The sequence below is a fragment of the Mytilus trossulus genome, chromosome 4 (genome assembly GCF_036588685.1).
Source record: "Mytilus trossulus isolate FHL-02 chromosome 4, PNRI_Mtr1.1.1.hap1, whole genome shotgun sequence".
In the NCBI taxonomy this organism is placed as follows: Eukaryota; Metazoa; Mollusca; class Bivalvia; order Mytilida; family Mytilidae; genus Mytilus; species Mytilus trossulus.
The window spans coordinates 91,824,832-91,969,010 of record NC_086376.1 but is presented as its reverse complement, the minus strand read 5'-3'; the positions used below and the strand labels follow the sequence as shown (position 1 = coordinate 91,969,010).

Below are 144,179 nucleotides of genomic sequence, written 5' to 3'. Positions count from 1 at the left end.
TTTTAAAAATGTGTCCAGTGATCCGGCCAACCAACTTAGATGGCTGCCATGGCTAAAAATAGAACATAGGGTAAAAATGTAGATTTTGGCTTATGACTCTTAAACAAAAGCATTTACAGCAAATCTGTCATGGAGTTAAAATTGTTAAACATGTCAAGATCTATCTGCTCTGAAATTTTCAGATGAATGGGACAACCCGTTGTTAGGTTGCTGCCCCAGAAATGGTAATTTTGAGGAAATTTTGTCGTTTTTGGTTATTATCTTGAATATTATTATAGGGATAAATATAAACTGTAATAAGCAATAAATAAAAGCAAAGTAAGATTTACAAATAAGTCAACATGACCAAAATGGTCAGTTGACCCCTTAAGAAGTTATTGCCCTTTATAGTCAATTTTTAGCATTTTTTGTAAATTTTTGTAATCTTACAAAAATCTTCCTCTCTGAAACTACTAAAACAAATTTAACCAAACTTGTCCACAGTCATCATTAAGGTATGTAGTTTAAAATGTGTCCTATGACCACTGCCAGTGAAACAAGATGCCTGACATGGCTAAAATTGTACATAGGGTAAAATGCAGTTTTTGGCTCATATCTCTAAAACCACAGCATTTAGAGTAAATCTGCTGTGGATGAAATTGTTCTTAAGTCAAGATCTATCTGCCCTGAAATTTTCCGACCAATTGTTCAACTTGTTGTTGGGATGATGCCCCTGAATTGGTAATTTTAAGAAATATTTGCAGCTTTTGGTTATTAACTTCAATATTATTATAGATAGAGATAAACTGTAAACAGCAATAATGTACAGCAAAGTAAACCCTACAAATAAGTTTAATAACATGACCAAAATGGTCAAATGACCTATTTAGGAGTAATTGCCCTATTTACATGGTACAGTAAATTTTTAACAATTTTCATAAATTTGTCACCAAAACACAATTTTGTCATGAATCCATCAGTGTCCTTTGCTCAATATGCACATATATCAAGGTGAGCGACACAGGCTCTTTATAGCCTCTAGTTTATATATATTAACATGTTGCTTTCTGCAAAGCCCTTTACTAAATTTGCAATTAGTAATATTTTAAATTGTCTTTGTAGATAGTGGATTAAGACAAAGGAATGTTAAAACAGATAAAGACATAGATATTGTTATACAGCATCAACATCAGATGCATGAAAAACTGGCCGAGGAAATGCTGCAATTAACCAGGAATCTAAAGGAGAGTATACGAGACTCAGGACAGATTGTTAGAGAAGATAATAAGGTAGGCAGGTCAAAACTAGAAAAAAACAAGAGATCATTTTAATAGTGATAAAAAAATAACAGCCAAAGGCCACCAATTGGTCCTCAACACAGTTAGAAACACCTGCATCTGGAGATGGCTTCAGCTGCCCCCTAAACAAGAAAATACAAAGAGATCATTTTAATAATGATTTAAAAAAGAAAACAGCCAAAGTCCACTAATGGGTCAACGTCTTTAACACAGTGAGAAAATCCTGAACCCAGAGGCGGGCTTCATAAATTTTATGCAGTTTTATTAAACATTTTCATCATACTGAATTGTTATACAAATGTATGCCATGTATATGTTTACAATTTTGTTGTCAACTTTTTTTTGTTTATACTTTTCTATGACGGGGTCCTCTTGTAAGATTTGTTATTTGACTACACTGTTTAACCCTCTCAAAATAAAGTGTTGCTATTGTTGTTGGAAGGGGGAGGGTTAAGCACTTAAAAACATGTTTAACCCTGCCTCATTCTCACTAGGGCCTATCCCAAGTCAAGAGCTTGTAGTCCAGTGGTTGTGTGGGACATGTCTGTCATAATTGGTGGGTTTTTTTCCGAAAGGTGTTTTGTTACAAATAAGGCAGTTAGTTTTCTCTTTGATTTTTTTCGCATTTTTCATATAAGGCTATTTATTATCAACTATGAGGTATGAAATTTTTTTCATTGTTGAAGGGCTTAGGCCTTACAGTGGCTTATTTTTTATTACTTCCAGTTTGTTTAGAGTCTGCCTGATAGTTGTTTCGTTAGCAATCATACCACATCTCCTCATTTTTATAATATGATATATGCATAATGCTAATAAGAGCTTCTTTTAAGGCCATATGACACATAAGGTAGGAGATTACAACAGATCCAAATATAGCATTTGTGTAGATTCATTGCTCTTTTAGGCAGCCATAACATGTGGAAATACACAGATGTCATCAAATTGTTTGTATCCAAATAATTCCTACAAAAATAAATTTACTTTGATAATCATTTGTTGATTTTTATTAAAACAACCACTTGTAATTTATTTCATTATGGCAATGTATGGCACCATCCAATTTATAGATCAATAATGCTAAACAATAAAATAAGAAAGTGTGGTATGATTGCTAAAGAGACAACTCTCTACAAGAGACCAAATGACACAGAACATAACAACTATAGTCACCATACTGCCTTCAACAATGAGTAAAACCATTCCACATAGTCAGGTATAAAAGGCAAAATGTAAAACAATTCAAACCAGAAATCAAACAGCCTGATTTATGAACAAATTAATGAACTAAAAGCATTATTAGAAAATTTTATCAATTATAATCTGAGAATATATTAAAGATTACATTCAATCTAGCATAAATTTGACCCTAACCCGAAAGTAATTGCAACAGACGATTTTTAAGTTTTAATCTTTAGCACTATACCCCAAATATACACAGAAAAAAGTCCCATAAAATCTAACTTGAGGAAGCCTTAAAATAAAAACCATTTTAAATTCCTATGGAGATTTGCATTGAAAAGGGAGATAACTCTTGCAAAAAAGGCAGAAATATCACTAAAAACTGATACAAAATTATAACTTTACCGCTTCTATTCATTTTTTAGTGGTCTTATAACAAACAACCCTAAAGGTGTTTTCATATATTTTATCAAGCTATAATCTAGATTTTGAAATTCATTAGTTGACCATTTATTGAATTTTTCAACATGTCAAGGTAAAGAATCTCAAATTTAATATAAAAAAAAATTAAGCATGTTTTCTTCTTTTTGTGTTTTAAAGTTTATTTAGATAAGTAAGTTGCTGAAAAAATATAATATACAGATATAAACAATACCAAATTTTCACATTATTTTTTAAAATGATTACAAAGCTTCAATTTGCAATTTCTTGAATGAAAAATGTACGAAAAAAATAAAACTACCCATAACACTTCGGTTTCGTACATTTCATGAGCAGAAGATTATATAATTTAGCCAAATACAAACTTATTATCCCATCAAATGCCATACCTTACATTAATTTCAAGAAAAACAACCAAAAACTAACCAAAAAAGACTAATTTTTACAAGAGTTGTCTCCCCTTCCAATGTTAATTTTCATAGGAAATTAAAAATGCTGATTTTGAGTTTTCCTCAAGTAAGATTTTATGGGACTTTTTTCTGTGTATATAAAGGTCATAATGCTATAGATAAGAACTAAAACATTTTCTGTTGCAATTAGTTTGAGGTTTAATCTTAGTTTGACCGGACTATAAATTCAGAAATTATTGTGTGCATTTATTATGGTGATTTTGTCATTTTAGACTAAAATGGGATTCTAATTTTTTTGATATGGAGAAAAATCCTGTTTAATTCATTCAAATAATTTCAAATTCGATTTTTTCTTTTTTTTTTATTATAAAGTTAACCCTGTTGTATTTTTGGCAATAATAAAAACATTGCAATAATTTCTTTATTTACAGTACATATAATTTACCATTTAGAAGGTTTAACCCTTTTCAACAATTACAATCAAAATGTACAAATGTTATGAAAGATTGTTAACATTGTCTCAGCATCTGTTTAGATTTATTGAATATTTAAAAATATTGTTAGGGGATGATTGGAATGATTTTACACACTTGGTATTGGCATGATTTTCTACTTGCCAATCTCAGTATACTATATATGTCACTGTTTCGTGTCAATCATTTATTTGATATTGGATGCTTGAACATTGAAATAAACAATTTATTTCCCCATAGGCAACAATGATAGCCTTTTTTGAGAGACAGACTTGAGAAAGTAGATTTTTTTTAACAAAACCTTGCTTGAATTAAAGAAAAGTTATTCGGACAGTATATTTTGGTCCAAAACATGCCTATCAATTTTCCGCTTGAAACCATGTTTCTCATCCTAGAATTAAAAAGACATCTCAGTTACGCTAGGGCTAAGGAAAACAATTTATTTTGCCTTTGGTATAATGAAGAGTACACCAATTCTCTAATAATATGAAAAATAATGGGCACACATATCGACCAATCAGGATTAGCCTATCTCTTTAATCTGAATACCAAAGTCCATGTTATCTTCATAAAATGGCTGCACCTAAAAAATCCAAGGGATCATTTTAACCTGATGAATATTTTATGAATGTGTTGTCTCCCCTGGCCTTGTCAATGTATATTTGTTCCCCTAAACAGAAGTTCCCATGAAAATTTGTTATAAACAATGCCGTAATATCTGTTCCTGTTGGAACAACTATTCTATACCCATAAGGAACAAATATGGTATTAATGTTGTTCTTCCTGTGGAAGTGATATAACAGAATATTTCTTCCACTTGGAACTTTTATTCTGAGGAAATTTTCTGTTTCATGACAGCCTGATATATAATGAATAGAGACTGTATCTGTTTGGAAAAAAACAAAACACATCAATTTTGAAATATAAACTTTATTGTTTTTTTTACATCCTATTTTGTGTTTAGTCCAATTTAAGTATTTAAGCTGTCACATACTGATTTATGTGATCATCAGCTGATCATTAAAAAAAAAATTAACTGTTTATATTATAATGTAAAAAAAATAAACTAAAACTTAAGCTATTTGAAGGAAAGAAGGTGTTGGCTGTTGTTTTCAAATAAATAGACAATTTTTATAGTTTAAAGACAAAAAACTTGCTTTAATATTCAACCAAGAGAGATGGGTTAACTTTCACTTGTTAACTGTCATTATCAAAACCTCTCAATCTTTGAGAAACGTGATGATGAAATGCTTTGATTAGACTTGTTTATAATGAAAAATGTTTATGATGATCAGTGTTTATAAAATCAAGTATTTAGTGACAGATGGAAAAGATTGAAAAACAGAAAGTATTGTTAACAGCAAATATTTTAAAGCCTTTTGTTTAAATTAATTATTATACATTTAGACATAAATTGAGAGAACTGTCTGAAATAATCAATTTAATGATTTATTGAGGTGAAGAATTCTCATCCACTTACAAAGGAGGAAGAAGAATTTTTATATTTAACATTTTAAGAGATTAATTATGTAAACAATGAGATAGTAACACTTACAAAAATAGAAAATGAAAAAATGGTAATATTTTTTTTAAATGACTTAAAATTTAATTAGAACCTGAGTTCATATTTAAGAAAATGAAATCTAACATAATCTTATTAATTTAGCTATACAAATACTTTATTTCTCATAAAATTACAGTTATAGAGAACATACATAAATTAACTATAAGGTACAATTTTTACAAGATTTTTTTTAGGTGGCTGATTGAAAACTACATGAACTAGTGTACTAGGTTTCATAATAAATGATAATTTGGTATCACTTAATTAACTTGAGATTAATTTTTAATTTCATGATGATAATCATTAGATTAGTTGTTTTTGAATACAGCCCTCTTTACCATAGCAATATCAAGAATTCCAGGGGAGGAAACTTCCTAACCTTAGCAAGATATTATTTGTAAAAAGATTATTCATTTCAATTTATGTGGGATATATTAAAAATGTTAGAAATCTCATTTCTACAAACAGATGAAAAAAGCTAAATCTTGTGCCTGGATATAATTTTTTTTTTATTATGTATTAGAAATAAAGTGTTACACCATAAAACATTCTTTTTAGTACTTTATAAGTTTCATTATGTTTATTTTGCTCGTAAAAACTTTGTTTAAACTACAATAAACAATCATCAAGTAATTACATTTTTTAATAGAATCTAAAAACTGAATTTTATTATTGTGAAATAGATGCAATGCCTCCTAAATTATGTATATGAAACAAATGAACATTTAAAAAAAAAACATCTCATCTAAGCATCTGTCACGAATAAGAAAAATAATTGCATTCTTTGCATTTTGTTTTGAAATGAACAGTTTCCGTTGCCAAGTAATTGTTTCAAGTTAATAATATTTTTTTTAGATTTTTATTACATTTTTTTTACTTAATGGATTAAATCGTTTCTTTTATTTGCAGAAATTAGAAGAAAGCGTTAAACTAACTGACGGAAATTATGTTAAATTGAAGAAGGAAAGTGATCGTTTAGAGAAACATACACAGACTTGTTCCTGGTGGATATGGATTATGTTAGTCATTGTAACCTTGACCTTTTTATCTATGATAATGTTTATGAAATTATTTTCTAAAAAACTGTGACGAAGGTGTACACATTGTTGTTATATATATTTATTCAAAGAGTGAAAATAAATGTGCAATAAATACTCACTGTTTATTATTCAATAGTTTAAAAAATGTAGGCCACTGTGTACATTTGCTAAATACCAAAAATGTACAAGATCTCATTCAGAAAAATAATTAGAGGCTCATAAGGGCCTGTGTCACTAATCTGATTCTATTATAACGGCTTTTTTATAACATAACTGACTAGAATGTAATTGATGACTAAAACTCTCCTTTTTTTTGCTGATGGTTTTTATACGACCCGAAAAAATTGAAAAAAATTTCGTCGTATATTGGTATCACATTGGCGTCTGCGTCGTTGTCGTCATCAGAACACTTTTAGTTTTCACACTCTTTAGTAAAAGCGAATAGAAATCTATGAAATTTTAACACAAGGTTTATGACCACAAAAGGAAGGTTGGGATAATTTTGGGAATTTTGGTTTTAACAGTTTAGGGATTAGGGGCCAAAAAAGGGCCCAAATAAGCATTATTCTTAGTTTTTGCACAATAACTTAAGTTTAAGTAAATAGAAATCAATGAAATTTATACACAAGGTTCATGACCACAAAAGGAAGGTTGGTATTGATTTTGGGAGTTGAAGTCCCAACAGTTAAGGAATTAAGGACCAAAAAGGGGCCCAAATAAGCATTTTTCTTGGTTTTCGTTCGCACTGTTACTTTAGTATAAGTAAATAGAAATCTTTGAAATTTAAACACAAGGTTAATGACCATAAAAGGAAGGTTGGTATTGTTTAGGAATAAGGGGCCCAAAAGTTCCAAAATTAAACTTTGTTCGATTTCATCAAAAATTGAATAATTGGGGTTCTTTGATATGCTGAATCTAACTGTGTATGAAGATTCTTAATTTTTTTTGGTCCCATTTTCAAATTGGTCTACATTAAGGTCCAAAGGGTCCAAAATAAAATTAGTTTGATTTTAACAAAAAATTAATCCTTAGAGTTCTTTGATATGCTGAATCTAAAAACGTACTTAGATTTTTGATTTTTGGCCCAGTTTTCAAGTTGGTCCAAACCAGGGTTCAAAATTAAACTTTATTTGATTTCTTCAAAAATTGAATCATTGCGGTTCTTTGATATGCCAGATACAACTGTGTATGTAGATTCTTAATTTTTGGTCCTGTTTTCAAATTGGTCTACATTGAAGTCCAAAGGGTCCAAAATTAAACTTAGTTTGATTTTAACAATAAATTGAATTCTTGGGGTTCTTTGATATGCTGAATCCAAACATGTACTTAGATTTTTTATTATGGGCTCAGTTTTCAAGTTGGTCAAAATCAGGATCCAAAATTATTATATTAAGTATTGTGCAATAGCAAGAAATTTTCAATTGCACAGTACTCAGCAATAAGAAGAAATCTTCAATTGCACAGTATTGTGCAATAGCAAGAAATTTTCAATTGCACAGTATTGCACAATAGCAAGAAATCTTCAATTGCACAGTATTGTGCAATAGCAAGAAATAGCTAATTGCACAATATTGTGCAATAGCAAGAAATTTCAATTGGAGTTATCTTTCTTTGTACAGAATAGTAGTTGAATCAACTTAAATCATTGTTTTGTACAATATACAATGTAAATTCATTTTTACTACCAACTGATAAATTAAAACAATCTTTACCTTTCAGTGATAACAAGCACTTTTAATATTTTATGATGTATTTAAATGAGTAATTATTGTTGCAAACTCCATTAGAAATTTGAATTGAGATCGGTTTTGGAATAAAAAAAAAAGGGGGATGTGAAAAAAAAAATTGGGAGGGGTAATTTTTCTCATTTGAAATTTCATAAATAAAAAAACATTTTTTGAGAGGATTAATATTCAACAGCATAGTGAATTGCTCAAAGGAGAAACAAAGTTTTAAAGTTCATTACACCACATTCATTCTGTGTCAGAAACCCATGCTGTATCAACTATTTAATCACAATCCAAATTTAGAGCTGAATCCAGCTTGAATGTTGTGTCCATACTTGCCCCAATGGTTCAGGGTTCAACCTCTGCGGTCGTATAAAGCTGCGCCCTATGGAGCATCTGGTTTGCGTTGTTAACATGTTTTTCTCTACTATACATTTTGCAAAAGAAGACAATTAATAGAAATAAATATTCATGTAAGGACAAGAACTCCTATAAGGACTGGACTGAAAATTTCAGCTTTGTGACAGATTTTTCTTGTTCATCATATTTATTGTTTGATGATCATATTTATTGTTTGATGTTTATCATTAGCTCCTATAGTTTTGCCTAAAATACAACAAATGGATAGAAAATCATTGAATGGCAATAACTGCTACAAAGAATTGAGTGACAATTGATGTCATGATGACTAACAAAGGCCTTTGACAATGAGAAAAAATGTATACCTTATAGTTAACTGTAAAAGGCCCTGACATGAAAAACAAGTAAAATAATCAAATTGAGAATTGTCTTGCTTATCAGTTTTGCTACGTAAATTTTCTCTGTATCTATTATAGTTTGGAAGATGATAGACAAAAAATATGACAAAAATACACTCCTTTTATCGTAGGTAGATCTCATGATTCTAAACATTTCTGCATCTGTCTATGTGTCTCCAGTCCGCCTGGTCTTGTTATTGCTCTCGCAAATCTTGCAATTTATTTTATAAAACTTATACCATAGGTTAATATTAGTAGTATCAATAATTCTGAATAGGCTTATGATCCTTGGAATTATTAACTATTAACAGGCTATTATTTGAACTTGGAATTATTTTTAATTATGGAATTTGCTTGATTTCTCGTGTTTAAAATTATAATAAACTTCATGTTTATTTGGTATTATAATCTTTTGAGTGGTTAATAACACTTTCCATACAATGTATTTTGGTTAGAAAGTGATGTGCGCAGCACAGAACATTTCAGTACAGAATAAACATGGAATTTATTTAAAAAATCAATAATAAGAAATCAATCAAATTCCATAATTAAAAATAATTCCAAGTTCAAATAATAGCCTGTTTATATTAAAAAATTGCATTGTATGGCTCTCATGTGTACAATGTTTGTCAGATTTTAATGCAACTTATATCATAGCTATAGGTTTACATGTATATCAGCTATATCTTAGACAAGTTCACAATTCAGTGTGTATCCTTTACTTTTAAAAGAGTTATGAGTTATGCCCCTAGGAAACACATTTTTGAAATTGCATTGCATTTGCTCTAAAGCCCTCATTTCTCCAAAAAAGTTTTTGCACTTTGACAGAAAACGTGCAATGCAGGACACTCTGTTCTTTTATTATTGTGTTATCAATTACTTTTGTAAAATCAGTTCTATCATTGTAGTACTCATCTAAATTCTATCATAAGATTGCAATTAAAAATATTCGAATCCTCATCAAAATTGGATCCAATCACCCAACTATCTGGATTTTTTTACAAAATTTCTATATTTGTAAGGTTTGTAACTCCACTTTTAATAAACTTGTTCCTGGTTGTATTAAATTTTTACTGATCTATGCATGAGGGCTTATGGTATGTTGCTAAAATTGACAGACATACAATGTAACAGCAGATCATGCACATCAATTTTTGGTACAGTAAGAAAAAGCCCTAAAAACAGATAAAGCATGTAGTTTGGTGATACAGAGTAGTGGGTAGATTTGTAAAAGGGGATTATTACATTGATTGCAATGAATTACATTGATTTCCCAGTTAAATAAAAACAAAGAATTACATAGATTTCCCAGTTAAATAAAAACAAAGAATTACATTGATTTCCCAGTTAAATAAAAACAAAGAATTACATTGATTTCCCAGTTAAATAAAAACAAAGAATTACATTGATTTCCCAGTTAAATAAAAACAAAGAATTTCACATGTGAAATAAACATGGTTACATGTATTTCACTCTCTGATGTCATACAACAATAGGTATTGTCAAGACATCAATAACGGCTTATCAAAACAAATTGTGAAAGCATAAAAAAAAAGATATAGTTCCTTTCATGTTTTACATTAATTTCATTACAAAAAGCCATTTGCCAATGTAATAAAGAGAATTACTTAGTAAAGAATTCAAATATCGAAAAATGTTCAACTCTTGACCAAACAACACTGATAATTAACTCATGCTCTACCCACATTCATGAACTAATGTGTTGTTCGGTCACTTGTTGAATATTTTTCTCTGCTTTAATTCTTCGATAAGATAATCTATAATTATTTGTAAAATGAATTAAAGTTTTGAATACAAAACAGTAAAATTTACTGAAGCCTTCAAGGATTGTGAACATGCTACACCTGCTATTACGGAATTGTTTGAGGAATTGTTTGCATTTTTGCTGAATTTATGTTTATTGTTGTATTTTTTTTCTGCGGTACAGATACATTGATGTTGCAATACACACACAAAACTTAGGTCTTGAAAAGGGATACCTAATCTTTTAGATGCACTTATATTATTAAAATATTTGTATTGGTAAGACCAAAACTAACATTACTCCTATCAATATCTAGCGAAATAGTTTTTCATTGTTCGGGTCTTTTACTGAAACAAACATGCACCATTCAGTTTCATCCCAGTTTGTCAACATTTAAATATACCAATTATCAAATATTTCATGAGCAAAACAAAATGTATGTACTGTGCAATACAATTATAAAATAGTTAAATAAGCAAACAAGAGATTACCTATCTTTCAATTACACAATCTTTTCAATTATGTATGCACTTTACTGTGTAGAGTTGATTAATATCAGTTCAAATGATTCAATAGACATCCAACATCCTAAATTGTTTTCTATTCGTTACATTAGGGGACTCCACTTTTTTATTGACCTTTGAGTTCGTTTTCTCTTTTATTATAGATTTTTAATACACCAGATTTGAGTTTAGTCTATTCGAGTCTTGAAATGTTATCAACTTTGTTAGAGTTGTTCAAAGAAATAATTTCTTGCTAGTAGAGATGCCTATGATTATTTTGTTCGAAGATGCGTTTAACAATGGCGAATATAATATACTTTTGGAAGTGCCAATTCACAAATTCAAGGACATTTGCATTACGACTAAATCTTTAAGAGATATGGTCATAACTTTTTACCCACACAACTGGTTTGTTTTAAATATAGTTTCACACTGGTCAACAGCATTGGGGTAAAATGAAAAAGGCAGCAGTAATATACCGCTGTTCAAAAGTCATAAATCGACCGAGAGAAAACAAATCTGGGTTACAAACTAAAACCGAGGGGAACACATCAACTATAAGAGGAATATAATGAAACAACAGAAACACGGAAGGGCAATCACAAAAAAAGACAATGCAGCACACACAGAAACGTACTACTAGTAAAAGATAACAACTGCCATTTTCCTGACTTGGTAAAGGACAAATTGGTGGTTTGAACCAGGTTTTGTTGCTAACCAAACCTCGCACTCGTAATATTATTTTAAATATGCCACTTAAAGGCCAACATTACATGACATGAATACAGCACAAATAGATGCAAGAACATTCAGGACAGAGAAAAACACAAATAAACAATACAATAATTTTGACAAACACGTGGGAAACCAAAACAGTTTTTCTATATTGTTGTATTGTAAATTGCTGTTACACTTATATATCTTACTTTAAGGTTTTCTTAATATATGACTGACCCTGGAATGTTGTTTATTGCGCTCATAACACGGTATAGCAAAAGTACTACAGTTTTCTTGGATGATTACAACAAATCAAAAGCGTTTAACGACCTTCATTGATTTCTTCATTGGCTATACAGCCCTCGCACGGTCGGTTGGATGATCAATCTTTTTTTCAGCAAGATTCGGGTCATTCTGAGAAACATACTTTTTTTCAATTCTTTGGGTTTTTTTAATTACGACGGTGAATTTGTGTCTTGCGAACACGAAAAAAAAATCAAAACAAATTAAACGGAACCATTATATTGTTTTGTGGTCTGAGTGTCGTTTAGGCAAATATCCAATGTTTAACTTTGTCTCCTTATCAAATTAATATAAAATCTAAGGTGGGTTAACAGTCATTAGTATCGGTCATAGTTTAGACAGTAAACTAAAGAGAAGGGGGAGGGTCAATACAAAGCGAGCTTAAAAATATTCTCTTGGACCGTTATTTGTTGTGTTTTTTTGCTTTGTATTCAAATTTGTCTTTTCCAAGTTTTATTGCAATTCAATCTAAGTAAAATGGAAAGTAGCTTACAGAAATCACTTTTTCCAATTACTAGATTGCGATCATAAAACTTTCGAGCACGATTTTTTCCACTCAGACTCAAGAATCAACCAATCAAAAAACTGGGTTTTGTGTTTCGAGCATGATTTGTGTGCTCCGAGCACTGAGCAAAGTTTTATGACTTCACCCCTGCAGGGCTTCTTAGCAATACGTATCAAAGTGTTAAATAATAAATTGACCGAACTCCGACGGAAATTCAAAACCGAAAGTCCTTTGTGAAATGGCAAAAAGCAAAAGCGCAAACACATCGAACGAATGAAAAACAGCAGTCATATTCCAGACATTCTTCTGTAATTGTATTATATTGATAACAATCATCGAGTAAAAACAACAGACATTATAAGTAAAATTGTCATAAATTAGGATGCATCAGTTAACAGGTGTTGTGTTGAAGACCAATTGGTGGCCTTCGACTGTGTGTTTTACTCTTTCATCGAGTTGTTTTCTCTTTGACATATTACCTACTATCTTTTTTATTGTAATATAATGTTAATCATTATAAATGAGAAGCTGTTTCAACAAAGAAACACAAAATGGCATGAAGACAAAGTAAATCAGCAAGAATAAAAATCATTCTTCTATGAAAAACAGTTGAACCTCCATAAGTAGTAGTCGAAGGGATCCTTCTTTGTCAGTCTGCATGAGTAACATAGATTTAGAACGAGGCTTATAACCATGTCGATTTATGTTCATCAATAGGCACTATATTTGAGCTATATATATTTCTGAACGATTCCTCAGACGACATTTCATGATATCCAAGACGGCGATAAACAGATTGACATAATTTGTCTATTTCTTTCTTATCCTTTATCGACAAAAGTGTCCGCCATTTCATTGACTTTAAAAAGCCGCTATTTACTGATAAAACACGTGATTTCTTCTGACTGTTATACCAGCTACCTTCGTATGATAAATAAATGATTTTATTCTCAAGTGCTTTGGAAAAATTAAGTTCTAGAAAGTCAAACAGTCTTTGCGAAATACTAATAGGATCCTTTGCTATACGTTCAGCAGAAATAAAAATTATATTTTCTGGATACCTATTTCCTAATTCCAACATGATTCTACTGTCAATGTCCATTTTACCACACACTGATTTGGTCATTGCTGTTATTGACCCTTTCAGATGTTTCGTTCTTGAACGAATAATTGCTCTAGGATCTCGATATAAATATATTATTTTTAAATTAGGTCTTATATGAAGCAGACCTTCTATCAAGTCAGCTCCTATTCGAAGTACCTTTGCCACTCGGGATTTCGCAGAGGTACAAATTGTTTTTAGTTTTGAAATGTTCCTTTCTTTAAAAGCTGTGCTGGTACTACCACTACTGGTACATGTGATTTTTGTTTGCACCTCTGTTGTTAACTTTTCAATAGTTTCAGTATTACAATCATACAAAGAACTCAGAAGTTTTGGGATGTTCAGTGAAATTCTGTTACTCCTGAAATACGTAAAACAATAACATTTTTATTGTAATTAGAATTTGGAATACGATACAAACGTAGACATATGTCTAACAGTTAGTTTGAACTTCCGGTGCCTGTGATACTGTTGTATTTTTATTACAAACATGTATAATTTATTTGGAATCTGACAGACATAGCATTGATGTTTCAATGCAAACACAAAGTCGCATGGGATTTATTTGTATACGCTTCAAATTATTTAAAGCTTTTCAAATATATAGTTCACATCTTTATTATTATTAACAAGAATATTTTAGGAGAGAGAAGATTTAAAATGCCACCGAAATACACGAGTTTTCATTCGCATTAATATTTGAGGCTAGTCTCAATAAAACAAAAAAGTAGTGCTATATATAAATGTTCTTGGAAAACTTAATGGTGTATTTAACATCTTGCTGGTTTTGGGTTAAAGTTTTATTAAGTAGTTGCATATGGCTTGAAATAAACAATTCTATAGATTTTAAATTGGAATTCGATACCAAAATAGCAATTGAACTACTCAAAATAAAGAATTGATTAAGCCACAATGTTTTCTATTGAGTTCTGATTCGGTCGGTTGAGTTCATTGTTTTACCATGATATACAAGAGAGCCACAGAAGAGTCTTTAGAGAGAGACGAAACGCGAAAACGCAAGACTGACATTTATGATTTTTATCCTATTCGAAATGAAATTTAAGTTATAACGTATATACATTACTTGCAGTTTTTCTCATGGAAGCTACATTCCTTGTCTTTTGTAAAATAGCCTCCTATAGAAAGTGACCAGAGCGGTTCATAAAAATAGAAAACGTTCGTCCTACAACCAATAATATTCCCAACAAATGTTGTTTCCCCTTTCATATAACCAAATAACAAAATATCTGTATTGTCACTTGTTATATTCTTCTGTGGGACCATGATTCTCGTATTTATGAGCTGTTTTTCAGTTGCGTAGTACAAATCCTTAACTACAACACATATAAAAGATTGAAACTATTGATTGTCTTTCCTGAAAAAAATATTTCACAAAAAATATAGAGAGTATAAGAAAGAGTTCGAAAATATTCAAATACGTTTTAATTAAAATTTCATAAGCCATACTCGAATACTATAATCTCTGTTTAGTTGCGTTGATATTTAGAGTAGTTATGAATATCATAAGTGTTTTCAGCCGTGCATCACCTCTATTGGTGATCCAATGGATGGATCTGTCGTAGAGGTGTCACTTGTTTAGACGTAAAATGTATCCTGATTTACATTTTGTAATATATTTTGTTAACAATTTTACACAACTACTATAAAATCTTGTTCTTTTGAAACGCTATTGAACTTCCATAATTAGTAGTAATTTGAATTTCACATCAATTCACCATAAAAAAAATTATGATCAATATCTTTTATCTATCCACATGAAGTAAAGACGAGTATGAAGGGAAACCATATCACCTTTAGGTCTTCGAGAATTAAAAGAATATAGTTAAAATGAAACAAAACATACCGTATATATTTTGATGCCGGTATGATAGAAAAACTAAGATCAAAACTGTCATAACTCCTACCGCAACATATATTTTCATTGTTTAGTTCCCTTATACTGAAAAATAAACAACATCCTAGTGTCGCGACGTTTAAATTCACCCAGTATCAAACAGTTGAATAATCTAAAAAGACAAAGCGTTTTTATGAGCATACAATTATCAGATAATTAAATAGTAAAAAGGACGAAGGGTGTACTGAGCATATAATTGCATAATCTATTTCAAGTATTCATGTATCGTGTTATAACGTTGGTTATTGTATAAAAGTTCATTAAAATATAAGTTCAATGTATTTAGCTTGCTTTAAAACAAGATTTAATCCATCATTTTCTACATAAGAAAATGTCTGTACCAAGCTTTTCATTTTTTCTTATTTTTCATATTTTTTTCATACGTTAAAATAGGATCCAGAGTAAGAATTCAAAATATATATGACACAAATACAACACGTATAATGTGAATTACAATCGCTGTGAACATGTTGCTAGAGAGAGACTGATAAAAACGTCATTGCTGTCTCTAATGTCGTTTCTACTTACCAGTTTCAAGATACATTTTTGTGATTTTACTTTTTACTTGTATAGGTAATGAGAAATTGACCATCTACGATTGGGTTTGGTGACTAAATTATATTGTATTACCCAGTATTGTTACAATTAGTTTACAAAACAATATATGTTGAACACAAAGTTGAAAAGATTAACAGAGAGAAAAGAATAAAAAAAAATGATCTGTCATATCATAAAGAATATATTAAAAACATAAAGGAACAAATAAAACGCACAATATGTCCCAGTAGCCACTGCTACTGCATTGACTTGATATAAATGATATATATTTTATTGTTAATATTTCAAATTTAATAATTAGATTGCACTAAAACATAAGTTGGAACTCCTTGCAAATTCACTGTGGATTTTTTTTTAATTGTTCGATAAGTGTTTATGCTACCAAACATGTTATTGTCTTTTGTTGTCTATAAAGTATTTGTTAAGTGGTACAAAATAAAGTAAAATTACAAAAATACTGAACTGCGAGTCCCTCATCAGAAGGCAAAATTACAAGCTGTACCAAATCAAACGATTGGAAAACAACCGTCTTATTCCGGAAAATGTATAGGTAGTACAATCAAACCTGCTTAATAGACCACCTGAATTTAAAAAAAAAACTGTGTTAAAAGACCACTAATCTAAGATTCCTCCATAGTACAATTTATATAAATTGAACCTGTATTAAAAGGCCACCTGATAAATATGTAAGAGACCACTTTGTTGCTCTCCCTTAAGTGGTCTATTAAAACATGTTAGATTGTATGTGGTAGTTAATAAATACATTTCCAGCGCACATAAAATCTTAAGATTATGATACACTAATACGTTATATTAAAGATATTTTTTATTAGATGAAAAATGTAACATATCATTGAAATCATAATAAAAATATTCTATGCAGTTATCAGATTTGTAATGTGTAAAACTAAATAGTAAATAACTATATTCTAAGAATTACCTTTAAGCGAATAACACGATCACTTGATTATACATATATAGTTATATTCGTACACATTTACACCTGCTGCATCAAAAAGATAATTCTTTTAATATGTTTTACGATGTATTGCTATTTAATTGAGACCTATTTATAAAAAATGAGACCGAATCGATACTCCTTACCAGAACACAGATTAATATAAGCACCTGTTGTTTGTTTCTTATATACTAGTCAACAAAAGAAACGATACACGACTTTAGAAATTTATCAAAAAGTATTAAAACTAAAATAAAATGATTTACACTATTTTCAAAATCTTTCATTGCAATGTATGTACATATGATAATGAAAATAAAAACCTTTCGGGAAGAAACTGAATACCATGTAGACGATGATAGGGTGTAAATTATTTTTGAGGAAAGTTTGAGACATAATCGACACACAATTTTCTAAGTACCAAAAGGAATTTTCAAATTTGTTTAAAAATATTCAATATGCTAATCAAGTTATTTTCATGTTTTTACATTTTGATACGTTTATAATTGTAATTTTTATTTGTATACATATATAAATATTACCAATGTTTGGTCATATTAGAATTAGTCAGAAGAACCGAAAAGTTTGTATTTGAACATTTACTGGATGCAGAAATACTGTAGATATATTTGTTAAAGTGGATTTACTTTTTTTTTACTTACGGATGGTTGATGGATTTGTGTATTTTTAATTTCGCAGTACTTTTAACGCACTTGTTGTATGAGGAGAATACAAGTTCCAATTAACGTATATGTCTTCTGTATAGTATTTCATTTGCGATTTTAGAGGCAAATGTTAAAAAACCGCCTAGATATATATAGCAAATGATCAGCATCCACCTGTACAATATAAAGTACAAGATTCGTAGGATGCTGCATTACGAAAAAACTCGGAAATTATTTTTGATGTTGATATTTTCAACCACTGAAGTTCAATCATCTAATTATCATTCTAAATTGTTGCTTGAAAATTGAAAATGAGAATAGTTAATTCTTTTTGCAAAAGAGTGGCGAAAGATATCATAGGGCAGGCAAAATACAATGCTGAAATTCAAGAATATCTTCTTGCTGGTGGAATTGCAAACCGTCCTATTTTGTTGGCTGTTGCAAAAGGAATGATAATGTCTAAAGGTCGGTGGTTTGTTAGCCAATTCTTTGTTTCCATCAAACTTTTAATTGATAGGGCTTAAAAGTTTCTACCTATCTTGGGATATGTTCAACAGAATAGTACTAAGCAGTACGTAAAATTCCAGATTAAATCGCAGAGCAGAAAGAAAAATTTCTGACGGCTATTCATACTCATGTTGATGAAAATCAGAAACCAAGTAAGGTTATTATAAGAAATACTAGTAATCTAGATGTTTCCTTTAATTAAGGAAGCCAGTATATATCGGGAGTCACATGGTGGCGTGTTGGAGGTTTATGTTCAGTCTGTGTTTTGATTTTTTTTCTCAATACATACGCTCTTCAGTGTAAATAGTAGCTATGCACGTTCTAGTTTATTGTTTTAGTTCTTAAACCCCATAATAGTAATTAATACAAACAATGAACAAATACTTTTGGCGAGTAGTCACAAAGGTTTTGCACTTGGATCTTATAATGAAAAAAGTGTTCGTGAGGTGTACATTTATGATACAGCAAGAAAAGTAAAAATGCTTATAACATTTCTACATGTCTTAGTTAGTTAATTAGAATGGCATAATAAGACATAAGCTGTAGTGTCAAGATTCAGGTGGTGTCATCTAAATACTGCGGTGCAATCATATAACATTGTCATGTTAAATTTTGGTGTGTATTTATTGATGGTGACCTTATAACTTATGTATTGTCGATTTCAGTGGTTCTTCCTCAGAATTCTGATTGAACAGTTATTGCGTAAAGAAAAGACTGATGTGTATGTAGTCTGTATAGTGTGAACATGCGAAATGTATTAATTGATGGTGTATGTAACGCAAAAGATTAGGCGACGGTACATTACTGCTATGAAATGGGAAGTTAACGATTGCAAAGGAAAAGCATTCCAAAAATGATCTAATCAAACCTGGAATTTTCAGTTATATGAATATCATCCTGAACTGTTTCAGTTATATGAATATCATCCTGAACTGTTTCAGTTATATGAATATCATCCTGAACTGTTTCAGTTATATGAATATCATCCTGAACTGTTCCTTTAAAGTTGGAAATGACGACAACCTATCTATCCTTTTCTGGAAAATTCAATACTTAAGCTAAACAAATTATTAGGAACTTTTTATAACGAAAATGCAAGATTTCCTCAATTTTCGAAAATTGATACCCACGAAAATAAATGAATTCATAGTACTTCTTGCTGGTGGATTTGCAACCATTAAATTTTGTTTGCTTTTGCAATATGAAAAATCAGGGCTAAAGATCGACAGTTGTTACGTGAATTCCGTGTTTCCACTAAACTTTCTAAGTCAATGACTCAGTCGTTCAACCCCACATGAGATAAGTTCAATGGAAAGTTTTGAAGCAGGGCGTAAATTTCAAGATAAAACCAAAACGAGCAATTTCTGACGGCTAATCCTACTCATGTTGATGAAGACAAGGAACCAAGTTGGATTATTATTAAACAAAAAGAATCTACATAATTCCTTTGTACTTGAAACGCCAGAACATAGTGGGAATGACTTGGTGGCCTGTTTTGGTCTGTGTTTTGAATTGTTTTTATCAATACGAATGTTCTTCGATGTGAATAGTACATGTGTACTTATAAACGTTCTAGTATATTGTCATAGTTCAGTATAGTATGTACGTACTTACAACAAACACTGAACAAATACTGTTGGCAAATAGATACAAGGGTTTGCACTTGGATCGTTTGACGAAAGGAAAATATGAGGTGAACATTCATTAGACAGCAAGAAAAGTAATAATGCTTATAACATTTCTACATGTCTAAGATAGTTTATTGAAATGGCGTAATTAGACATAATCAGTAGTGTCAAGCTTCAGGTGGTGTCATCTACATACCTCGGTGCAATCACATAGCATTGTCATGTTAATTTCTCGTGGGTGGAATCTTATGATTAATTAATGTCTGTCTTGAAATGTTTCAGGGTTGATAAATCAGACAGTTATTAACTGCTTGTTACATCAACAAACTATAAACTGTTGTTTTACGGTTTGAAAGTTTTTGTATATATGAACATTCCTACAGGTAATGTATCGTCATAAAGAACATTTGTTTACATACACACAGATGTAAAACAGGTGTTTGCTATTGTATCGACGAACAACTTTTCTTCAACAAATTCGTATACATTCAATAAACGCAACAGTAGTGTACCGCTGTTCGAAATTCATAAATCAATTAATCATTAACCTTTTATTTTTATTTTATTTATTTTTATTTTTTTGGGGGGTGGGGGGGTGGGGGGTACGGGTTTCAAATGGAAACTCCTGGTTCAAATAGGTTGAAAATCAAAAGCTTAGACCTCAAAACGAAATATCCGATTCTTGTGAGACGTTTGTTAAAGAATAAATGAAATATAACACTTCTTTTAAGAACTTTTCAAAGTTCCAAACATCGCAAGAAGGACTCAAAGTAAATTCTTTTCAAATCGTAATACAAAATTGAAATATGCTTGACATTACAGGAACGAAACACAATAAAATCAGAAGAATGAATGCACTAACAAGCAAGAAATCATCGGAGAAGTCTCTTTTTGTATCAGATGTTATGTAAAATTCAGTATATCATTCGATTGAGACGGCCGTCGCAAATGCTTAAAATAGGACGCGATAGTTTTGAAATTTGGAAAAATAAAGTCACCCATTTTATGATATGTCATTTTATGACAATCGATTGCTTATTGTTGCCACCTGTACATCTTAAATGAAGGTAGTGTGTGTAATAGTTCCAAATCAGAACAGACAAAATATCATTAAAACAATCTTCAATTCGTAGTTTGTAAAACTTTCACTTCTTTAGTTTTTTTATTGCTGTTAAATTCCTGAATATATGTGTTTTAAAGAAAATCGTTACTGCAGTTACAGGTTAATGTTTCGTGTTGACGGAAACAAGTTTGGAATCTTACGTTTTTATTGTCTTGTGTAAATTTATTTAAAATATCAGAGTTTATGATATTATAACATTTTAAGGAATTGACCATTTCGAAAAGAGGTTTGATATTTAAAGTTTAAAAGGAAAAATATACCATCATGAATGTGCCACATGTAGAGCAGGATCTGCTCACCCTTCTGGAGAACCTGAGAGCCCTCTAGAGTTTTGTAGTTAATGTTTTGATTGATTGTCTCTTGGTTATATTCATTTTTTGCCATGGCGTTGCTAGTTTGTCCTCGTCTTTAAAGATTGTATATCACTTTAGTATCGTTCTCCTCACTAGTGATTTTCTTGGTAGACAAAATAAACGGATAAATTAGAGATAGTATGGAAATCTAATAACGACTTTTAGTGACATTAAATATATCCTTGTATATATTTTTCACATTTTGTATTTGAAAAACATTCAGTCTTGACCTTTGTTGTGTGATCATGCCCTACGATAATTTGAACTACTTATATCTCCTGCTATTAACAGATAATTAATAATAAAGTTATTCCTTATTTTTTAAATCTGAATTTTCTTTGCAGTTTTTTGTGATATGTTTCAATAGTTACCAATAGTCACATTAAACCCGTCGACCGATTTACATACAGTAAAAATGGGAAACAATTAATTTTGTCATGTTTAATTCATGTGGTGGTTCCTATTTATATCGTTATCGTTTGCTTACCCTTCATGACGTTGTTTGATTTTCGTCTTTAACACAAGTATCCATGTATCCTTTTTTTTCATTTTTATCAATTATGTGGTTGAGTAAAGTTTTTCTTTTCTTTGTTTTATATAGTTTTGAATTGTTAGGTTTTTCTTTTCGTTTATCATAGAGAAGAGCAAAACATTTGTTGTATACGATTGTTTCTTTAATAAATTAAAAAAAAGATGATTGACAACAATCAGCATATAAGAATAAGAAGATGTAATATAATTGCCAATCTACCAGAGACGAAATAAGATAGATGTTAGTAGCTATAGGTGAACACATGCCCTCCAACAATGGGGAAAATTATATTGCATACTTAGTTGTAAAATGCCAAGTTATTACAAATGTAAAGCAATTAATTCAAACTAGAAAGTAAAGGGTCGATTTTTGTACAAAACAATAAAACAAAAATCCAAATATGATATAGCAACAAATGACAACTCCTAAATTACATGCTTCGAACTTGGGGTATTTTAAACATACATATTTAGCTTATTGAGTTTTAGTTTTTCTGTCTTATTCATCCCTTGTTGTATACATATTCTTCATTCTAAAATGTACGCACGGTCAACGCTTTTACAACCCTATGAAATTACTAGATGAAGCATACAATACTTATAATAATATTTGTTTGCTATGATCATGAAAACACGATTACTATCAAGTTTTTCTATTATTTACACGAAAACTTTATTGTTGAAACGTGTGTCATCATGTGTGTTTCAATTCGTGCAATTCATTTTGAAATAATTACATTAGATGTATGTTTCATCAAAATACTTTATTCTGATTGGCCAACGGCACATCACGTGCTATTCTGTAAGCAATTGCATTACTCAATAAAACTTTTCATTCATGATAACACGTGATCCCACAATAAAGTGTACAGGTAAATTAAATAAAACAATTATAAAATTCGCGTATTCACGATTATAGATTAAAAAAAATAATTATAACTTATAAGTATTGAATGCTTCTTTTTGCCAATGCTTCTTTTTGTAACTTCATAGGGTTGTAAAAGCGTTGGTCGTGCGCACATTTTTAGAATGAATTAACAAAAGGAAGCATTCAATTCTTAAATGAATAATGACGCGTGATTGCTGATAGCAAAAAAAATCAAAATAACGTATAATAATGAAACATACATCTAGTCTTGTTATTTTCTAACGATGATCGAAACGGGCCTGTAACAGGTATTTCTAATTGTTATATCTTTGTGCTCGAAAATAAAAGAAAAGCGTAAAGACTTAAGATTAACCTTTATTTGATTGAGAGAAAAAAACATATAATCTTTCTTCCAAATAAGAACAATCTTTATAGGATAAGTTTGGATAAGTTTGGATTTACTGAGACTAAAACAAATACTAGTATCTTTTAGATAATTTACTCTCAGTGTTTGTGCTATCTAATTCAGGCTCCTCCTTTTTCAATCACAGATTTATAAAATTTCCATACCGAAGTGAATTTGTAAAGCCATACCAAAGTGAATTTGTAAAGGAATCGAAATTCATAGAATCCAGAGAACAGAAAAAGAGTCAGACACCATGGCCACACCCTTCACTATGATACAAAGACTAACACATGACTAAGACAACACATTAATAAAGATATCATGCACAAGCACCGGAAATAAAGAAAAAATACAGAAAAGCAGTTTGATTGCATCAAAAACGGTATATGTATGTGTATACTTATCTAATCTTCAATTTTAATAATGTTAAAATGTCAGATGCAATATTTACTGCAGATTATTATGCTTTGATGTTTGGAAAAACGGGAATGAAATGCAAGAAAATTAATTAAATGGAATGTTTTTACAATATACTGACTGTATCTTTTATGAATGGTTGTATTTGCAGACTTGGATATCTCGTTTTGGTGGCTAATAAAGCATGTTTATAAATATTTTTTGCAATATTAAATTGTGCAATGTCTTTATAACGTGTTCATTTTACATAGCTGTGATATATAATGAATTCAGAAAGATTTCAATTTAAAACTTTAAGATATTAAACGAAAACCTCGGCGAAATTGTCTTAGTTCTTCAAGACATTCGCAAAGTTCCAAAAAAGGGACAATACACATGTACCACATGGGGACGATGTTTTTAAGTTTACATGTGTATATCTAACAATATCCTCATGTTTCTATCATTTATGGAATTTGGTATTGGTGGATGATCAATATTTGCAACATTTTTAAATCCAGGGCGATTCAGGACCTTTCTGTATTAGATACAGCTTCGTCTCCCTTGAACTTTTACAAATAACTTCTCCTCTAAACCTATACTAGATAGAACCAAACTAGGACACATTTATCATGAAAGGTGTCATTTTTTTTTAAATGTCTCCTATGAACGACATGACTAAAAATAGAACAAGGGGTATCAAGATGCATTTTTTGTCTATAATAATCATTTAAATCACTATGAATAGGATGTATGACTAGTTCAATCACAAAAAAAAATCAACAAGGTTAGATCAACAAATTAGTTGACATAATCGAAATCGTCAGTCGACTTCATTTTAGATTTCGTGCTATAATAGTAACAATTTTTATTTTTTGGAATTTTTGAATGTACAAACTATAAAAAATCATAGATATTCTCTTTCATTATAGCGAAAATTATCACCAAAGAAAGCAGCTAATAACTTAAATTTTTACCGGAAACATTACTATTTTTTTATTACCTTTTGTGTGTCTTTTACAATAACTGAAAGAAGAAAGAGGTGAAACGGTAACCAGAAAAAAATTATCCGATCCAATACAAAATCATCAAATAAGAGATTTTTGTCATGATTTTTATACTAATAAACAATGATTGCGCGTGTCCATTCTTAATGATACACATATACCTAGGTGAACGACGTAAGCTCTTTAGAGACTCTAGATCTATTGTTGAAGAACGTCTTCACCACTTGAGTATACTATGTTAAGTGTCAATTTGGCTGTGTTTGATGTACAAAAACTCATCTACGTCCTACTATGTTAAGGGTGTCTATTTGGCTGTGTTGGATGTACTAATACTCATCTACGTCCTGAAAAAAACTGGACGTTAAACCCAGTGTCTCGTATTTGGTGAATGTAATCTTTTCTGCACACAAAATAAACTTTGATCTTGCGATAGCTGTTTAAGGAATTTGAAGGTGAGCTTTTGTCAAGACTACCAAAATCCAACATCGGAAAAACAGTTTATCGAAAGGGTTTTTAGTATTCATTTAGTCTCCAAATGTGCCCCTTTAAAGGAGTCTTGGACAGTCCTCTATCAGTATAAATCACAGTTCATTGACAAATATAGTAAATCTGTGTCTAAATATTATTTAAGGGTTATAAAACACTTCAGGGAGATGTAAAATCAGCTTAACAGTTTAATCACGTTGTAATGTGAAGGAAATATTAAGCTTCTCAATGTTCTCAATACTGTTTGTCAAACTGCTACATCTTACTATACAAATTCTTGCATGTATCCAACCAATTTTTTTTCCAAAAATGTGTCTGTTTCAACTTTTTTGAAATTTTGATATTTTTGTAAAAGGGTCAAAGTAAGTATTTTGTCAAAATTCAATGAAAATTAAACGATCTGAATTAGTTTAAGCTAAGGTATTAAGTACCACCTTGATTGATAAATTCAACAATACTTTAATTTAAAATGATGATATTTAATGTTAAAAATCAAGAATTCTCTAAATATACTGACAAAGTTTGTTGTTGTACAATGTTTAGTTTGCATTTTGACATTTTTATATCCTGCTATGGGTATGGATTTTGCTCATTGTTGTGTGCGTTACAGTGATATATTATATAGTCTCTGGTGGGAAATTGTCTCAATTGGCAATCATACCATAGTTTTTTATTTGTTTATACTCACCTTTTCTATTGGCAATTAATTTGTTTCTGTCTTTCATCCCGACAATCAATCTTCCAGAGCTAATACATTGATTTATTGTTCATTTTGTTCACGTCCAGTAGGTATAAAATATATTTTTCTCTGGACATAAGGCAAAACAAAACAAATAGATTTACATAAAATTATCTGGATATTCAAATAAAATATAAAACAAATCATTAAAACAAATCATGGAAATACAGACCTCTAAAACATTTTTAAGATGTGTATTTGCGACATGAAATGAAACCGACTTTCTTTCAATGGGTCACTCAATCTATTGTGGATTGAGATACAAAAAGAAAAACGTAAGAATAGATTCTTTATTTGATTCAAACTGTTTATTTCCATAAGTATACATTAAGGTTGGCCTCTAGGAGAAAACTATTCAAAACGGCAACTAACAGTCAAAAGAGAGACGTCATCTTTCTTAACTAAATATCAGTTTGCACGATATGTTCATTTCACAAGTTACTCTTCATTTATTTTACATTTGTCTTGTCTTATTGTGTATTCTTTTTTAAAGTAGAAACCGACAACTTTTTTAAAAGATGTGTTCACTTTTCAAGGAGTTAACGTTTTTTTCTGTTTTTATTGTTCTGCGTTTTTATTTACGTGTTTTGATACTTACCAGGCATCCTGGATTTTTTTAAATGCATGTTGGGTTAAACAGCAACAGCAACAATTATTAGTTTCAATGGATTGAGTTCTCAGAGATTGAGCTATCGGTAGAGACAAGAATCCTTGGTAGAGCTAATTTAAACTTTGTATAGTTTTTATCTTCAAATTTGTCACTTATAAGTTCAATGTCATAGGCGGATCCAGGGGGGGGGGAATTTGGTTGATTATATAGGGAATCATTGAAGCATGACTGAAGCCCCCCCTTTTTTTTAGGTTAGTCAGCGGGTCCTCCTTAAGAAAAGTGCTGGGTCCTCCATTGGATGTTTGGCACTACTTGTGGATGTTCTGTTTCTGTAACTTTAGGTTTCCTTTTATTTCGGAATTATTTTTTCACGATGAGTCACCACCAACCAAACGGTCTTTGTAAATAAACGTCAAGATTTCAATATTTCAGATAAAAGAAGGAGAATCATTTGTCAAGTTAATTCCACATAATGCAATCTGACATATATTTTATCAAGAGTTTGAATTTCCATTCCTTCCCTATACAACTCTCTATAGATAGAAGGAGATGTGGTATGATTGCCACTGAGACAACTCACTATCCAAGTCACAATTTATAAAGGTAACCCATTATAGGTCAAAGTAAGGCCTTCACACCGAACAGCAAGCTATAAAGGGACCCAAAAATGACTAGTTTAAATCTATTTAAGCAGAAAAACCAACGGTATAATTCAACTCAAAACCGAGGAACGATAAACAATTTATTTATTCTAATCGAATTCTAATCGACAATGTCCATATGTGAGCGTCACTGATGAGTCTTATATAGACGAAACGCGCGTCTGGCGTACTAAATTATAATCCTGGTACCTTTGATAACTATCCATATATAGCTTCTGTACATAGTTTCAAAGAGCTTATATGACTGCCTTGATAGTGTAAAGTATAATTTCATAAATATCTCGCAACTGGACAATATAGCCAGTTCCGAATGAACATCAGTATAACTATATGGGAAACATAATAATATACATCTGTAGTATCTGCAGGTAACTGATCTTTACAGACAGACAGAATATTTTATTATAGTTTACAAAACTAAATACATGTAAAGATGTTTCAACTAGCATTTCAGAATAATTCATAAAAGATAACTTAAATTTCAAAAATGAATTGGGCATTACAGAATAAAAAACACCAACCATCTATTGGAATTTTAATTTATTAGTTCCCGTCCCGTTCCGAATATTAACAGCTGTAGTTAAGCAAATAAACAAAAAATCAGTAAACATTGAGATAACGTTCATATATTTCTTCTTCTCTGAAACTGGTTTACGATTTTATGTTTCTTTTAAAAGGAAGAAAGAAAAGATCTCTGGTATAGATGACTTAAGCTATTTTGACACAACTATTTGGTGAAGTGTTATATTGCAGCACACTCATGTCATTGATCGTAAAACAAGTATGCCAGGTCAAACAAACGTTACCGTATCAAATAATATATAAGTTTTATAGATATCAACATATTTTGATATTGCTTCTGTGGACGGCGGTTACTACCATACACAAACTTGTTTCAATTACATTCTACATAGTGTATCCTGCAGCTTTGAATTGACTGAAGCAGCTTCCATGATAATTTTAATTATAGTTTCAAACTAGGTACACAATGACATCTATAGCAAGCTGTGGAGCAAACATAGATTTCATAGCAGCATACGTTCAAGTACAATAGAGAAAAGTGAAGATTCCATATCACTTTAATGTGTTCCTACGTTCCTAGTATTAGCTGTCAAGTGGTAGTTAGGGGACAATATCTAGTGGAAATGAAAAATAAACAAATTGGAATTGATCGTAAACGGTTGGTCAAATTAGTGTTGGTCAGCAATTAGATTATGTCCATCAATCTAATACTTTTGGGAATATTTTATCCCTTTTTTGTTGATTATAAAGAAGTAACTTGAACCTGGTATGTCTCAATCTATATCATTCATCTTTAATGGATTTTTATATTATTACGAATTTCTAAAGATTGCCAAAGAAAACTGTACCAGAAACAAATTTATCAATTCAGACGAACCAAATAACACAAATTAACCGAAATGAAAACTAAAAAGTTACGAAATTACTATAAAGGGTCGCCAAGGGTGGTTTAACTTGGAAATAAGTTTCAAATTGAGTTTGTGGATTTTGATAATAAGAACTTTTGATGTTAACGTTATGGCTTATTAAAGGCACAAGTGCAGACTTATAAAAGACAAAATAGTTTCCTATTATCTCCATCTAGATGAGATGATGAGTATGATATGACTGTTTCTGTTGGGTAAAATTTCACTGATCACGACTGTGGAGGTCCTATAAACGTCGACTAAATTCGTTTCATTAGTATCTCGTTGAATGATGTTTGATGTTTGCTACAGATGCATGTGCCCAGGTGTTTTCTTATTAAAACATGGCATGGGTAAATGGAATTATATTATTAGAATTTTTATTTAGCTTCTTATTTTTAACACTAACAGGTTCATGGTGTTACCAATTTATTCAAATTTAACATGCAGTAATCGGCGTAATGTTTTGCTTTATCAATCCTAATCTCTTAACACTATGAACATTCGTAACTGAAATTTTAATTATTTTTTAGTCATATAAACATAGTTTCATTAGATATTTTCTTTTTTCTTCAGTTATAGTATAACAGAAAAAACTATAAAAAATAATCAAGATATTATCAAATTTATTAAGTTTACAAACTTTTGCCAAGTCGTATGTTGAGAAAAAGATCAGTGCATTTACTTGTATTTGACTCGTTAATATAATAGTGCTACGCAATGTTTAATCATACCGACAATCATACATTAGAACGTTTTCTGTTATTTCTGACTTGTATATCCAATTCTTATTGCAACAACCATGCTATAGTGAGATTTACATGGATCTCAAGAGTACTTTATAGAGTTGAGATCTCAATATAGAGTTTAAACCCGCAATATGGTTTGTACATATCTATTCCGAATTCAAGACCCCTTCAGATACTGTCCGCTGACATTATACCGCATTTAATATCAGACGATAAAAGGATAAGATGTAAGTAAGAGACACGGTCGTTATTTTCCGATGTTCAAATATTGTAAAATTGATAACTAAAACAACTATAAAGGAATCCCATGAACTAATTGAGTAAAGAAATCTTCTATTTGTAAATAAACTCTACTCAGAAAATACTGTATGCGAGGAGACATCTCTGTAGTTTGTTCTTTATATTAAATTTATTAACGGGATTGTTACATTTAAAACTATTTTTCAAATATCTCAACGTCAAGTTTAGTTTAGCAGATCGTATTACAGTGTTGTTATCGCGTATAGATACAATATTGTCACTTCCTATTTGAATTATAATTTGATACGGTAATCCATCAATGTAGGCCGCGTCAAGTCGGAACAAAGACGGAACAAAATCCTAAATAAACTGAACTTAGAACTTACTTGCTAAAATAACTAAAACAACAAAATAACATATAATTTACCTCTTATCTACATTCGCATCTACCTGTGAACTTAATAGAATATTTGATCCTTAAAGAAAAGAATGGGATACCTTTTCATCGCAAAAATTGATTTTTGAAATGATAGGCTGTGTGTGCCTATTCCTAAAATCAACATGCCTGCTCTGAAAAGAAACGCATTCAGTTATTTTGTTATTTTTTCATTAGATTTTAAAATTAATCTGTATTTATGTTTTTAATTTGAAAGTTTTGTTAATGATGAAGCTTTTTGTGGTTGTAGTAGTATGGACTAGATAAATGAATATAAGTGTCTCCTATTATAAAATTATACTTTTCTTGTTTTGTTATTTTATACATAACCTGTATTATTCTGGTAAGAATATTGTCTGTACATACATATGTACGCGACATGTTGGCTTTCCGCGTTATTGTGGGATTAAGCCATCGGATCTTGAATTGTCATGTACTCAATTTCTTAGTGAGCAACCATTTAACTTCAAGGGGTTTGGTTTTTATTTTTTGTCCTCGTCAGATGATTTTTTTCGGTAAAAGCGCGAATATGATTTTTAAGTTTTTCGACTCTATTAATCAAATTATGATTTATTTTAATTTAATGCTTTAACGTATGGGGGTAACCAGGATTCATAATTTTTATTTTGTATTCTGCTTGACCACAAAATTTGTTTTCGTTAAATTGGGGATCAGGATATTTTCTTTTTAAGGAAAACGCCATATCCACCACCCCTTTCCGTTTAAAGGTCCACGTATAATAGTAATTGCTTGTAAGTATTCGCATCTTCATGAAGGACCAACCCGTAATTTGTTTTAAATATATCTCTTTGTTCCAAACATTTTGCGGTATTGGCTTTTGTATCTTGTTCAATGACTGTCTGCATTTTTTATGGCACCACATTAAACAAAACTTTACTTTTACGTTTAATTCTGTCAAACGCATTTTTTGTATATATTTATTGTACAGCAATGCAAAGAAATTAACATAAACATTAATATAGTTTATTAAATTAAAACAATGAAAGAAAAACATGAGCAAATTTGTGAAAGATAATGTAATTTATCTGTGACACTTACATTTTATGCAAAAAAAGCACAATTGCATTTAACAATATTGCTCCTTGCATATTTAATGTAACACCAGACATTTTCATAAATAATATGTACCCCAAACAATAAAGTAGCTTTAAGGAAAATATGTAAGCGATTAAGAATGAAAATAAAATATATACTGAAGACTTTTATACATTGATGTGAAAAATACCACAAATTGCTGTACATAAAAGAGTCTACGTAAAAGTTGTGTGTAAAGTTTAATGCATTTTTTTATAGGCTTGATCTCTGCTGATAGCAGAAGATGAACAATATATATATATATATTTGCAGCGTTACATCTTAGCGGGAAGGGGGCACAAGTAGTTGATGTTACCCATATATTGGCCAAAACAGTGAAGACGAAACGACGTCCTCAGATTATGACGAATTTATATATGCAACACACAGTGTATATACACAGTGCACAAAAAAAATCATATAGTAAGCAAATTTTTAAACATGAAAATTTACTAACTTCATGATACAAAAACATCAATGCGCTTAGAAAAAATCGTACCCGTTTCAATATATTATGTTGAATTTATATGACTGTATTTACATATTTAAAAATGTCTTCATTTACAAAAGATATCAGCAATTTCATCTATAGCACATAAACATTTGCAGTTGTATTTATAACTGCAGTTAGTTCTACTGACGTCACATAATTTGATTTATTTAATTGCAATAGTTCTCTTCCACAACTTGAGTGCATCGTTTACAGTCAACTCGACAACACCATACGAATTTACAGTCACAGTCTTCTTTGATTTCTTTAATTATGGTATAATACCCTCTTCCACAGCACATTAGGGTACATCCATCAAGTCCGAAACTTGTTTTATTACACTTTCGTCCTTGAGTGCCTAACGACCCAAAATTAGGGTTCTGGTTACAAAAGTCTGGAGATTCATGAAGATAAACTAAGTCTTTTTTCGTAGGTTTTTTCATATCTCTATTTATTCGCTTTAGTTTTCTTTTGTTTTTAATAAAACGGACTAAACTTGCACCGTCGAATTTGTCTTTAAGTGCTTTTCCAATAGCTTGAAAGTTTTTCAATTTTTTCCAACAAATTTTTACACTACAGGATCCGGACACTCCATGGCATTTACATAATAAATCCATCTGTGATTTAGTGGCCTATAAAAATAAATGAACATATACATGTTTAATTGCTTTTTAAGAACGTACATGTACCAAAAAAAACACGAATCAAACTTGCTTCAGTATAACGGGAGTCGTGCTCAAAGTGTTTACGTTGAGTTTTTATAATGAAGTTTTCCCCCTCTGCTTTAGTCCGCTCTATACTGTGTATATGTATGTACAACAATTTGCTTTATTTTTTATAGTATATTCTGGCATCAGCATACATCAATAGCAAAATGATTACGTATAAAAGTTCATTGTTAGTATTGTCGCATTCTTTTCGAAAGAATGAAAACACCCAACGCCTTGGAATTTAGAACTTATCGTTAAAATGTAATTTTAATTCCCAGGATATAAACAATATATTGCATCATTGGCAGAAAGTATAGAATAAAACTGTACTTGCAGCGAACTTCGCTTTTTCCTTATTCGAAAGCCTCTATAAAAATGAAAATAACAATTTCCTGTAATAAACACGTGTTGTCTGTAACATTTTGTGCTTGCAAGGTTTATATCTTTTATATGTTTACCTTCCGACCAGCTTCATTGTTCCACAAATTCATAAGCCCGTCTTCTGATGTTCTGTGTTCATTGGTGTCTACGAATTCTTTAGAGAATTTACCACCATATCTTGTGTTTTCTGAACAGCCTCCCCATTCAAACTGTCCATCTGTGTCTTTTTGACGTACTTTTGTATCGCAGCCACACCTTTCTAAATCTCCTCTTGCACATGCCCTAGTTACAGCATACATGACACCAGCTGACTGGATTGCATAGATATATGCTGTTTCTCTCGTCTCTGCAGGAAAATATAAGTAAAACATGTAGAATCATAATTATATTATATGTTATCTCAATGCAAAAGTTATGCTTAGATGTCATGGTAAGATATATTTCAGAGAATTGTGTTATTTTCATGTTTATCTTACGTGCCTCAATGTAAGGCACCCTAATATGTGGTTATTACCAAAGTTCGGCGATTCTCACCAAGAAATATAAAATAGTTCTGTCTGGAAACGGCCTAAAATACAAATCAATCAATCAGTCTACCATTAAGATGGAAATTTACTTTAAGAACGTCGGCACCTGGAATGATGATTACAACCACAAGACATTAAAGTCCGTCTTAAAATATAACCCTTTTCTTGGCAATAGGAAAGCATGATAACAAAACTAAGTAGACATATCTGAATATCTAACAATTACTTACTTAATTGTAAAACTTTCCCGAAAACATCAGTGGTATTAAACGTGGAGCAGTTCCATCTTCTATTTGAGAACTGGTTTTGACATTCGGCAATGCCCCTTTTTGCGCCTTCTCCTATGACTTTATGTAGCTGTACTTCTTTACTACATAGTTCTTTCTGTCTAGGTGCTAAAAACTTAAAGTTTGAACAGTCAACATCTTCCTCATGATGTGGTTCACTGAGTAAATCTGTCTGCGAACTGCTGATCAATCCTAGATACCTGCAATATAATTAAAGTTTTGTAATATGAAGAAATGTTGGGGTATACAGCAATGATCCGACAATTGACGATAAAAGTAACCAAAATGTATATAGAGGTTAACACTTCCAGTTCACTTGCAGCTTTTAGGACCATACGAGATTTACAGTCCTATTTTATTAAATGATTTATATTGGTATTTTACATTCAGTGTTGTATACCCAAAGTGAAGATGATGCAATTATATGTGAATGTCTGACTTGTATAATCTGTCCACAAAACCCGTGCTACGGATGTGTCAATTTAAGTATGACAGTATAAACATAACAAAAACCCAAGTGACTAGTTACAAGAACCATTGGCTTTTGGTAAGTTTATAGGTCGTTGATTTCGTATTGTTTACCAGATTTTCTTTAGTTCATTTATACTTTATAAGGCATAAGTTTTTTGTGTGTATTAAAATGGCAATAAAACCTTTTTTAATACCCGTTTCGAAACAGTTAAAAGGCCCGAGGAGCATACATTGTAAATTTTGCTGTTTTTAAGCTCTTTTGAGTATTTTTGTTTTTGTTTTAGTGACAATGTACGTATATCAAATGAATACTTATCTCTATATTTTATCCTAGGCCTTCTGTAATAGTTTGTATAAGACCTAGGCTTTTTCCTTATCTAACTTCAATAGGGAAAGATAAAAAAAAACAGATATGAAAACAATCCACTTCCTATAACTATTTTTACAAATAAATTTTTAATGAGTAAAATTTAGAAAATGTTTTTAGTCGAAGTAAAAACACGCACTAGAAGAACTTACGCTAAACCAAATAATAAGTCAATATTGACTTTTGGCTACGATCATTGTTGTTTTTCTAGCCTGACCACCTACCAACCTTAGAAGTACTTATGAGGCTTTCAACCCACTTAAGATATTTTCCGAATGTCATTCCCAACTAATCCAGTTCTCAATTCAATAGTAAACCCATTTAAGACCTTTTCATACCTTATGAAAATAATGTCAAAATTTTAAAGGTATCTATACTCGAATTAATATTTATTGTGAAAGTATACAAACATTTGTCTGATAACGTAAAGATACATTTAAAGTCACTTTGCTGGCTAATCTAAAGTTTTAATTTCGATAGTATAGATTTAAACAACAAAAGCAAAAATGCTGTTTCTACTACTAATTGAATCAAGATTTTACAATAAATGAACTTTTAATAGAAATATAAAGGTGAGATTGCACCAAATCTCATATTCAAACAAAAAAACCCGATATGATTGCAAGGTTTCGTGTATGAAATGAAGGTATTGATATTCAGGAGCGGATTCATTTTGAGGCGCACCCGAAACAAATGTATATAATAATGTATTTAAAAAAAAATTGTGTCAAATAAGCCGGTCCTCTTATTTCGAATTTTCAGAAGCTGGATCCGCGTCTGAATTGCCATCACTCTTTCTAAATGTTGTAACACAATTTTACAAGAATAGATACAGAGCCAGTAAGTCAAGTGCAGAAGTGTAAAAAGTTCTTATAAATTGAGATTATCCTTTCAACAAAGATTCTCTCTATATCTATACATATAACTGTGAACATAAAACACATGTTAAGCTATCTTCGTTTTTATGTAACAATTCCGTATCCAAAGAAAATATTTAGTTATCTTCTAAAAACACTTCATGCTTTTGAAAGTTTAACACGGTAATGACCTATATCACTAACGTGGGTTTTTCTGCGACAACCTTTATTCTATGTATAGAAGAAAAGGTTTGCTGAGAAAAGAAACCTGGGCTTATCTGTAGACTTTGGGGTTTATCTTTCGGATGGTTAAGTTACATTTACACTCTTTTAACTGTTTTTGAAAACATAGGAATCTAAAGTATGTTTCGTTTCTTCTTTCTCTAATGTATCTTGTTACTTATGTATTAAAATATCACTTTCAAGGTACGGTCTTAATTTCTTTGTTTTATACTTATGAGAATGTTCCGTCAAATTTTAAGTGATTTTGTTTTTGTTTTTTTATTGTAAGGGTATCTTTAATATATCTTGTTACTAGTGTATAAAATATCACTTTCAAATTATGGCATAAGTTTTTCTTTGTTTTATAATTTTAAGAATTTTCCGTCAACCTATACATTTCTTTCTTTTTGTCTGTATTTGTAGAATATTCCAAATATTCGTCGCATGTCCGACACAATTTAATGAATTTATAAATTTCAATATCAGTACGTTTGGGTAAAAAATAAGAACTACAGAATTGACGAAAACCTTTTTACCGCGCTGTGTAATTTGAAATAAGAAAATTTGGAAATATTAATATGTTTGCCTGTTCTTTGCGTAAAACTGTATTGATTTGGGAATGTTTCTATGAATATTGACATAAAACAACGATGTTTTATCAAATTTCAGAATGCACAAATGTTGCTACAGGTTAGCATACAATTAGTTTGAAATGTTATGTATTTATCAAATCCTAGACAAAGGATATGTTTGACTGTATATGCATTACTAACGTTAAAAATGTAGAAGGAAACGCAATCGTGATAGTACAATTTATTAATCAGTCATCCCCCTAAAACAGGTAAACAATATTGGCAGTACCATCGAGTACTACTGACAACTGTGTCGTCCTTCAACGTCTGTCAACTGTTTTGCCAAGTACGGAAACTTAAATGCATACCGATTTTTTTGCGATTCGGTTAATAACCACCTCTTAAAGAGGAACGTCGCATTCTGCCAAACTCGTTTCAATATGCGAGTACTTTGTACACTTATGTTCACTTAACATTTTTCACACTTCAGAACAAGAAAACATCTTGTAAAACCACAACCTTATATTAAAACTATCTGACCCAAGACAGATTCAAGTAGAAAGACGAAATTAGGCAGCCATCTTGAAGTGGATTGTATTGTGACGGCGAAAGGTTAATAGCACATCAAACGTTTCACTAATCATGCTAAATTAAATGAGAAGCATATAATAAGCAGTAAAATGAAAATCATGTACATTATTTTCAACTGCATATTGCATCGGCAGCAATCATTATAAACCATTTACCAATTCAATGGAAAACAATTATGCTAAGAGACTCTTCATATTTTCATTAGAATTAACACAACAAATATATTATAGTTTTTGTATTTTATTTGTTTGTTTATCAAACTGCGTTGCACTTTCCACACCTCGGACGATGTTGATGCTTTATTTTTGTAAATACTCATAGATTGGCAGCACGTAAAAAATATGTGTACCTGCTCCTCTCTTTTTCACACATTTATAAAATGCAAAAGTATGTAATAGGAGTGCATGGTTAGTCCTATAGATTCCCTTTCACATTTCCTTCATAGCCCATCGTTCGGTTTAAATACCCATATGTTTTTGTTTATCGTAATTTTAAAATAGTACAAATTGAATTTCCATTTAAAAAGTGAAAGAATTAAAGGTATTCTTTTTTCAATAATTACTATTTTAAAGTGCACACGTCTATTGTATCATAAAAATCAACAGCTTTCGATTTAATCTTCATGTAGAAACTATAAGATCATTGTTCACTGATATTTGAACTGTTTGAAATTAACACTGAGTTATCCGGAGACGAGATAGTATTTCTTTGAGTGATGGTTCGTATCAGAAAGGGATAGTTCAGGACAATTAGCAATAACCCGTTCATACCGTGAAAACCCATGACGGTTATCAATTATATCTCTATGTAAAACGATTGTTCTCAAGAAAAAGTTTATTCATTATTTAAAAAGTAACAATTAAAAACTACGTTTAAAGTCGTTTGAAAATGTATCTTCAAACACGCAGTTGTAATAATTATTGAACATCTGTTTCTCATATTAAAGGTCACTTTTCGTATATAAAGTGAACCCGTTAAGTGAAGAAGGTCTTTGATCATCCTTATACTAAGCTTGCCAATTCTTTAATTTAACAATTTGCTTTTTTTCTAGCACGGAAACTGTGTCAAGAGATATTATTTTACTTGTTAACAGAGTTACAGTTTCTGACCTATAAAAAAACCGATCAATGTAAAATAAAGTTTCTAAAAGATAATGTCGTAGGATTGATCTTAGATGCCTGACAACTCTCATGAAAGAGGACTATCTATCATATATTGAGATTGAGAAAAACAATACTTTAACATATATAGATATAGGTCAATGACAATGGGGATTCGCTATATATTTATTATCATTATTAAAAGTGATTTGTTTATTCCCGATGTATAGATACAGGGATATCTTCTTATTGTTTTTATCCATCCTCCCACCATATCGGCATGAAAAATTTATATCAGTCAAAATGGCCGTATGGAAGCTTGTCTAATGAGAAAGAATTCGGACAATATGAAGCACCGGTGCACTGAACTTTCAGTAAGAGAAAATTCTCAAGATCCCTCAATATATGAATGTCTTTTCGATTAAGCTATATATGACGGTTAACGTGTTTGGTGTGAGGTCTAAAGTGCAAAGCACCTTATTACAATTTCTATGTTGTAAAAGGAGATCTTCAGTTTATAAATATCGGTTGAACGGATTTCTTTCATACTTTTCTGATATTGAAAATATTAAACAACATATGCTTCGACTAATTCAGAAAATTACCATCAACAATCAAATGTCAAAAATATTGGCAACAATTTCACTGCTGAAACACATAACATGTGTTCCTATAATTTATTTTACAATAATATTAACTATCGTTTTATCATATCAGCCCTCGACAGTAGTTAAGTTTACGACCATTTCGGCAATTTCGTGTTGGTTGCTAATGTTGTTATTTCTGTTTCTGAGTTCGGAATTGACATGACGTTTATATGGCAGAACGAGTAAAAATGGGAAACCCTCAAATTATCATGCCATTATATTTGACATTTATTTCAATATATAATTGCCGAATGAAAAGCGTTGTACTGGAACATAGTGTCTGTCAAAAACCCATCATTTCCGGTTATGTGCTTATGTTTCCGCTGTTAAAGCCGATGTTTTTTGTCAGAACGAACATATTGAATGAAAGGTTTCCATTTCTATATGATTTATGCAGATACTTAGATAAGTACTCAATTCAGAATAATCTTAGTATGAGTACAATCGAGTGCACCGATGAAGTCGTACGCACAAACCGAGTGCACCGATGAGGTCGTACGCGCAAACCGAGTGCACCAATACGGTCACACGTACAACCGATTGCACCAATGGGGTTGTACGCACAAGTGAGTGCATAAATGAGAATTCATTTTATCAGAATATAATGTATAATGGACTAGGGATGATTTAATTGTTTATTCATGATCATTAGATTCTGAAACACCTAAATTTGCGATAAGGCCAATTGACCAGCAGTCTACATTTTATTAAAATCTTAACTAACTTAAACATTGACAACGTCCATGTTGGTATCCAGTTCAATTTCAGATTTAAGAAGAGTCCATAAAATAAGAATATAAATAAAATTTAAGCCTACCATTTTTATCATATAGTTTTCAATGACGCAGAATAAAGTGAAAATATATCAGTTTGTTATCATATCCTTTAACGCCTTGTGAGGGATCAATATTTCTCTAATTCTATGGAAATTTATCCCTTTTCGAACCCATTGTATAAAAAAATTTAATCAACGTGTGGTTGCTGGTGATCTCAGAAGATCATTGGATGATTTTAAGGGTCATGACCTTTTTTGCTGACTGGATGAACCAAAATATGATAACAGGTGTTAATGAAATTGACAACTTCGTGCAATGTGAAAGGCACTCGAAGGGGATTTTCGGTAAACAAAAAAAGAAAATGTCTTTTTAATCATTAGAGAAACAAATTCTTACATAGTTACTCGTGGATTATCGGATTTATCCAATCTCGATAGTTAAATTATAAATTTTAAAGTACTCGCCGAGGCGGCTCGAACTTTAAAATTGATAATTTAACTATCTCGATTGGATAAATCCGATAATCCACTGGTATCAATGTAAGAATCTATATTTGTCAACCTTTTTATCAGATAAATTTTTAAAACAGCATGATCTGCACGCGCTAAGATTTTGTATGTAATGCAGCATGAACGAAGACAATCTTAAGTGTTCTATGTTGTGTTTTGTGGCCTGTTGTTTGTATTTTGTCATTGCGTTTCAAGAGCGTCTTATACTAGTTTGACTATCCCTTGGTATCTTAGCAACTGTGCTGGCTATCCGGGTGTGCTGGCTATCCGGGTGCCATTCTCAACCGACAAACTGACCAGATTCTGCTTTTATCAACATACCAAATTACTACAACACGAGACACATAATAATTTTTCTGATAACATAAACGACTATTTCTATTGAAACAACGTTCTTCGTTTTGCTCATTTGATTTCAATAGAAATAAAATATTTGTTCACTTCTATTTTGAAATATTTCTTATTGAGAAAATAAGGTTCAAATAAATGTTAATCAACCCAAGCACCGCCCCTCCCTCTCCTCCCCCTTAAAATAAATATTAATATATATAAATTTAAAAGGATGAATGGTCGGTGCAATATAATTCGATAAAAGCAAAATCCTATACTATAAAAAATTTATTTCAGGAAGAATTGCACTTTTGCAGACTGTACTTTATTCTAACATAAATCGAGTCAAAAAGTGCAGTTCCGGTCTCTTCAGAGGTGTTCTATTATAAATTAAACGAGGCAACTAAATTTTACCTTGAAGTTTTATTAAATTTATTTCGTTTCCTATATTTCTAATTGATCATTTTCTTTAACAGAGAGTTACTAAAACCCTGCAGTCACGGTTTAGATTTATTAAGGGAAATTTGATATGACCTTTGAAATTATTTGATAATTTAACACGAGAGGTGCTATCTACCTTTCAATTCCTATCTCTCACCTTTATGGCCAGGTGCAAAAATTTAAAATTAGTTCATTTTAATATGTATCATTTTAACCCCCTGGACAAATGGTCGTCATTTTGTTGTAACTTAAGGTACATTCGTATAAAATTTAATTATACTATACTGTAATTACCCTTCGTGGAGTTAAAATGAACGCATGGAGTTTCAAATTTCATAACTTAAAGATAATTTATCAATTTATAAAGTAAAACATCTAATTTATTTTAACACATACATTTTTGTTTGAAAAAAGATAGTACCTTGTATAATGATAATTTGACAATAATCTCCTGTTAATTTACACGTTCTTTATGTGAAATTGTTGGCAACTATAACTAGAAAACTTTACTTTATAGCTTTTCTGTATCAGTACTGCTTTATTAAATCAAATAATTTTGAAGTGTGTCGGGTTCATTTCAACCTCCCACATGAATAAAAACGTCCCTGTACAAAAAAGAAAATAATTTAAATGAAACGTTATGCTATTTGTTTCATGAGTTAGAATTATGTGCTGTAATGTAATTATATTAGATTTTGTCGGGAAGGGAGTGCATTATCAAAGTAGAGCAAATGCATATCAAATTAAGGCAAATACATGCATAGTTTTAATGTCTCGTCTAAGTACACATGAGTAGTACATTGCTTATCAAAATAATGTTGAGAAAAAGTAAGCGTCATTAATATATTGGTGTTTAATATCCAGTGACACATTTTACATTTAGTCCAGGATTATAATATGTTGATATGATATAAATATGTATTTGCCTCTTTTGTTCCTAGACCAACACGATGAACAAGATTTTCAACTTGCCTTTCCACAATCTAACAGTCCACAAAAAGACCAGTAGTTTTACCTGAACTTAGAATCATAATGTGCTGATTCAAAATGAAACAGTCTTTGCTCTGACAATTAAATGCCGCGTGCATAGCGCAGAGGCAACCTCGAGGAAGCAACAAACGTAATTTGAAGTCTTAATTGCCTCGGCTGTGACGATGATAAAACATCTAAACCAGCAAAATATACAGGTTTTTATACCACTAAAAATGTAGGCGTTGTCTTTTTCGTGTTTCACCTATACATGTAGTATTTACGCCATTATCAGTCCTATAAACCTATGAAAGTGGGGGTAACGTTCTTATGCTACGAAAAAAATGACGATTAAGTCATATGAGTTGCAAAGACTACGAAGTTATATGAGTGTTATAGACTAAAAGTGGGAGGCATCATTTATATTATAGTCATTTATAGGCTCCGGATACAGATTTCACAATACTTTATACCATTTCAACTAAAGGCTCCTGATATAGATTTCACAATGCATTATACCATTTCAACTAAAGGCTCCTGATACAGATTTCCCAATACTTTATACCATTTCAACTAAAGGCTCCTGATACAGATTTCCCAATACTTTATACCATTTCAACTAAAGGCTCCTGATACAGATTTCACAATACTTTTTACCATTTCAACTAAAGGCTCCTGATACAGATTTCACAATACTTTATACCATTTCAACTAAAGGCTCCTGATACAGATTTCACAATACTTTATACCATTTCAACTAAAGGCTCCTGATACAGATTTCACAATACTTAATACCATTTCAACTCAAGGCTCCTGATACAGATTTTACAATACTTTATACTGTGACATTTCAACCAAAGGCTCCTGATACAGATTTTACAATACTTTATATACCATTTCAACTAAAAGGCCATCTTATTCTTTACTTTACATTTGAATTATTTATATGGAGCCATTATTTATATGGAGCATTATTTATATGGAGCCATTATTTATATGGAGCCATTATTTATATGGAGCATTATTTATATGGAGCCATTATTTATATGGAGCATTATTTATATGGAGCCATTATTTATATGGAGCCATTATTTGTTGACAGTCATTTGGTACTAACAATCTCTAATAAAGATATTAAGTTATTAACAAAATAAATCAACCAAAAAGGTTATAAAAAAGCATGACATGAGTCCCATCTTCCCTACACACGTGGAGACCAACGTCAGGTCCCTTTTTACCATTTTATTTAGTTATGTTTTTTTACTCTTCTGGATTGTGATTTGTACTGTGTGATCTGTTAGTGAATCTTGATGTTTACTGTGTGATCTGTTAGTGAATCTTGATGTTTACTGTGTGATCTGTAAGTGAATCTTGATGTTTACTGTGTGATCTGTTAGTGAATCTTGATGTTTTCTGTGTGATCTGTTAGTGAATCTTGATGTTTACTGTGTGATCTTTTAGTGAATCTTGATGTTTACTGTGTGATCTGTTAGTGAATCTTGATGTTTACTGTGTGATCTGTTAGTGAATCTTGATGTTTGCTGTGTGATCTGTTAGTGAATCTTGATGTTTACTGTGTGATCTGTTAGTGAATCTTGATGTTTTCTGTGTGATCTGTTAGTGAATCTTGATGTTTTCTGTGTGATCTGTTAGTGAATCTTGATGTTTTCTGTGTAATTCGGTGTGAATGTTTTGTACTTTGTGTGATCTGTTAGTGAATCTTGATGTTTACTGTGTAATTCGGTGTGAATGTTTTGTACTTTGTGTGATCTGTTAGTGAATCTTGATGTTTACTGTGTAATTCGGTGTGAATGTTTTGTACTTTGTGTGATCTGTTAGTGAATCTTGATGTTTTCTGTGTAATTCGGTGTGAATGTTTTGGACTTTGTGTGATCTGCTAGTGAATCTTGATGTTTTCTGTGTAATTCGGTGTGAATGCAGTGTCGGATCCAGAGGGGGGGTTCCGGGGGTGCGCACCCCCCCTTTATTTTTGCCGATCAATGCATTTGTATCGGGACATATGTTTTGCACCCCCCCCCCCCCTTTTGCCCTGGGTTAGCACCCCCTTTCGAAAATTCCTGCATCCGCTCCTGGAATGTTTTGTACTTTGTGTGATCTGTTAGTGAATCTTGATGTTTTCTGTGTGATCTGTTAGTGAATCTTAATGTTTACTGTGTAATTCGGTGTGAATGATTTGTGTCTTTGCAGTCTTCCTTATGTTAGGTTGCAAATCTTTCACGGACTGTGTTGCAAAAGAGGTTTTACACTTGCCATCGACATGCTCTTTGTATGTAAAACCTGTACATGTGTAGGCGATATTCATACTGCAGCAATAATGCATGTATCTGCATGGCGCAAAATAGCTTACAAAAGTGAACCGTGAAACACAGACAGAAATTAATGTTTTAAAAGTTCGCGAGTGTTTTAAATGCATGAACAGAAAATGAAAAATAATATTTTAACGATCTTATTTCTTATGATAGACAGGTACGAAATTTAAAACAATATTCCAGGTATTGTTTAGTTTATTTTCATCAAGATGTTCAAAATATAAATGTCTGTAATTGTCTGATTTTGGGATGATTGATAATTTACAAACAACCAGATTGTACGCAGCTGGCTTTGTTATCAAAATCTGTACAACTGTTTTAAACAATTGATTGATTATTACGAGAATGGTCCATCCATCTTCTTGTTGCCACTTAAGAAATTTGCTGTAATAACGATTATATGTTCGTTTCATGTATTTTGGATGTTTTCTGTCATTAGGGGTTTCTTGTGCTAATTAATTATGTTTTCATACCCTCTCCCCCCTTTTTTATACTTTCTTAAAAATGCCTGATTTGTTTTTGACACCCCTTCCCCTTTTTGATACTTCTGAAGACTTCTTGATTATGCTTTTAAAGAAATTTTCTTTCTTTTTTTTCGACTAAAACGACAACAAATTTATAAATGAAAAAAAAGTGTCAATTTCAGTTAGGAATTAAAGTTTAATTAATCACTTAATGGATTATTGTTACAAGACGGAAAGGATTACCTAATCCTATTTTAACAAGTTAGTGACATTTTAATGGATATTTGTACAGTGTGGGAAAATATTATCGATAGTCTTAAATTGAACAAGATGGCATTTACAATATATTATAAAAATATTGTTATCTGATAGCATAATTGGAATTTAATGGTAATCATGCAAATGTACATATGATAAGTTCTCTTGACATATTCAAATAGTCAAGAACAGTCTTGCAAAACCAGCCTTGAAATAACGCTAGCATCATTTTAATTTGATTTCACGACGGGTATATCTCGACTCATTCAAACAAATTTACACAAAACTGTCGCCTTTGGTCTATACATCTGCCAAACTACCCTGAAGAACTTATCATCCCTTCTATATTACATAACTCATAATCCAATAATTCTGTTATATCGCACATTCCAAATAAACTATTGTAATATACCCGGTTTGGTGTAAAATGATATCGGCTTCTGTGTGATAAATCTATTTGTTCAATTTATCTATATTATAGTGATATATGTATGGAAATAAACAATATACTCCAATATTTATCAGGGGGAAAGTTGACGTGTTTGTCGACAGGAACCTCAGGCAGATTGGTAGCGTTAACCACGTTCTTTAGCATTTTTAAGCCAAAAAAAAGTGGAATAAAATCTTAAAACTAATTATGCCTTCCCCGCAAAGTACGCGACAATTTTAATTCCTGGTCGGGTAATGTCACGGTTACTGTGGGTACCCTTATTTCGATTAAAATTCTACTTCGCGTGCCGTTTGGGATTTTTTAAAGATTATGAAGTAAACAATAGTTCTTTTCTTAAACGTTCGTGAAATATTTGCAGCTGGACATTAATCTAGCAACACACTCAATCATTAAACATTGAGAGGATCGTCACGGTCATCATGTGGTGAGGAGGTTGGGGAGGGGCTGTGATCTCTAATTCTCAAATATAAATGTACTATTAAAAGAACGTATGTGTAAAAAGGACAACATCATGATTCAATTTTTTATACTTTTTCATAAGTTTTCAAACTTTTTTGACAGTTTACATTATACGCCTTAATTTCGGCAAGACGTGAATGCATATTTATGCATTCTTCACAACCGAATGGAAGCTCCCCTTAAGTGTTGGTTTTACTGTCGATTCATAAGACTCAGAGTGAAACGATTACTTAACCCGAGTCAACCCATGAATAAATGATGAACAGGAAAACGGAACATTTTTTTACCTTTTTTATATATAGAGTTCCAACTCTTATCTTGGCAAATCTTAGGTCGCATTAAATATGATAACTCGTTATAGCTAGAAAGAATTATGAAACCCACGAAGAAAGGATTTATGAATTAAACGAAGGACATACCAATGCAATTATGGAGTCTTAAATAATTATGAAAAGTTATCATATGATACATTTATCACTATACATGCTTTTTTTATTTTCCGTTGGTAAAATAATTTGATAAAACATTATATTATTTGCATCTGGAATCTTTCAATAGATTATGAAAATATTATTTTGGTAATTGGTAATTACAGCGTATTTGGTTTCGTTGTTTTGATGCAGAAACAAGCGAAACGTCTAGATGAAAGAGAAATTATACATGTTTCTTCATCTGTTCAAAGATTTCAAATGTTAATCTATATTTTGAATAACGTGCAGACAGTCAGAATGTGTAGTGCATTTGCCAGAAATGTAATCTTAAAAGCCAATGAGTTCGAAAGCAATTATTAAAAACGGTAAAATTTGAAAATTAATAAGTCACGACGAATATTTCGAAATTTTCCAACAAATGGCCTATGTTTTGAGATAAACTTTCTAAAGAAATGGTGTAAAATTCGAATAAATTTCTCATCTTATTTAGAGTCCTAACTTAACACGTTTTCCTATATTTTGTAGGTTTTTTTATGGACAAAAATGATTAATGTTGTAAAAGTTAAGACTGCATCTATACAACTTTGATATTTCAGTTGAATAAATTTTCAAATTGACAATTGCCTTTTTTTTTAAAGATGAATTGCACAGTAATTGTTATTATGAATGTTACATAGTCCAGTTTATTAATTGATAATTGGTTTAGGCGTTATGATAATACAGTTATCATATCATATTTACTATTCTAGGTCTAGATGTTTTCAATATCTTAATAATGTTAGTTTCAAAATATTTTAATAAAATGAATTCACACCTTTCTTTAAATACAATTTTAATGATTAAAATTTACTTAGACGTATTTCATTAACATTGAAGTTTGAAAAAGGGGTACTTGAAATATTGCTTTATAAATTTCAAGATGGTTTATATCAGTGAAGAGTACCAATAGTACCTCAATTAGGAACCCATATCACCGATTCAATTAAAATTAAAAATTAGAAGCCTTCAACATAGAGAATATTTATTGGGTTTGACAATAATAATTAAAAACAAGGACAAAAGTATAATTGAATTTTGGATGACATAAGTCTGTACCGAAAAATCTGGCTATACCAGCAAAAAAGTCTTTCTGGAAATTTATTTAAATGAATATAGGAGAGGCTATTCATCTAAATGTCCAAGTGTAGTTTATCAGTATCCAAGATAAAACGTCAAATTCACTTTACTACAAACAAAAATCAAAAATGCCTTTTCATATGATTTATACACGATAAACGTTCTCTCTACTAAATAAAATCTTCTGTTGGATAGAACGCTTTCAAAAGTTATTTTTTCAATGTATAATCCATTTATTTCACTTATTAGTTTTTTTCAAGAAGAAGTTTTTCGTGAAAAATCTGAAAATCGTTTTATAGAAAAAAAATATCGGACTCAATTGTGATTACAAATAGATTGAGATACAAATTAAACATTTAAAGATAAAGTAATTTAAAAATGTCAACTTACCACCAAGACGGTTGAACTGTCTTTATTAGGAGAATAAAGAAAAAAAGAAGTCTCTGGAAGTCTTGTAGTTTAGGCCTCATTTTTCTGATACGAGCACATTAAGTAATTGTTTATATATATATTCACATTTTTGTTATTTAAGTCATATAATCAAGACTTATGTTTCAGTATTTCACATCCATTTATCTACATAAATCTAAAAATCCTTTTCACTAATATGTTGCAATCCTTGAACTGGAAAATTACATTTAAGAAAGCGTCCATATAGTATATAACTTGTATATTCCACTAATGTCTTATCTATACACTTTCCGTGAATAAATAGTCAAATACTATATATTTTTTTAGTTATTCAAGTCATATAGTCAGATAATGCTGAACCGCGACAAAGGTTCTAACTAATCCTGTTTGGTCGTCTTGAAACGGACACTTTTGATTGGTTATAACAATCTCATAAATCCAACGTGTAAAATGTACATAAAACTTTCTTCTGTGATATAACAAACTTTTGATGTTAACTAAAAGTTTAAATTATCGGAAGTTTTGAAGATCACTAATTGATATTGGTACTACCAGCACATATATTACTCACTGGCTGTCAAAGAATGAGTAGTAAAGTACTCTAGAATTAAAGAAATATTTAAGCCGTACGACTGGCGCATGTCCGTTTCAAATGAAATGACTGGAACGCCAATGTTTTTATAAGAATTAGGGAAAGTCTGATAACGTACTCTAGCGAAAGCCTTAACCGTATTAAAAAGACAATCTGATTTAACAAGATTAAAACTCGGCGTTAGAGTCGTGTATGTTTATTTTAAATTTTCTACCCTTTATACCCCGCTAAGATAAGTAATTACGCTTTGACAAGATAAACTATTTCAACCTGGATTGATGAGTGATTGTAGCGTCGGTACCCTATAGTAATTTGTAAACCCAATCATGTAGTTAGCGGTATCAGATAAGTTAATTATTTCTATTTCGATAATTAACCACAACTGATAAATAACAAACATTTCTTGTCCTCACATTTTGAGAAATTCAGTGAAACTTTTAAATATAAATCAACTACGGTTGGTATCAGATTTCCATACGGATGCATTTTTTTTATGAATTATTGAGGTTGGCTTTCTGTTAATAGTCGCCGTCATGTGAAATTGACACCGGGTTTTTGGTCACATATTTTCAAAATTATATCAATCGCATTCATTTGAGATGCCGTTTTTCATTAAAATTTTCCAAATACACACTACTGTCCTACCTTTTATTGTGATTTCACTGCATAATCATGAGTAAGCTTTAATATTTATGAGAATAGCTAGAAGTACAAATATCGACAAAAATCATAAAAATGCGATAAAGTTTATCAAAAGACAAATCTTACAGTTCTCAGACTTACTAGCATATCCACTGATTTAATAAAATATTAAAAGATATTTTCAAACAGTTTAAATAAAATTGAAATGTAAAAAACAAAATAGAAAACGCATTCTAAAGACGTAAACTCGTCATCATGTCCTCCCGCTTTCACATGTGCCGAATCCCTTTACCAATGTGATGTATAGGGTTTATTTGCTTCTTTTATCTCTAAGCGTCATTTACTGTAAGTCTTTTATGTTCGGTCTTACTTTTGTTTTTGTAATTTATTCTGATAACAACTTTTGAACATAAACAGTCATTTTGAATAGATCTTTATAAGACTGTCTCTGTATTTCGCGTGTTAAGCCATTTTCTTGTGATTGTAGCAATTACACGTACTACTCAAATGTCTGTAATTTAACAGCTAATTTCAATTAATTGAGTTTTACAATGTTTGAATATTTAATTGTTAAAACACCTTGTATGCACAACAAACACATCTGCAATTTGTTTATACATATAAATTGTTGGTACGATATGTACATGTCTCCGATATGTATGTTAAACAGTATTGAGACAGCTACCCAACGCTTCTGGGTCAAAAACCATAACTTGCAGTATAGATTGATTACGTGCTATTTACTTATATTGATAGTATTGTCCTTGTATTTAACTACGTTGAAGGATAAATAAAGGTCAGTATGTAAATTGTGTAACCTGAAACGCTAATTAATCAACGATAATTAATAAGACCAAACTCTAAATATTTATGGTGATATTACTTTCAAGTAAAATTATGTGGAAATTTTGATTTTACTTAAATTTCCACACTTCCTGCCAACTTTCTTTCAATTGTGCCCAATTATCGAGATAAAAATTCCATTTTTTTTTTAATTTTCAATCGGTATCACCCTTGTGCAAATTAAACTATCTAAGAGATAATTTAACTACCACTATATTTAAACAAATTCTTCCACCTCATTGAGTGTAAACAAGACAAGACTATTTCACTATCATCGATATCTGTTTCAACAATGCACATCTGTCGGCATTCGTTCATGCATTGCGTTAAGTTTGAACCGCTAAATGAAGAAAATAACGTTCTGTAGATATAAATAGATATAGGAAGATGTGGTATGACTGTCAATGAGAAAACTCTCCATTGAAGTAACAATTTATAAAAGAAAACCATTATAGGTCAAGAAACGGCTCTCAACACGGAGCCTTGGCTCACTCAGAACTGCGAGCTATATATAAAGGCCACAAAAAATACTGATGTCAAACCATTCAAATGGGAAAACCAACGGTCTAATCTATATAAAAAACGAGAAACGAGAAACATGTATGAACCACATAAACAGAGGATATCCACTGAACATCAGATTTCTGACTTAGGAAATAAATGATTAACGCATCTCAGATAATATGAGTAATCTTAGATATTTGATAGAAAAACATATCACACTCAAAAACTGACTACCAGGCGAAAACACAAACAACAACATATATATAGCACGTATATGCATGGCACATATAACGGAACTTTGCCACACATTATAATCCCTTTATAAACCGGGGATACTTGTTTTAAAAACCAGTTCCGTATAGAAATGAGATGTGGTAAGATTGCCATTTACCCAACTGACCACCAGAGATAAACTAAGTGGTGGTAAGCAATTGTAAGCCATCATACGACCTTCAAATATTAGGAAAAACCCGTACCGTCGACTACTAGTATAAAAGGCCTCGTCATGAAAACTGTACAATAATTCAGGTGAGAAAACTGACATAGTAACGACCTTATGTATAACAAAAGTTTACGAAAGCAAATATGACGTCATGAAACAATGACAAAATATGAATTACAGATTCCTGACGTAAAAAAAAGTAAAATCACAAAAATACTGAACTACGAGGAATATTCAAACCGGAAAGTCCCTAGTCAAACTGAAAATCAAAAGCTCAAACACATCAAACGAAAGGATAACAACTTTCATATTCCTGTCTTGGCACAGGAATTTTCTCATGTAGAAAACGATGTAGCTCATCCAAACCTCTCACTTGTATGACAGTCGCATCAAACTCCATTATATATTCCAACGATGCATGCGTGAACAAGACAAGCAGACATAATAGGTAAACAATGTCAAATAATACAGCAGTCAGCATTGTGCTATAATCCTCATCACTAAAAAACATACAAACATGTAACAAAGAAGCACACTATTGCATACAGACCATGAAAGTTATTTAAATATCACTTCCATGTACAGACCAATCATATTAGTACTTGAAAAATTAAAGACAAGAATACACAAATTTTACCATAGTAAAAAAACACAATGACGGGATGTATAAGTACAGAGTCACTTCATATATGAAACGAAGAAACATAAAATAGGCATCGGACTCGGAATTCTCTTGAACTGAATTTTAATGTGCGTATTGTTATGCGTTTACTTTTCTACATTTGCTAGAGGTATAGGGGGAGGGTTTAGATCTCATAAACATATTTAACCCCGTCGCAATTTTGCGCCTGTCCAAAGTCAGGAGCCCCTGGCCTTTCTTAGTCTTGTGATTTTTAATTTTAGTTCTTTTGTGTATAATTCGGACTTTAGTATGACGTCCATTATCACTGAACTAGTATACATATTTCTTAAGGGGCTAGCTGATGGACGCCTCCGAGTGCGGGAGTTTCTCGCTACATTGAAGACTCAATGTTGACCTTCGGCTGTTGTCTGCTCTATGGCCAGGTTGTTGTCGCGTTGACACATTCCCCGTTTCTTTTTTTAATTTTCATTTTATATAGACAAATCACATAGCAAAAATCAAAATGAAAAAAATGAATACGAAAATGACAGAATGTTCAAGTACCACAAATATCTTAATACCAATAAAAAACAATTATTTAACAAATATAAATATCTGTTTTTTTTATAAAGTGATAAAGATTATAGTGTTATTAACTGCCTGTTTCTATATTGGCACTGGTATTGATTCAAGGTTTGCTGTATTGGCCTCGAGACCCCGATTCAAGTTTTGCCGTATAGGTCTCGACAATTGTATAACATTCCATAATATCAGTGTATATAAAGTGCGAATCCAGCTAGTTCATTTTTACTGTTATATGCGGGTATGTCTATTGTAGAATAAAGGATCATGGGAAAAATTGTATTTGTTTATGTTTGAAAATATCAAGTTAAGTGATTTGAAGATAAGTTTTAACATATTTTCATTGTAATATGTCTTTATAATATACAAACATAGCATTAAAGTTCAAATAAGTGTTATAAAAGCATCATAATATAGCATATCGATTATTGAAAGCGTCCATTTTAACTATAGATGCGATGAATTATCACTGTTAGTGCAGTCATTATTAATGTAGAATTTTCAAAGATGCGAGGAATTTTTATTGTAGAATTATGTGATAAATGCACTTGCAACAAACGAAAAAAAATAGTTGATGACTTTAGGATTTATGAAACATGTATTTTCAAATTGAAATACAAACTCCTCATTCATTCTACATCAAATATATAGCTTTTCAAACTTGTAACAAAAGCAATTCTCAAAATGAAAATTCTAGATCCGCGAATGGATACTACCGAAGAGGTAAAACCATACACATTTGGGTTATTGTACACGAAATGCAAGCTACAATTCATTTTTGTTGATTTAAGACCCTTTGGAACTCTATATAGGCTATTTCAGCAACTAGGCAAAAAATCCCCAAACTAGATACACGGCTAGATTAAGCATGTCAACGAATCCCTAATATCTATATTAAAGGACTTTTGTCTATAAATTTGGACCCCACAAAATTGAAAAAGGGACCAAAAATATAAAAAAATGCTCGATCAGATACATTTGGTATTGAAGGCATGACTGTAACAATAGGATGAATATACAAAAATATCTTATTCTGGGGGTCTCATTGGGGGGTTCTGATACCGGATCCCGCTTACTGTTTTTGGCAGATTCCCGTATTCCGCTTATTGTTTTGTCAGATTCCCGTATCCCGCTTATACTATGCAGTTCTCATTTTTTGTAATTATGCGTGTCCCGCTAGACTTCATTTCTCGTTTTTCACAACACAATCATTTGACTTTCACCTGTCACGCTTGCAAAAAATCGGCAATCCGGCGTCACGCTTAAACTCAAATGAGACACACTATTTTACTCTGTTCTGACTCATATTAAGTCCACTATAAATATATTAAAAAAGTAGCGTGGATTTTTTTATCCATTTTTATCCCGTCTCGTTTCGTTTTTGAGCCATATATAGATGTCGTATGTGACAATGAGACAACTCTCCATCCGAGTCACAATTTATAAAAGTAGAACATTATACGTCAAAATACGGTCTTCAACATGGAGTCTTGGCTCACACCGAACAGCAAGTTATAAAGGGCTCCAGTGTAAAACCTGTTAAACGGGAAAACAAAGGTTCAATCTATATCAAGATGTACGGAATTAGTGGTGAAGTGTCATGGAAATGGATAAAAATAAATAAGGATGAAGATCCCTATACGCTTTATAAGAAACTAAATGGAATACATTTGAAATAAATGTTATTTCTATTGAATTAATTAGAGTGTTTTAAAACCAAACATTCCTCCGTAAGTTAATTTTTATCAAATCTTTCTCTTACTTTATCTATTGTTTGAGCAAGTCGGCTAAATTAATGCTTTACAGCTAATTTCCTATTGCATGTAAAGCAAAACTTTGGTTGGCTTGTTTGCTTTGTTTGTTTAATTGTTTATACAATCTTTGTAAATAAGATTGACATTTTTAAACAATATGAATAGGCATAGTTTAACCTGTATTTTTAATATTTGAATTAAATTGGGTGTTACCATAATGATTATCCAATAAAAGAAAAGCAAGCAAGTCAACTAAAGTCTTGCTCTTCATGCTTAAAGAAATGAGCTGTAATAGATAAAAAAAAAATTATACAGTGAAAATGCACCGCATATACAATACTAATGATTCGCTCCACAGTGAAAATGAAAGAATAGTATCATTATTCGACAGTAAACATGACTAGCATTACGAAATCACCATAGTGGAATTTAGTTAAATATGAAGAAACTGAATGACAAAACATATTCCACGTTATACAACTCTATTAATTGTATTAAAATGAATAGTTTTTACTGCAACAACATCTTACCTGTTAGTTATAAAGCACCTGCACGATCTGTTCGTGAAATGTCATAAATATTCACCTATTTTGGTATATATTTCACAGCTGGATGGCTTTAGGCGCGATAACACCCCGCTCGCATCTCTTACTTTGTTTTATTAGTATTATGTATTTCTGAACATATACATTTTAACTAATTTTCTTCATTTTCTTCAAAAATTAAAAAAAGTTCGTCTGTTTATTTATCATTCTACATTAGACATTTGAGGCATATACAGTAAAAATGATATTTTAGGATCCGCACTTTACATACACTGTAATATTGTAATATTGTAATAAGGCCATTATTGAAAAACAGGGCCATTACAGAAAATATGTAATTTTTATTAAACATTCATTTTAGGCAATAATGTACTTAGTTGGTTGATAATAAATTTTAATTTATATCGACAGCAGAACGTTTTCAGAATTGCACATGCATACTGATTTATCCGTATTAGGGTTTATTTGCTCATATCTTTTAATAAAATATCATAACGTTGATTGCTTTACCCCTATTTTTGACTTTTATACTTATTATGTCTGTGTGTTTTGTACATACATCGTTGTCAATATTACAATATTATGGAATTTCATACAACTGTCACACAAGTGAGAGGTTTAAGAATATGGAGATCCTCAATATTTGCATATGATTATTTAAAACGAACATATTTACAACCATGCCAGCTTTGTTTTTAAGCGCATTTTGAGGACGGATTTTCGACAATTAAAACGCTATTTAAAGATAATGAAATACAGTTAAAGATCCATTTTACAAATTTTATCTTGATTTTTATATCTTTGTGTTCGTTTTTGAAACATTTATTTTTTTCAGGTTCTTGTGTTTACACAATCTTATAAAAGTACGAAATATTCCCAATTGCGTATACGTTGCCTTTTAATTTGATCTCTCGTTACGTATACCCAAACTATTCGTTCAAGTTAATAAAAATAATATAAAAAAGCTAAGAAACTTTCACGTCACTCATAGAACTTGACCTTTAATGGTTTACTTTTATAAATTGTGACTTGGATGGAGAGTTGTCTCATTGGCACTCACATATATATTTAGGAAGATGTGGTATGAGTGTCAATGAAACAAGTCTCCATCCCAGTAACAATTTATAAAAAGTAAACCATTATAGGTCAAGATACGGCCTTCAACATGGAGCGTTGGCTCACACCGAACAGCAAGTTATAAAGGGCCTACAAAAAATACTAGTGTAAAACCATTCTAACGAGGAAACCAACGGTATAATCTATCTTCCTATAGGCTATATATAGTTGGATGGAGAGTTGTCTCATTGGCACTCATACCATATCTTCCCATAGGCTATAGCTGATGGAGAGTTATCTCACTGGCAGTCATACCACATCTTCCTATATCTAATTGGAGGGAGAGTTGTCCCATTGGCACTCATTCCACATCTACTTATTTATAATTGCGTATCTTAAACATGAATAAAACACGTTAACTCCTTTTCTTGTCAAAATCAAAGAATATATTCACACGGCATGGAAAAAAATATTGCAACACCAAATTGAAATTGAAATTAAAAGAACACTCTTTATCTTATTGTGATACAATTTGTTAAAATAGAACTAGTTGAACATTATTTAAATATCACCTGAGTTTAATCAATAAATATTGACTCGATAAGTTCTTGCTACTGCACGGGTGTCATTCGGTTTATCGAGAGAAATTATCGTGAAAGAATATCCAACGGCGGTCAAGTATTGAGAGACGATCGTGAAAGTTCTGGTAACGGATCGTGAAAGACATTTAATGTACATTCTAGTTCAGAATCTTTGAAAAAATCGCTTAGTTTTCAAAACGCGGAACAATTCCGAACAAAAAATTATGTCTGTCAAAATGGTTTAACTTCCTCAACATAACTGTGAAAGAAGATAAAGAGAATGTGAAGTACTTTTTGAAAAAACACAAAAGACGCAATGCGTGTCTATGAAATTAACTACAAATAGCACGCTTTTTGTACCTATAATGGTCATATTTCAGAATATCATGATATATTTGAAATTTAATCTTTGGTGTATCTGATAGTACAGTAAAATTAAAGTATGTTCTTCCATTAAAAGCGTTAATTTGTTTATAAAAACCTTGAGTTTGTTGAATTTCCATCGATCTTGATCGTGAAAGATCAGGCAACGTATTATTTTGATCGTGAAAGAAAATGCGTGACCAGACATAATACTAGTAATCAGAAAACAGTAATTCTTTTACCATTTGATAAATCTGCAAGTGGTTGCAGTCTGTTACTATTTTGATAAGGATTAACATTAAAGCTATTGTCTTTTTTCCTATTCAACACTTAACCTCGAAAGTTGAACTAGAGGCTCTAAAGAACCTGTGTCGCTCGACTTGGTCTGTGTGAATATTAAACAAAGGACGCAGATGGATTCATGACAAAATTGTGTGTTGGTGATGATGATGATGATGATGATGATGTGTTTGTACATCTTACTCTACTGAACATTCTTGCTGCTTACAATTATTTCTATCTATAATGAACTTGGCCCAGTAGTTTCAGTGGAAAATGTTAGAAAAAAATTTACAAATTTTATGAAAATTGTTAAATTGACTATAAAGGACAATAACTCCGTAGGGGGTCAATTGACCATGTTGGTCATGTTGACTTATTTTTAGGTCTTTCTTTGTTGTACATTATTGCTGTTTACAGTTTATCTCTATCTTTAATAATATTCAAGATAAAACAGCAAAATTTCCCTAAAATTACCCATTCATGGGCAGCAACCCAACAACTGATTGTCGGATTCATCTGCAAATTATAGGGCAGATAGTTCTTGACCCGAAGAACAATTGTACACCGTGTCAGTTTTGCTCTAAATGCTTTGGTTTTTAAGTTATAAGCCAAAAACGGCATTTTACCCCTATGTTCTATTTTTAGCAATGGTGGTCATCTTGGTTGGTTGGCGGGGTCATGCCACACATTTTTTAAACTAGATACAATGATGATTGTGGCCAAGTTCGGTTGAATTTGGCCCAGTAGTTTCAGAGGAAATGTTGTTAAAGTTAACGACAACGGACGCCAAGTGATGAGAAAAGCTCACTTTGCCCTGTGTAATTTTGGATTGAACGATATCCAACATTTTGTGCAACAGAACTTTTTAAGTTCTTTATAAACAACGCAGATAAGGATTGATTTAACTATATAGGACATACTAGCTATAGGAGACCAAAGTGCAAATGCTGTAATGTCTTGTTTGCTTAACTTATGATCATAGTATATTTGTTGAACGTCTATAATATTAAGGGTTTTACTAAAAGTGTCGAATTCGCTTAAGATTGTCAATGACTCATAAAAAAAGGTCATGGTCAGATGAACCATGCCATACATATCTCTACAAATATCCCGTACACCAAATACATGTGTAACGATCCTTACAGTGCCTTAGAAACTGACAATTGTGAAAGTTATGCTTGGCCAATTAATTCGGAACATAAGGTCAAAAGTATATGAACCCTGACCGACAGCCAGGCATAGACATCTTACTATCATTTAATAAATCAAACACAATTGAAGTCATCATGGTCATATAAAATACATGCAGACAGACATGTACACCATACACGAAACACCTTGTCGCTATAGCATACACGTACAAAATGTATATATTCAAAAGGCCAAACAGCATAGAACAAACATTGCCGAATGATGCATGATAATTAGTTCAATGTAAGTTGAAACTATGCAAAAGTCGAAAATATACACCTTAAAGTCATAACAACAGACAGTTATCCTAAAGCTAAACGAATCCTTGATACGGACTTGACCACTAACATGAATCTTCATGCATGAAATGAGGCAAATTCAAGGTCAGGTGAATCCTGTCTGACGGACATTTAGTATAGGATCCAATATACAAAATATGGGTTTCCTATAACTCATGATAAGTGAGTACTTCACATGACAAAAAAAAAAACTTCATCCTACTATCATCCAACTATTTTACAAACAACATGTTCACGAATTCCCAAATACTAATTTTAATGTATTTGCGCGTCTGGCGTACTAAAATATAATCCTAGTACCTTGGATAACTATTTACACCACTGGGTCGATGCCATTGCTGGTGGACGTTTCGTCCCCGAGGGTATCATCTGCCCAGTATTCAACACTTCGATGTTGACATGGATATCAATAATGTGGTCATTTGATACAAATTTTTTGTTTACAAAACTTTGAATTTTCGAAAAACTAAGGATTATCATAGTCTTATTTGGTACAACTTTTTGGAATTTCGGATCCTCCATGCTCTTCAACATTTTACTTGTTTGGCTTAAACCTTTTGAGGATGTTGACCGATCTAGCCTTTTTCAATATCAATAACAAATATCAATTATCATATAATGGAAGAATAATGTGAACGTCTTCGTATCATCAGATCTTTCACGATCCAGTTTTCACGATCTTCAAAAATGCGGTACGTGATCCTTCACGATCCAAAAAATTAATTTTGTGTAGATAATTCCTTATTTACCAAGTTTCAGATTAAATATAAACAAAATAACTATGAAAACCGTTTAATTAATTCAAATACAATGCCCTTATTCTGATAAACGTAGTTTATCTAGTCGAATTTGTGAAAAAAAATCGTTTTGTTTACATTTTTTATGTCATTGAAATGTCGAGAAGCAATCTGTCTTTTGTCGGTTTGTAATAACTATGTTTCTTTTGAAACTGGATATTATGACATACTGATCATAATGTTGAACCATTTTGACAGACAGTTTTATTTTGTCGTAAATGTGTCTGTGTAATTAATTAAATTAGAATATTTACTGAACTTTCATATGTGTTCTCGATTAAATGTCTTTCTCGATCCGTTACCAGAACTTTCACGATCGTCTCTCAATACTTGACCGCCGTTAGATATTCTTTCACGACCATTTCTCTCGATAAACCGAATGACACCCGTGTACTGTACCCGTAAACAGCAAAACAGATGTTTTTATTTTCATTTTTTACAATACTTTAAATAACCTTGTTATGGGTCCTCCACAAGTCTAAACTGCAGCAATAAGGCAGATAATCAGCATGAGAGAAGCAGGAATGTCGCTGTGACAACCGCACGTATTGTTAGTCATCACCATCCCACTATAAGTCGTTTTGAGAATAAAAATCAGGCCATAAATGGTGTGTAAGACCTCCCGAGATCAAGAAGACACCCTTTATCATCTGCTAGAGAAAATCAAGCATAATGAAGAATGGTCAGAAGGAAACCCATGGCATACAATACAATCATAAAAAGAAAGTGGTGGGCATACATGAAGGTTACAATACACCATTAGATTTTATGGGCGCAGCCATTTTTTGAGCATAACATGGTATTCAGAATTAAGTGTATGGCGAATCCTGATTGGTCGATATGTGCGCCCGTTATTTTTTATTAATAGAGACTTCGTGCACTCTGCTTTATACAAAAGGCAAAATAAAAATTATTCCGTAGCCCTAAAGGCACTGAGATGACTTTTCAACGCTAGGACAAGACACGTATTTTTAAGGGCAAAATTAATGATAGGCATGGGAGATAAGTACAAAATACGCTAAGAAAAGCAACGCGAACCTATATTTTTTAGACCAAAAAATACTGTCCTAATAACTTTTCTTTTATTCTAGCAAGGTTTCGTTAACAAAATCAACTTTCTATAGTCTGTATCTCGAAAAAGGCTACCATTGTCGCCTATGGGGAAATTAATTGTTTATTTCAATCTGGACCTTTTAACAAGAACTGTTCGAGATCGACTCATCGCTACTGGTTATCGTGCGATCGTACCATTTCGGGGATCATTGCTTACGAACAGACATACAGTTGTCCGTATCCAATGTAGTGCGGAGCTCGCCAAAATTGGAAATTAACATCGTGGAGGAAGATCCATTGTTCCAATGGAATTCGGTTCATCTTTCTTGATCAGATCGTAGCCCGCATTTGAACCATAGCGAGCATATATGGGACACTATTGGACGTAAAGTGGACAGAAGGACACCCCAGTTCAAACACGTCATGAAATAAACAATGCCCTTCATCAGAAATGGTTACTGCTACCTTAGCAACAAATATGTCGAGTTATGGCAGTAATCAGAAGACATCAAGAGGCGGTTATCCGTTTGAATGGAGGCTGCGCACAAAGTACTAATTCTTTGACGTATGACGACCAACCATAATATGAACAATCATCTTAAGATTTATTTTTAAATGTCATACATTGTAAAGTTCGACTACAGTAAAAGTTGTAAAATGTATTTTTTGTACTAAAACACTTCGTTTTGTTATTTAAATAGTGGTTAGATCATTCATTTTTTTAAACATTTTTTGTTCATTAAAATTCCAATGTTATCATAAACTAGGTTCAATATTATTTTACAAATATTTTACCATATTCAATCCAAAATAAGAGGCTGATTTTTCAAGTTTTAAAAAATCAATACTTTTTTCCATGTGTATATATCAGCATTTTCCTGGACTAATTGGAAGGTTTGATGTCCAATGGAATATACATTCTATTAAACATTGCATTGTAAGCGTTCCAAGATCTCCTTTTCTCCATGTCTTACTTTTATAAAATTTAAACATCAAAAGATGGTATCAGCAATTTCTTGGACGAGATTGAAAATAAGTGTTGATCAACCATTTTACATTTGTAATCATTGTAAAAGATTCATGTAGGATATTTATGTAACAAGTTTAAATGAAAACAAAAATCTATAATAGTTATTGCCCTTGTATTGATAAAATGTTAGCAACACAACAGTTAGTTAAGTATTGATTTGTTTATTTTATTTGGATCTAACCTTGTTTGCTGTAAATGGTTGGTGTGGATCCTTCGTGGTACGCGTACGAGTATGCTCATGTTTTCAAGATCCAGGGCGTTTGTACAGAGTTGTTATATAGATTTTGCTCGTTTACATGTAGAATATTATGACTTGCACTTCTATCCCATATCTTGCAATTCAGCCCCAGATATAAAAAGGTTACTTGTTATTTTTTTTTATCTCATCCAACGGCGCCGTAAACATACCCGTAGCCAGGGGTTCAGGGATTCTGACGACTCCCCTCCCGCTTTGAACCTAAATAAAGCTTTATGTTGTGTATTTTGTTTGTTGAATAAGCAATGAGATAAACTTATTTTTCAGTCACCAGCGATTCTCCCCAAGCTTTAAAGCTTCTTTCAGACATTTGGGTGATTTGTTCAATATGAATGCAGAGATTGCATTAAATAAAACGAACATATAAACTTGAACAAGACTATAATATAGTAAGGCAGCAATAGTTTACCGATGTTCAAATCTCGTTATCATCAATTTCCTGAACGAGATTGAAAATAAGTGTGGATCAACTATTTTACAGTAGTACTCATTGTGAGAGATTCATATGCATGTAGAATATTATCACTTGCAAGTCTATCCCATATCTTAAATATCAAGGTAATGCACCAAAACTGGGAAATCGCATGAAATCCCAAATCGGAGAGACTAGTTGCCTCGATCGGGTAAGTGTCTCCTGGTCTCCTGGTCTGCATGCATAACCCTCCAAGAGAATTCATAACCATATGTCAAAATGTCAATCTGAAACAGGAAAAAATCGATAAATCAATTGTCTCTATTGTTTGAGTAATGTATCTACATTTTGCGATATAATATAGTATTCAATTAATTCATTACAAAAATCACATCACTCATTTTAAATACACAGGAATACAAAAAAAAAAGTTTTATTGCATTTATGCAGAGGCACGTATCATTTTGAATTGGAAAAAAATATCAACTTTTGTTATTTGTTTAATAATTGTCCCGCTCAAGTCTCGTCAAACAAAGCGGCATAACTAAAAACCTGTATATGTAGGTATACTGGTGTCGAGTTGGTACCGTTGAGCTTACCAATACAAAAAAGTTCAACCTAAACACTTGATGCTTTAATATTCAAACTCTATAAAGGAGGATAATAAGATTTGACAATTGATCGGAATTTTTACCCCTTTCTTTTGGCCATGGACCACAGGGTTGATTCGAGGGAAAGAGGATGGGATTGTAGTGACCACAATTTGAACATACCGTCATCATCTGTGAAATACATATTCTTTGGAGGTCAACCAACTCGTGATGTAGTCCGTAAAATTGTCAAAGGTATGATTTCAACTTGAAAAACTGAAATTCTTTGTTTGTCAGCTTCTTTATGAGCATAAAAACCTCTATGAAGAAAATCACTTAGGAAATGCAGGGTATCAAATGTTGTGTCAACTTAGCGGTATATACTACACATGTTCTTAAACGGAAATGCGATTCCATAACGATCGTTGGAACTATGTTCACAGAATTTCTTTCTCCAAAAGTTCTCGTCTATGGTCACGAACGGCTCGCATTCTATTTTTCCATTATTCGTCAGTTTTGATATTGGTCAGACAATGTGAAATAACTCAGATTTTTACTGGTAAAACCATATGTGTTTTTCTAGCAGGAGTGTTGTTTTCATTGTTCAAGGTATCTAATAAGAAAAAGAAAATTTGATACCTATTGTATATTTTTGTGATTGTGTTGTGTGTTTTTATACATGGTTTTCTGATTCTTTTATTGTTTATTATGTCACTCTTTTGTGTAGCTGGGATATTTTATAACCCTTTTTGTTGACTCACTGTAAAACAATGAAATCAGAGCATCTCTACAACAAACATTATTTTATTATTGAAAATATATCTCATGAGCATCATGTCTTTACAAAACACACTTTGGAGGATGAATCTACAATACACTAAGTTATTTATGTGCATTCTTATCTAGCTTGACTTGCAGAAAAAAAACATACGAAAGAAGACACTTTGAAATAAATAATATGTACAAATGAAATCCAATAGCATAAGTACATGTAATACATAGGTATATTATACGACGTATAATATACATTTTTATTAAATCCGGTTTCTTCATACACTATCAAAAGAACCAAAGTCTAAGCTTTTGCCAAGCCATTTGAACATAGACCTTCTCGGTCGGCCATTGGATTAAAAATACATCTTTCCAAATAGCGGAAAATTCCATTGGAATATCATCTAAAGGGATATCTCTTGTAATAACAACAATCTTTTGAAGATTTTTTGTAAACTTTTCATACTTTGCTCGCTCAATTTCAAATCGAGTCCATTCATTTTTAACAATTGACGGAGTTACTAAAAATATAATGTGTCTACAACTGTTAATAGACGTAGCTCTTTCACTAGCAATTGATTCGCCTATAATGAAATCTCTATCTTCAAAGCAGATTTTGAATCCCCATTCGTTCTCTACTTTCTCTTGTAATTCTTTCACGAAAGAAACGCAGTCATCGGAATATGAAACATAAACGTCATAATCAAAAGTTAACTCGAGACCTTTCTCAGCAAATCTCCGAAAATTTCGAAAGAAAAAGAAAACTATTCTCCATCTAAAATTGTACAATAGAGCAATACAAAGTACACTAGATAAAACGGACACCAATAATGACATGCCTAACTTGATCCACACAGTTGTATTACAGTCAACGAAATAATGATGAAAGTTTTGAGCAACATTTCTTGTGTAGTTGATACCTTTTCTTGAAGAAACCCAACAGGAGTAATTACCATTATAATCTAACTTTACTTTATATGTCAAAATCCAACGTAGAAATGGAGTGGTGTCACACGAACAAATTAAAGGGTTATTACTTAGATATAAGTAAAAAGTTCCATGTTTTTTATTCTGGGTATCAATCCACTCTAGTATATTCTTTCCAATTGTTGTTAATTGATTGTATGACAAATCGAGTTCGATCAAGTTACTAAATGTTGTAACGACATCCGGAACTGTCTCAAACAAATTATGAGAGACATTGAGCTGTTTCAAATTAAGTAATTGTCCAAGTGAATTTGCTTTGATCTTCCAGATATAATTATATGATATATCCAAATTTATTATATTTGGACAAAACCTTAATATTGTTGTATTAGTTTGTAAAATATCATACAAGTGTGTTTCTTTCAAGATAAGTGTTGTAAGATGGATTAAAACTGGAATTTTGCTTTCTCCAATAGTTAAAACTGATCTGATTCCTGACAAATCTAAATGCTCTAAACTATTGAATCCATCAACAGTTAAAAGTGGAAAGATATGTGTTTCAAAGTAAGATATTTCGAGGTGACGAAGGGAGCTATTTATTGTTTTTATTTCCCTAAATGCATTTATAGCCATAACATGCGTTATTCTCACAAACTGAATTTGACTTGGAAGGATTACTGTTATTGGTATGACCTTTCGCCTCCATTTGCCCTGCACATGTTCCATTGTTGTATGATTATTTCTTTTTATTACGTCAAGGAAAACTGGATTTTCAAACCGTAATGGAAAATATGAATAATCAATCATTTTAATGTTCGTCAACGTGAATAAGAATATGAATAAATCAACTGCCCAGTTATCCAAACTAAAACTATTTGCAGATAACATAATGTTTTCAAAGCACTCTCGATGTTTGAACATAACTAACGACCTGTTTTTTACTAGTATAATGTCATTGTCAGATAGATCAAGTGTTTTTATACAGATATTTCTTATATATTTCATCATCTCTGGTGTAAGAATTACTGCGTCTAAGCCATGTTTATAATCAGCAAAAGTTATTCCACGAAAGAGAAGTGCGTCCATTGATTTATTCTGAAATGGATGTAAAATATTCAGAGCCTGTGTTAAGTGAATATTGCTGCTAGTAAGATTCAACACTTTTAGATGTTGAAATGGAACTAAGACGCCACCTTCAATGACGACAAAGTTTTTACAAGTGGTCATGTGGAATTCCTTTATATTTACCGGCATTCCTATGAATGTTTCATTGTATAAATAACTAACATGGCAATAATCAAATCTCAATATTTGTAAATTGTACAACTTCTTGAACTGCCGTCCGAACGTTGCATTATAAACAAGATCGATGCTCAGCTCACGCAATGTACGGAGTTTACTAACGGGAACTTTATACGGGCTGTTATTTAAACGTTTCATATTTTTACTTATGTCTAAAACTGATAAATTCTGTAGAGACTCAAACACTTTATGGTGATACGATTTAGATACATCCAGATTATTTTTAGACAAAGACAAATGTCTCAATAATGATAAGCCATTAAAAGCATTAGAATGCAACATTCTGATGACGTTATTATCAATTATTAGCTCTTCTAAATACTTATATCTATAAAATTCGTCGGCATCAAGTCTGGTCAGTCGATTGTAACTTAAATCCAGTTTCTTTATGTCACTTGGTAATTTCTTCGGAACTGATGTAAATCCTTGGTGTTTGCACAAAGCCTCAATGTAACCAACCTTTCCTGTGAAATGGCATTTTGCAAGCACAGTTCTATATGGATGCACAAATGTAGTACACAAAACTATGAAAAGTAACATGTTGTCCATTTGTCAGTATAAGCGATTGCAATTCAACTACTTCCTGATTTGTTTGAACAAATATCTACTTTCAACCAAACTTATGTTACAATGATCTGATAACAACATATATATAAATGGATCACGTGATTCAGTTTAGCGATTTTAACTCTAAACACGTATAAATTTAAATTACAAACTAATAAAATACAAACCGATAAGTGTTTGTTTCGCATAATAAAGGTTGTTGTTGTCATTCATTGGCAAACATTTCAAAACGAAAAATTGGTTATTATAGACATTTTTCCTACAAAGTATGTTGACAAAGAATAATTTCAAATACAATTTTCATATATCACTTTTACTTCAGTTGATTCCTCTTTCAAAGAAATACAAAGCTCATCATATAAGTAAAATGATTGATCAAGACCATTTGGTCGGGTCAAATAAATTCTGTATATATATATATTGGTTGATTCTGAATGGGAGCCGAACTAGAGGATATGAAAGTTCTATGAACAACAAACTGGACTAGTTTAATTCTGTATTCGAGTATTCGAAATCAGAATCCGTAAATGCATTTACATTAAATTGATCAAAATTGGCCTATATGCTAGAGATATGCTTATCCAACATCTGATTCACTCCAATGCCCAAGCAAAACTTAATGTTCCTAGATGGATTTCTTCCTCCTTATGGGGCTTGTGGATAGTTGTCTCATTGGCAATCATACCACATCTTCTTTTTTATATCAATATTTTAAGCAGAAATTGATAAATCAAACATATGTTAGAGAAGAATTTGATTTTAGCGATCATCATAGAATACAATACAAAGGGAAACTACTCTAACTCTTTTAATGGTAAAGAAAGATTTGTTTCTCATGTTTTTGTTGTGGGACTGGAGGCATGCACGCCTTATATACTAACATAATAAATACGTCCTCACATCTTTTTCATGAAGTTAATAGGGTGTTTGAAGCATTGTCCTATTTTCAAACGGATATTTGATCAACTATCTCAGGAAAATTTGAAAGTGTATAAGGCGAATTTTAAGGTTCTTTTTTGGTAACATAGCTCTTCATCTGTTTTGATTATTACAATTGACAACGAAGTGAATTTTATTTCGAACTTGCAAACTTGAACATTAGTTGTCATTCAGATCACATAAAGTTATTTGTAGAAGCCAGACTATTCAAAGAGGGAAGACAGTTGGTATATCTGAGATTAGAAAAACAACAAGTCCTTTAACCTGTGATAACTATTTAAAAAAATGTTTATTGGCACCCAAGGTGTCTAGAGACAATAACAAAACAGATGTGTTGACAACTGATAGTGCGCAATTAAAACAACTAAAGTTGAATTGGTTCGAGCCCTATCTTAAACTTGAGTGACATCAAATATCATCCGCATAATGCACCCTAAACTATTGATAGGCATTTTGATTTGAAATAATTCTTTACAATTTTGCTTTCAGATTTTGCTTAAAACTGTAGTTTCTCTTGTTTTTTTTAGTGGTAAGTTGCAGATTTCGTTTTGTTTTATTCCTGTGATCAAGGAATTTCATTCTTTATTGTAATTTGCCTACGTTCGTACGTGTTTTGTACAATTTCAGTCAGGGATGGGGTAATTGAAAATGTAATGGTAATTAAGTGTAATGCATTACAATTTTCTATGTAATTGAATGTAATGTGTAAATGAGCATTTTTTTAATTACATGTAATGGTAATATAATTAATTACATTGAAAAAAGCATGTAATGCTCAATTACTTTTGAATTACATTTCAATTACATATACTTTTATGGTGTTAAAGATAAGGATTTGTGTTTTATAATATAAATTGTAAAATAATTCTTTTTTTTCAAATATTGATATCACATACTTTTTCAATATATAAAGTCTATAATTTATACTGAAATCACAATGTATATTAATATTTATTTGACCTACAGATGTTTTTTTTAATAATTATTATTTAATTTTAAATTTAAAAAAATGTGAGAATCATATATTAGTGTTCAGTTTTTAAGAAAGATCTTTTAACTAAATAGATTGATAAGTAATTAATCACCTTGTTAAACAAAAACCCCAAAAAGTGTCACTGTGAAAAAAGACAGTTCATTTAGAATTTAAAATCACTGCACACAATCATTTTGTCAAATAAGTATACACAAAAGGATTAAAGAAATAAAAATTAACAGCTGTAAAAACAAACAGCAATTAATCAGATTAAAATGTCCAGGGGCAATGCCACTATTACATGTATTTTTATCTAATTAGCAAAATATTGCTAATATTTAGACATTATACATACATTATTTGTATTAAAAATTATTTTCAATATTGTGACAAACACACTTTTTGATATTTTTAACGTAAAAAAAAATTATTTATGATTTTAAAATGTATAATATCTTTATTTATATTATGTTTAATTTAAATGACTTAATTTTTGAGATGTCAAAATACCCCTTGATGTATTGGCAGGAATAGGAACCAATCCCCCCCTCCTTTCAATATGATGATCTTCTGATCATAGAACTTCCATGTTCTGATCAAGCATTATCTGCCACATTACCAGAGAGATTCAGACTAAATGACAAAACATTAAAATAGCTAATGATTATCAAATGCAACGTTTAAACTATGCTTACATGAATATTTTACACATGCATTATTTATACATGTATAAGATTGTTAAAAAAATACCATGACAAAATGTAATGTGTAATTTAATTAATTACTTTAGTAAAGTAATTGTAATTTAATTAATTACATTTCAAAAACAGTGTAATGTGTAATTGATGTAATTGGTCATTTTTGCAATGTAATGTGTAATTTAATTAATTACATTCCAATGTAATTGACCCCAAGTCTGATTTCAGTAGATTTATGTTGACTGAGAGGAAATGTTAAAATAATCTCCAGATAAGGCGAACTACATACCAAATATCTTACATACGATAGCTGCACAAGTGGTTCCTATTTAAATATCATAGTATGAAAACACCTTATGGATTGAAATGAGTTTTACTTACCATTACATGTGTTTCCCTTAATCGCAAACCTTAACAATATTTGACACCGCTTAAAAAGGGAACAAACCGAAGAGAATATATACTTGTTAGTCATTTTATTCTAAACTTGTAAAATTGCTTTTATATTTTAGTTTAAACAAAGGATACTGTATAATAGGTCATTTTCGCAGGTGTAAAATTTCACGAAATTCATTTAATAACAAAAAAGGTATACGAAATATGTTGGCGGTTATTATTTTGCCGGATTCAATTCATCAATACCTGTGCGTGAACACTTAAATTGGTGAAATTTATTTTGGCAATTTTGATCTATCCGCAAAAAGAGGCAAAAATGTACAGCCCGCGTAAATAACACGCCATACGGTAATATAGCAGAACTTTCATATTTTGATGAATGATATATACGTGCTTACAATGAGCAATCGGCTAATAACGTGAAACATCTACCAAAATTGCCCAACATAGTTACTAGTATCTTGTCTTAGAGAAGATTCATTGTACTTTGTAAAACACACTCTTATTCAAACGAAGACATCTCTCAAACTGAAATATTCAAGATGATGATTTATTTCTTGATTGTCAATGTCTTACGTTAGAAGAACAGGTTTCTTTTTTTATACGGTTGACGTTATAGCATATTTGTTTCCCAAATGACGAAGGATATGTTAAAATTGTTCCCTCTTTCTCTCAAATATAACATGCTTACTAAAAATTTGACTTATCTCCGGGTTTTTACTACATATGAGCAGCACGACGGTTGCCCCATGTAGACCGGGGTTCGGTTACTCCTCTGTGGTGCCAAGTCTTTTGTTTTCTATGTTATGTTTTCGTACCGTTTAATCTATGTCGTTTGGATTTTAATTGCGTCCAAAAAAGAGGGACGAAAGATATTAGAGAGACAGTCAAACTCAAAGATCGAAAATAAACTGACAACGTCATGGCTAAAAATAAAAAGACAAAGAGACAAATAATAGTACAGAAGACACAGACAGAGAAAACTAAAGACTAAGCAACACGAACATTAAAGTATCTTATATATAGATGAATTAATACTTCTTCGATTTGCTAATTCACACCTTTTGCCTTATTATTCCAGTTGCATAAATGATTTAAAGATTGAGTTAGATTTGGGATTTATCTATCATAAATATTTTTTCTTTAATTTAGTGTGAAGTGTCTGTGGTCTTTTTTAATTTAAAGTAAATGCTTGGGTTGAAATACTCTAAAAGGTAAAAGAAAAAATATTGACCATTTAACTTTCAGTTCAAACACACAATTTTGATCAACATGACTTGTTTTTTTTATTCGGAATAATAATGGACGTGGAGTTTGTGTCAACTTAATTATAAAAAAATATATAAGACAAAATACAAAGATGAACATACATACAGAATGGAAACAATATTACATAGATCCCAATCGTTCTATCCCCTTTTCTGGATTTATCAGGAATGCTAAAAATCGAATATTTGGAAGCCGAATGTAAAAGAAAGTATTCAATAATAGACAAATATCTTTAAAAGAGAGGCCGCAATACACTGCATGAACATTCAAACTTGTAAGTCGAAAATCCACAATTGTCTGAACTAGAAAATTTCTGCTTTTATCACAACATTTACAAAAATTGACAAAAAGAAATACAATAATTTAGTAACATAACATGTATTGCTATCCAGTGATGGTTCTACATCATATCTATTCTTTGAACCAGCTGTAAGTAATTTCGAATATTTTCAGATCGTTACTTTGTTGATTTTGTTTTGTCGTTATTTGTTTTTGTGCCTTGTACCTATATGATCATGCAGATCATGGAGTTAATCTTATTTTATGTTTTACACTAATATCCAAGGTAATCCATGCAGGTGAATCCATGCCATTATGCAATGAAATTTTAAACGGAAAGTCCTTAATCAAATGGCATTATCAAAAGCTCAATCTCGTCAAACGAATAGAAAACAACTGTCCTATTGCTGACTTGATAAAGGCTTTTCTCTATGTAAACAATGGTGGGATAAACCTGGTTTTATAGCAAACTAAGCCATTAATTTATATGACAGTCGCATAGCATTCCATAATATCGACAACAAAGTGTGAGGAAAACAAACAGATATAATAGGTAAACAGTCAAATATTGTGTTATGTATCAATCCGAAGGTTTTCTCTTACTATGTTTTACTCCACTCCAATATTGTTGAATAACTTTCAGAGAATAGATTCCATACACAGGTTTCGTTTTTATTTACACTAGCCATTTTTGGACCCTTTATAGCTTTCTGTTCGGTGTGAATCCATGCTCCGGGTTGAATGCCGTTGACCAATATTTGTTTTCGTTTTACACTTTATGACGAAGAGTTGTCTCATTTGCACTCATCATCTTCTTATTTCTTTTAATATACAGTACATGATAATAGGCAATGCCCTACAATGCAGAACAACAAATTATGTTTATGTACTTATAGATAAATGACCGTAAAATTAGGTATGAAATCACCTATTTTGTAAGGTTCTTCCGGCAGAATAAATCATATTTCCCAGAGAAGTTCTGGTGTGATAGTGCTTAATTATAACAAAATTATCATCTTGATTTCAAGTTTTTTAACAATCCTGTTTCTATTTTATCGTGAGAAGAAAAACGAGAAACGTATTGCCAATTTGTACACGTACATGAAACCAAATTTTGCCATGTTGACTATATGTTCGCTGATGAGTATGTTTTGCCTTTTAAGGCTGGTAAAAGTGTATATTGTTGTTCAGGTACGAATACAAACACAATAAACATATAAAAAAGGATTATAGATTATGAAAATGATTGTTTCCTTATGGAGTGTATTTATAATAGTATACAATAGAAATGGTATTGCTTCAATTGTAACACTTTAATGCTTTCTGAATGATCTGGATACGATAAAAATCACACGATGAAATTTGAAATGACTGCTGTTTTTCTTTTCTTTTTATCAGTTGTATTCTAACCGCGCTTAGGTACACATAGATTTAGCTTGTTTAACTACATAGGACCTTAATACTGTTGTGAGAAGCCATGTAAGCATGTTCAAATATTTTTTTTTGTATATATCATATATAGCATCATTGTTCAGTAGCATTCTAAATTTTATACCCATTATACCGACCAAATCTATATTACAGAACCTACCTATTGTTTTAATTGTAAATTTCTTATGAATCTGCATATACATGATAATTAAACGTTAAACAAGCAACACTCAATCAATCAATCTAGCAGCTGTTATATTCGACTTCTGTTTTTTTGTATCCCCCTTGGTTTCTTGTGTCCTTTTAATTTTAGTAGCACCATGTTTGTGTTAAAGAAAAATAGTAGGTAAAATAATAAAAACAAAAACCGAAGCTACACTGGCAAAGAATTTATTAGATGTTGTTTATTAAATAATAAATTAAACCCTAGATGCAAATATAGACATTCATCTGGCTGTCTGTTATGTATAAATAACCCCGTCAGGTCGTAATAAAGAGTGCAAACATTTTTAAGTGGTCCAAAGATGACAAATTACATAGCACAATGTATGTCATTTTCTTACAAACCTTTATTTTCAAAATGTATAAGAAACTGCAAGTCAATATATCTTGCAGAACTATTGCACCGCATGATAAGTAAAACAATCCTTCTATTATTCGTAAATGAACTTGTAAACAAATCGGTATTTAATCATTCTAAAATGTGATCATTCAAAACTAGTTTAGAATAAAGATCGCACGATTAATCACGTGATCGACGTTCTAGATTGTGTTTCCAGATCATGGTTCTGGTAATGTGAGTTTCAAGAGGTAAATATATTTTTCAGCGTTTCGCAGTATAGCGGAAAAATACTGTCTTAAAGTTTCTATAATATTTTGTATGGGTCAATGATGTATGATTCGATAGGTCAGGTGACCTAATGTTTTGTTATGTTAATTTGTTTTTCGCGGGTTCGTGAACAAATTGTCTAGGTGGTCATTCTAGCCGTAGACATCGTATAGTTAAAACTTCCTTTTTTGAATAAAAAATTGTGTTTTTATATAATCATGATCATGATGGAGTACGGCATCATTACCCAGAAACGGTTCTTGCATTGCTCCGTGCGCAGGTTTCCAAACTTTTTAAGTTGTTTTTTCCTGGGCGGCGAGTGTCTGTTTATGACGGGTATTCATAATACGATATTTATCATTTGAATGTTATTGGAAGTTAATAGATATTTATTACTATTGTTGCCGGAAGTATATTTTTTGGTTCACAAAGTTTTGTGTTAAATTACTTAGTATAAATACTATTATATATGATGTATGCATATGTATATATGAGATTATTGTATTGTACTGAATTGCAAATTTTATTAAATGCTGGCTCCAGTCTGTCTGCACGGCAAAATGCATATTTTAGTTGAGTCTAATTTAGTGGCCAAAATTATTGTGTAGTAAGAACCTTTATATTCATACTAGGAAGTATTTTAACTTTGGATTATAATTTTTATCGTATTTTTTGATAAATGGATGATATGTTCACCTTCATGGTTTTGTGTTTTACATGTGTTTGTCCATATATAACTGTGTTTGCAAAATGCAATATTACTCTTAATTTGTTCGGCCATAAGGCGGCTTTATGTAGATACCAAGGACTTACATCGGTTCCAACAAATTTACCACCCGATATAATGAAATTGGATTTAAGTTTTAATAGATTGAGCAGGCTGGATTCCAACGGATTTTATAGATATAAGTATCTAGAAGATATCATAATTGATCATAACTCAATCAACATGTTGCATCATAAGGCCTTTCATGGATTATCACTATTGAAGCATTTGTCTTTGTCTAGAAATAATCTGTCTGTTTCTCAGTCGTATCACCATGAAGTATTTGAATCTCTACAGAGTTTATCAGTTTTAGACATAAGTAGAAATATGAAAACTATAAATTATAACCCGTACAAAATTCCCGTCGGCAGACTTAGTAACTTGCGTGAGCTGAGCATCGATCTAGTTTTAAATGCAACGTTTGGACATCAGTTTAAGAAACTGCACAATTTACAAGTATTGAAACTTGATTATTGTCACGTTACCCATTTATACAATAACACATTTTCAGAAATGCCGGTAAATATACGGGAATTCCACATGACAACGTGTAAAGACTTTGTTGTCATTGAAAGTGGTGTTTTAGTTCCATTTCCACGTCTAAAATTGCTCAATCTTACTAACAGCAATATTCACTTAGCACAGGCCCTAAACATATTACACCCGTTCCAGAAAAAATCAATGGATGCGCTGCTGTTTCGCGGAATATCTCATGCTGAGTCTAAACAAGGCTTAGATTCGGTTATTCTTACACCGGAGATGATGAGTTATATATCAACTATTTGTATAAAAACATTAGACCTCTCTGACAATGACATTATATTAGTTAAAAACAAATCGTTAGTCCTGTTTAAACATCCAGAGTGCTTTGAAAACGTTATGTTATCTGCTAATAGATTTAGTTTGGATAACTGGGCTGGTTATTTCTTTAAATTTGTATACACGATGACTAACATTAAAATAATCGATTTTTCATATTTTCCTTTACGTTTCAAAAATCCAATTTTCCTTGACGTAGTAACGAAAGACAACTATACAAGTGTTGAACAAGTGAAAGGAAAATGGGGGAGAAGGGTTATACCAATTGCAGTGACAGTTCCGAGTCAAATCCTATTTTTGAGAATAACGCATCTTATGGCTAAAAATGCCTTTCGGGAAATAAAAACCATAAACAGCTCCCTTCGTCACCTTGAAATATCTTACTTCGAAACAAATATATTCCCACTTTTGACTTTTGAAGGATCTAATAGTTTGGAGTATTTGGATTTATCAGGAATCAGTTCTGTATTAACTATTGGAGACAGAAAAATTCCGACGTTCATTCATCTGAAAACAATTATCTTGAAAGAAACAAACTTGTTCAATGTTTTACAAACTAATTCATCAATATTCAGTTTTTGTCCAAATATAATGAATTTGGATATATCATATAATTATATCTGGAAAATCGAAACAAAATCGTTTGGACAACTTCATAATCTTAAACGGCTCAATCTATCGCATAATTTGTTTGAGACTGTTCCAGATGTTGTAACTACGTTTTATAGCATTGTCGAACTCGATTTATCGCATAATCAATTAACAACAATTGGAAAGAATATACTAGATTGGATATCTTCCCAGCACAAAGAACATGGAACCTTTCAATTACATCTAAATACTAACCCGTTTATATGTTCATGTGAATCGATTACACTTCTACGTTGGATTTTGACAACTGACGTAACGTTAGATAACAATGGTAATTACTCGTGTTGGGTTTCTTCGAGAAACAGTATCAACTATACAAGAACTGTCGCTGAAGACTTTCATCCTTATTTCGTTGACTGTGATACTACTGTCTGGATAAAAGTAGGCATTTCATTATTGGTTTCTGTTCTATCGAGTGTGCTTTGTTCTGCTATATTATACAATTTCAGATGGAGGATAATGTTTTTTTTCTTCCGAAATTTCCGGAGATTTGCCGAGAAAGGTCTTGAGCTGAATTTTGATTATGACGTTTATGTTTCATATTCAGATGACTGTGTTTCTTTCGTGAAAGATTTGCAAGAGAAAGTAGAGAACGACTGGGGGTTCAAAGTTTGCTTTGAAGATAGAGATTTCATTGTAGGCGAATCAATTGCTAATGAAAGAGCCACGTCAATAAATAGATGTAGACACATCATATTTCTAGTAACGCCGTCAATTGTAAAAAATGAATGGACTCGATTTGAAATTGAGCGCGCAAAGTATGAAAAGTTTTCTAAAAATCTGCAGAAGATTGTTGTTATTACAAGAGATATCCCTTTGGACACTGTTCCGATGGAGTTTTCGACTATTTGGAAAGATGTACTTTTAATTCAATGGCCGAGTGAGAAGGAAGATGTTCAAATGGCTTGGCAAAAGCTTCGACTTTGGTTCTTTTGATAAGGTATTATGGTACTAGCGTCGACCGAATGGATAGTGAACCATGCATAACCTTTGTACGTGTAAACCTTTTTTCATTACTTTTGTTATTCCAATAGTTTTCCTTTTCAAGTTTCTTTTTGCATCGTTTAAGGTATGCAGACAAAGGAAAATTGTGCATTCAAGCTAAACCATTGTTCATGTACAACATGCGGATCATTATTGCAATAATTGTTTTCATACAACTGAGTGTATTGCAGCACAATCCCTTTTTATATAGTTGTTACGAAAATTCAAGGCTTATAAGACATTGTCTCATATTATCAGTTTACGTTTTTATCAAATAAAACACTTTATAATATTATTACGACATATTCGTTGTATTAATTATCGACATAAAGGCACCAATTTATTTAATGCAAACTTATCGAATTGTAATTTTAAAACAAATATAAATTCAATTAGCATAAAATTTGTCAAAAGAACCGAATTACTTTTACAATTTGTCTTTTCACCTAGATATGAGTATGATGCATGTCTCCAGACCACATGGCATGCGATGCGTCTGGATCCCATTAATGCAAATCTAAAGAGCAGCTACTTTTGATTTTCTTTATCCATTTTATATGAAAACTAATATATATTTCAGTTCGAACCACTATAACGTTTAAGAGACACCTTGAAGTGTTGACTGATTTATCGCTACTTTGAAATTTTTACCTTTACAACGTCCTTTTTACGTGCACCTGTGCATTCTTAAAGTCGCTTTCCTATAGATATCATAATGCTCCCGGAGGTTACGTTGACTTTTTTATAGGAATGTTCCATGTTTGCCTAAAAAACGTACTGATTTCTATATAGCATTCCCTGAAATTCAGTAAATATAGTGATATAGATATTTAAGAAAGCACGCATCTATACCCATATGCAATATTCAAAATATGCGTCAACTAAATCTATATCTTCACTAATAATTTATAAACAAAGCTACCCATAAGTTTTTACAGACATATGCATATGAATTGACATCGGTTGGTGATCATATATGTGAGATTTCCAATAGCGTATTTACATATGATATGTAGATCATGCCCCCAATCAATATACAGGTATCAAACGTAAACGCATTTTGATATAGAATGTCATTTTAAAAAAGAAAAGTAATTGCTTTATAAAATCTCAGAAAATTATTACCCATCTTTTTGGCACATCCCCGTATACTCAATAATAGAATGTATCCCCCGGCTTAATTTAAATGGTGTGTCGTTGTTCTCCTCTTATATTTAATGCGTTTCCCTCAGTTTTAGTTTGATACCCCGATTTTGGTTTTTGTCCCTGGATTTATGAGTTTTGAACAGCGGTATACTACTGTTGCCTTTATCTAATACAAAGCTGTTTGTAGATATACTCATAATTGATACCAAGATTGAGATGTTTTGTTTATACCAGTCGCCCATTTCGTCTACAAAAGACTTATCAGTGACGCTCGAATCAAAAATAGTTTAAAAGGCCAATAAAGTACGAAACTGAAGACCATTGAGGACCAAAAGATCCTACAAGTTTGAAAAATACAGCTAAGGTACCCTATTCCTGAGGTAGAAAAGTTCAAAGTTTGTTAATAGTCAATTTATAATTGAACATATCAATGATACTAAGTAACTGAAGTCATCACAGTGGATACCCTCGGGGTATTAAAATCCATCAGCAGTGGCATCGACCCAGTGATTGTAAATCATACAGAAATGACAGTGAAAACAATATCATTTGAAAAAATTATAATCTTGTATAATCCCAAATGTCAATTAAAACAAAATATTGATCAATATATAATAATATCTTTGTTCATAAATATTTCGTATCATAGAATATATACATTCATCATTTTTTACAGCACATTAATATTTAGGGTTCAACTTGTAATTATATAAAAGCAATACAGAATTATAAAAGAGAAAAAAATAAAATCATTCATAGTAACGGACTGTTTATGGCAATAAATACATATTTTAAAAGTATAACATTCATTGACATTAATACCGTACAATAGTTTGAAAACAAAATGATGTTCTCCAATAAGGGGAGTAGCTGTGATATAATTTGTTTTTGACTGTCCCTTTGGTATCTTTCGTCCCTCTTTTGGTATTGTTTTATTTACAAGTTTAAATGTTTGTTACATAAGTTTCAATCTTTCGGTTTCAGTTTGAAAACAAAATGATGTTCTCCAATAAGGGGAGTAGCTGTGATATAATTTGTTTTTGACTGTCCCTTTGGTATCTTTCGTCCCTCTTTTGGTATTGTTTTATTTACAAGTTTAAATGTTTGTTACATAAGTTTCAATCTTTCGGTTTCAACATTTCAACTACAGAAAATAACGCTATTTTCAAATGGACGATCCGTAACTATAATAATTAACTATGCTATAAATTAAATTCTTACAAATTGGACTTTAGATGCTTAAAAAAACCATTACTTTATTTTTTACAGTAGTAGGTGACTTTCAGAACATCATTCAAAACTTGATTAAATCTTAAAATTTTGAAAACCAGAAGCGAGTTTTGTATCAGTAGCGATGGATTAAACCAGTTTTAAGTTCACATCAATTAAGAAGTTGAAAGCCATTTGAAACAAAAAATGTTTAAAAATTAGCATATATTAAGATCATGTTAGCAAGATATTCCTCGTTGAACTGAAGTTAAAAATTTGATCATATAAAATGAGGAGATGTGGTTTGATTGTCAATGAGACAAATCCAATTGGACTTTAGATGCTTAAAAATAACATACTTTATTACTTTTATAGTGGAAGTTGAATTCAAGAATATCCTACGAAAAATCATTAGGGTAAAATCACAAAAATACTGAACTCAGAGGAAAATCTAATCGGAAATTCAATAAGCACATGGCAAAATCAAATGACAAAACACATCAAAAACGAATGGACAAGAACTGTCATATTCCTGACTTGGAACAGGCATTTTCAAATGTAGAAAATGGTGGATTAAATCTGGTTTTATAGCGCTTAACCTCTCACTTTGATGACAGTCTCACCAAATTCCTTATATTTACAATGATGCTGCCGTAAGTCAGAGGCGAGTTTCGTATCAGAGGCGCTTTAGTAAAACATTTTAAGTGCACTTCAAATACAAAGTTAAAGAGCATTAAAAACGAATGGACAAGAACTGTCATATTCCTGACTTGGAACAGGCATTTTCAAATGTAGAAAATGGTGGATTAAATCTGGTTTTATAGCGCTTAACCTCTCACTTTGATGACAGTCTCACCAAATTCCTTATATTTACAATGATGCTGCCGTAAGTCAGAGGCGAGTTTCGTATCAGAGGCGCTTTAGTAAAACATTTTAAGTGCACTTCAAATACAAAAGTTAAAGAGCATTAAAAACAAACATTGGTTGCAAATCTGCAAAGATAATGTTGTCATGATTTAGCTGGTTTCCAAGAAGTTATACTTCCTTTACAATATTATAAGAGCTGTGAAAATGATAGAGGAAAATTGTGGAATATTAATGGAATTGGCGATATTACACCTACAAAAGATAAAAAAAATAATTTGATTTCTGGAGAGCAGACGGATGGTTTTTCTCATTTATTTTTTTCTGTCCATAAATAAAGATAGATTTTTTTTTATATAGTTTTTTTTAGTTTGTTTTTAGAACTACTATATCAATAGTCAACCAACACAGAGGTTGTGATTTCGAACCCCGCACGGGACAGGTAAACTCGACTCCTTGCTTAGGATTGTTAATTTTCTTACCGTAGACTGGTGGTTTTCTGGGCACTCTGGCTTCCTCCGTCATTAAAACTGACGGCCACGAAATAGCACAGTAGTGTTGAAAGTAGAGATATCTTTAACTAAATGTATGTCGGTACAAGACAAAAAAGCTATCTACCACACACCTGAAAACTATAACATTTGATCATCTAAAATGAGGAGATGAGTTATGATTGTGAATTAGACAAATAACCACCACAGCTCAAATGTCGTGCATTTAATAAACAATAAATCATAATGGTATATTTCAGCAGTCAACGGTGTTGAATATTTCATTATGATAATAACTTTATTTGAAAGCAAAACAGTTCGTAGAATATATTCATTTGACATTCTACAGCATTTTCTCATTCATGATCCAGATCATAACAATGCACAAATAATATGAAACCACAACAACAGAAAGGGACTTTTTTATAAGATATAAATATTCTTTTTAAGTAACTAAGTATTCAATCCTAATATAACATGAAGAAACTACAACTTAAATATCAAACACAGCAAATCAGACACAGCAAATCAGTGTAAAAGCATGCTGCATCACACATACATAATGACTATTTATTTTTATACATATTATATATCTCTTGTGAAATTCTTATATTGGTGTAAAATTGTGTATATGTATCCTATAAGCTGTATTGCTTTCGGAATAAAGTATTATTATTATTATTGTAGATTCATTTATTTTCGTGGGAACCAATTTTCGTGGATCGAGAAAAAACAAATATGCAACTTATAATAGCAACTGATTATCATGCATCTTTTAATTTCGTGATTTAAGCAAAGTCTGTTTACAGTCCTTTACAAAATTTGTTATTCGAGGAACATTTGAATTCGTGGTTCTCCTGTACCCATGAAATCCACGAAAATTGGTATCCAACGAATATCAATGAAACCACAGTACTTCCATTCTCTATTTTATTATAATGACTACTAGTACATTCTTTATCTTCACATATATTTTGAATATTATAAAGATATTTGTTTCAATTTGTTTAGGCTGGCTACTGTATCAAAGAGAACAACAACCCTAGTTATAAAACACATGTCGTTTTTTTTACCAAAAATAACTGAATTAGTTCTCATTGTCTGACGAATTTCACTTTAAGCATTTTAAACTGACGAGTATTAAATAGAAAATCAAATATTTTTTCAATAAACTATTATTTTGTCAATGTTGTCTGATGTGTAATTCTTTAAACTTCAGAGAAGTAGTTATTACATATTAGAAACATTAACATGCATGTTATATTCACGAGCTTGAATAATCGCTAAAACAGTTAATTTATTATTTGTAAACAAGTACAATGTTTAAGTAAACTGTCTTTCTAACTCATAAATGCAATACTTGTATCCAGAATAAATACATAAGAGGTGAAAGGAAATTCTCTTATTTTAGACCAAGTAACTTGAAAGAAGAAAAATAATAATATAAAAATTATACTGTTTTTCTTTTGTCAAAATTTATTTTTACCAGGAAAAAATCGTAAAAAAAAGTAAAATCACAAAAATACTGAACTCAGGGGAAAATCAATTTGGAAAGTCCATAATCAGATGGCAAAATCAAATAACAAAACGCATCAAAAACGAATGGACAAGTACTGTCATATTCCTGACTTGGTACAGGCATTTTCAAATGTAGAAAAAGGTTTTTTTTACCCTGAAACTTGTATACGAAGCGTTAAAATCTTCAACAGGAAAAACTAGAGAGAGGTGTTTGAGAGCACTGAAAATTTCTGCGTCTGCTTGCAGGAAATATATAATGATTCATTTCCTTCCGTGCAATACATTATTTGTTTCTAACAAATGTCTAAAAAGAAACTTTGATACTTTATTTTTTCTTAGTAGTTTTTCTCCACTTCAAATCGCCACCCCGTGTCGAGCATAGCCGATATCCCGCATGTTGCGTTCTACACGATGAACGCATAAATTAGTATATAATACATTTTTTTTTTTATCGCAGTCCAACTTTAATTCAGGGACTAACTAAAAGGCCTTCAAAGTATAGAACACGTTGCCAAAAAGGGGTGAAATATCTCTTTTTGTTTGAAAGTTATAGCTGGTATTAATTCCGGAAATTAAAAAAAAACAAATTGTGTTTTTATATAAATCATCCAATTTTGAAACTAAAATAACTCGAAAGTCATGTAATGCATGAACATTTTAATGCTTATGCATAACCACATACTTTGTATAAAAAATAAAGAGAAAATAGTTAATGCAGATATTTGCATTGGACAGATGTATAGGGGGAGCGTTGAGATATCACAAACATGTTTAACCCCGCCGCATTTTTGCGCCTGTCCCAAGTCAGGAGCCTCTGGCCTTGGTTATTCCGGTACTATTTTAACTTTTAGTTTCTTTTGTACAATTTGGAGTTTAGTATGGCGTTCATTATCACTGAACTAGTATATATTTGTTTAGGGGCCAGCTGAAGGACGCCTCCGGGTGCCGTAATTTCGTGTTGCATTGAAGACCTGTTGGTAACCTTCTGCTGTTGTCTGCTCTATGATCGGGTTGTTGTCTCTTTGGTAGATTCCCCATTTCCATTCTCAATTTTATTGTCGGAATTGTATGCTTTTCGTATTTATTTTTTAAAGATGGTAAAGTGCAAAATGTGTCTCATACCAAAATGTTCAAAAAAGATCTTGACTGTCCTTTATCTAAACTCCTTTGTTGTGTTTTATATGATATGTTAAATGTATGGGAATAATTCAAAGAATGTTAGAATAGTTTTCAATTATCTTACCTCCTATATACATGTCTAGGAATGTGATTGGTTAAAAGCATCCGCGTGAAGACCACGTATATTTGCTATTAAGTTATTAGGGAGGCGGGGCTTATTTCATACACGGTTAGTAGTGGAGTTACGTTCCTTTACATTCCATATTAGGTAGTAGGGAGGCAGGGCTTACTTCATACACAGTTAATAGTCGTGTTACGTCCCTTTATAAAAACAAAACGGAACTGAGATAAAAATCTTAAAGGTTTCAACAAATGAATAAATTGATGATTAAGGTTGAATTAAATTCATTAAACAGATTTAAACCTAACATGTTGTTATCGTTGGCTGTTGTTTTTGTCGGATCAATGGACTTACTTTCTTAATGTTAACAGTATTTTGATAGATCACAAGACTACATTGTACACGTTAAGATAGTCTGCAAGATAAATTCGTTACAAAGTGTGATAGTGACGTAATACGGTATATATGGGGTCAGTAAATTCCATATGGGATGAGAGCGAAGCTACATATAGTTATCAAAGGTACCAGGATTATAATTTAGTACGCCAGACGCGCGTGTCGTCTACATAAGACTCATCAGTGACCGTATATACCGTATTAGGTCACTAGCACACTATGTAACTAATAATATGGTTGGATCGTAATTGATCGTACAAATACATTTAACCGAATGTTTAAAAGTTAAAAAAGAAATGATTTATTACCTACTTTTGTAATCCTCATTGGTTCCATTTGATTTAATTGCTAGAGCACTGTTATTAAAATTAGATGTTAGTTAAAAATGTAACTAGAGCGTTGTTCACTATTCCTCTGATTATGCTGTGTTAAATAATATGGATGACCAACCGCTTGTTGTAAAGCACTGAAAAAAAATACTTAGAATATGTACGAAAAAACGGAAACCAATTGAATATAAGTAGTATCAAATTGAATGGTCGGTAAATAAAGATATTTATATATCTAACGATTAGAGTCTGTCATGAAGGGTACATGTAGTTATAAATCGAACAATAGCTGCCAACAGGTTACGGAGATCTTTAAATCACACGACTTTGAAAGATATTGTATTAGAAGTGATAATTTACCTATAGGAAAGGATATGTCGGAATCATAAAACTAAAGAAGAATAAAAGAAAATAATGGTTTAAAAACGCATGTCTGGTGTACAGTATTAAAAACCATATCATTTTGTATGAGTTTATGTTTGAACTTTATCATATATATAATGAGGATTCAAAAAATGTTAAGTACACTTTAAATACTGAACCCTGATTTCTATTAAACCTACCACTACGTCATTGGACGGGTTTTTCCATGTTTGATATACATTCAAAAGCTCAAACGGGAATTTTGTCAAGCTATTGTTTGTAGTATTATATCTTGGAAAGTCCATGATCTGTGTTTAAAAATATGAATGAGGAAGTTACTTGCATATTTTTTTTACCAAACCAAACGACACAAGTAATAATTTGAATTTGATGCGCGGGATTTCAAATTTGGTAGAATTGTATTCTAAATTGTTATACTAATAATAAATGGCCCTAATGAATAAAATATGTGTACCTGACGTTGTTCTTTTTTAATTAAGGCTGATACAACTCAAAAAGGCTTTTGAAAATACATTAGAATAAGAAAATGATGCTTTAATGCTTTTGAGTTTTCAACTCAAATAAAAAATAAATAATTAGCAAGTGTATATTCAAAACTCGTCAGTTTCAGAAAAGCTGAAAGAACCACCGAAAATACGAAAAACGATTAAGAGTCAAACGATTCCACATTCATTACCTAAAAAATATACTGAAAAAACTATATTTGATCAACACCAACACGACAAAAAATCCAGTGTGATGCCATGTGCACCGAAAGGGTATGCAATGGATGGTACGTCTGTTGAACTCATGGTGTTGCTCATGCTGACGATAATTCTCTTGATGTCACTATCAAGATAAAATACGGATAGTGGTTACAACAATAGGAACATATTACTGATCATCTGTGACATAGATATTCATTAACAGTCAACTAACCTGTGATAGCGTCCGTCTTTAACTTTTCAAATTTGAATCATTGGTACAATAGCTTTGTTGTGAGTGGTAAACATCATGATAAGAAACACAAGTTTTGAAATATTGTATCAACTAGGAGATGAATACTCCATATACAGGCCCTAATGTAATGAAGTTACATAGACAAATAAATTGAATAAATTGAAAGCTGAAATCATCCTTACGCAACCAACCATAGTAGTTAGTCATGATATGAGGCAGATGTAACTTTGGTATCTAGTATTTCATGTTCGGCGCAAGATTATAAGAATAAGAATAAGAATAAGATATTTATTAGTTTGAAATCCAAACAATAGGATTGTTACTAAAATACACAACAAAAACAAACAAACAGACAGGCATATTAAAATTACAAAACGATAGTCATTAAACACTACAAACATGTAGCATTGAAAGAAAAACAAAAACATAGATTAAAAGTATTAATTATAAAACTTTTTTTGACAGCATGCCTCCTCTTTAAGGTTCATCATAAGGAATTGAAAAATATGGCCGTGTTTACACCTCAAAAATTACTATGAGTACAGACAAACTGGTACATCCAGGAAAGTTTTAAGGCATGGCAGGAACTAGATATATAAAAGTTATATGAAGTCTACGTTTCAGAAAATTAAAAACTTACCTGCATTTTGATGTGCATTTTTCTCCAGTCTGCAAAAGATATCAAAATAAACAAACACCCGAGTTTCATTTGATACGGTCCACTCAGCTACACAGTTTAAACCTGTTAAAACACCTATTGTTTACAGGTGTCTATTGTCCATCTATTGTCCATTTAAATCAATACTACTCACAACATTGATTATATGAGGGGAGCTTCTCAATCGTTTTCACTACTTAGTTAATTTTTGCACCTTCTGCAGGAACGAAAAAAAATGGATAGCAAAATCTAGAAAAGTTTATAATTTTCTGAAACATAAAATGCATTTAAAATTTAGATATCTAGTTCCTGCCATCCCTTAAAACTGTTGCAGGTGTATAGGTTAGTCTGTACTCAGAGTAAAATTTGGAGTGTAAATACGGCCATTTTAGCAAAAAGGTTATGATGAACCTTAAAGTTATCAATTAAAATATTACGCTTATGTATCAAAAAATATGTTATAATATACATTACACAGTTCATATATTGACATTATAATTGTTTCTCTCATTATACATTTCACTTATGTAGTTAACAATGATAAGTAAAATATCACATTCTTCGCAGGAAAATATAAAATCAAATTTGTTTTCTTCACTCATGGAATTAAAACAAGGGACAATATTAGAAATTTCATCGAACATTTTGATCCTAGTTTTATTAATTTCTGAACATGTTATGAAAAAATGGAATTCATCTTCCAACTCTTTTTGGCATAAAGGACATATTCTATTCATATAATGTCATCATAGTCACTCACAACTTAAGTCACATGACTTTGTATTTCATAATAATAGGACATTATCTTTATTTACAGGATAAAGCTAAAAAGCTAAAAATATATCAAAACAAACACTTCATCAAAACGTCCCAAATATGTTGTGTAAAACACAAAGCATCTCGATAATGCTATAGTTTCACAAAATCAGTTATTTGAATCAGAGTGTCTTCGTTTTTACAAATGATGTTTTATCCTTTCCTTAAACTATATGTGTGTAACTACTTTGACCATTTTGTTTTATGAAACAAAGTTTTGCACAGATTTTAAGTTTAAATTGGGTATACTAACGTACTTGTAGTGAAGGCAATATTTTCTTCTTATGTTTTTCCAATGGTAAATAGACTGAGGTTATCAATATACCCCAACAGATCTTTCGATTTTTAAGTATCCACATTTTAGTTGCCCTTTGACACCCCTCCCCCCCTTACTAATGTAGTTTAATTGGTTCATACCAACTCTGAAACCTGACTATATACCACACATTGAATTGAACGATTTGACAAACAAAGCAATATAACGGTGTGTGAATGGTCTATCCTGGATTCGGCTACCAGATAAAATGATGGAAGATAGAGTTAGTCATTTTTAGTGTAAATATTAAAAGGAAATTGGACGTATCAAACTTCCTCTTTGGTTAGTGTCGTGGGCGTCCATGTTGAGTTTCCAGGTGAACTGACCATTACTTATTTCGCTATCACCAACTAATGTATGCCGATTTTATTTTGCAATTTCGAGATAACATTCGTGAAGACGCCCAATTTTCACATTTGTTAATTAGACAATGCAATTTTCTATTAGAAATCCCTTTACGGCTAAAACTTTTCCACATTTACTTTGATGTTTCGTAAAAAAAAAAGCATATTTATCCCAGAATGGAAAGTTGATATGCACTACGATTTCATTCATAGATCAAAACATACAGGACTGTGTTGCGTATTTTTAACATTAAAATGCCCGAAACGTCTAAGATTTAAAACTGAAACTTAAATTATTAACCACGTCTCCTTCACTTTAGGTCTTCATCAAAATTCATTTTGCGCCGCTACCATGTGTATCTATATTGGTTACGATCCCAAGTTATGTCTCTATTGGATGACATAAATAGATCATATCTGGAACCCAGTACATAAACAAAACCAAATATCTATGAATATAATATATCTCCCAAAAGAGGTGTGGTTTGTTAAACAGCTGTATTTACAAAGTGCGAACCTACATAGGTCAATGCAAAACAAAATGTGTTCATTAGTTATGTAGAATGTTTCATAGTTCAGGTCACTGCATACGAGAATATATCGGCGATGAACACATGATAGCAGTATATTTATGACGATTTTGATAATTAAAGATTTTTTAACAAGAAAATTCACGTACATTTGTTTTGTTGTAAAACAGCTATTCAATTATATAAAACATATTCAAATCTTTTCTTTTTTTCAATTTGAAGTCTGATATGACTTTTACAAAAAAACACTATCATACTACTCTATTTCATAACAACGTCACTATATTATCTCTTCTCGGTATGACGGCATTACTACCTGTGAAAACAAAAGATACCCCGGTGTGTATATATTTAATGTTTTGTCATTCGTGTTGAAAGTGGTATCAGTATTCAGTTACTTTTAAACAGGTTATTGTGATCATAATATGTAAATAATCACAATTTTAAACACTTGAGTGGCTTTAACCTTTAAATCATTGCACCTTTTTTCGACCATGACAGCATTGGTCTGTGCAATAATTAAATATTTAACATAAGGTATTTAAGCATTGAATATATTTCGCATTAACTAGTGAATGGATAATATGTGGAAGTTCATAGTTGTGTGTATTACATGTCTGTTTCCATATAGAACTGTGTTTGCAAAATGCAATATCACACTAAATATGTTGGGCTATAAAGAGGCTTCGTGTAAACATCAAGGATTTACATCGATTCCGACGAATTTACCACCTGATATAAAGAAATTAGATTTAAGTTATAATAGACTGACACGTCTGGATGCCAGCGGGTTTCGTAGATATAAGTATCTAGAATACCTACTAATTGATAACAATGATATCAGATGGTTACATACTACGGCTTTCAGTAGCTTATCATTATTGAGACATTTGTCTTTGTCTAGAAATTATCTAAATGTGTCTGAATCGTATCCTCAAGGAGTGTTTGAGCCGCTAAATAATTTATCTGTTTTAGACATCAGTAGAAATATGAAATCTCGAGACTACAATCCATATAAAATTCCCGTCAGCGGACTCAGTAACTTGCGTGAGCTGAGCATCGATCTTGTGTTTAATGCAACGTTTGGACAGCAGTTCAAGAAACTGCACAATTTACAAGTATTGAAACTTGATTATTGCAACGTAAACCATCTCTACAATGAAACATTTTCAGAATTGCCGGTAAATATACGAGAATTCCACATGACAACTTGTAGAGAGTTTGTTGTCATTGAAGGTGGCGTTTTAATTCCGTTTCCACATCTTAGTGTGCTAAATCTCACTAACAGCAATATTCACTTAGCACAGGCCCTAAACATTCTTCGTCCATTTCAGAATAAATCAATGGACGCACTTCTTTTTCGCGGAATAACTCGTCCAGATTCAAAACATAGAATTGATCCAGTTATTCTTACACCAGAGATGATGAAATATACATATACAATCTGTATTAAAACAATGGACTTATCCGCAAATAACATTATATTAGTTAAAAACAAATCGTTAGTTTTGTTTCAACGTCCAGAGTGCTTTGAAACAGTTATTATATCTGCTAATAGTTTTAGTGTGGATAGCTGGGAAGTTGATTTCGTCTTGTTTACCTTCAAGATGACCAACATTAAAATAATAGATTTTTCATATTTCCCGTTAGGATTCAAGAATCCGACTTTCCTTAACGTAATAACAAAGGATAACGTTACAAGAGTTGAAAAAGTTCAAGGTAAATGGGCAAGACAGCATAATTCAATGACAGTGTTAATTCCGAGTCAAATTCAATTTTTTAGAATAACTCATATGATGACTGAAGGTTCTTTTCTAGAATTAAAGGCAAAAAATAGCTTCCTTCGTCACCTTGAAATATCTTACTTTGAAACCGATTTCTTTCCACGTATAACTATGGAAGGATTTAATAGTTTGGATCATTTGGATTTGTCGGGTATAAGTTCAGTAAAAACAATTGGAGATGCAAAAATACCCTTTTTAATCCATCTAAAAACACTTATCTTGAGAGAAACAAACTTGATCAATGTTTTACAAACTAATACAACAATATTAAGGTTTTGTCCGAACATAATAAATTTGGATATATCGAATAATTATATCTGGAAAATCAAGGCCAATTCGCTCGGGCAACTTCATAATCTAAAACACCTCAATCTATCTCATAATTTGCTTGAGACTATTCCAGAGGTTGTTACAACATTTGTAAGCCTAGATGAACTTGATTTGTCGTACAATCAATTAACAACAATTGGAAAGCATATACGAGTGTGGATTGATAACATGCATAATAAACATGGATCTTTTAAATTATATCTTAGTAATAATCCATTAATTTGTTCGTGTGACACAACGAAATTTCTCCGTTGGATTTTGACAACTAAAGTAGAGTTAGATAACAATGGTAATTACTCTTGTTGGGTTTCTTCAAGAAAAAGTATCAACTATACAACAAATGTCGCTGAAGACTTACATCATTATTTCGTTGACTGCGATAATACCGTTTGGATCAAAATAGGTATTTCATTATTGGTTTCTGTTTTATCGAGTGTGCTTTGCATTGCTCTATTATACAATTTCAGATGGAGGATAATGTTCTTTCTCTTTCGAAATTTTCGGAGATTTGCTGAGAAAGGTCTTGAGCTGAATTTTGATTATGACGTTTACATTTCATATTCAGATGACTGCGTTTCTTTTGTAAAAGAATTGCAAGAGAAAGTGGAGCACGAATGGGGATTCAAAGTGTGCTTTGAAGACAGAGATTTCATTGTAGGCGAATCGATTGCTAGTGAAAGAGCTACGTCTATTAACAGATGCAGACACATTATATTTCTAGTAACACCGTCAATTGTTAAAAATGAATGGACTCGCTTTGAAATCGAGCGAGCTAAGTATGAAAAGTTTTCCAAAAATCTGCAGAAGATTGTTGTTATTACAAGAGATATCCCTTTGGACACCATTCCAATTGAGTTTTCGACTATTTGGAAAGATGTTCTTTTAATTCAATGGCCTGTTGAGATGGACGAAGTCCAATTTGCTTGGCAAAAGCTTCGACTTTGGTTCTTTTGATGTAGTGTAAAAATAATGTTTTTTAACAGATATAAACGTTTATTTCCTAAATATGTCCTATATACAATAACATCGTCCAGATAACAGGTTAAGAGTCTTTTTAAAAAGCATGACATCTTGAACAAAATTCTGATACACATGATGGATTAATGTAGGTATGTTTTCTTTGTAGATATCTTTTCATTTATTTTTTTGGTTTTCGCAAATTTGCAAGGCATACCGAATTTATATCTCATTTCCCATGTCAGCTAAATGACAAATTGTGATAGCACGTGCTCTCATTACAACGTCGGTACAAGGCAAATGAATACATATAAATGTTTTATTCAACTAATAATTTAAAAAATAGTCCAAGCATTTAAAGGTAATTACAGGTATTAATTGGATTCTTTTGTCGGATACCTACGAACCATTAAGTAGTTTTATGGGAATTTTAATTTGTATAGTAGAGCATTACATTGAGAACATAAAAACTACGGAAGTAAACATATCACAGAGTTACTTCTTCCGAATTTTCCAATACGTCATTGTCGGGTTTTTCATGTTTAAGGGATTCCCTCGATTTAAGTGTGTAACCCAAAAGTTGTTTTCGCTTAATCGATTTATGACTATTGAACCGAGCTATACTACAATTGCCTTTATTAACACCTTCAAATATTAAAGCTTAAAAAGAAAATCCTATATTACAATGTGAGTTTTAATGGCAACATTTTAACAGGTAAACAAATGTACCTTGAAACCTCGTGTTTGTGATTTAAGACATGTAATGTGTATTGGTATATACTTCGTTTCAATGGTGATTTTTTTAAAGTTTGATGAAAGAGTTTATTTATCTATTTATTAATACCAAAGGCAAATTAACTCATCATAGATACCAGAATTGATTTTTTTAATTTTCGCTAGACGCGCGTTTCATCTTCAAAAGACTCATTGGTGACACTTCAATAAAAATAGTTAAAAAGACCAATTCAAATACGAAGTTGAAGAGCATTGAAGACCACAAATTCCTACATGTATTGTCACATACAGCTGTGGTAATATATCCCTCTATTCCTGAGGTGTAAAAGCCTTAGTATTAAAAAAAAATCAAGGTTTTGTAAACGGCTAAGTTATAAATATGACCATTTCAATGATTATGCATGTCCAGACAGAAGTACTGGGCTGTTGTAAGTTGTAGTTTTTGACATAATATTTTAAAATGATAAAACAGTCCTTTATATTGTATCATTATTTGCTCTTTTTAATGTTTATTTGTGATTTATAACAATGATTCATTTAAATATGTACATTTTTTTATATCTGTGTTTTGTGTTATTTTTTCTATTAGTTAGTTGGGTTTTTTTTTGTGCTTCTTGCAATTCCGGCTCCATGTGTTGTGTCGTTATACCAGGTTGTTATAGAGCATTCCAAACATGTTTAACCCTGCTACATTCTTTAAAATTACAAAGATTCAAATAAAACTTTTAAACATAATAAGATTTGTGTGAAGGTTCAGCAAAAGTAAAATAACAAAAAACACCGAAATCCGGGCAATATTTTCAAAAACAAATTATAATAAAATGGCAAAATCAATCGCTCTAAAGAATTGTGTTTACGATAATTGTTCCATATACGTGGTTAGCTCAGGTTCAAAAATTCAATAACAGTCAATTGAATAAACTCTTCATAAATACCAGGATTGAAATTTTGAGTTCGCGACAGACACACGTCCCTCTACAACAGACTCATCAGTGAGTCTCGAATAAAAAACCAAGTAGCAAAGACGTTTATCAAAGAGGGACGAAACATACCAAAGGGACAGTTATAAATCTGAAACAAACTGACAACGCCATGGCTAAAAATGAAAAAGACAGACAAACAATAGTACACATGACAAAACATAGAAAACTAAAGAATAAACAACACGAACCCCACCAAAAACTCAGGTGCTCCGGAGGGGTACGCAGATCCTGCTCCACATGCCTTCGAGTCGATAACTTCAACTTTATAATTTTGCGAAACATTGGTTCCATATCTTCCTCGTACGCTGTTGTAATTTTGCTATATTCTTAGTAAATGGAAATATTCTTATTAGAGCTGAAAAATACCTTTCATGTTCCTAACCGTCCCTAGATGTAAGTCAACAAATGCAGCCTTATTTCAACTCGGCCAAGAAAGATGCGGCTGTTTTTTAACTTGGTCAACAAACTTTGCTTTAATTATTGATAGGAAATCATCTTTACCGTCGAAAATTTAAGGTAGAATACTAGGTTAGGGGTAGAAAATAAAATTTGTTCATAAAATGTAAAATAACAAAAATATCGACAACCAAGGAAAATTCTTATCAGAAAGTACAAAGTCCACATTCAAAAGCTCGAACACATCATCGGCAAATGAGTGAATACCAACTTTCGTATTCCTGATTTAAAACAGACATTTTTTCAACGTAGGAAATGGTGGTTTAAACCGGGTTTTATTGCTATTTACACTAACCCTACATCAGGTAGATGCATGCCCTCATGGTAACTTTGAAACCCGGATTTAACTCCTGATAAAACTGATGTTATTTCGTGGGACACTCGATAGCTCGAGCAATCTAATGTGGTGCGTAAGGACACCAATGTGATTTAGGTATCAAGCAAAGTGATGGAAGATCAAGTTTTCATCTTTGGTTGACATTCCATTTCATAAATTATTGCTCAAAATTTACTCTTTGGTAAGTGCCGTGGACGTATATGTTGAGTTTCCACATGAGTTGTCAATACTTTATTTCGTTGTTGAGCAGTCTATATATTTTGCTTTACGCACAAAAACAATTTTATTGTGTGATATCTGCGGGGATATTTTTCTCATTGAGTTTAATAAGACCAGTGTTATTGACGATAAAATTGAGAATGGAAATGGGGAATGTGTCAAGAGTTAACAACCCGACCAAAAGGCGGAAAACCCCGATTTCCACCACTGGGTCTTAAACACAGTGAAAAAAGCCTTACCAGGAGGCAGCATCAAGCTGGTCTTGAGAAAAGTGTGCAATAGTTCAGTGAAAGTGGACGGCACACTGAACTCAAACATATAATTGAACTTATAATATACAAGACTAACAAGGCCAGATGCTCCCTACCTGGAACATCCACAACAATGCGTCGGGTTTCAACATGTTTTGTGAGTTCTCAACCCTTTCCTTTACCTCTAACCAATGTAGAATAAACAAAAAAACTGCAATAATCCCAGCAAAACTCAGATAAATGAAGTCCGGGTCCAATGTCAGAATAGGCAACACAGAAACATAGCAAAATGACAATAACACATAAATCAACAAAGGACTACTGGCAGTTACTGGCATATCAGCTCCAGACCCCAATTAAATCAACTTATTCCCTCCCGTTTGGGGTTTGGTATCATATCATCATATAATATATGAGAACTTAACCTTTATCATGCAAACAACTGGTTTTAGAATAATATGCTTTTATTTCCGATAAGATAGTTATTAAATGTACTAGGATTATAGTTTGATACGCCAGACGCGCGTTCCGATTACATAAGACTCATCAGTGACGCTCATATCAAAATAGTTATAAAGCCAAACAACTGCAAAGTTGAAGAGCATTAAGGATCCAAAATTCCCAAAAGTTGTGCCGAATACGGCTATTAATTAAGGTAATCTATGCCTGGGATGAGAAAATCCTTATTTTTTTTCGAAAATTCAAATTTTAGTAAACAGGAAATTTACAAAAATGACCACATTATTGATATTCATGTCAACACCGAGGTATTGACTACTGGGCTGGTGATACCCTCGGGGACGAAACGTCCACCAGCAATGGCATCGACCCAGTCGTGTAAATAGTAATCAAAGTTACCAGGATTATAATTTAGTACGCCAGACGCACGTTTTGTCTACATAATACTCATCAGTGACACTCATATTAAAATATGTATAAAGCCAAACAAGTACAAAGTTGAAGAGCATTAAGGATCCAAAATATCAAAAAGTTGTGCCAAATCGGCTAAGGCTATATAACAGTGAATATAAAAAAAATCTTTTTTTCAACAGTTGCTGAACCATGAAAATGAGGTTGAGGATAATGGTAATTTTTATATAACAGACAGATAGTTTATGATCTATGGCAGCTGCATACAAGGTATGAGGCATCCAGATCTTCTACCTTCTGAAATATAAACCTTTGTACAAATTGTTAATCTGTAGCCAGATTGTAATCAATATGTTTTGCATTCTGTGCAGGCGAGACAAAAATGAAATAATGGATCTGTTCAAGGGAGGCAATTAAGCTATAGATTTGCAAAAATTGCAACATAGTGCAATGGAGTGTCTTTTTTCTTTAAAATTGAGAATAGAAATGGGGAATGTGTCAAAGAGACAACAATCTGACCATAGAAAAAACAACAGCAGAAGGTCACCAATAGGTCTTCAATGTAACGAGAAATTCCCACACCCAGAGGCGTCCTTCAGCTGGCCCCTAAACAAATATATACTAGTTCAGTGATAATAAACGCCATACTTATTTCCAAATTGTACACAAGAAACAAAAATTAAAATAATACAAGACTAACAAAGGTCAGAGGCTCCTGATTTGAGACAGGCGCAAAAATGTGGAGTGGTTAAACATGTTTGTGAGATCTCAACCCTTCCCCTCTAGCCAATGTAGAAAAGTAAACGTATAACAATACGCACATTAAAATTCAGTTCAAGAGATGTTCGAGTATAATGTCAGAAGATGTAACCAAAGAAAATTAACAAAATGACCATAATACATAAATAACACCAGACTACTAGCAGTTAACTGACATGCCAGCTCCAGACTTCAATTAAACTGATTGAAAGATTATGAATTCATCATATGAACATTAGGCACAATCCTTCCCGTTAGGGGTTTAGTATCATACCATCATAACATATATGAGAAGAACATAACCAGTGTCATGCCAACAATGACACGTCAAAAGAACTTAATATGAACGTTAACACTTCATTTAATTTCCAGATACTTTGAAAATTCTAATTGGTCAATAAAATAAACAGTCATTAATCTATAATACTGCAAACTATTGCTAACCCACAGGAAAGAGGGGTTTTTTTTAAACCTTTGCAGAAGATTACCAGTATTCATGGTATTGGGATTCAACCCAGAACTTACTGAGCATGTGCGAAAGTGAATGATAAACAGACCAATAACAGTCACAGAATCTGAATATTTTCTCAAAAAATGGGTGTTGTCTGGTAAAAAAAAATGTTTTAAAGACAAATTTAGGAAGTACCAAACACTACATTTATACATGATGATGTCTTATCACAAATATATCTGACTTTGTATGGTGTCAGTGGAGTTGTGGCTCAATGGCATTGGTCTCTTCCCATAGAAGTACATGTATATAGAAGTCAACATTTTGTTAAACATTTGGGTTTGGATTTGGATCAAATAAATATCAAATAAAAGTATGTCATTTTGTATTTAACAAACATTTATAATTACATTCATACATATAATTTCAGAAACTAATAATCTGTTTATTTAATGTCTGCGTGCTTCATTTCTGTGCCTAACAGCTGTTTTAGAACTAACATGAGCATAGTATTCTGCAAAATTAGGTTCCACAAATCTGCCCAGTTTATTGTAAAAGACTGGTTCTCCATATAAGGTACCAGTTTTCCAATGTGGGACATTTTTCATCAGTTCATTCTCTTCATCTCTGACTTTCCTCCAATGCATCATTGTACTGAAAATAACATTTGTATATTTGTCAATGTCATATGAAGACCCATTGGTAGCCTTTCGTTTGTTTTCTACTCTTATGTTGGGTTGTTGCCTCTTTGACACATTCCCCATTTCCATGCTTAATTATATTGGAGCATTACTGATAATTCCTTTTCACAGAAGCTAAGAAACGTGTGCGAAAAATTTTCCTTGTACAGTTAGTACAAATGTAAGGTCAATCTCCTTTGTACATAATATGGACAACTTTACACATTACAGAAATTTTATCTACATTTTGAATAAAATTTTGTAAGGAATAGTTAATAAAACATTCATCTTTAACTTCAAAATACCTTCTTTGTCTCTCTGCAGCAATGAGTGGTTCTACAGCAAATCTAGCATCATTCTGTTCCACCCTTCTTAATCTGAAAGAATTAAATAAACTGTTATCACAGAGATATGTATTGCTTTTTTGTAATTTCAATAACACAACTGTTGAAATTAAAATAGCAACACAAGTTACACTGTACACCTTAGCATGTGAGTTTTGCAAATATTAAGAGTCCATGGACCAATCACCATTGCTGAAGGTACTTGGCTAAACAATCTCCATTGGAAATGAGATGTGCCAAGGCTTCGGTGTGAGCCAAGGCTCCGTGTTGAAGGCCGTACTTTAACCTATAATGGTTTAATTTTTAAATTGTTATTTGGATGGAGAGTTGTCTCATTGGCACTCACACCACATCTTCCTATATCTCTTTATACATAATACAAATGCATACCAAATACCATTGACTTATCTGTGACCTACAACTAGTAGTTCACCATAAAGTTTAAAACTAGACATAATCACAAACTAATACTTTGTTGCCGCCACCATCGAAACCAGAACTAGCATACCTATGTCCTGCTTTTTGACTCCCTCAAGTGAGACAAAAAGTAGTCACAAGAGTGCACACATTGGAATGTCTCGCCTTCTTTACTAATCATTGATATTGCATTGATAGTCCTAAGTATAAAGCTTTATCACAACTGTCACATGAACTTAACATTAACAAAGATAACTAAACACTGACCAATGAACCATGAAAATGAGGTCAAGGACAGATGCCAGGTTGACATGAACAGCTAACAATGCTTCCATACAACAAATATAGTTGACCTTTTACTTATAGTTTAATAAAAATAGACAAAAACCAAAAATTTTAACACTGTGTAATGAACCGTCAAATTTGAGGTCACGGTCAAATAAAACCTGCGCCACTGACATATAGTTCATAAAATATTTCTATACACCAAATATAGTTGACCTATGGCTTATAGTATTAGATAAAGAGACCAAAACTAAAAAACTTAACTTTGACCACTGAACCATGAAAATAAGGTCAAGGTCAGATGACATCTGTGCGCTAGACATGTACACCTTACAATTATTTCATACAACAAATATAGTAGACCTATTACATAGAATATGAGAAAAACAGACCAAAACACAAAAACTTAACTATAACCACTGAACCATGAAAATGAGGTCAAGGTCAGATGACATCTGCCCGCTAGACATGTACACCTTACAATCATTCCATACAACTAATATAGTAGATTTAATGCATAAAATATGAGAAAAACAGACCAAAACACAAAAACTTAACTATAACCACTGAACCATGAAAATGAGGTCAAGGTCAGATGACACCTGCCAGTTGGACATGTACACCTTACAGTCCTTCCATACACCGAATATACAAACCCTATTGCTTATAGTATCTGAGATATGGACTTAACCACCAAAACTTAACCTTGTTCACTGATCCATGAAATGAGGTCGAGGTCAGGTGAAAACTGTCTGACAGGCATGAGGACCATGCAAGGTACGCACATACCAAATATAATTATCCTATTACTTATAATAGGAGAGAATTCAACATTATAAAAAATCTGAACTTTTTTTTCAAGTGGTCACTGACCCATGAAAATGAGGTCAAGGACATTGGACATGTGACTGATGGAAACTTCGTCACATGAGGCATCTATATACAAAGCATGAAGCATCCAGGTCTTCCACCTTCTAAAATATGAAACTTTTAAGAAGTTGGCTAACGCTGCTGCCGCCGCCGCTGGATCACTATCCCTTTGTCGAGCTTTCTGCAACAAAAGATGCAGGCTCGACAAAAAAAAACTACTTTTTTCAAATTTATGTTTAAATACTGACTTAATGACAAAAAGAACTGGTTCTCACAAACTTAATGCAAAAAGCTGTAAGGCCTGCTGCTCAAATATTTAAACTGCAATAATTGTTTTAGACTAGGTAATTTAAGAGGTCCTAAACTTTCAACCCAATTATGATTGTCTGTGTACATTTTCAAACATCACAATTTTAGAAATTCAGAAATTATTGGGAATTTTGAAGAATGATAAAAAATGCAAGATTTGTTATTGTGATTTCAGGAATTTTTCATACAAGTACATGTATATGTATCAAACCATAGGGAACATGTGTAATAAGTTTCAAGTTGATTTAACTTCAACTTCCTCAATAACTACCTTGACCAAAAACTTAAACCTAAAGCAGGACGAACTGACGGACAGACGGAGGGACAGACTAACAAATGGATGGACACACAGACCAGAAAACATAATTAATGTCTGGATTTACAGAACCTTCTTAAGAATTTTCACTTATCTGTTTCAAATTACAAGCTTTTTTACAAAAATATGTTATTATAAAAAGATTGAATAGAAATAAAGGAACTAAACAAGAATGTGTCCATTGTACACAGATGCGCCATCTGAACTATCATTTTCTATTTTCAGTGAACCATGACAATGGGGTAAAAACTCTAATTTTGCATTAAAATTAGAAAGATCATATCAAAAGGAACAAATTTCAAACTGATCACTGCTGATTGGACTTCATCAAAATCTACCTTGACCAAAAACTTTAACCTGAAGCGGGACAGACAGACGGAAGGATAAACAAACAGAAGCACAGACCAGAAACTATAAGGCCCATATACAGGGCATAAAAAGCTGTATATCCTACTGGTGATGGAAAAAGATATTGGTTCAATTAGGTAATGAAAGATTGTGGAACTCTCAGTTAGACAGTAAAGTATATCTGTAGTCATTTGTGACACATTTATCTGATAATCGACCAATCTGAATCCAAGCATTAAACTTCTATAATTTATAAATTATAATATACTTTAAGCTGAATATAACTATGAATTAGAATGAAAGTTTATTTTAAACTCAAGAAAATTTGTCAAAAGAAATATTCTGTCAATTGCTATAAAATCAAATCAAATCAAATATATTTTACTGTCAATTAAAGACGCCCATTACAGGCAGAATAATCACAAGTTAAATTTGGTACAAATGATTACAATTATTTGAATACAACGATTTTGAGAACATAAAAATAAAAGGAATGTATGAATAAACTTCAAATCCATGATTTCACTGGAGTTTCGTGGATCACTATACTTAAAACTTCCATAAATGTTAAAATAACTTTGCTCAATAGATTAATATGAACAGGCATATAATCAAGCAGATTTGTTATGTGATAAATATCAATTCTAAACCATACCTCCATATTTTTCTTGTTTGATAATAGGAAATTACTCCAAATCCAGTGAAGCCAATCAATCCTGCTAACTTTAAAAATGCTAAAATAAATTAAAGAACATGTACAAGTTAAAGTACAACTTTGTGTGTGTGTAGGATAAATCTAAATAATGTTTTGGATTGTGTATTGTTAAAAAAAATTATTCATTGAGAGATACTGGTTTTTTGTTGTTGTTTTTTTTGTTGAGTAAAGAATCATGTTTTGGTAAGTGTATTGCTATAACTGTATTTTAAAATTAAGTCAGTCAGGGGTACTACTTGTACAAGTTGTTTTTATTTACTTGAAGAAGTAAAAAAAAATATACACGATATTAATAAATAAATAATGTTTAAATAATCTCCACATAAATTTTTCAAAATTTACTTGTATAAGTAAACTTTTCTTACAATCGCACAAAATTCATATATAGTTTTGAGATGAAAATTTTTGCCTCTAATAAAATATTGAATCTGGAATCTGTAAATGAGCTGTGTTCTGAAGATAACAGACAAATGGGATTTTTATTGTCCATGAAATTACACTTAAATAATTGATAAAGACATCTGCAAAGGGAAGATAATTTAAAATTCTATTGGAGCAAAGAAATCATAAGAATTCAATAAGACAAGATAGGATGACTTTTTTACTTCTACAAGTAAAAAAAATAATCTGAATTTTCAAGGGACATAACTCAGGCAATATTTTTTTTACCTGTACAAGTAAATAAAATTCACTTGTATAAGGTAAAGTATCATAAAAATTTACTAATATAAGTATATTAATATTACTTCTTCAAGTAAATAAAAATAACTTGTACAAGTAGTACCCCTGACTGTAAGTGAGATTCTGACAACCATGACAACATTTAAATATTTTTTTATCCGTAATGTCTTGGTTAGTGCTGATTGTTTCAGGTAAAAGGGGCCAAGCTGTTAAAACAATTATCTTTTGTGTTTTTCATTTAAAATCTTCAAGGTTTTAATCATACAAAGCTAATTACATGCAGTATTAACATCAAAGCAATTTAAATCAACAATCATGATTTTCTAAATCAAATTCAGGTTGAACATGTAGGGTGCGAACGGATATTGGCTGGTATATTGTGAGGTGCAAACATGTATGGTGCAAAAGTGCATAGGCCGTGAAGGTCCCTGAGACTATTTTATATGTATTGGTATTATATTTTGACAAATGTTTGTGTCATTTTAGTTACTGGTAAAAATCTGTGAAAAGATGTATGTTAATTGACTATCCTGGGGTCCTGGATTAATCTTTGATCACAAATGCATCGTTGAATAGTGAATCAGAATACCAATAACTGAATAATGTCATTAATGACGATTAAAAAATAAAATATGATTTATTCCTGTGTGATAAGGCTAGCTACGAATACACCATGACTACATTAAAATTCATAGCATTTTAATAGTACCATTTCCTGGTTTAGGCATTATTTTTTCATATTGTATCGGCTTGTATCCCCCGGGAGGGGGCATATCCTGAGTGTACCCGATCCTCGACATCCTCGGAGACTCCAAAATTTGGAGGTCGCAAGGGAGATAACTCAAATCAGATTTATAATATGTGAACCAATTTCGGACCAAGCAAGATTTAAATCCGTGTAAAATTGAAAAAAAAATCGACAATCACTATTAATTTTTTTAAGGATTTGTATAGTTAGACAAAATACAAATCCTTGAATCCTTACAAATCCTTGATTTTATTCAATATTTTCTTTCTAAACCAAAGCCTATGAGCTAATATTCTAGAAATTTTTTTGAAGTGACCAAATGTCCTATTATTGGGATTAGCAATCACAACATTTTTTAATCTTTTAAATCAGTTCTAAAAGTATATTTTTTTTAAAGAGTTTACATGGAAATAAAGTTCCACCCCTGTTAAGGTATTTATCTTTCAGTCAAGATTTGTTAAAAGATGGTTTTTAACAATCTGTCATCTCCCGACAAATTATTTATCACACACCACACACTCAGGATGGATCCAGCCATTTTAAAAGGGGAGAGGGAGGGGGATGTCAACTAAGTATAAATGGGGAGTCCAACCATGTCAAAATTCAAAAGCATTGATTGTCAAACAAATGGGGGAGTTCCAACCCAGGCCCCCCTCTTTTTGGCCTGGATTCACCAATAACACTTTTTTTCGTGCATGTTAATTGTGTTATCTTAATATATGATTTTTTGATTGGATGGATCTATATAACTCTGTTAGAATTTCTCACAAATCAGGAAATAATAAATTGACTTTTCTTTGTCGATTAATAATTAGTCATGTTTTGTTTTGTATGTCTTAATATTATATTCTAGAAAGTCACCTATAGAGTTATTAAACTATCAATTTCAGTAATAGTGTAATTCTAGATATCATCCTCATCAACATTTTTCCCTTTCAAAGTTTTCTTTTATCTATCAAAGTTTACAAGAATATAGACGGGTTTATCTACAACTGACCTAGAAAACGTGGGCGCATCCATTGACCTCTCACGTGACCGGTCAGCCATTACAACCGTGAAAAATAAAGCACGTGCATTGATCAAAACATTATCGATTTTCTGTTTACATTTATATTTCTTTCATTTATTAATTTATTTTACTATGGAAAGCGCCGAAAGTTATAAAAAAGGTGGAGGCAATTCGTGTGCAGTTAATAGTTGTACAAATAATCGTAGAAAACTCCAGATGTGGAAAAAATCAATGTGTGAATTACACAACGAGTTGCACAATGACTGTCCTTGTTTGATCCCATACAAGTTTCATATGATGCCTTCTGACGAATTAACAAAACTCGAGTGGATAAAAGCAATTAACAGAAAAACTTTGCCAACATTTTCTTGATGGTGCGCCGACAAAAAGAAATCCGTATCCAAAATTAAAACTTGGTTATGACAGTAAAGTTACACCCGGCAGACGCAAGTTAGCACGTCGTGAAACGGCTGTGAAAAAGCTAAAATTAAGTTATGAGAATAATTCTGGTGACGATAATGTGTCGGACTCTACTGGTTTTGAAGCTCTAGACATTTCTGTAAATGATGACAATGAAACGTATCCCGAGGCTACATGTAGTTTTAATGTAGCTTTCCCTGAAACTGTTACTAAATCTACCCAGTATGATGAGACGGACTATCTTATTTATAACGACCATCCTTATTCTGAAAAATGGTCAGACATTCAGACAACATCAACTCAGACAAAACTTTTATTGACTGAGGAGAAAGGTGTTTAGAGTAAAATAGAAGGGGGGACCATGTCAGCAAATACGAACATTGTGATTGACAGTGACGCCTTATTATATACTGGTGTAACCAAGGAAGTTTTTTTTACTTTAGTGGAATTACTACGTGAAGACAATCAATTCAATTTTCAACTAGATATTGCAGATCAGCTTTTGCTTGTACTGATGAGGTTAAAACTTCATTTGATATTTGATGATTTAGGACGTCGCTTTGGTATTTCAAAAAGTTTGGCATGCAAATTATTTAATTCTTGGATGCCAGTTCTTGCTGAACAACTTAAAGGCTTGGTTGTTTGGCTTCCACGAGAAACAATTCGAGCTTGTATTCCCGAATCTTTTCGGGAAAATTATCCTCGTACAACTGTGATAATTGATTGTGCTGAGACATTTATACAGAGACCAACAAATCTTAAGAGTAGGTCAGAGACTTATAGTAACTACAAGTCACATAATACTGCAAAATATCTTGTTGGCATTGCACCTCATGGACATATAATGTTTATATCTCGGGCTTTTGGAGGTAGGGCAAGTGATAAATTCATAGTAGAAAAAAGTGGCTTTTGTCAGTATCTTTTGCCAGGAGACGAGGTAATGGCAAATAGGGGTTTCACAATTGATGATTTACTTTTCCCACTCAGAGTCAAACTAAATATTCCAGCCTTTACAAAATGCAAACCACAACTTAGTAATGAGGATTTAACAACAACCAGGCGTATAGCAAGAGTTAGAATTCATGTGGAGCGTGCGATTCGTAGACTTAAAGTTTTCAAAATTCTAAGTAGTACTGTTCCAGTGTCCTCCTTGAAAAACTTTGAAGACATTCTTCTTGTATGTTCAGCCCTTGTGAACTTAAGATCAGACTTAATAAGAGAACCTGATGAATTTGCAGAAATTTAAGTTCTTTATTCAGATACATGTAGTATATTTTGACTTGGTCTCTTGTGTACAATTCTGTTATGTACCTTAACACCTTATAGTCAAGGTTGGCAAAAAAGCGGTCAATACTAGTATACTAGTATTGACCATGCCAGTGGTAAATACCGGTATTTACTGGGAAATACTGACAAATACTGGGAAATACCGGCAAATACTGTAAGTTATAGTGTATTCAATTGATATTTGCCACTGGACATAAAATAACAATCAATCATCATTATGTGTTATACCAGTCGGATACATGTATAAACATTTATGTATACAAGTGTAGGCATAATATTTACTAAACTAAATAGTGCATGAATGAGTTTCTCTTTCAAAAAATATATATTATATATAAAGTTAAAAAGGGGGAGGCCAAAAGCATGGTTCATGTATGCTTTCTCTGGATCAATCTTTGTGAACTATTTGTGCACACATAAACGTTTATGTATCAGTACTGGCTTCTTTCACTATTGCTTTTTAAAAAAAAAGATTTGATGCCAGATCTATCAAATATCTACATGATCTATAAAGTAAGTTGAATAATACAGGACAATTCATCAGTTTATACATATGTTATACAACACTAGAACACACCCGTGATATTGCGGGTCCGTGACTGAATCAAAGTATATAACTATGAGTATGCCTTATTTTAGTATTGGTATTGTCATCTGATCAAGTCATACCGATTATAAGATGCACAGTTTTCTCTGTTTTCAAAATCTTTCTGTTTGAACATGTTGAACCCGTCGACCTGGAACCTATCAATTATTGGTAATATTATTAATTTGCAAAACAAAAGGGCCGTGGAGTACTTTTTAACAGTATACAGCAAAATTCTAAATACACCGTTTGGTGGTGCGCCTGTCAAATGCGGAACATACAGATGATGTAGGAATAGGTAACAGTTGAATATACTATTGGTATCGGTGTCGGACTCGACTCGGAACTTCTTATTTATTGGCAGTATTAATTACGTGGAAAACAAATGGGCCTGGAGTGGTGTAATTTTTAATCAACACTATTGTACTATATTAGTTATATATAAGGTTGAATTCTTTGATTCATCGTTTTTACGTGATGACGGCTGACAAATTGGACCTCGTAATTTTAGTATTATAGATGTAGCTTTACAAATTTTTTTTTCAAAGTATGCTTTTCCCGGGGGGGGGGGGGGGGGGGCTCATTATTGAAGACTGTTTATCAAGGTGACATACATTTGTACATGTATATTTGTTTACATTGTTGTTTTGCTTTTTTTGTTGATACATATAATTATAGTCTTATTGACAATAACACCACACCAGTAAATAAGGGGGGGGGGGGGCTCATTGTTGAGGACTGGTGACATACATTTGTACATTTTGTGCATGTACATATAAACTGGTTATATAATTAACATTGATGTTTTGCTTTTTTTGTCGATACTTATAGAAGTTGTCTTATTGGCAATCACACCTGTACATATACATGCACTACAACCATGACAACTGATTACAGTAAAAAAATAAATAAAAATAAAACAATTTTATTATTCTTTACATTTGTTTGTCAGTGTTAACATGGTTAAATGCCCTAAAAAAATGGTGAAAAATATCATTAAAAGGCAATAACTCCTATAATGAGTTAACAAAAGTTTCAGCCTTCAGCCTTCATTTTTTCATAGATCCTGTTCTACATCTATCTACATTCTACGTTGATCTGTCAAACGCTTCCAAAGAATATACAAGCGAGTATAAAGTATAAAAAAAAAATAAGAATAATAATAAAGCAATGTATAACTAGAGGCTCTAAAGAGCCTGTGTCGCTCACCTTGGTCTATGTGAATATTCAACAAAGGACACAGATGGATTCATGACAAAATAGTGTTTTGGTGATGGTGATGTGTTTGTAGATCTTACTTTACTGAATATTCTTGCTACGTACAATTATCTCTATCTAAAATGATTGGCCCAGTAGTTTCAGTGGAAAATGTTACAAATTTTATGAAAATTGTTTAAAATTGACTATTAAGGGCAATAACTCCTTAAGAGGTCAATTGACCAATTGACCATTTTGGTCATGTTGACTTATTTTTAGGTCTTACTTTGCCAGAAAAATATTACTGTTTACAGTTTATCTCTATCTATAATGATATTCAAGATAATAACAAAAAAGCAAAATTTCCTTAAAATTACCAATTCAGGGGCAGCACTCTAACAACCAGTTGTCCAATTCATCTGAAAATTTCAGAGCAGATAGATCTTGACCAAATGAACAATATTAACCCAATCAGATTTGCTATTAAGGTTTGGGTTTTGAGTTATAAGCCAAAAACTGCATTTTACCCTTTTGTTCTATTTTTAGCCATGGCGGCCATCTTGGTTGGTTGGCTGGGTCAACAGACACAATTTTTAAACTAGATACCCTAATGATGATTGTGGCCAAGTTTGATTTTATTTGGCCCAGTAGTTTCAGAGGAGAAGATTTTTGTAAAAGATAACTAAGATTTACGAAAAATGGATAAAAATGGACTGTAAAGGGCAATAACTCCTAAAGAGGTCAACTGACCATTTTGGTTCTGTTGACTTATTTGTGAATCTTACTTTGCTGAACATTTTTGCAGTTTACAGTTTATCTATCTATAATAATATTCAAGATAACCAAAAACAGCAAAATTTCCTTAAAATTACCAATTCAGGGGCAGCAACCCAACAACCAGTTGTCTAATTCATCTGCAAATTTCAGAGCAGATAGATCTTCACCTGATAAACAACGAAACTCCATGTCAGATTTGCTCTAAATGCTTTGGTTTTTGAGTTATAAGCCAAAAACTGCATTTTACCCCATATGTTCTACTTTTAGCCATGACGGCCATCTTGGTTGGTTGGCTTGGTCACCGGACACAATTTTAAAACTAGATACCCTAATGATGATTGTGGCCAAGTTTGATATTATTTGGCCCAGTAGTCTCAGAGGAGAAGATTTTTGTAAAAGTTAACGACGACAGACGACGATGGACGCCAAGTGATGAGAAAAACTCACTTGGCCCTTCGGGCCAGGTGAGCTAAAAAGGGAGGAAGGGAAAGGGGGGGGGGGATTTGCTTTTCATTCATCTGTTGAACTAATCATGTAAGCCATTTTAAAAGTTTCTATCTTTTTATTATAGATTTTGAGATATAAGGCAACAATGTGAAAAAATGGAAAAAAAATATGTTGTTGTATCTTGTTTTGCTGGTCATTTTTTGCTATATATATATATAGTTTCTATACCCTAATCTTATAGTTTCTATATATTTATAGCAATTTTCAAGATAACTGACAAAAATTCAACAGATGCATTTTACTATTATATTCTATTTTTAGCCATATCAGCCATGTTTGTCAGCAAGTCAGGTCATTGGACACAATTTTATACTACATACCCCATTGATGATTGTGGCCAACTTTGGTTAAATTTGCTCCACCAGCAGTAGTTATAGAGAAGATTATTCCATAACAAAACAAAAGTCAAACTCATTCCTAATTGACCTAGGTATGCAATCTATCTCAACAATTAAAAGTTATGGTTTCAGGAGTACAACGAATGACAAATCATTCACTATAAGCACTTTCTACAAACTAAATTCTTGAGCACTAATCTTTAAATTCCTCATTGTGTGAGAGTCAACACTTTGGATTACCACAAATGTACCTGAATAATTATCATGTTTTATGTGCAGTCTCTCATATGTTTACATTTACATTCATTTTTGGTATCATCTCATTCAAGTCTAAAAAGAGTTTTCAATCTATATTTTAAACAGGGATTATCATGGCCAAATAATCAATATAATCATAAAGCTTTGAAATATTTTTATTAAATTTCAATAACAAACAATTATTGCACCATCCCTTGCTTAACATACAAACTCTTTCAACAACACACACACACACACTATCTAATGTGTACAAGGAAACAATGAATAATCAAATAAAAAAAATCACAAATAAATAATTGTTCATTGTAAAGACCTAATGCATAAACAAAAATCATAAATTTGGAATGATCAGTAAATGGAGGAGAGCCAGTAACCCTAATAAGTGACCCTGATTTTTTTTTATAAATGAATTATTTGAGTAAATCTTATGTGCATGCATTACCAAATTTATTATTATTTTTAAAACCGGAATAAGAATTGCTGGATAAGTGGTTCGTATTTAATAAATACGTGAAATAGGAAGGACTCCATTTTAGAGCATTTTTCTAGAATTGTGTCACCTTTTTCTACTTCTTTTTATGACTTCATATGCGCCACCCTTCAACTATTAAAGTTTAGGGTGAAAACTAAAAATTGTTGTATATGAAGAAAATTTCAGCAAAAATATTTGTTGGCAGAGGGTGGAGACAGTGACACTGTAGAAATGTTTTACCAGAAAATCAGGTTTTGAGGGATAAAAAAATCACTAAAGATGCAATTGGTGAAAATATTATTTAACTGAAAGAATTGGACATTATCGCATTATTAATATTTTAGATTTTAGGGCTGAAATAAGAAGTTAGTAAACCAACTCATTTGTAATCCTACCATTCTATCTAATTTGATGAAAAGGAAAAAAAGTATGCTTTAACTAAGCCTGACGACCTTCAGGGATTATCTTTTTAAAAATATAATCAATTCAATTTAATATTAAAAAATACTTTTCCTTTGAGGTCACCTGAATACTTTATATAGTTTCAGATAAAAATAAAATTCCAACAGCTATGCAATATAAATATTCATATTTAAAATTCATACTGAAAAAGTACAACCAAACGTTAGATATGGACATATTTTTATGATTTATGATCTTGATGTGAAACTTAAAGATCAAAATGATCTCTTGGCAAAATGCTCTTACAAATTCTATGCTAGACTTACATTTTGTAGGGCATTTGTTCTAGACTTAAACCTGAATATATTCAAATATAAGGTAGTTTAGTACATATTGATGCTATTCATAAATAAGATACATATCATCTAACAGTATTTACTGCAACTATCACAAAATGTTCAAACAGAAGCAATAACATCACCTATTAAATACTTCTATACTTTACAATGATGTCATTTTAATCTATTTTATAAAATCTGATTTTGTTCCTGGACCTTATCTAAATTGTAAATGATATGCATTGTTATAGTTGTAATTAGTTCATCTTCTGTGATATCTTGGTCCTACATTACTTGAACTCTGACCTTGAACAGCTTGTGCTACTTCATCAAGAAAACTGAAAAGACAAGGAAATGAAAATTATCTACAAGTATTCCTGATATCTAATACACATATCTAAACTATAAAACCTTATCAATGCACATAATTATATATTCATGTGTATTTGTTTATCTTATTTAATAAACATTGACCATTGGTCCAAGATGGACTTTTATTTTAGGTTAAATTTAGAGGTTGAAGTTGTAACTTTATATCTTGCACAAATTTTAAAAGCAAGAATGTATTTCTCTGTTTATTAAACTATAATTTATAATCATTCAAATCTTTGTTTCACAGCTAACTCACCCCTCCACCAATGTATAACTATATGAAATGTGCATATTGTTTTGTATACTACTGACTGTTTCTGATTTGTCTTTGTAGATATTCCAACATGGAAGCGACTAGTGCATATTTAATAACTGCATTTTCTTTATATTATTTCTTCAATAAAGCTGCACACAACTGGTGAGCTGTTCTCATTATGATATGTTTTCATTTATTAGTCTAAGTGTTGTGTTCTAAGGATTAAATTATTTATGTTTGGTTGAGGAACGAATGAGGACATAAAGATGGATAAACACAACATATCTGCCAACAGATATCACACAATTCACCGTTTCAGAATCTAATGCATTCTTGGTAATATTTTCAAAACTGTACACTAAAAACATCACGATTGGTTGAAAGGTCAAAAACAATGGAAACTCAACATATGTCGTGACTTAATTTTCATTTAGGGGTACGAACAATGAAGTTACTCATCAGTCAGGGGCATTACTTAAACAAGTAACAATTAAAATTACCTATACAAGTAATGTTGAAAACGAGGCTAATTTAAATATAACTTATATAAGTTATTTTTTTGAATATTATTTTTATAGGTGTCCAAGAATACAGATTTTACTAGCTTTAGATAATTTTCAAAGTTATCTGGTTATTTTTCCCTTGATATATAAAAACTAATTCTTCAGAAACACTAATTAACTTTCCGACACACTTATCTTTCATACCGACGCTTCTGGGTCAAAGATTGGTCTCTTAGGACTATTAAATTATCAGTTTCCTCTAAAATCTTGAAGGTAGACTGATATAAATAGATAGATACTTGTGAATTAATTAAGACCTGAAGTTATTTATAATTTGTAACCTAAATCAATTACATATGTGCCTTAGATAAGTGTAATTGTTATTTTTTTCAAAAATGTTTAAAATAACTTATTCAAGTAATAATTTTATCATTATTTTCAAAGTAACCCTTTATCTCTATACTCCTCTCAAATCTGATAAATTCTTTATTTTATGATATAAAATGTTGTTTAAAATCATGAAAACTACATTTAGTCTATGTTTCTATTGAAAATTAAAATAACTCTATTAAGTAATTTTATTATTTTCAAAATAAAGAATTACTTATATAAGTAATTAAAAAAAATAACTTGTTTAAGTAACGCCCCTGACTGCCCATAGTCCTTTAGATTCTGAAATTACCGATTGTGCGACAATTCTTGTTTAATAGTACTTTTAGTTACTCAGGCTGGTTGTGTAACTTGAGTTGAAAACATGATGTACATCTTTAATTAAAATGTGTATTTTTCTATACACTTTATAATTGTTAAAACATCATTTTTTAAAGTGCCAGTCTTTGTAAGAATCAGGCAATTTAAGTAAAAATTTAAACATGATTAGAAAAAAACCACCGAGTTAATCATGCTATTTAATACTAACCATCAACCTGAGTTAAAAAGTATTAGTCTTTCGTTTGTGTGTGTCTGGTAATATCAAATAACTTGATAAGAAAATTGGTTAGAATGATAGCAAATTACAGAGTTATCTCCCCTTATTTGTTAATTTCTAGTGCATTCCAACCAAATTGTATCTTCTATTACCAGAACAGAAAATGGAAATGAATGTTATTTTTGTGCATAACTACATATTATGAACTGTCAATGAAATCAATGTCAAATTGGGTGGGTTTTATTTTGTCATGTTTTCACCACTGCCTGATTCTTAGGCAGACTGGCACTAAATGAAAGAAACTTTTTAAATAGGAAAAACACAATCGTTTTTTTCAAATTGAAAAAGATGTAATTTGACAAGTCAGTATTAAAAGATAACTTTCAATTTCGTCATTCAAGCTTAATGTGAAATTAAAAAGTTTGCTGATGCCTAATATATTGTTAGGGTCTACAAGATGACATGAAGTTGTCTGAATTCAATCTGCATTTCATTTTCTGATAAGGAAAACCTATAGATTTCATAATCATTACATAAAATTTCGTAAAAGTAATAGGAGCCTGATTTACCGGGGTACTTCTAATATTTTACCTTTTGAAATTATGAACAGTTGTGCCTCCAATTATGATACGAATCCCTGGACTACTTCTGTTTAGAGTATGAATAGCTAAAGCTTCTTCAAAGGTTGTTCCACCAATTACAAATACAATTATATCTTGAGGTCTGAAAAAGAATTAAAATTTTGACATTGGTTTGTTTTTTTGTACTTGGTACTACTAGAATAAGCATAAAGAAAGAGTATCACCTCAAATATTCTTTGGCAGTAAAAAGTAAACACTAATTATTTCCTGTATAAATGGCCTTTAGAGTCAGGGTGGTGCTATATTATTTTGCAAAATTCTACTGAATTTCTACCATTCATGACTGTGAATTAAGTAAAATTTTTGAAATATTTTTGATTTCAGGGCCATTTTAATCCTGAAACATACCTTCTACTTCCCAAATCAAATAATTTTTTTCCTTGACTGATATTTTTCTGTATATGTTTAGTCCTTGTTTGCCTATTGTTTCATTCAAATATCTTATTTCAAAGCAGTCGTACCAATTGTCTGCTTCCACAAAGTAAAAAAAAAGAAGAATACTTTACCTGTCTTTCAATTGACTGACTCCTAAGTAGGGATAAGCTCCTTCTTTTAGTTTGCCCTTTATCAACTGGTCTAACAAGCTGTATAACAAGGGTTTATGCTGTGTATAAACATTCTCTACTCCCTGCAAAATAGCAAATGATTTTAAGAAGGGACTGAGTATTTTGACATTAATATATCATTACCCTCTTTCTTTATAAGAAAATGTTTGTTATACAAAAAAAAAGGGTGAATATTGGAATGCACTGCTTTTTGAAAGACTGATAATCATACTAATTCTATGCATGAAAGGAATATTCTGATACCGTTCCCCCTCATTTCTATCTGATATAGTATCCACACATACCCTATTGGTAATGTCATAACAAGAAGATGATTTATATTTACACACTGGACTACAACAGATTTGTTCTGTGAAGTAGATGTTAAATATGTCATTGTGTTCTTTTGAAGGAGAGTAAAATCATATTAAATTATTTTGTTATGAAAAACATTTGTTTTACATACTGTCAGATTCAGAAGAATATATATGGGGTCAGTAAAATAAGTACCGATTTTCAGGTTATCTGCATGTTGATATTGTAAAATATCAGCTGCAAGACATAATATGAAGTTTTTTGTCGAGTGAGCGTAGCGAACGAGATCAAAAAGCCTTCATATAATGTCAAGCAGCTGATATTTTACAATATCAACATGCAGATAATCTGATAATCCATTTATCGGGCTATATTTGCATGTTTCATAAGTGTTTTCTTTGTTTCACCATTGCACACAAAAGATGACTTGATAAGTTCCGGTCAAAGTTATTAACGTCGGTTCAAACATTATGACGTCGCTGATATATCCAGGTCAAAGTTATTAAGTTATTATTCAGAGACCAACATATTTGACCTCACAAAGACATATACGGAATAATATCAAGAGCTAAACAGAGTGATATAGACAGTGGGACGACCGATAATGTAGAGTATCTGACAATTTCAATGAATATTTTCTTTCATGTAGCTTAAAAGATCAATCTCTTTCACCTAAATTTATTTTTTGTTTGAATCTCAATCAATGCTTTATTAGAAAGATTAAAAAAAAGAATCATAAACATGAAAGTCGTGTCAGTTTTATAATTCTTCAATGCATTACAGTTAAGGCTAAACAGCTGACCATTGTGAAAGTTAAGCATTCTTATTTCTATATCAGATAGATAAAAAAATGTTAACCCTGACTTAGTTTATTTCTAGGATATTGATTGGTTAACACACGTCATTACAAAACCCATAGCCCTGGGTGTTACTAACCCATATAACCGGACGTTGCTAACCATTATCCTGGGGAGCTTCACGCAAGTTTTCCTTAGTTCAATAAATTCGTTATCTACGTTCATATCCTGTGCCTTCATGGTGTAAAAATACCCATATCTACTTGAAATGCATAATAGTCTGTTTCTGAAACAAAATCTTATTTCTATAAAACAATATGTGATGTTTTACCTTAACACCTTTAAAAAATTTCTTTGTTAAAGAAACAATATCCTGGTTACCAAACAAATCACTCCCTCTGGACTTCTTCCCACCATAATCTAACACAGAATGGACCATCTACAAAAAGAAAATTGCTCAGTTATTCAACTACTAGTTAAAATAATTGCTATAGATATTCTAAATACTAAAATGTCCTCCTCCTTCTCATTGTCAAATCTGTTCACCTTAGCCTAGCATCACTTTATTCAGTTCAATTTTAGTAAACACCAAAATACAGCTTAAAACCTAAATATATTTAACGACAATAACTCATTTAGAAACTGGTTAAATAGCATTATTTTATAAAAAAACAATTTTAAAATTTAAAACTAGCTAAGACCCTGCTTGCACATTTTTTTTAAAAACACATAACAATACTTTGTACTATAAAAAAATATTCAATATTTTTTCTACCAAAATTATGTTTATAAACACTAGTACTTTGACATACAATGAACAGCGCAGGATTGCAATAGTTATTCCAATTATATTTTTTACCATTCTGAGTCTGTCACTGACACCCCTCTTCCGTAAAGCATCAACTAATCCTGATACATCATTGTTACTATGGCTTTCATATCGCAGAGCATACAACATAACTAAACGTAACATATCTATATGCTGAATCTTCTCAGAAGCTATTAATGTTTTGATTCTCTGTAAAAAAGTTTAAACATAAAATAATCATATTTATTTGCAGATTATTATTGGGCTTCATGATAGGCTTTTTAGTTTGTAAACATCAAAATTTACAGACCAAATATTCATCCCCTAAGATCTTATTTTTTATTTTCAATTGAAATTAAAATGAAAACAATTCATGAAAAAAGTATTCTAAATCAGTTTAAATTTTATCAGACTTTTAGTAATGTTCCTGATTATGGCAAAATTTCCATGTTTTAGCATCAATGTACATCAAGTATAATGAAATCTCCCTTATAAGTGTCATTGTCTTTATATATTTTTTTTAATTTGCCAAATGATTTAAAAATAAACATAATTTTAAGAACCTACATGGATGCTTTACAATTGTTGAAGACCATATGATAATCTCTAAAAATCTATATTTGTCAACATGCATTCTTGGGTTGCTTTTTCAGCGAAAATACTTTTCAACCCCTTACCATTACTGATTAAGACTAGTTTTACCTCACTTATTTATAAAGAGGTGTTTTTTCTTCACTGGAAGCAGCTGTGTACTTAAACATCCAACAGAACAAACCAATTCTCTTCTTTAGAATTGGTTTGATTGATTGATTTTTAGTTGTTTAACGCCACTTTTAAGCACCGCATTTAGGCTATTGTGTGGCAGCCAATTTTTATTGGTGGAGGAAGCTGGAGTGTCCAGAGAAAACAACTGACCGTTGATAGGAAAACTGGCAATCCTAGTCAATTAAGATTGAAGTCAAGTGAACCCACATTAGCAGGGTTTGAACTGACAACACCAGTGTTGACTATCTAGTGATTACAGTAGTAACTACTTAGACCACTCTGCCACCGAGGCCCCTTGTATTGGTTTGATTGCTAGGTGACTAAATAATTTGTTTATATAAAAAAGAAGATGTGGTATGATTGCCAATGAGACAACTATCCACAAAGACCAAAACATTAACAACTACAGGTGAAGTTATAGGTTATATAAATATAGGTTAACAACTACATTTTTGTATTATGCCCAGTCAACCCCTGGGTTTACCCAAGTTCTGAGATTTACCTGTAATATTGCTGAGTGATCTCCTTGACAGACTATATCTTGTTCTAGTTCAGAGACTTCTAGTAGATGATGTTTATACCTCCAGTGAACCCCTGGTAGTAACTAAGTTCTAATATTTACCTGTAATATTGCTGAGTGATCTCCTTGACAGACTATATCTTGTTCTAGTTCAGAGACCTCTAGTAGATGATGTTTATACCTCCAGTGAACCCCTGGTAGTAACTAAGTTCTAAGATTTACCTGTAATATTGCTGAGTGATCTCCTTGACAGACTATATCTTGTTCTAGTTCAGAGACCTCTAGTAGATGATGTTTATACCTCCAGTGAACACCTGATAGTAACTAAGTTCTAAGATTTACCTGTAATATTGCTGAGTGATCTCCTTGACAGACTATATCTTGTTCTAGTTCAGAGACCTCTAGTAGATGATGTTTATACCTCCAGTGAACCCCTGGTAGTAACTAAGTTCTAAGATTTACCTGTAATATTGCTGAGTGATCTCCTTGACAGACTATATCTTGTTCTAGTTCAGAGACCTCTAGTAGATGATGTTTATACCTCCAGTGAACCCCTGATAGTAACTAAGTTCTAATATTTACCTGTAATATTGCTGAGTGATCTCCTTGACAGACTATATCTTGTTCTAGTTCAGAGACCTCTAGTAGATGATGTTTATACCTCCAGTGAACCCCTGATAGTAACTAAGTTCTAATATTTACCTGTAATATTGCTGAGTGATCTCCTTGACAGACTATATCTTGTTCTAGTTCAGAGACCTCTAGTAGATGATGTTTATACCTCCAGTGAACCCCTGGTAGTAACTAAGTTCCAAGATTTACCTGTAATATTGCTGAGTGATCTCCTTGACAGACTATATCTTGTTCTAGTTCAGAGACCTCTAGTAGATGATGTTTATACCTCCAGTGAACCCCTGATAGTAACTAAGTTCTAAGATTTACCTGTAATATTGCTGAGTGATCTCCTTGACAGACTATATCTTGTTCTAGTTCAGAGACTTCTAGTAGATGATGTTTATACCTCAAGTGAACCCCTGGTAGTAACTAAGTTCTAAGATTTACCTGTAATATTGCTGAGTGATCTCCTTGACAGACTATATCTTGTTCTAGTTCAGAGACTTCTAGTGATGATGTTTATACCTCCAGTGAACCCCTGATAGTAACTAAGTTCTAAGATTTACCTGTAATATTGCTGAGTGATCTCCTTGACAGACTATATCTTGTTCTAGTTCAGAGACTTCTAGTGATGATGTTTATACCTCAAGTGAACCCCTGGTAGTAACTAAGTTCTAAGATTTACCTGTAATATTGCTGAGTGATCTCCTTGACAGACTATATCTTGTTCTAGTTCAGAGACCTCTAGTAGATGATGTTTATACCTCCAGTGAACCCCTGGTAGTAACTAAGTTCTAAGATTTACCTGTAATATTGCTGAGTGATCTCCTTGACAGACTATATCTTGTTCTAGTTCAGAGACTTCTAGTAGATGATGTTTATACCTCCAGTGAACCCCTGGTAGTAACTAAGTTCTGAGATTTACCTGTAATATTGCTGAGTGATCTCCTTGACAGACTATATCTTGTTCTAGTTCAGAGACTTCTAGTGATGATGTTTATACCTCCAGTGAACCCCTGGTAGTAACTAAGTTCTAAGATTTACCTGTAATATTGCTGAGTGATCTCCTTGACAGACTATATCTTGTTCTAGTTCAGAGACCTCTAGTAGATGATGTTTATACCTCCAGTGAACCCCTGGTAGTAACTAAGTTCCAAGATTTACCTGTAATATTGCTGAGTGATCTCCTTGACAGACTATATCTTGTTCTAGTTCAGAGACCTCTAGTAGATGATGTTTATACCTCCAGTGAACCCCTGATAGTAACTAAGTTCTGAGATTTACCTGTAATATTGCTGAGTGATCTCCTTGACAGACTATATCTTGTTCTAGTTCAGAGACCTCTAGTAGATGATGTTTATACCTCCAGTGAACCCCTGATAGTAACTAAGTTCTAAGATTTACCTGTAATATTGCGGAGTGATCTCCTTGACAGACTATATCTTGTTCTAGTTCAGAGACTTCTAGTGATGATGTTTATACCTCCAGTGAACCCCTGATAGTAACTAAGTTCTAATATTTACCTGTAATATTGCTGAGTGATCTCCTTGACAGACTATATCTTGTTCTAGTTCAGAGACCTCTAGTAGATGATGTTTATACCTCCAGTGAACCCCTGGTAGTAACTAAGTTCTAAGATTTACCTGTAATATTGCTGAGTGATCTCCTTGACAGACTATATCTTGTTCTAGTTCAGAGACTTCTAGTGATGATGTTTATACCTCCAGTGAACCCCTGATAGTAACTAAGTTCTAAGATTTACCTGTAATATTGCTGAGTGATCTCCTTGACAGACTATATCTTGTTCTAGTTCAGAGACCTCTAGTAGATGATGTTTATACCTCCAGTGAACCCCTGGTAGTAACTAAGTTCTTAGATTTACCTGTAATATTGCTGAGTGATCTCCTTGACAGACTATATCTTGTTCTAGTTCAGAGACCTCTAGTAGATGATGTTTATACCTCCAGTGAACCCCTGATAGTAACTAAGTTCTAATATTTACCTGTAATATTGCTGAGTGATCTCCTTGACAGACTATATCTTGTTCTAGTTCAGAGACCTCTAGTAGATGATGTTTATACCTCCAGTGAACCCCTGGTAGTAACTAAGTTCTAAGATTTACCTGTAATATTGCTGAGTGATCTCCTTGACAGACTATATCTTGTTCTAGTTCAGAGACCTCTAGTAGATGATGTTTATACCTCCAGTGAACCCCTGGTAGTAACTAAGTTCTAAGATTTACCTGTAATATTGCTGAGTGATCTCCTTGACAGACTATATCTTGTTCTAGTTCAGAGACCTCTAGTAGATGATGTTTATACCTCCAGTGAACCCCTGGTAGTAACTAAGTTCCAAGATTTACCTGTAATATTGCTGAGTGATCTCCTTGACAGACTATATCTTGTTCTAGTTCAGAGACTTCTAGTAGATGATGTTTATACCTCCAGTGAACCCCTGATAGTAACTAAGTTCTAAGATTTACCTGTAATATTGCTGAGTGATCTCCTTGACAGACTATATCTTGTTCTAGTTCAGAGACTTCTAGTAGATGATGTTTATACCTCCAGTGAACCCCTGGTAGTAACTAAGTTCTAAGATTTACCTGTAATATTGCTGAGTGATCTCCTTGACAGACTATATCTTGTTCTAGTTCAGAGACCTCTAGTAGATGATGTTTATACCTCCAGTGAACCCCTGGTAGTAACTAAGTTCTAAGATTTACCTGTAATATTGCTGAGTGATCTCCTTGACAGACTATATCTTGTTCTAGTTCAGAGACCTCTAGTAGATGATGTTTATACCTCCAGTGAACCCCTGATAGTAACTAAGTTCTAAGATTTACCTGTAATATTGCTGAGTGATCTCCTTGACAGACTATATCTTGTTCTAGTTCAGAGACCTCTAGTAGATGATGTTTATACCTCCAGTGAACCACTGATAGTAACTAAGTTCTAAGATTTACCTGTAATATTGCTGAGTGATCTCCTTGACAGACTATATCTTGTTCTAGTTCAGAGACCTCTAGTAGATGATGTTTATACCTCAAGTGAACCCCTGGTAGTAACTAAGTTCTAAGATTTACCTGTAATATTGCTGAGTGATCTCCTTGACAGACTATATCTTGTTCTAGTTCAGAGACTTCTAGTAGATGATGTTTATACCTCCAGTGAACCCCTGGTAGTAACTAAGTTCTGAGATTTACCTGTAATATTGCTGAGTGATCTCCTTGACAGACTATATCTTGTTCTAGTTCAGAGACCTCTAGTAGATGATGTTTATACCTCCAGTGAACCCCTGGTAGTAACTAAGTTCTAAGATTTACCTGTAATATTGCTGAGTGATCTCCTTGACAGACTATATCTTGTTCTAGTTCAGAGACCTCTAGTAGATGATGTTTATACCTCCAGTGAACTCCTGATAGTAACTAAGTTCTAAGATTTACCTGTAATATTGCTGAGTGATCTCCTTGACAGACTATATCTTGTTCTAGTTCAGAGACCTCTAGTAGATGATGTTTATACCTCCAGTGAACCCCTGATAGTAACTAAGTTCTAATATTTACCTGTAATATTGCTGAGTGATCTCCTTGACAGACTATATCTTGTTCTAGTTCAGAGACCTCTAGTAGATGATGTTTATACCTCCAGTGAACCCCTGGTAGTAACTAAGTTCTAAGATTTACCTGTAATATTGCTGAGTGATCTCCTTGACAGACTATATCTTGTTCTAGTTCAGAGACCTCTAGTAGATGATGTTTATACCTCCAGTGAACCCCTGGTAGTAACTAAGTTCTAAGATTTACCTGTAATATTGCTGAGTGATCTCCTTGACAGACTATATCTTGTTCTAGTTCAGAGACTTCTAGTAGATGATGTTTATACCTCCAGTGAACCCCTGGTAGTAACTAAGTTCTAAGATTTACCTGTAATATTGCTGAGTGATCTCCTTGACAGACTATATCTTGTTCTAGTTCAGAGACCTCTAGTAGATGATGTTTATACCTCCAGTGAACCCCTGGTAGTAACTAAGTTCCAAGATTTACCTGTAATATTGCTGAGTGATCTCCTTGACAGACTATATCTTGTTCTAGTTCAGAGACCTCTAGTAGATGATGTTTATACCTCCAGTGAACCCCTGGTAGTAACTAAGTTCCAAGATTTACCTGTAATATTGCTGAGTGATCTCCTTGACAGACTATATCTTGTTCTAGTTCAGAGACTTCTAGTAGATGATGTTTATACCTCCAGTGAACCCCTGATAGTAACTAAGTTCTAAGATTTACCTGTAATATTGCTGAGTGATCTCCTTGACAGACTATATCTTGTTCTAGTTCAGAGACCTCTAGTAGATGATGTTTATACCTCCAGTGAACCCCTGGTAGTAACTAAGTTCTAAGATTTACCTGTAATATTGCTGAGTGATCTCCTTGACAGACTATATCTTGTTCTAGTTCAGAGACCTCTAGTAGATGATGTTTATACCTCCAGTGAACCCCTGATAGTAACTAAGTTCTAAGATTTACCTGTAATATTGCTGAGTGATCTCCTTGACAGACTATATCTTGTTCTAGTTCAGAGACCTCTAGTAGATGATGTTTATACCTCCAGTGAACCCCTGGTAGTAACTAAGGTCTAAGATTTACCTGTAATATTGCTGAGTGATCTCCTTGACAGACTATATCTTGTTCTAGTTCAGAGACCTCTAGTAGATGATGTTTATACCTCCAGTGAACCCCTGGTAGTAACTAAGTTCTAAGATTTACCTGTAATATTGCTGAGTGATCTCCTTGACAGACTATATCTTGTTCTAGTTCAGAGACCTCTAGTAGATGATGTTTATACCTCCAGTGAACCCCTGGTAGTAACTAAGTTCTAAGATTTACCTGTAATATTGCTGAGTGATCTCCTTGACAGACTATATCTTGTTCTAGTTCAGAGACCTCTAGTAGATGATGTTTATACCTCCAGTGAACCCCTGATAGTAACTAAGTTCTAAGATTTACCTGTAATATTGCTGAGTGATCTCCTTGACAGACTATATCTTGTTCTAGTTCAGAGACTTCTAGTAGATGATGTTTATACCTCCAGTGAACCCCTGGTAGTAACTAAGTTCTAAGATTTACCTGTAATATTGCTGAGTGATCTCCTTGACAGACTATATCTTGTTCTAGTTCAGAGACTTCTAGTAGATGATGTTTATACCTCCAGTGAACCCCTGGTAGTAACTAAGTTCTAAGATTTACCTGTAATATTGCTGAGTGATCTCCTTGACAGACTATATCTTGTTCTAGTTCAGAGACTTCTAGTAGATGATGTTTATACCTCAAGTGAACCCCTGATAGTAACTAAGTTCTAAGATTTACCTGTAATATTGCTGAGTGATCTCCTTGACAGACTATATCTTGTTCTAGTTCAGAGACCTCTAGTAGATGATGTTTATACCTCCAGTGAACCCCTGATAGTAACTAAGTTCTAAGATTTACCTGTAATATTGCTGAGTGATCTCCTTGACAGACTATATCTTGTTCTAGTTCAGAGACCTCTAGTAGATGATGTTTATACCTCCAGTGAACCCCTGGTAGTAACTAAGTTCTGAGATTTACCTGTAATATTGCTGAGTGATCTCCTTGACAGACTATATCTTGTTCTAGTTCAGAGACCTCTAGTAGATGATGTTTATACCTCCAGTGAACCCCTGATAGTAACTAAGTTCTAAGATTTACCTGTAATATTGCTGAGTGATCTCCTTGACAGACTATATCTTGTTCTAGTTCAGAGACCTCTAGTAGATGATGTTTATACCTCCAGTGAACCCCTGGTAGTAACTAAGTTCTAAGATTTACCTGTAATATTGCTGAGTGATCTCCTTGACAGACTATATCTTGTTCTAGTTCAGAGACCTCTAGTAGATGATGTTTATACCTCCAGTGAACCCCTGATAGTAACTAAGTTCTAAGATTTACCTGTAATATTGCTGAGTGATCTCCTTGACAGACTATATCTTGTTCTAGTTCAGAGACTTCTAGTAGATGATGTTTATACCTCCAGTGAACCCCTGGTAGTAACTAAGTTCTGAGATTTACCTGTAATATTGCTGAGTGATCTCCTTGACAGACTATATCTTGTTCTAGTTCAGAGACCTCTAGTAGATGATGTTTATACCTCCAGTGAACCCCTGATAGTAACTAAGTTCTAAGATTTACCTGTAATATTGCTGAGTGATCTCCTTGACAGACTATATCTTGTTCTAGTTCAGAGACCTCTAGTAGATGATGTTTATACCTCCAGTGAACCCCTGGTAGTAACTAAGTTCTAAGATTTACCTGTAATATTGCTGAGTGATCTCCTTGACAGACTATATCTTGTTCTAGTTCAGAGACCTCTAGTAGATGATGTTTATACCTCCAGTGAACCCCTGGTAGTAACTAAGTTCTAAGATTTACCTGTAATATTGCTGAGTGATCTCCTTGACAGACTATATCTTGTTCTAGTTCAGAGACTTCTAGTAGATGATGTTTGTTAGTAAGTCTAGATAACTCTCCGACAACTGTTACATGTTTGGATACTGTGCCAGACATTTTCTTAAATTGTGGATATTGTTCTAAAAATTGCTGGAAAATGTAAAACCAATATACAGGTTAGTTTTGTATATTTTTCTGGCCGAGTGAATATTTTTATAAAACAAAATGTATAAACAATAACTTAATATAAAAAAAGAAGATGTGGTATGATTGACAATGAGACAACTCTCCACAAGAGACAAAAAGACACAGAAATTAACAACTATAACACCACTTCTTACTTTAGAAATCTGAAAAAAAACACCATCTATGAATCTAAAATGTTTTCTTTTATAAAATTTTTAAATTTGTAAACAATTCTGGTTTTCTTCTTTGAAAATTGACTCTGTAAATCTCAACTGTTTTAAACCTTTTGTTTTTGTTTGAGATGCTATGACTTTAATTTGATTAAAAATTTGAAAGTTAACAATGACATTGTGTTTTTCCTTTTCAACATAGTGAAATGTTATGATGCTGTTTAATCTACCGGTACCCTTCACCTTCATTTTTAGAAAAAAAACACAAATATGATACTTTGCTTTAAAACACTATTACAGAATAGATTCTATACAAACCTTCATATCACTGATAGATTCTATTTTTTCATGGCTTTTAGATTTAGTCTGGAACTCATCCATTAGGTCTTTAATGTTGTTTCCAATTTCTCCAAAATTACTATACATGTTCTGAAAAAAAAAAAAAAAAAAAAAATACATCAAATAACTAGAGGCTCTAAAGAGCCTGTGTCGCTCACCTTGATATATGTGAATTAAACAAAGGAAGCAGACAGTTCATGACAAAATTGTGTTTAAGTGATTGTGATGTGTTTGTACATCTTACTTTACTGAACATTCTTGCTGCTTACAATTATCTCTATCTATAATGAACTTGTCCGTGTAGTTTCAGTGGAAAATGTTAGTAAAAATTTACAAATTTTATGAAAATTGTTAAAATTGATTATAAAGGACAATAACTTCTTAGGGGGTCAATTGACCATTTTGGTCATTTTGACTTATTTTTGAGTCTTAAATTGCTGTACATTATTGCTGTTTACAGTTTATCTCTATCCATAATAATATTCAAGAAAATAACCAAAAAACAGTAAAATTTCCTTAAAATTACCAATTTAGGGGCAGCAACCCAACAATGGGTTGTCTGATTCATCTTAAAATTTCAGGGCAGATAGATCTTGACCAGATAAACAATTTTATCCCATGTCAGGTTTGCTCTTAATGCTTTGGTTTTTGAGTTATATTCACCAAAAACTGCATTTTACCCCTATGTTCTATTTTTAGCCATGGCGGCCATCTTGGTTGGTTGGCCTGGTAACAAAACACAAATTTTAAACTAGATACATCAATGATAATTGTGGCCAAGTTTGGATTAATTTGGCCCAGTTGTTTCAGAGGAGAAGTTTTTTGTAAAAGATCATGGAGATTTGCGAAAAAAGGTTAAAAATTGACTATAGAGGGCAATAACTCCTAAAGGGGTCAACTGACCATTTTGGTCATGTTGACTTATTTGTTAATCTTACTTTGCTGAACATTATTGCTGTTTACAGTTTATCTCCATCTATAATAATATTCAAGGTAATAACCAAAAACAGTAAAATTTCCTTAAAATTACCAATTTAGGGGCAGCAACCCAACAATGGGTTGTCTGATTCATCTAAAATTTTCAGGGCAGATAAATCTTGACCAGATAAACAATTTACCCCATGTCAGATTTGCTCTAAATGCTTTGGTTTTTGAGTTATAAGCAAAAAACTGCATTTTACCCCTATGTTCTATTTTTAGCCATGGCAGCCATCTTGGTTGGTTGGCCGGGTAACAAAACACAAATTTTAAAGTAGATACATCAATGATGATTGTGGCCAAGTTTGGTTTAATTTGGCTCAGAGGAGAAGATTTTTGTAAAAGTTAACGATGGACGACGGACGACATCGACGGACGACGGACGCCCGGTGAGCTAAAAAGTCACAAGATTTGCCAAAAACTTTTATTACTGTTAAGCCAATCATACCATAAATGACTTTTTTAACACTTATAAGACACATAAAGAGGTAGAGTATTGTCATTACTTTGTTGACTATTTTCATCAAGCTTTAGAAACTTTTAAAGTGTACTGGTATTTATAAAACACATTGTAGCAAATTATGTTAAATTAATGCTAAATATCATTTTGCAAATTGACAACATTATAAATACTTCAAACTATGACGAAATCAAAATGAGCATGTATCATTAACAAAAGTATATATATGTCATTATACAATATTTTTGTTAAAAATGACATTACGTGGCTCTGCATTATGATTGCCAATGAAAAAACTATCCACCATAAATCAACTGAAATGAATGTTAGCAATTAAAGGCAAACATTCTTCTTTTTATACTGTAATTTCAGAAATCATTGCCTGCATTTGTTATCACCATAATTTAAATTAATATGAGGCAGGCATTACCTGTAAATGGGGACGAAGTTTGTATGAATTATTTTTTTGTAACTTTTAAAATATTTGTTAAAAAAGAAACGGAAATACCGTAACGTTTCCGATTTTGGTTTTGTTGTTAGGGATTTTTGTTGTGACGTTATTTAAGTTATGACGTCACATGCAATGTAAACAAGCTATCATCAGGTAACGTTTTTTTTCATTTCAAGGAATTATTAAAAATTAAATTGATATTGCGTTCCTTCCTATTTATACTAGACTGATAAATATATATATTTTACTCAAAGATTCATACAAACGAGACCGGAAAAAGAACATTGTAGATTTCTGCGCAGGTCCGGGATTTCAAAACATGACATAAAAAAAAGTTAACGATTTTGAGTTCATTAGTACAATGAAAAATTCGGGAAATTTTCCCGATTTTTTTTTTTTTTTTTTTTTATTGAATTTTCTACTGTAATAGGGGACTTCGTCCCCATATAAACCAAAATGAGATTTCAATTTTGCGATATTGAGAAAAATCCTAATTCATAATTCATGTAAAAAAATATCAAAATGAGAGATAAAATTATTTCAATTATAAAGCTGTCGCATTTTTCGAAATAATAAAAACTTGCAATAATTTCTGAATTTACAGTAATTTGAAAAAAGGGCTGCGATATAGCGCATAATACGCCCGTTGCTCTTTTAACTTGTCTTTTATTGGAAAATTCCCCCTTTTTAAAGCATAAAAATTCATAACAAGAAAATGTGAAATCTGAAATTTATAAAATTGAAAGGGAGTTTACATCATTAGATATAAACAATGCACCAAAGTTTCATGGACATTGGTGAAAGCCTTTTTGAGTTATTGTCCGAAGTGTTAAAAATCCCCCTTTTTTTATGAATTAAGCCCCATAAATCCAAAACTTAAAATCTGAAATTTATAAAAATTAAAAGGGAGCTTACATCAATAGATATAAACAATTCACCAAAGTTTCATGGACATTGGTGGAAGCCTTTTTGAGTTATTGTCCAAAGTGTTGAAAATCCCCCCTTTTTTATGAATAAAGCCCCATAAATCCAAAACTTAAAATCTGAAATTAAGAAAAAACGAAAGGGAGCTTACATCAATAGATATAAACAATTTACCATAGTTTCATGAACATTGGTCAAAGCCTTTTTGAGTTATTGTCCGAAGTGTTGAAAATCCCCCCATTTTTATGAATAAAGCCCCATAAATCCAAAACCTAAAATCTGAAATTAAAAAAAAACGAAAGGGAGCTTACGTCAATAGATATAAACAATTCACTTAAGTTTCATGGAAATTGGTGAAAGCGTTTTTGAGTTATTGTCCGAAGTGTGGACGACAGACAGACGGACCGACAACGGTATACCATAATACATCCCGTCCCGAGCGTATAAAAACCCATATTGTATATTAAAATGAAAAATATGAATCAATTTACTTGAGAAAACTAATTGTACTTACATTTGCATAAAACTCATCATGTTCAGGAGACAGAACAACTTCCTGTAGTTCTTTACTTATACCAGGAACATTACTGAGGTTTATTCTGCTATTAGCAATACCTATTAACTCATGTACCATAGCCTGGTATGTCCACTATAATAAAAAAAAACATATCACATATACTGTGGATTCATAATTATTCGTTGGAAACCAATTTTCTTGTATTACCTTTGTACAGGTGAACCACAAAATTAAATGTTCAATGATAGACAAATTTTCTATGGTCTTGTAGGCAGTCTTAGGCAAAACCACGAAATTAAATTTCCACTAACATGTAAGCTTTTCCTAATCCACGAAAATAAATGAATCTACAGTATTCTAGAAACATAAAAAAACTAATTTAATACATTAAAACAATCAAAAACTTATACTGCAGAAAAAATTTATTAAGTACAAAATTCACATATTCTGTATAAATTATGCCTCTTTTTTTTTTAAATTACAGGTACATGTATACAATTAAAGTTGTGGTAATTGAAACATTTTAGAAAGGATGAATGTAATGTGCAATGTCGCAAAGTGGGAAATTCTTTGAAAAATGTTTTACTTACAAATATAAAAGTATTGCCTTTAGATGGACTTCATATTGATAGTAACATAATTCATGTAATTATTTATGTTTTAATTTTTAGGTGTTTCATTTACTGTGGATTAATTTTTATTCGTTGGATACCAATTTTCATGGATTTCATGGATACAGGTGAGCCACAAAATTAAAAGTTCAACTTATAACAAATTTTCCAGAGGCTTGTATGCAGACTTGGGCAAAACCATGAAATTGAATATCTCTAAACATGTAAAAAAATTGAGAATGGAAATGGGGAATGTGTCAAGGAGACAACAACTCGACCAAATAAAAAAAAACAACAGCAGAAGGTCTACAACAGGTCTTTAATGTAGCAAGAAATTCCCGCACCCGGAGGCGTCCTTCAGCTGGCCCCTCAACAAATATATACTAGTTCAGTGATAATGAACGCCATACTAATTTCCAAATTGTACACAAGAAACTAAAATTAAAATAATACAAGACTAACAAAGGCCAGAGGCTCCTGACTTGGGACAGGCGCAAAAAATGCGGCGAGTTAAACATGTTTGTGAGATCTCAACCCTCCCCTATACCTCTAATCAATGTAGAAAAGTAAACGAAGTTTTCATTAATTCACAAAAATAAATGAATCCACAGTAGTAAGGCTAGCAGTGTTTATAAGACATAATGTTTATTGAAAAGGTTTCCAATTTTTTGTTTGTTCTACTTTAATTTATTTTTAATAACATAAACACATGAGAAAATTAGAAAAAGTAAATCAAACTTTATTTGGTTAGAAAAGTCATAAAAATAGTTCATGTGCTCATTTGAAATACGAAATACAAAATATAGCATTTATGATAGTGAATTAAGATGGTACCCAACACTTTGACTCAAATTAATTTAGGTCATTTAATTTTCATAAAAATTTGACAAAATATTTACATTGACCCTTTGAAAAAACTTTAAAGATTTCCAAAAACTTGAACCAATCAATTTCTCGGAAAAAATTGTTGAATATATATATAGCAGTTTGACTAACACTAATTTTGATTATTGAAAAGCTTAATATTTTCTAAGAGCTAATTCCTAATGCATGTAGAGTAAGACTTTGGTTAGCGTGCTTGCTTTGTTTGTATATTGTACAATAGTTGTTGGAATAACATCAAATCAAATTCAAAATATAATACATGCAGGTTTAACTATGCCTATTCAAACTGTTTGGAGATGACAATCTTATTTACAAAGCTTTAGCAAACAATTATACAAACAAAGCAAACAAGCTAACTAAAGTCTTGCTTTACATGCATTATGAAATTAGCTCTAACAATACAACATGATTAAAACGTTAAGCTGATTTTACAGAGTTATCTCCCTGTAGTGTTAGGTACCACCTTAAACAGATTTCTTAATCTTTGTCTGATGTGGGGTTACCTGATTCAGAATAGGAGTAACAGCATCATCTCTTCTATCAAGTATTAACAATATAGGGGCTACATCGGTCTTCCTAAATTCAAATAATGCTGCTTCTTTATTGATTGTTTGCTGAAATAAAGACATAATGTTATTTTGATCATTATTGGACTAGAAAAAAGAGATAGAATATTACAAAGAGATATATTAAAAACTCAAAGTCAAAGATAGTCCGACAATATCAGTACACAAAACAGTAACAATAAAAAGACAAACAAGTCCACAATAAATACATAGCAAACTAAAGCCTGAGCAACAAGAACCCCACACCAAAAGGTTCTCCAGAAGTGTATACTTCTCCTGTTCCACTTGTAGCACCCATTATGTTGATGAACACAAATTATTTAAAAGGTCTCACTTGGTTATATCACATTGGAGGAAAAGAAGATAAGATTTTGGTACATACAATTAGAACATATCTATCGTTATCTGTATCACAGATAATCTAAAACATTATACCCACTTGATATATATCATATAATTCAGCTACTTCTTTTTAATATCTATACATTGTACATATATAAGAAAACTAAACTTAAAAAACAGTTTTGAGATCAGATCTCATCATACTTCCAGTTTCTATGTTTTACATTTGTCATTTTGAGGTCTTTAATAACTTGCTGTGTGGGTTTTGTTCAATTTTGGTGACAATATAGTGACCTACAGTTGGTACCGTCACTAGAATGATATTTAGTAATTTGGTTTCTGGTTGACAGTTGTCTCCTTGACAATCATGCTGCATATAGTTATGTTCCAATAGCTATGATTAAGACTTACCCTGACACTCTCTGCAAGTCTTCTGGCTGTTTCTGATGAGTTCTGGTATCTTATCATTGGACATTTCTTCAGTGACAATAGAACTGATGTTAATCCCTGGGTACTTCTAGCTAGTGAATCTGTTGACCAATTCAGACCCTAAATCAGAAAATAAATTTAGTTCAATTATTTTATTTTTCTTCAAAGTTACATTTCGATGGTTACCCAAATAACAAAGTATTTTGTTTAACCTGACATTCTATTAATTCTCTGGAGAATTTTTTTGTCGATTTTGAACCAATTTATTTACCATGTTATTGCAAACCCTATCATAGTTTTCCATAGATACACCTGCAAGTTACCTGTCCATTTAAACTTTAGGCAGTTCTATTGTCCCATCTAACAAATACAACACCTATTGTTCTCTATTTAGTTTATTCAATTGGACCTTTAAATTTCTTGCAAGAGAAATCTATCACTCAATGATTAATTTACTTGAACAAAAAATTGAACTGTCAATGATGGAAATACATGTACAAATAAGGAATTATAAAACTGCATGTGATGTTGTAATTTATTCAATCAATAACACATTTTCAATTTGTTTGATATGAACAATAGTTTAAAAATTAAAAGTTGATTTCTGATCAAATTTCAACATTTTACCTATTAAAATTTGCTATTTTTTAATCTGTTCACAAATAAAAACTCGAAATGATAATGTTTAGATAAAGGTCTTCATAAATGTATTCTTAATAACTGAAGAACCACGAAAAAATGCAGATTCTCTGATAAATGCATGCAGAAGTTAAAAAAAAAATCAGAAATAAACTTTTTATAATTAAATCAGTGCTTATAAGTGAAATAATCATTGATATTGAATAAATACTGTATCACATGCAGTTTATGTGAGTTGATACATGTATTTCAATCAACAAAGAAGATATTTTTTTGGTCAGGCAAATTAATCAATGAGTGATAGATTTCTCCCAGAAGAAATTTAAATGTCCAAGTGAATAAACTACACAGAGAACAATAGCTATTGTATTGATTCAATGGTACAGGTAAACTTGCAAAAGTTTAAATACCTTGGTCAAGAGCAGACGACTCTGTGGAAAACTTGCATTTGGTTCGCTATAAATCTAAGTTTTCAGAGAGAAACTTTCAAATTATCACAATCTGTTTGCCTTATTTCAGTTTTGGAGACGACTGCTGAAGCTGCATCACAAATGCAGAACTTAAAGCATTCATAGAAACGGTGAACTTAAAGGTATTCAACCATTAGTTTAAACATATTTATTTATAGTGGATTGGGAATAAGAAGCTATGATGCCTTGTACATACATTACTTGTACTCTTTTTACATTTATCAATAAAACTACATTACTTGTACTCTTTTTACCTTTATCAATAAAACTGACTATGTTCTATCAATTTAGTAGACATGAAAGTTTGTTTTTTATCCCATAGTAGAGGGGCATTGTTTTCTGGTCTGTGCATCCCTCTGTCTGTCCTTCTGTCCATCCGTCCCATTTCAGGTTAAAGTTTTTGTTCAAGGTAGTTTTTGATGAAGTTGAAGTCCAATCAACTTGAAACTCAGTATACATGTTCCCTGTGATATGATCTTTCAAAATTTAAATGCCAATTAGAGTTTTTGCCCAAATTTCACAGTCCTCTTTACACAGATAATGATAGTGTGGGTGGGGCATCTGTGTACTATGGACACATTCTTGTTTTTTTGTGTTTTACAAAAATAAAATATTATTGAACATGATTGTATATGTATACTGAATCCTGTCCATGATTGACAAGTAATTTTTACCATATCCTGCATAAGTTGATTTTGTATGCACAAATCAAGCTTTTGATTTCATGTTTTTGATAGGACGAATTCCTTAGGACTGCTTTGCAACAATTTACCTGTCAGTATAAAGTATAAGTTGACTTTTTTTGTGGTATGTAAATTGTACATGTATGCTTGCCAATTAGAAAATATTTTTTATCTTAAATGTTTTACCCACTTGCTCCTCACTGAAAATTTTGGGTTAAATATTATTTAATTGAATCAACTAAACACATCATTTATAATATTTTACAAACCTGACAACATCCATTAATATTTAGGGTAAATAAATGTGGACTGACAGCAACATAGTCTCCAAAATATTCCTGCAATAAAATTATATATACGGTACATTTTAAGCATATTTTATCTGCAATGCAAATCTACTTAACATAGGTGCATGATTCCAATGAGAAATGTTAGAAACATGTATAACCAATTGTGCATTTATACTTTGTGACATGGACTACTTGAAAAGTTAGGGTTTTTTGGAGGATATCAATTTTTGAGGTTTTCAAAACTTTGCTGTTTCAAGTCTTGTTTTTATGTCCAGATATCAATAAAAATTCATTGAATTTCTTTGTTTTGCTTCCTATATTATTGTCATAAATCTGCAATAATTATCCACTCCAAAAATAACCAGTTGCTTCGCAGGACGCAGCTTTATACCACTGCAGAGGTTAAACCCTGAACAGATGGGGCAAGTATGACCACAACATTCAAGATTGATACAGCTCTGAATTTGGATTGTGATCATATTTTAGACACAACACGGGTTTCTAACACAAAACAAATATCAACATCTTACAAATCTATTGTGCAATATTTTGCAATTAAAGATTTCTTATTCCAACTTTTCAAAAAATTGAGAATTTGGATTTTTTTTTGAAACTACATTTGTACTAGCAATTAGTCCAAAACCTTCCCTTTTATTATACATAATTTACAAGTAGTGTAATGGAGGTAAATCAGAACATACCTAACATTGTATGTTCCAATGTTTCTGATTTACCTCCCTTATACTGCTTTTAAATTGTCTTAATTGTCCATTGACCAGAAAAAAATAGTTTTACCCTTTTTTTGCCCCTTATTCCAAAACATTTTGAGCCATAACCCCAAAAAGTCCCTTCATGGTATGGAAACTTGTGGTACAATTTCAGAGAGATTCATACACTTAAACACAAGTTATTGATGAAAAAAAACAAAAATGCTTATTTTGTGCCCCCTTTTTGGCCCCTAATTCCTTAACTGTTGGGACCATAACCCCCAAAATCAATCCCTTTCTTTAGTGGTATAGAACTCTCTGGTAAAAATTTATAGTGATCCATTCACTAAAACTGAAGTTATTGTCCAGAAACTAAATACCTCTTCAGACAATGACGACGACATGATAGCATTATATAATACAAAAAAATTTTTTTTTGCTGTCGTATAAAAATTTAAAGAAATTTGAATCAGTAATAGATTTCTAATTATCCTACGCCAAACTGATAAATTATTGGTAAATAAGTAACTTATCAAATCTGATGTACTGCAGTATTAAGTGTTTTTGTCTAGGTTTTGGTAATATTTTACATTTGGACAGCCTGACAATCCAGTTCCTATACCGACAATATTTTCTCACTTTTGCAACTAAAATATTGTTTGATTTGGAATATTTAAAATGTTGTTTATAACACCATTATTTTGACCTTCTTTACCTGAACTTCCCTCACAACCTCTTGGTCATCTGCCTCTGCTAATACTTTGACATCTTGTTTGCTTATTACATTACTAAAATCTGAAACAATAAATGTTATTTTTATTTCACTGTCAATAGCTGTCAAATCGTTTTTTAAAACATGATATTTTTTTGTATTAGAACAGTTTTACATTGGATATTGGAAGGAAAAGAATAAAATAAAAATATCAACATTAATCCATAAATCAAGTTTGATTGTGTTATATATATTATCGTTTTCAATACAGTATTTGAAATATAACATGTATCAAGTCAATATACAATGTACGCTTGTACTTTAAAAATATTTTACGTTTGGCAACTTTTCCTATTCTTTTTTTATTATCTTCTTTTGTTTGATTTCACACTATAATTCCCCATGATTATAATATTGTACATAAAATGTACATGAATGAGCCTAGGCTCTGTATTGAAGATCGTACCTTGACCTATAATGGTTCACTTTCATAAATTGTGACTTGGATGGAGAGTGGAGAGTTGTCTCACTGGCACTTGTACCATATCTTCACATATCTATGACTTAGTTACATGTATTGGCAATATATCTTGACTTGTTTGTACATCAATATTACATTTCTATCAAGCTGAAGGTTTGTTATAGTAATGGTCCAATACAAAGTTGTATGAAATTATATATTTGTACTCATGTGTGTCATTTGACTTGGAAAATTATATTTTTCTATATGTACATGATGTATGTGGGTTAAGGGGGCCCGCAGGTCTAAATCAGCTTTTTTTCTAATATAGGATTTTGCTATTTTTTCCTATGATAAAACTTGATCTTATACCTAACAAAAATATGAAATAAAAATATGGGGTCACCGTTCATTTAAGCTCACAATATGCCTCTGAAAGAATCATACATTTTTGTAAAAGTCCTTTTTTTCTGTTGAATAGGAGAATTATAGGTAATATCGAAATAAAAAAAGAACTTAATTACAGAAACTGCTTAAATTTTACAATTATTTAGTTTATGTATAGCTTGTTTGAAAACAATAATAAACAAGAATGTGTCCAAAGTACATGAATGCCCCACTCGCACTATCATTTTCCATGTTCAATGGACCATGAAATTGGATAAAAAATATAATAAGGCATTAAAATTGGAAAGATAATATCATATGGAACATGTGTACTAAGTTTCAAGTTGATTGGACTTCAACTTCATCAAAAACTACCTTGACCAAAAACTTTAACCTGAAACATGCACTTTCATTTTCTATGTTCAGTGGACCCTGAAATTGGGGTCAAAAGTTTAATTTGGTTTAAAAATTAGAAAGATCATATCATAAGGAACATGTGCACTAAGTTTCAAGTTGATTGGACTTCAACTTCATCAAAAACTACCTTGACCAAAAACTTTAACCTGAAGCGGGACAGACGGACGAACGGACGGACGAACGGACAGACAGACAGACGACGCAGAGACCAGAAAACATAATGCCCCTCTACTATCGTAGGTGGGGCATAAAAATAAAGGTCACAGATGAGATAAAAAAGACATTTCAATTTAAACGTCAAAAAATGACATTTTTGCACCAAAGGGAGATAATTTAGAGCTTTTTCAATGCTACAAAAATATATAATTTATTATAAACATTTTTAAAGTCATTTGTGGCCAAACCAAATTGATTTGTCTGGGTGATATTTGTACCATATTATAAAGTAATAACTAATAGTGTAATGAATAAAATTTGTAATGAAAAAAGAAATGTTTAATTTTTTGCTGAATTTTTTGTACCCGTGAGCCTCCTGAATATTTTTTAAATATATTGTTCTTGTGAACATTAACAATGTTCAGAATTTGTTCTTTTTATTTAAATGTATGTTAAAAGTGTAGGGTGTTTAATTAGACAATCTTTGACAATGATATTGGCATATTTCTCTTTTATAATTTTTTTTAAGTTGAATTAATAATTATGAATTTATTTATTTCAGCGTTTGTTTTTATAATTTTCAAAAAGGTTATAGGTTTAAATTCATATACTCGATACATGTATAATGATAAATTTGCATTATTAAGTGCAGTACTGCACTGAAATTACTTACAAATATAATATAAACCATATTTAGACATTCTTAGCTCTTGTGCTAATAGTTCAACATTTTCTTTGGTTGGTCTGACAAAAGCAATACATTTCAGGTGCTTCATGGTTTCCCTGCCTGCAGAATCTAGTCTTTCAAATAAGTATACTTCTTTCTGGAGGATTTCTGACTGTGCATAAACCATACTGACAATACTCGTCTGTAAAAATCAAATACGAAAATGGAATCATGGTAATTGTGACAAGAACTGTAATGACTTTAATTGTAACATAGTATTATACTCTAATGTTCTGTATATATACACGATATATGTACATGTAATGGCACATCCTTGCATTTGGTTACTTTAAGTAAACCATTCTTATTTAGATTCCAATATGTGTTCTACTGTTATATTCGTTGTACATGTACATAATTTATTACAAGAACCAAAACCATTCTTTAATTGTATACATGCATCTTTACATGTTATTTGATTCTAATATTTGTTACTTTGGTTAAATATTTTTGGATTTAAAAACATGCATAGAAATTTAAAAGTCATCATATACATGTGCATATATCTTGTTATTTATAACACTCATGACACTTCCAGGATTATACAACACACAATCATAAAACATGTGCACCACAATTATGGATAAATACTGAAATAAAATATTGTACCAGTATTGTGATTGCAAAGTTCAAGTGATGTGAAAAACAATTCATTGATGAAAAATTAGTTGGCTATTAACTGATATCAATTTTGTCAGATCAGTCCTGACCTCTGACAGAAGGTTTTCAGAATCTTACTACATTTTGTATTGACACCAATTCATTCCAAATTTATCAATGTTCTTTTAAATATCATAGATTTTGTTTCCATCAATCATTTTACCCTCTTAAGCTTGCTGCAAGTAGCTTTTTTAGGTTGCATTTCTTTGCCAGAAAATATCACTGCTCAACATCTTTGACATCAGAAGCTAGCCCAACAATGACATCATTTGATATATAACTAAACATCACACCATTAGGACTGTTACATAATTTATTTTGAGACCCACACAAGAAAAGTTTACAAACGCTTGTAGCTGTTAACTCTTTGATCTTTTCTTTGAATCTAAAAAAATCAAAGACATAAAGCAAGGAATAGAAGCTTGCAAGTTGCATGAATCAAAACATGGTCATGGACATTTCATATACATGTGTCCCTCCGGCACAGTTGGTGTGGACACATGTGTCCCTCTGGCAGCAAGAGAGTTAAAAAAAATAATAAACATCAGAAACATATAATAAAATATATATCTGATAAATCGAAATTATAACTTCTGACAGTCCTGTAATCTGACATCTGTCTACTTTTTTGTTGATTTACTCACAGTGTCTTTATCCATCAATAAAACTTTCATTCCAGGCCCACTGTCTTCAATCATTTTACTGATGTATTGCTTTATAGCTAAAATAACATTCATTTTCTCTGTTTTTACAGTCAAAATAAAAATGAAAAAATTGACAGTTTTGACAATTTGTACACCGGAAGCTGAAAATTAATTTTAAAACTCAAATCGGTCGGATGAGGTCTGATAATCCGGAATTGATGTGTGTTATTCATGATGGTGAGGTTGTTCAACAGAATACAGAGGTTGTTCAGGTAAATGATTTTAATCTTTAAAAAAGTCCAACATTTTGATACACTTTATAGTATTCTAGACTAATGAAGCATTGACACTTCGTTAAATAAACAGAAATCAGTGAGAAAAAATAGTGAAAAATGGGGAAGCTAAAAAACACAATATATACATGTATGTAAAATTAAGAATGGAAATTATGGGGAATGTGCCTAAGAGACAGCAACCCAACCATAGAGCAAACATAGATCTATACTATGTGTTTCAATTTTTATGTATATTTATTCCCTACTTAGTTATACAAATAAAGAATTAACAGTTTTTAACAGGGGGAGGGGGGATCCCGCTATCATGTTTAACCCCGCAACATTATTTGATTTTAAACATATTTAATTCATTAAGATATGAAAAGGATTGATCAACAGGCACAGCATATAAAAGCTCTCTATATTACATGTTCAAGGTATAATTCAATTATAACAACTGTATTTAAAATAATGCAATATACATGATATATAGTGGAACATCCATGTTTGAAATCCTATCAATAACGGGGTAAAAATATACCAAAGTCGACTTTCATAGTAGAGCTTCTCTCGAAGAAAGGAAGGAAATTTTGCTGTTTTTGGTTATTATCTTGAATATTATTATAGATAGATAGAGATAAACTGTAAACAGCAAAAATGTTCAGCAAAGTAACATTTTCAAACAAGTCAACAGGACCAAAATGGTCAGTTGGTCCGAGACCACAATTGTCGTCCCTTGATTTTCGTTGTTCACGAATATAGTGTTAACAGTGGGTTACTTGCCATAAATTTTTATACCCCTGGCCTTCCAAATTTATTTCTCCATGTTTAATGCCTAAAATTGTAAGTAGGGGGATGAAATAACACTGTAAAAAAATTTGGGTGCAGAATTTCACAGGAAAGTAGTGATATGGTCCAGCTGTAAAAGGTTAAAAATTAGCACTTCTAAAGCTGTCAAAAGATTTCAAGACACCCTAAATACCAAATTGTCCATATTTTGAGTTAGAGACGATGAAGTTTTCTATAATTTTGATATAATTTGTCCCAAAAGTAGTACAACACACTGTAAAAATTTCATCGAGAAAGTGCAGGTGGGATTTTTTTAATTTTCATTTATGTTCTAAAAAAAATGCACAACGAATTAATTGTGGTCTCGGACCAGTTGATCCCTTTAGGAGTTATTGCCCTTTATAGTCAATTTTTAACCGTTTTTCGTAAATCTTTGTTATCTTTTACAAAAATCTTCAACTCTGAAACTACTGGGCCAAATTAAACCAAACTTGGCTAAATTCATCATTGGGGTATCCAGTTTAAAAATTGTGTCCAGTGACCCAGCCAACCTACCAAGATGGCTGCCATGGCTAAACATAGAACATAGAGGTAAAATGCATTTTTTGGCTTATTACTTAAAACCAAAGCATTTAGAGCAAACTGACAGGGATGATAATGTTTATCAGGTCAAGATCTATCTGCTGTTAAATTTTCAGATGATTTGGACAGCCCATTATTGGGTTTCTGACCCGAAAATAAGTAATTTGAAGGAAATTTTGCTGTTTTTTGTTATTTTTTGTAAACAGCAATAATTTACAGCAAAGTAAGACCTAAAAATAAGTCAACATGAGCAAAATGGTCAATTGACCTCCGAAGGAATAATGGCCCTTTATAGTCAGTTTTTAACAACTTTCATAATATTTGTACATTTTTACTAGCTTTTTCCACTGAAACTACTGGGTCAATCATTATAGATAGAGATTATTGTAAGCAGCAAGGATGTTCAGTAAAGTAAGATCTACTAACACATCACCATCACCAAAACACAATTTTGTCATAAATCCATCTGTGTCCTTTGTTGAATATTCACATAAACCAAGGTCAGCAACACAGCTCTAGTTTTTAGCACACGTGGTCTAAAAGGCCAAGTGAGCTTTTCCCATCACTTGGCATCCGTCATCTGTCGTCGTCCTTCGTCTGTCGTCCGTCGTCATTAACTTTTACAAAAATCTTCTCCTCTAAAACTACTGGGCCAAATTAAACCAAACTTAGCCACAATCATCATTGATGTATCTAGTTTAAAATTTGTGTTTTTTGACCCGGCCAACCAACCAAGATGGCCGCCATGGCTAAAAATAGAACATAGGGGTAAAATGCAGTTTTTGGCTTATAACTCAAAAACCAAAGCATTTAGAGCAAATCTGACATCGGGTAAAATTGTTTATCAGGTCAAGATCTATCTGTTGGGTTGCTGCCCCTAAATTGGTAATTTTAAGGAAATTTTACTGTTTTTGGTTATTATCTTGAAAATTATTATAGATGGCGATAAACTGTAAACAGCAATAATGTTCAGCAAAGTAAGATTTACAAATAAGTTAACATGACCAAAATGGTCAGTTGACCCCTTTAGGAGTTATTGACCTTTATAGTCAATTTTTAACCATTTTTCGTAAATCTCCATGATATTTTACAAAAATCTTCTTCTCTGAAACTACCGGGCCACTACCGGGCCAAATTAATCCAAACTTGGCCACAATCCTCATTGATGTATCTAGTTTAAAAATTGTGTTTTTTGACCCGGCCAACCAACCAAGATGGCCGCCACGGTTAAAAATAGAACATGGAGGTTAAATGCATTTTTGGTTATTACTCAAAAAGCAAAGCATTTAGAGCAAATCTGACAATGGGTAAAATTGTGTCTCTGGTCAACATCTATCTGCCCTGTAATTTTAAGATGAATGGGACAACCCTTTGTTGGGTTGCTGCCCCTAAATTGGTAATTTTAAGGAAATTTTGCTGTTTTTGGATATTATCTTGAATATTATTATAGTTAGAGATAAACTGTAAACAGCAAAAATGTTCAGCAAAGTAAGATTTACAAATTAGTCAAGAGAACCAAAATGGTCAGTTGACCCCCTTAGGAGTTATTGCCATTTATAGTCCATTTTTAACCATTTTTCGTAAATCTTAGTTAACTTTTACAAAAATCTTCTTCTCTGAAACTACTGGGCCAAATTTTACCAAACAAAGCCAGAATCATTATTAGGCTATCTATTTTTAAAATTGTGTTTTGTGACCAGGCTTACCAACCAAGATGGCCGCTACGGTTAAAATAGAACATAAGGGTAAAATGCAGTTTTTGGCTTATAACTCAAAAACCAAAGCATTTAGAGCAAATCTGACAAGAGGTAAAATTGTTAATCTGGTAAAGATCTATCTGCCCTGGAATTTTTAGATGAATCGGACAACTCGTTGTTAGCATGGTTAGGTTGCTGCCCCTAAATTGGTAATTTTAAGGAAATTTTGCTGTTTTGGGTTATTATCTTGAATATTATTATAGATAGAGATAAACTGTAAACAGCAATAATGTACAGCAATTTAAGACTCAAAAATAAGTCAAATGACCAAAATGGTCAATTGACCCCATAAGAAGTTATTGTCCTTTATAATCAATTTTTAACAATTTTCATAAAATTTGTAAATTTTTACTAACATTTTCCACTGAAACTACACGGACAAGTTCATTATTGACAGAGATAATTGTAAGCAGCAAGAATGTTCAGTAAAGTAAGATGTACAAACACATCACAATCACCTTAACACAATTTTGTCATGAACTGTCTGCTTCCTGTGTTTAATTCACATATACCAAGGTGAGGGACACAGGCTCTTTAGAGCCTCTAGTTTCTCTTATTATTATCATTTTGTTTTTACTTGTATTGCATACATGTATATGAGGGCCTCAGGGAAGATTAGTAATTGTAACTAACTGTGTTTACTCTCTTTAAATAAAGAATTTATTATTATTATTATATTGGTAAAATGCAGTTTTTGGCTTATTACTCAAAAACCAAAGCATTTAGAGCAAATATGATAGGGATTGTTATTGTTTATCAGGTCAAGATCTATCTTTCCTCAAAAATTTTCAGATGAATTGGACAACTGGTTGTTAGGTTGCTGCCCCTGAATTGGTAATTTTAAGGAAATTTTGCCGTTTTTTGCTACTATCTTGAATATTATTATATTATTAAAAATAGAGATAAACACTGTAAACAGCAATAACTTACAGCAAAGTAAGACCTTAAAATAAGTCAATTGACCCCCCGCAGAAGTTATTGCCCTTTATAGTCAATTTTCAACAATTTTCATAAAAAAAAAAAAAATTTACTATTATTTTCCACTGAAACTACTAGGCCAATCATTATAGATAGGGATAATTGTACACAGCAAGAATGTTCATTAAAGTAAAGATCTTCAAACACATCACCATCACCAAAACCCAATTTTGTCATAAATCCATCTGTGTCCTTTGTTGAATATATTCACATAGACCAAGGTGAGCGACACAGGCTCTAAAGAGCCTCTTGTTATTTCACTTTAAGTATTCTAAATAGAAACAAAAACACTTATTTACATTCATAACGAATAGCAGATTAATGTACAAGAAATTAGAAATAACTTTCTAATTGATGCCAATTATTGTAGAATTTATTTATACATGTATCATGTTTAATTTATGTCTTTTCAGGGGATTTAGTTGTTTGAAGAAATAAAGAGCATATACAGCAATGGTACTAACACAGTGTTTCTATAGTCCATTTAAACATTTAAATAGGTGGACTATATCAAGATGTTTTCATGTATCCTGGTCAGTTAATTGTGTTAGAGTGAGATTTGCTCCATCTCCTACTGGTCAACTTCATCTTGGATCATTACGAACTGCTCTATACAATTTTTTATATGCAAAGGCTAACAATGGCAAATTTATTCTAAGAATTGAGGACACTGACCAGACAAGGAAAGTGTCAGGGGCTGTTGAAAACTTGTGTAATATTCTTCAGTGGGCTTCTGTTCATCCAGATGAAGGTCCATTTTCTGGGGGAGATTATGGACCCTATGTTCAATCAGAAAGGCTTCATTTGTACCAAAAATATATTGAAACTTTGCTGGAGAATGGTACTGCTTATAAATGCTTTTGCAGCCAAAAACGTTTAGATTTGCTGAAGAAAGAAGCATTGAGAAATAGGGAAACTCCTAGATATGATGGGAAGTGTCGCCATCTATCAGATGAAGAGAGAAAAGACAAACTTCAAAAAGGTCTACCATATGTGGTAAGATTAAAACTTGTACAACTATCTGAACCTTTTGAAGATTTGATATATGGACCTATAGAAATTGATTTAACTGAAAATGAGGGTGATCCAGTCCTAATGAAAACGGACAATTATCCGACCTACCATTTTGCAAATGTTGTGGATGACTATCTCATGAAAATCACTCATGTTTTACGAGGAGTAGAGTGGCAACTTTCAACCCCCAAACATTTAATGATATACCAAGCATTTGGTTGGACACCACCAAAATATGCTCACTTACCACTCATAATGAATAATGATGGGACAAAATTATCTAAACGCCAGGGAGATATACATGTGGAACATTTTATGAAGTTAGGATATTATTCAGATGCTTTATTAAACTATATAACTCTTCCTGGAGGTGGATTTACAAAGGGAGATAACGAGGTCCTGAAACTTGACGAGTTGGTAAAAAATTTTGATATAAACACAGTGAAGAGATCATCTGGTAGACTTGATCCAGCACATTTAGATAGACTTAATCAGTTATTTATTCAGAGAAAAATCTCAGATGGAGAAATGAATGAACTTACTGAAAAAATTAGAAAAATAGTAAAGAGTAAATATTCTGGAAACCTTTCTTTAGATGATTTGTCAGCTGAATACTTGGCACAGATCATGTGTTGGTGTCAAAACAGAATTAGCCGACTTGATGAACTAGCTGGCAGTGATTTTGAGTTTTTATGGCTAAAGCCTGATAAGATAGATATTTCAAATATTGATATTTCTAATCCTTCAGAAGTTTTACAATCTTGTATAGAATGCATAAAAAATATGGAAACATTTGATGAATCCAGTGTTGGGTCTGAAATGAAAAAGAATGCTAAAAGCATGAAGGTAAAATTTGCTCCATACATGAAATTTTTAAGAATGTGTTTATCAGGATTAAAGGAAGGCCCGTCTGTTGGAGAGATCATGACAGTACTTGGAAAATCAAAAACGTTAGAGAGACTTAAACATGCAAGTTGTATATGTGAAGAGAAGGAATCATCTAGAACTGAAAGCTAATCATACTTACTTGTTCTGTTAAAGAGCTAATGTACTTTTAGAAATTATTGTGTTGACAATTTGCAAAAGATGTTCCTGACTATCTGATATAAAATTCTAGAAAAGCTCATTTTGTTTCATGTTTGTCAAATTTGGTTTTTCATAAAAGTTTTTATGGTTTTGTTATGAATGAGGATTTATTTTATTTTCATGTGAGGTCTTTTTGGTTTTTTTTCTAATTCATGTTGAAGATCTTACTTTGACCTATAATTGATTACGGGTACATCCACATACTGTGAATTCATTATTATTCGTTGGATACTAATTTTAAAGGATTTTTGTGGGTACAGTTGAATAAAATATCCACGGACATGCAAGTTTTCCTTAATCCATGAAAATTGCTATCCTTTATAAGGAAATTTTGCCTTTTTAGCTCACCTGGCCTGAAGGGCCATGTGAGCTTTTCTCATCACTTGGTGTCCGGTGTCGGTGTCCAGCGTCTGTAGTCCAGCGTCGTTAACTTTTACAAAAATCTTCTCCTCTGAAACTAATAGGCCAAATAAAATTAAAGTTGGCCAAAATCACCATTGGGGTATATAGTTTAAAAATTGTGTCGGGTGACCCAGCCAACCATCCAAAATGGCCACCATGGCTAAAAATAGAACATGGGGTAAAATGCAGTTTTTGGCTTATAAATCAAAAACCAAAGCATTTAGAGCAAATCTGACATGTGGTAAACTTATCAGGTCAAGATCTATCTGCCCTGAAATTATCAGATGAATTGGACAACTGGTTGTTAGGTTGCTGCCCCTGAATTGGTAATTTTAAGGAAATTTTGCTGTTTTGGGTTATTATCTTGAATATTATTATAGATAGAGATAAACTGTAAACAGCAATAATGTACAGCAATTTTAGACTCAAAAATAAGTAAAAATGACCAAAATGGTCAATTGACTCCCTAAAGTTATTGTCCTTTATAATCAATTTTTAACAATTTTCATAAAATTTGTAAATTTTTACTAACATTTTCCACTGAAACTACACGGACAAGTTCATTATAGATAGAGATAATTGTAAGCAGCAAGAATGTTCAGTAAAGTGAGATGTAGAAACACATCACAATCACCTAAACACAATTTTGTCATGAACTGTCTGCTTCCTTTGTTTAATTCACATACACCAAGGTGAGCGACACAGGCTCTTTAGAGCCTCTAGTTCGTAAATCTTAATTGTCTTTTACAAAATTCTTCTTCTCTAAAACTACTGGGCCAAATTAAATCAAACTAGGCTACAATCATTATTAGGGTATTGAGTTTAAAAATTGTGTTAGGTGACCAGGCCAACCAACCAGGATGGCCACCATGGCTAAAAATTGAACAAAAGGGTAAAATGCAGGTTTTGTCAAAAAACTCAAAAACCAAAGCATTTAGAGCAAATCTGACGAGGTAAAATTGTTAATCAGGTCAAGTTCTATCTGCCCTGAAATTTTCAGATGAATTGGACAACTGGTTGTTAGGTTGCTGCACCTGAATTGGTTATTTTAAGTAAATTTTGCTGTTTTTGGTTATTATCTTGAATATTATTATAGATAGAGATATCCTGTAAACTGCAAAAATGTTCAGGAAAGTAACATTTACAAAAAGGTCAACAAGACCAAAATGGTCAGTTGACCCCTTTAAGAGTTATTGCCCTTTATAGTCAATTTTTAACTATTTTTCGTAAATCTTAGTTATCTTTTACAAAAATCTTCTCTGAAACTACTGGGCCGAATAAAATTAAAACTTGGTAACAATCATCATGAGGGTATTTAGTTTAAAAATTGTCCAGTAACCTGGCCAACCAACCAAGATGTCTGCCATGGCTAAAAATAGAATATAGGGGTAAAATGCAGGTTTTGGCTGATAACTCAAAAACCAAAGCATTTAGAGCAAATCTGATAGGGGTTAATATTATTTATCAGGTTAAGATCTATCTGAAGATGAATTGGATAGCTGGTTATTACTAGGTTGCTGCCCCTGAATTGGTGATTTTAAGGAAATTTGCCGTTTTTGGTAATTATCTTGAATATTATGATAGATAGAGATAAACTGTAAACAGCAATAATTTACAGCAAAGTAAGACCTAAAAATAAGTCAACATGACCAAAATGGTCAATTAACCCCTTTTAGAGGTTATTGCCCTTTATAGTCAATTTTTATCAATTTTCAATCCCACTTGAACCCCTTAAATTCTTTCCGTTCTGTTTTCCGTTTCCGCCGTTTAGAATCACCCCAGTGATTCCCGCTATAATCAACTAAATTTTTCTCAGAAAAAACGGGGAACAGGCCCCCTCCCCTGCCCCCTAAATCCGTCTCTGATTACATTATTATCGCTATGCACCAAAATGTCTCGGATGTAACGTGTGTGGTCAATGTTCATATATAAGGTTCCCAATTGGATTGGTTGAAGACTGCATCAATAGTAAACTTTCTACCAGACTGTCCTAATGATATGGATTTAACCAACATTAC

At 31.9% G+C, this 144,179-nt stretch overlaps 10 protein-coding genes across 10 annotated transcripts in view; 5 read left to right on the top strand and 5 right to left on the bottom strand.

The window, feature by feature from the left end:
- LOC134716306 (vesicle transport protein USE1-like) overlaps nucleotides 1–6,498 on the top strand; it is a 14,224-nt gene extending 7,726 nt beyond the window's left edge. The window contains exons 5-6 of the mRNA XM_063579204.1: nucleotides 1,102–1,268; nucleotides 6,254–6,498. Coding sequence (XP_063435274.1) covers nucleotides 1,102–1,268; nucleotides 6,254–6,433 — 347 coding nt within the window. The 3' untranslated portion in view covers nucleotides 6,434–6,498. The remainder of the gene's footprint in view (nucleotides 1–1,101; nucleotides 1,269–6,253) is intronic.
- Nucleotides 6,499–13,322: 6,824 nt separating this feature from the next.
- On the bottom strand, nucleotides 13,323–15,048 carry LOC134716911 (carbohydrate sulfotransferase 1-like). Its single transcript, XM_063579928.1, has 2 exons — nucleotides 14,849–15,048; nucleotides 13,323–14,125 (listed from the first exon to the last, which is right to left on the bottom strand). The coding sequence occupies exons 1-2, from the start codon at nucleotides 15,046–15,048 to the stop codon at nucleotides 13,348–13,350; spliced, it is 978 nt and encodes a 325-aa protein (XP_063435998.1). The 3' UTR covers nucleotides 13,323–13,347.
- Nucleotides 15,049–29,212: 14,164 nt separating this feature from the next.
- On the bottom strand, nucleotides 29,213–48,077 carry LOC134716305 (protein Wnt-4-like). Its single transcript, XM_063579203.1, has 4 exons — nucleotides 47,270–48,077; nucleotides 33,462–33,718; nucleotides 32,782–33,050; nucleotides 29,213–32,245 (listed from the first exon to the last, which is right to left on the bottom strand). The coding sequence occupies exons 1-4, from the start codon at nucleotides 47,347–47,349 to the stop codon at nucleotides 31,784–31,786; spliced, it is 1,068 nt and encodes a 355-aa protein (XP_063435273.1). The 5' UTR covers nucleotides 47,350–48,077; the 3' UTR covers nucleotides 29,213–31,783.
- Nucleotides 48,078–62,785: 14,708 nt separating this feature from the next.
- Nucleotides 62,786–65,313, bottom strand: LOC134716910 (toll-like receptor 4). Its single transcript, XM_063579927.1, has one exon. It carries the CDS (start codon nucleotides 65,273–65,275, stop codon nucleotides 62,786–62,788), a length of 2,490 nt encoding a protein of 829 aa, XP_063435997.1. The 5' UTR covers nucleotides 65,276–65,313.
- Nucleotides 65,314–72,766: 7,453 nt separating this feature from the next.
- Nucleotides 72,767–75,573, top strand: LOC134716304 (toll-like receptor Tollo). The gene has a single exon (XM_063579202.1). The coding sequence runs from the start codon at nucleotides 72,787–72,789 to the stop codon at nucleotides 75,277–75,279; it is 2,493 nt and encodes an 830-aa protein (XP_063435272.1). The 5' UTR covers nucleotides 72,767–72,786; the 3' UTR covers nucleotides 75,280–75,573.
- Nucleotides 75,574–86,998: 11,425 nt separating this feature from the next.
- LOC134716303 (toll-like receptor 4) lies at nucleotides 86,999–90,777 on the top strand. The gene has a single exon (XM_063579201.1). The coding sequence runs from the start codon at nucleotides 87,083–87,085 to the stop codon at nucleotides 89,573–89,575; it is 2,493 nt and encodes an 830-aa protein (XP_063435271.1). The 5' UTR covers nucleotides 86,999–87,082; the 3' UTR covers nucleotides 89,576–90,777.
- Nucleotides 90,778–95,007: 4,230 nt separating this feature from the next.
- LOC134716302 (NADH dehydrogenase [ubiquinone] 1 alpha subcomplex subunit 13-like) lies at nucleotides 95,008–100,470 on the bottom strand. Its single transcript, XM_063579200.1, has 4 exons — nucleotides 100,314–100,470; nucleotides 98,864–98,942; nucleotides 95,625–95,696; nucleotides 95,008–95,293 (listed from the first exon to the last, which is right to left on the bottom strand). The coding sequence occupies exons 1-4, from the start codon at nucleotides 100,402–100,404 to the stop codon at nucleotides 95,089–95,091; spliced, it is 447 nt and encodes a 148-aa protein (XP_063435270.1). The 5' UTR covers nucleotides 100,405–100,470; the 3' UTR covers nucleotides 95,008–95,088.
- A 1,672-nt stretch (nucleotides 100,471–102,142) lies between these two features.
- LOC134716909 (uncharacterized) lies at nucleotides 102,143–103,027 on the top strand. Its single transcript, XM_063579926.1, has one exon. It carries the CDS (start codon nucleotides 102,143–102,145, stop codon nucleotides 103,025–103,027), a length of 885 nt encoding a protein of 294 aa, XP_063435996.1.
- Nucleotides 103,028–106,868: 3,841 nt separating this feature from the next.
- On the bottom strand, nucleotides 106,869–135,450 carry LOC134716300 (vacuolar protein sorting-associated protein 45-like). The gene is made up of 14 exons (XM_063579197.1): nucleotides 135,279–135,450; nucleotides 133,921–134,116; nucleotides 131,831–131,910; nucleotides 130,388–130,456; nucleotides 128,309–128,446; nucleotides 127,493–127,603; nucleotides 125,491–125,625; nucleotides 122,143–122,253; nucleotides 121,451–121,618; nucleotides 113,160–113,318; nucleotides 112,632–112,739; nucleotides 111,150–111,271; nucleotides 110,594–110,725; nucleotides 106,869–108,281 (listed from the first exon to the last, which is right to left on the bottom strand). The coding sequence occupies exons 1-14, from the start codon at nucleotides 135,369–135,371 to the stop codon at nucleotides 108,206–108,208; spliced, it is 1,698 nt and encodes a 565-aa protein (XP_063435267.1). The 5' UTR covers nucleotides 135,372–135,450; the 3' UTR covers nucleotides 106,869–108,205.
- A 20-nt stretch (nucleotides 135,451–135,470) lies between these two features.
- LOC134716301 (nondiscriminating glutamyl-tRNA synthetase EARS2, mitochondrial-like) lies at nucleotides 135,471–141,799 on the top strand. Its single transcript, XM_063579198.1, has 2 exons — nucleotides 135,471–135,550; nucleotides 140,073–141,799. Exon 2 carries the CDS (start codon nucleotides 140,113–140,115, stop codon nucleotides 141,688–141,690), a length of 1,578 nt encoding a protein of 525 aa, XP_063435268.1. The 5' UTR covers nucleotides 135,471–135,550; nucleotides 140,073–140,112; the 3' UTR covers nucleotides 141,691–141,799.
- Nucleotides 141,800–144,179: the final 2,380 nt, after the last annotated feature.

Excerpts from the sequence above, each read along its gene's own strand:
- LOC134716911 (XM_063579928.1), bottom strand. The coding sequence starts at position 15,048 with ATGGTCCCACAGAAGAATATAACAAGTGACAATACAGATATTTTGTTA. Across the intron at positions 14,126-14,848 it reads TTCCATGAGAAAAACTGCAA|GAGTAACAGAATTTCACTGA; the intron begins GTAATGTATATA and ends TACGTATTTCAG.
- LOC134716305 (XM_063579203.1), bottom strand. The coding sequence starts at position 47,349 with ATGAGGCCTAAACTACAAGACTTCCAGAGACTTCTTTTTTTCTTTATT. Across the intron at positions 33,051-33,461 it reads CGGGAAAGTTTTACAATTAA|AGACGAGAGAAACAGCATAT; the intron begins GTAAGTAATTGT and ends ATTTTCCTGCAG. Across the intron at positions 32,246-32,781 it reads ACAATGAAGCTGGTCGGAAG|GCCACTAAATCACAGATGGA; the intron begins GTAAACATATAA and ends TTATTTTTATAG.
- LOC134716910 (XM_063579927.1), bottom strand. The coding sequence starts at position 65,275 with ATGGACAACATGTTACTTTTCATAGTTTTGTGTACTACATTTGTGCAT.
- LOC134716304 (XM_063579202.1), top strand. The coding sequence starts at position 72,787 with ATGGATGATATGTTCACCTTCATGGTTTTGTGTTTTACATGTGTTTGT.
- LOC134716303 (XM_063579201.1), top strand. The coding sequence starts at position 87,083 with ATGGATAATATGTGGAAGTTCATAGTTGTGTGTATTACATGTCTGTTT.
- LOC134716302 (XM_063579200.1), bottom strand. The coding sequence starts at position 100,404 with ATGTCGAGGATCGGGTACACTCAGGATATGCCCCCTCCCGGGGGATAC. Across the intron at positions 98,943-100,313 it reads AATGCCTAAACCAGGAAATG|CATTTTTAAAGTTAGCAGGA; the intron begins GTACTATTAAAA and ends AATTTATTTTAG. Across the intron at positions 95,697-98,863 it reads CAAACAAGAAAAATATGGAG|ATTAAGAAGGGTGGAACAGA; the intron begins GTATGGTTTAGA and ends TAATTCTTTCAG.
- LOC134716909 (XM_063579926.1), top strand. The coding sequence starts at position 102,143 with ATGTCAGCAAATACGAACATTGTGATTGACAGTGACGCCTTATTATAT.
- LOC134716300 (XM_063579197.1), bottom strand. The coding sequence starts at position 135,371 with ATGAATGTTATTTTAGCTATAAAGCAATACATCAGTAAAATGATTGAA. Across the intron at positions 131,911-133,920 it reads ATATGGTTTATATTATATTT|ATTTTAGTAATGTAATAAGC; the intron begins GTAAGTAATTTC and ends TTATTGTTTCAG. Across the intron at positions 113,319-121,450 it reads ATCACTCAGCAATATTACAG|AGAATCAAAACATTAATAGC; the intron begins GTAAATCTTAGA and ends ACTTTTTTACAG.
- LOC134716301 (XM_063579198.1), top strand. The coding sequence starts at position 140,113 with ATGGTACTAACACAGTGTTTCTATAGTCCATTTAAACATTTAAATAGG.